This window comes from Delphinapterus leucas, chromosome 8 (genome assembly GCF_059928025.1).
Source record: "Delphinapterus leucas isolate spDelLeu-1000000601 "Yukka" chromosome 8, BTC_Dleu_Yukka2, whole genome shotgun sequence".
In the NCBI taxonomy this organism is placed as follows: Eukaryota; Metazoa; Chordata; class Mammalia; order Artiodactyla; family Monodontidae; genus Delphinapterus; species Delphinapterus leucas.
This window is the reverse complement of record NC_143136.1, coordinates 11,437,922-11,569,557: the sequence shown is the minus strand read 5'-3', so window position 1 is coordinate 11,569,557 and position 131,636 is coordinate 11,437,922. Positions and strand designations below refer to the sequence as shown.

The following is a 131,636-nucleotide window of genomic DNA, read 5'->3' as shown; positions in this document are numbered from 1 at the left end:
CTGACTAGCTTCTTGTCTCCATATCTATCTACATTCAAATCATCTTAGATAGACGAGGAGATGCTATTCTATTTTTGAGGCCTGCAGAGGACATCATATAAATTTCTTTTAGAAATGCAAAGATAGTTACTTAAAATAAAATTTCCTTGTGTTAGCTAAGGCCTTGCTGCTTTAATGTAAAGTTCTTTTCTTTTGTCTTGGCCTTGGTGGACACTGGAAGAATGCCATGTCTGAGGAACCCACCGTGGTGTCCTGGCCACCATCTGTGTGGAGACTTTGAACTCTCTCTCCTGCTTCTGACCATTGGCTCCTTCAATCAGGGTCTTCCTTCCCACAATACCCTCTTCCCCACCTTTGTCCTGTCTGCTGGCAAATGGGTCTTCTGACTGAAACATAGAGTCACAGGGAGATGGTAGGTCACGCAGAATCTGGGTTCTTATCCTGGTTCTACCACCAGATTCCTCTGAGATCTTTTTTGCTTTATTTTTTCGGAGTCTGACTTTTCTCAACTGTAAAATGAGGGGGACTTTAACCTGGGCACAAGGACTGGCCTGAGATTCTAGTTTATATGTTTGGTGCATAGTTCAGGGGAGGGGGTTGGCATCTTTATCAGATTTTTTTTTTTCTTTTTAAAAGATTTATTTATTTATTTATTTATTTTATTTATGCTTGTGTCGGGTCTTAGTTGCAGCATGCGGGATCTTCGTTGAGGCATGCAGGCTTCTCTCCAGTTGTGGCGCACAGGCTCCAGGGCACGTGGACTCTGTAGTTTGCGGCCCTCGGGCTCTAGTTGAGACACAAGAGCTCAGTAGTTGTGGCACGCAGGCTTAGTTGCCCAGCAGCACGTGGGATATTTGTTCCCTGACCAGGGATCCAACCCACGTCCCCTGCACTGGAAGGCGGATTCTTTACCACTGGACCACAGGGAAATCCCTATAGGATTCTTAAGAGTTAGGAGACTTCGAATATTCTTTTAACTTGAAACTTTGTATGTGAAGATCCCTTTTCATGTAATTGATAACTCTGTATCATGCTCACAGCTGAAGATATGGCAAAGCACTCTTCAAACGGCAACTTCCAGTTCTTACAGAGCACGGACCCATATTAATATTAATGGACCCATATTAATCAGATCTGTAGAAGATGACTAAGGTAGACAAAAATGTAACCTGCATGAGAGGAAGTGGGTTGTTAAAAATTTCCCTGAGAGCTCATGAGTTATGAAAAAGGAGACATTGTCCTAGAGGATTCCCTTGTCTTTTAATGATTGTCAGTCAGAGGCAATGCTCAGGGGAGACACAGGAGATGGTCCCCGTGGTCCCCTGGGAGAGGCAGCGCAGCAGCAGTCCTCATCCTGGATGTGGTCCAGCCGCTCGGCTGCAATCAGTGCTGCAGAATGTAACGAAAACGGTTATAGCCACAGTTGCCAAATGTTGTTGTCAACTAGACAAAATACGTTGGCTATGTGTGTAAGGGCATGGGAGAAGGTCTGGAAAGGTAACAAAATGACACTGTGATCGGAGAAGGGATGTGGGTGGGGGCCATGTGCCGTGGACAGGAGAACGCTTGCTGTGCCGGCTGTATTCATTTCCTAGGGCTGCTGTAACAGATGTTCACAAGCTAGGTGGCTGAAAACACCAGGAATTTATTCTCTCACAGCTCTGGAGGCTAAAAGTCTGAAATGATGGTGTCAGCAGGGCTAAGCTGCCTCCGAAGTCTCTAAGGAAGGATCCTTCCTTGCTTCCAGGCGGTCCCAGGTATTCCTTGGCTTGTGGCAGCATCACTCTGATCTCTGCCTCTGTTGTCACATGGCTTTCTTCCTTGTGTGTGCCCCCTTGTCTTACAAGGACACCAGTCATTGGATTTAGGGCCCACTCTATTAAACTAGGATGATCTCACCTCGAGATCCTAAACTAATTACATCTTCAAAGACCTTATTTCTAAATAAGGTCACATCCTGAGGTTCTGGGTGAATGGGGGACATTATTCAACCACTGTACCAGTAATGTTTGAAGTTCCTTTTTTTAAAAAAAAGAGGTTGTATCCATGTATTACTTAGGATATTAAAAAACAAAAGGAGGGTCTTCCCTGGTGGTCCAGTGGGTAAGACTCCATGCTCCCAATGCAGGGGTCACGGGTTCGATTCCTGGTCGGGGAACTGGATCCCGCATGCATGCTGCAACTGAGTTCACATTCCGCAAATAAGGAGTTGGCATGCCACAACTAAAAATCCTGCGTGCCGCGATGAAGATCCCGCGTGCTGCAACGAAGACCCAGTGCAGCCAAAATAAATAAACAAACAAACAAATTAATTAATTAATTAAAAAAACAAAAGTAAACAACAACAGCAAAGTGTATTATAAGAAGACACACACACACACACACACACACACACACATTTGCTTGCTTACTCTGGCTGGATTGTAGCGGAGGTGTTTGATGGGAAGAGAGAGGAATATTATGATAACAGCTAACACTTATAGAGTGCTTACTCTCTGACAGACACAGACACTATTTTAGGTGCTTTTTATATACTAAATCACCTCATCTCATAGCAACCTTATGAAGTAGGTAATACAATCATTTCCATTTTACAGATGAGGAAACTGAGGCACAGAAGACTTAAGTTACTTGCCTAAACTCCCAGGGGAGATCCAGGATTGGAATCCAAACAGTCTGACTCAGAAGCTGTGCTTATAACAGCCCTTGCTGTACTGTCTCTTCACATGCAGACAGACATAGGAGATAGGGGTCTGATTCAAGAAACCAGTCACCTAAACACACACAGACCCACATCCTCCCCATCTCCTTCCAAATACAATAATAATAAAGGAACATGTTGCTTCTATGGTTAGACGTGTTTGGAGCATTGCATCTGCAGAATCCATTGCACTAGACATTGTCAGATATTCACTTAGAACAAACAAAGACTAGTATGAACTGAATGAAATATAGATGTTCATGAGCATCACCGACTGCCTTGCAGACCAATCAGACCACAAGTGCTTTCAACCAGTCAGAGTGCAATGTCGCTCTGGTCAAAGTAGCCAAGTACCCAAGGGGGGTTCACTTACGGTTTTACAGTAGCTTCTAGCGAACTGCAGCTAAACTGCATTACTTGTACATCACAAGCAATACTCACTGAGTGAAGAAAAGAGAATTAATAGGCATCTTTAAAATAATAAGAATGACTGTAGTACTTACATTAAAATGTCAGGTGCTGGGCTAACCATTTTTTCTCATTCAATCCTTACCAAAACCTTCTGAATCATCGCTGGCCCCAGGTCTGGGAGGGTGACTAGTAATAAAGCAGTAGGTTTTCTTTATGGTAAAAATGACTATAGGCTTGTTCCTGTAAACCTGCTCCAGGGGCTCTCCCACCTCTGAAGTGAACTTCGCTCTGTAGCTGTCTGCACGTTCTGTGAGGACAAATCTGTACTGCAACAACTACCTAAATGAATATTTGGGACATTTTCACTGGGGGAAGCTTAGTGTGTATAACTTTCTGGTAATTTCCCTCATCTGAATAACTTCTTGAATGAAAATAGGTCCTTCAAGTGCACAGCCTGAAGCTCTGGAGGTGGGGTGGCATCCTCCCAAAGCAGAAACCTTGGGCTAAACCAGCCCGGTTGTATTCCAGGGAGTTTGTACCCCCAGAGGCCAGATCAAGACCAGGAAGGCACACACTCCTGTCTTTTCCTGCTCTCATGTAGGGCCAGGTTTGATTGACAAGAGCATCTAACAGATAGCGAAGTGCTGACTGTAGACATTAAATCCTGGGCTCTGAAGTCACCCCACTGACCTTCAAATCCCAGCTCCATCACTTCCCAGTCGTAGGACCTTGGCAAGGTCCTCCACTCGGCAGCCTTAGTTTCTTCATCTGTAAAATGGGCATAACTAATACAGCCTACCGCTGAAGGCTGGTGTGAGGATAAATGGAGTCACTCTACAGAGCGTGCTTTGCATAGTGCCTGATGCTTAGTCCCAGGAAATGTTCTTCATCGTTACTGGGCATCAACAGGGAATTCTGTGCAATCGCTTCCCTTCTCAGGGGCTGGGGTATGATGGAAACGCCAGTCAGCTGGGCTCAAGAGATATGCTCTGCGCTCAGATCACCCCGTGTCATAGGAGCCATCACCTGTCTGCTGGAATTTGGTGAGAAAAGGAAAAGAAAGAAGATGAGTGTTTTTAGAGACCCACTTTTACAACATCTCCGTCTGACCCCTTCAAAATGGACGGTTGCTGCTAGGGTCCATTCTCCTCTTGGGCAGCCCTGCAAGCCCCGCTGGTGTTTCTTTTCTGAAGCCAGAGCAGGTTTCTCTCCCCACAGGAGCCCCATTCTTTACCCTGGACCAGAAGGGAAGGTCCCTTTTCTCTTTTCAGTAATGGGCAAGAACAACGTTCCATTGACGCCGTGAATGGAGCGTTTCTTACCCCAGACTCTCTTGCTGCTGCAGACGCAGGGACCTTTTTTCTCTCCCTTGGTTTCCAAAGACTCATATTCTCTATAGGTGACCCCCGGGAGGCCAGGATTCCTGATTCTGGCACAAACTGACAAAGGGAAGGGGGCTGCTCGGTTGCAGGGTCTCCACACCAGGCCCTTTGACTTGTGGTTTCCTTTTATTTTTAAAATTAATTTTTATTGGAATACAGTTGATTTACAATGTTGTGTTAGTTTCTGGTGTACAGCAAAGTGAATCAGGTATACATATACATATAGCCATTCTTTTATAGATTCTTTTCCCATATAGATCATTACAGAGTATTGAGTAGAGTTCCCTGTGCTACAGTAGGTTTTTATTAGTTATCTATTTTATATATAGTAGTGTGTATATGTCAATCCCAATCTCCCAGTTTATCCCTCCCCCCCCTCAATCCCCCTTGGTAATCATAAGTTTGTTTTCTGCATCTGTGACTCTATTTCTGTTTTGTAAATAAGCTCATTTATACCATTTTTTTTAGATTCCACATATAAGCGATATCATATGATATTTGTCCTGTGATTTCTGACAGGTGCACATCCTAGAATTTTCCCTGATTCACCAACCTTTGGGCCTGCCCCACCACCCGGCAGCATCCTCTCCTTTCACACCCTATTCCTTTCCCTTGCTTCACTTTGGGTTAGAGCACTTAGCATCACCTGGCCCATTTCTATTAACATAAATACTGTCTGGTCTCCATCTCACGGGCAACACAAGCTTCAGAAGAGTAGCGACTCTGTCTTATTCATTGCTGAGCCCCCAGTGCCCGGCACACAGTAGGTGCTCAAGAAATATTAATTGAATGAATGAATGAATAAGTGAATGATGTCTGAAAACTGCCTCTGGTTTCTCTCTAACATACAGAAAATGCCTTTCTGATAAATGGATAACTGAAGTCTAGTTGCAATTGTTCTGGGTTTCCAGAACGCCCTGAGATTAGAGCGGTCAACCAACTGGCACAGTACTTCTGTGGCCCGGCAAACTAGGAACACAGAGCTTAGGACCTGCTGTATGGGCAGATGCCATTCAGCTGGTGAGACAAAGCTCACAAAGGACAGAGTAAAATGAACCCAGGCAGAGGAGCAGGGCTTCGATGGTGGTGGGGACGGCTGGGGGGCGGATCTGCCGGGAGAAGGAGGCCAGGTGACCGATTGCCTGTCAGCTCCACAGCATTGCCCTTCAGGTGCGTGGTTTCCCGGCGCTCTGTGCAGAGTGTACCCAGAAACCACGCCGATGTTTCCAGGAAGTATGCACCAACTGCTTGTTCTCTGTAGGTTCTTTCCCTCTTCCCTTTCTGTGTTGCTGTTTCTTGCAAGTTAAAAAGCAAGTCAGGAAGCAGTGTAAAAATAATCAAGCCACAGCTAAGAGAAGGTGGCATCAAAAGAAGAAAAGGGGGAAAAATCGAGTTGAGTATTATTCCACAGTGCTTTGTACCCAGGCCCTGAGATTATTTACTCTGTGAAACCTGCCGAGGTCTGGGGGAGTTAATGGGCCGATGTGACTTTCCTTTGCCATTACTTAAATGGGCCATAAAGATTAGCGTTGGCTCCTCGGTCACAAGCTGGAAAAAGTCACGCTCTGGAGAGGGAAGAATGTTAATAAAAGGGGAAGACCCACAGCTCCAGTTTCCTACCTTGGAAATGATCACAGCTATCAGGTAACTCCTCTCCATAAAGAAAATCAGCTTCAGGCATCAAGGGATCCTGAGGGGAAGGAAGATCAGAAGACCCCAAGCATCGAGAAATGGGCCACCTTGAGGGAGGATTGGGAAGCTTCTGAGGTTTGGGGCTGGGCAGAGCCGATTGAGGGTTTGGGGGCTTTGGAGAGAGAGGGGTTCGCTTCAGGGAGGATTCACGTCCGCTTCAAGTTTTTCAAAATTCCCAGTATATCAAAACATGGAAAGCTGTCGAAACAGGACCATAAGGCTTCCCTGGTGGCGCAGTGGTTGAGAGTCTGCCTGCCGATGCAGGGGACACGGGTTCGTGCCCCGGTCCGGGAAGATCCCACATGCCGTGGATGGCTGGGCCCGTGAGTCATGGCCGCTGAGCCTGAGCGTCCGGAGCCTGTGCTCCGCAACGGGAGAGGCCACAACAGTGAGAGGCCCATGTACCACAAAACAAAAACAAACAGGACCACAAAAACTGCGGCGTATTTTTAAATAATTACACGCAACAGATTAGCACTTTTAATATACAAGCAAACAAAGCAATTGTGTTATTCACAAGGTAAATCCAGGACTTATTAAAAGTATGAATTCAGAGTGTGCTGCAGGCTGTGAAGAGGCACACGGGCCATGCGTGTGTCTCTGGCAACATTTTCTTTCTATTCTGTCAGTAGGTCTCCTCGACACTGTGTGTAACTCAGGTATATTGTCAGTAGTCTAAACTTGAGTCCTTCACATAAAAATGGGGGGACTCTTCTCTCCTCACTCAGATACCCTGAGCGACCAAGCCACCGCTGTTCTGATACTTGTTATTGCTTGTCCTGCTTTGCTCCCAAGAAGACTCAGAGGGGCCTCCTCTCTGGGCCTCGCCTACAGGCCCTGAGGGTGGGGCGGCCTAGGATGAGTTGGCAGCTCTATCGCTGGCTCCATGGGGCCTCTCCAAACACCAGGGTTTGTTCAGGACATTTTCTCTGAGTCACCCCTGGTGATAAGACAGGCGGGAGCCTCTAAGCAAGTCAGGTTTTAGATTCTTACCCTCAGAGGTTTGATTTCAGAATGTGCAAGCTCCTTAACAAAACTATTGTAGCTTTGGCAGAACTGTGGTCATTCTGGGAGCCAAAGCAGCGGAGACAGCAATAAACAGAACGTGGAACCCACTGCATACGACTGAGGGAAGCTTTATTCTCTGACTCCCATTGCTCCATTTATTTGTTCATTCAACCAATACTGACTTGAGCACCTTCTAGGTGCCAGGCCCCATGTTAAGAGCTGGAGAGCTGGAGAAATAGTGCTGAGCAAACACAGACCGGATCCCCATCCTGATGAAGCCCACAGTGTATTGGGGAGAGAGGGGGGCTAGGAACGCTACCTGAAAAAATCCCAAAGCAGTCACAGCTGCAAACATTTTAAAGGAGAGGTACATGGTACTGAAACCGCACAACTCAGATGGGACTCGAACCCAGCCGAAACCCAGACTGGGACTTGAACCCACTGTCTTTTTAAAAAAAATAAATTTATTTATTTATTTTTACTTATTAATATTTGGCTGCACTGGGTCTTCGTTGCTGTGTGGGCTTTCTCTAGTTGCGGTGAGTGGGGGCTACTCTTTGTTGCGGTGCGCAGGCTTCTCATTGCGGCGGCTTCTCTTGTTGCAGAGCAGGGGCTCTAGGCACGTGGGCTTCAGTAGTTGTGGCATGCAGGCTCAGTAGTTGTGGAGCACGGGTTTAGTTGCTCCGTGGCATGTGGGATCTTCCTGGACCAGGGCTCAAACCCGTGTCCCCTGCATGCGGTTAACACTTCGCCACCAGGGAAGCCCAAATCCACTGTCTTTTTTTTTTTTTTTTTTGCGGTACGCGGGCCTCTCACTGCTGTGGCCCCTCCCACTGCGGCGCACGGTCTCCGGATGCACAGGCTCAGCGGCCATGGCTCACGGGCCCAGCCGCTCCGGGGCATGTGGGATCCTCCCGGACCGGGGCACAAACCCGTGTCCTCTGCATCGGCAGGCGGACTCTCAACCACTGTGCCACCAGGGAAGCCAACCACTGTCTTTTAATTAAAATCGCACACCTAGTCTCAGGACTAAATGAAGCTCAGGTTCTTTATGTCTCAGCACAGAAGGAGTTCAGCGAGAGGCATAATGATAGGTAAGAAGTGGATTTATTTAGAGAGATACACATTCTATAGAGAGAATGTAGTCTGTCTAAAAACGCAAGAGCGGTCCTGGGAGAAACACACTCCACAGAGTATGGGCCACTCAGAAGGCAAAAGGCCCTGAAATATGGGGTGGTTAGTTTTTATGGGCTGGGTAATTTCACAGGCTAACGACAGGGAGGAGTATTCCAACTGTTTTGGGGAAGGGCGAGAGATTTCCAGGAATTGGGCTACTGCCCACTTTTTGACCTTTTATGGTTAGCCTAGGAACTGTCATGGCACCTGTAGGCATGTAATTTAGACGCTAATATATAGCAGTGAGCGCATAATGCGGCTCAAGGTCCACTGGAAGTGGAATCTTCCACCATCTTGGACCTAGTAGGTTCTAACCAGTTTATGTCGTATCCTCAAGAGCTATGTCACTCTTTTGGATGTTGTGCCCTGCTCTCCTGTTTCAGTACGATGAGCACATATTATGGGGTCTGACTTGATTAGGCAGGACAGGGAAGGATCTCTGAAAAACAGATACTGAGCTGGATCTGAGAAATGAGAAGGGAAAGAGGAGAGGGATTGAGACGCATCAATGGCATTTGCAAAGGCCCTGCAGTGGGAGAGAAGAGAATATAAAAAACTTAGAAGGCAGAGGGGTTGGAGCAGACTGGTGGAGACTTTGGGTGGAGCTGGGGCAGGGTCGGGGAGACCAGCATGGGTAGCAGGAAGGAGGCTGCCTGTGCAGGGCTGAAACCCAGCAAGACCTTGTGGGGCCCTACGGGGCACAAAAGCCTTGGCTTGTCCCCTATTCCTTGTTTGTAGGGAAAAGGTTTCGGCCTCCTAGACCTTTCCCGAGTTCCAAAGGGCAAATTCTTGCTGTTATTAATTAGAGGCCTGAGGGAATGCAGAAACAAGGGAAAGGCAGTCAGAAACAATACTGCAATGATGGGGCAGGGTCCTAGTTCCTCCTTAAGGGATATACACAACAATCTGATAGGAATCTCTGAGTTCTTCTACAGGAACTAAGGCCACCACCCACGTGGAGGATGGTAACTTCAGGCTGAATACAGCACATGGACCCCAGGCTGGTAGGAACCAGAAAGCTGATGATAGAGAGTTCTGGAACACCACTGCGTTACCTCTCCACCAACCAATCAGAGGAAGATCATGCACCCTGCAGACTTCCCACCAAATTGTGCCTATGAAAACTTTTCCCTGTAAACCATTAAGAGTTCAGGTCTTTTGGGCATGACCCACCCATTCCCCTTGCGTGGCCCTTGCAATAAACTTCTCTCTGCTCCAGACTTCAACGTTTCAGTTTGTTTGGCTTCACTGTGCATCGGGCACAGGAACTGGGGTTGGACCACAGGGCCTCTGGGTCTCCTAGGGTCTCTATCTTCCTATCAGCAATGGGAAGTCTCTGAAAGGCAGGGGGAGGAGACTGAGGATGCCTGAATCATATTTGCATTTGGAAAGATCACTCTGGCTGCAGAGCTAACTCCTCTGAAAGTAACTTCTGCTTTGCAAATCCAATATGCAGGATTGGTATTCAGTTATTGGAAGAAGAAGTTGGCGCCTTGCAGCCGGATCTGGGTTTGCATTCCAGCTTCATGCTTCACTTATGGCGAGGCCTTGGGCAAGCCAGCATTTCAGAGCCTCAGCTTCCTCGTATATAAAATGGGGATAATAATACCTCCTTCTGCATTGTTGTGAGGGTTAAGAAAATTAAAGAAAATAAATAGTTTTGCTTGACACGCTGCAAACTCTCCTTGGGATCTGAGAAAGTAGAAGCCTACTTTGATATTATATGGGGTATAAGAAAGCTAAAATTCAGCAGGTCATAACCACTTTCGGCTTTATTTGGAGAAAACATTTTGGACTTCACCTTCCTATAGAACGACAGTCTGGAAGTACTTTCTCCTGACTCGAAACAACAACACAATAATACAACAACCATGTATTAAACTGTTTGTACTGGGGCTACGGTCGCGCCTTCTGATTTTGGCATTTATCAGACGATAGACCATGTACAGATGAACAAACAGAAAACATACAAATGACAAGTGAGCATTATAAACATAGAAACAAGTAAGCCATTGGCTGTGGGTTGAGTGCATTTGTTGGTGATGAATAACAGGCTGCTGGGTGTCACGTTTAGTCAGAGGGGGGCTGAGTAAGCCTTGTTTTGATCAGTCCAGGATTGAACATTTCAGTACTCTCCTCTCCTAAACAGCCAGGGATCCTGCGGCAATGACACTCCAGTTGCCCTTAACTCAAGTGTTTTGTCAAAAAGAGTTGGGAGTTGGGGCTTCCCTGGTGGTGCAGTGGTTAAGAATCTGCCTGCCAATGCAGGGGACACGGGTTCGAGCCCTGGTCTGGGAAGATCTCACATGCCGCGGAGCAACTAAGCCCATGTGCCACAACTACTGAGCCTGCATTCTAGAGCCCGTGAGCCACAACTACTGAAGCCCACGCACCTAAAGCCCATGCTCTGCAACAAGAGAAGCCACCGCAATGAGAAGCCCGCACACCACAACCAAGAGTAGCCCCTGCTAGCCGCAACTAGAGAAAGCCTGTGAACAGCAATGAAGACCCAGTGCAGCCAAAAAAATAAACACATAAAATAAATAAGTTCAAAAAATAAATAAATTTAAAAAAATCCATTGGCCAATCCAAAATCTGTTGATGCCTTTCTTTTAATATTAAAAAGATTATTATTGGGCTTCCCTGGTGGCGCAGTGGTTGAGAGTCCGCCTGCCGATGCAGGGGACGCGGGTTCGAGCCCCGGTCCGGGAAGATCCCACATGCCGCGGAGCGGCTGGGCCCGTGAGCCATGGCCGCTGAGCCTGCGCGTCTGGAGCCTGTGCTCCGCAACGGGGGAGGCCACAACAGTGAGAGGCCCGCGTACCGCAAAAAAAAAAAAAAAAAAACAAACAGATTATTTTTAATAGTATTGTTGACTGAAAAAAAAATTCACAACCTAAAACTGAGTTATGTTTTATTCAGCGGGAATTTTTAGGACTTCAAGCCCGGGAGGCAGCATCTCAAATAACCCTGAGAGAACTGCTCCAAGGAGGTGAGGGGGGTGGGGAGCCAGGTTATATAGGAGTTTTGCAACAAAGGGCAGGTAGTCAGAACATCAAAAGATTATTGTTAAAGAAAACCAGACATCTCAAGTTAAGGAATTTAGTGCTTTTTTATGTATGAGAAGATGCAAGAGTCTGGGCTCACTGAAATCATTCCTTTGATAGGCACCTCAGCTATCTGGGTCCGACATCCCATGTTGTCACAGCCTGAGTTTCCTCAGGGCTCACCGCAGGGAGTGGCTGCAGTCTGATGGCTGTTGATGGCAGGTATTCTTTCCTTCCTGAGGTTCCTCAGGGGTCACCAGCCCACCATCAGCTGTGGCTGCAATCTCTGATGACAGTGACATTCTTTGTTTACTGATATGGCAGGCAATATTCCATTTCTCAGTATTATATCAATATGAAGTCTCACTTGGTTGATTTATCCAGTCACTTTCATGGGAGATCTGGAGGCTGGCCTTGGCAATTAGGAAACCTGGATTCTAATCTTACTTTCAGTCATTCACTGGCTGAATGACTTTGGACTCACTGGGTCTCCCTGTATTCTTTTGGAAAATGAGGGGCAGGGATGATTTTTAACGTCCTGCTGGTTGTGGATTTTTGGAGTGATTAAGAGATTTGAGTCCGACAGTCTGACTATCTGGGCCAACCCACACGTATCCTAGGGTAAATTTACTTAATCCTCCAGAGCTTTGGCTTCCAGATTTGTAAAATGGAAAGAACAATAATGCTTACCTTAACAAGAGATCTTGTTAAGATTAAATGAGGTACTTAATGCATTCATTCCATAAATACTGAGCACCTAGCCTCCAGCTCTGGGAGGGGCAGAGGGTGGAGTAGTGAAGAAAACACTGGGGTGTAGGCTGTTTTTGGAGCCTAAAGGGAGATCCCAGATAAAACATAGTAAACACTAAAGAAGGAGTAGGATTTTAAACAGCTAGAACCTTGAAGACGATACAACACAGCCATTTCATGGAAAGTGACTTTCCAGGAACGTGGAAATATTCACATGGAAATACTGCACTTTCCAGGCTGCATGGATGCATGTATGCCGTGGTCTTCCACGTGTAGCAATGGTCCGCAGTCCCGTTGATTTCACTTCCCTCTATCATCGCTCCACATACAGCAATGTCCGGGGAATTTTGGTTGCCACAGCTGTGGGAAGGGTGGGGCGGTCGTTCTGGCATCTAGTGGATAAAGGCCAGGGATGATGCTCAATATCCTAACACCGCACAGGATAGCCTCCACACCAAAAAATTAACTAGTCCAAAACGTCAACAGTGGCATGGTTGAGAAACCCCGCTACAGAGAGAACAGCAAGGGCAAGGGTCCTGAGTCAGGAGGGAGCTTGCTGTGTTCGGATACAAATGGAAATCCATTGTGGCTGAATAACCCAGGATGAAGCGAGAGAGGCAGCCTGGGCTAGATGATGGAGCGCTGTTTAGGGCACACGGTGAGGAACTTGGAATTATCCCCAAAGCAGTGGGCAGCCCTTGGAGAGCTTTAGGCAGCGGGGGGAAGGTAACCCAAGTAATGCGCTTAGCCCTGTAAGCGTGACCGCAGTAACTCCTCCTGTCCAGCAGAAGGCGCCGGCCGACACTTGGCCTCCGGCCGCCCGGGACGGGCTTCCTCTTGCCGTCCTCCTTCCTCGTCTTTTCCCCTCAGGAGAAGTCGGGAAGGTGGCGGCGGTGGCGGTGGCGGTTGTCCCAGGTGGGCCGGTTGGTGTGGCCCGTCAGCCCGCGCTCCGCAGCGTCCGCGCCGCGCCCAGCCCAGTCGAGCCTCGCCGCGGCGGCCGGGTCCGGCGCGGGCGGCGCGCGCTGACGGAGGGCGGCGGCCGCGGCCAGGGCGGCCGGTGGGACCGCGGGTCCCCGGCGCAGCGCCGCCCGGCTCCCGGCCCTGCCGGCCTCCTCTCTCGGCGCCGCAGCCATGGCGGCCAGCGCGAAGCGGAAGCAGGAGGAGAAGCACCTGAAGATGCTGCGGGACATGACCGGCCTCCCGCACAACCGAAAGTGCTTCGACTGCGACCAGCGCGGCCCCACCTACGTGAACATGACGGTCGGCTCCTTCGTTTGTACGTCCTGTTCCGGCAGCCTGTGAGTGCGGGGCCGCCGGGCGGGCGGGGGGCCTTTCCCTGGGCGTGGGGAGCGGGCGGCTGGGTGGGGGTCCTGTGGGGGTCCGGCCGGCGGCGGCGGTTGGGGCGCGGGCTCGCGGGGCGGGGCGGTCGAGGCCAGGGGCCGGGATGCGCTGGGCCCGGGCCGCCGGGCTGGGGATGCGCTTTCGATTTCGCCGGGCGAGGGTCCAGGCCCGGGGCAGCCTTTGTGGGTGGGGCGTGGGCGGGGTTGGGGTCCGGAGGGGGCGCTCGGCGTGAGCATCTCTGGTCCCCGCGGAGCCGGCGCCGCCTCCCTCGGGCCTCGGCTCTCCCGGGCGCTGACCCGACGGGACTGCAGGGGAAAGACGGGAGGAGGCTGGGGACGGCCGTGCGGGTCCTTTGTGTGCCCCGCCTCTCCGCCGGGGCGCGGCGGTCCCGAGCAATACACCTGCCGGGCGCCGTTGGGGGGTGGGGGAGAAGCTGGGGTGGGAGAGAGCAGGGACGCTTAGCTTGGGCTTTTTTTCCTCGGGTCGAGAGTGCCTAGGGCAGTGGGAGGAAGCTGGCACTTAGGAATAGTAGCGGGATTAAAATGTCGTGATGGCAGAGATGTGATTCCCAAGGGAAAAGTTAGAGAAGATTAATTGCGGGAGAGGGAGGCAGAGAAAGCAGAAGTGAGGCTGCGGGGCTTTAGTTTTATGGTCCAAAGAGAGTCTTGAGGAGTTTGGGGGAAGTTTTAGTGGAAATAAGGAATTGACTCGGAGCTGTGTCATTGTAAATAAGGTGGTGGTATCTGTAAGATTTCTCTGTCAATAGCTAAGTGTCCTGGCTGTGTACAGAAATGAGGAGCGATGGAAAGACAGCGTTGTTTCAGAAAAAGGGAGACCACCGTCTTGAATTACTGGGATGGTTTGTACTTCTTCCTCTTTGCTCCATTAAGCTGCGTTTTCATAAGACTTTTGTTGCTGTGATTGAAGGTTTCTTTTGGAGAGTTTGTGGATGATTTTGGAACTGAATAAGTTGCTTTTGTATGCTAAATTATTTTGTATTCACTAAGTTATTGACGAAGTGGTAGTTACTAAATGTTCGTAAAACCTTTGGTCTACCAAATGTCTACTTAAGTTCTTTTACTTGTACCATTCTTTGAAATAAAGTAATTTGGTACCCCACTTCTCCCCCAAAAAACTTTGTAAGAGTAATACTGAGGCAATGGATATATGAGAAAACTCATTCTTGGAAAATGCAAGGTATGCCTAGTAGAGGACGATTTGTTTTGTTTTCTTCGTAAGTTGGGCAGAGAAGCATTGTTACTCTTCCATGACTGTTACTTCTTCAGCACACACTTATTGGGTGCCTCCTAGGTTCTTTGTAAAGCCTTGACTGTGCTGATGATTAGAGCAAAATCCTTGTTCTCTTGGTGCTTACATTCTAGTGGAGGAGATGGGAACACATAATACGTAATCAAATGAGACAAATGTCAGGGGCAAGTATGCACTAAAATAGTATGATAGGAGAGACTTCCTCTGAGAGGTCACTTTTATTTTATATATATATTTTTAAAATTTATTTCATTTTATTTTTGGCTGCGTTGGGTCTTTGCTGCTGCGCGCGGTCTTTCTTTAGTTGCGGCGAGCGGGGTCTACTCTTAGTTGCAACTCATGGGCTTCTCATTGCGGTGGCTTCTCTTGTTGCAGAGCACGGGCTCTAGGCGTGCGGGCTTCAGTAGTTGTGGCCAGAGGGCTCAGTATCTTCCCAGACCAGGGCTTGAACCTGTGTCTCCTGCATTAGCAGGCGGATTCTTAACCACTGTGCCACCAGGGAAGCCGGAGAGGGTACTTTTAGATTGTAGAGTGAAGAAAGCACTCTGAGAAGTTGATAGTGTTGTTATTGAAGTACAACACAATCCTAGAGCTAGGTAGTATTTAGGAGATAGTTTGGTTCATTCTTTTCATTTACAAATAAAGACTTAGTTTGTGGGCAACTTTTGGTTTTAAAATGAAGCCAGTAGTCCAATTTGTTTTGAGTATACTTGCATTATGTGCATAATAAGTATGCCAGTATTTTTACTAAACACAAGGTCCTTTGATACATTTAAAGTATTTAGTTTGGAAAGTATGTATATATTTACTCTTCTGGATTTCTGACATTTCTGTGTAGCCATTTGCAAGTATAAATTTACTTTGTTGCAGCAAATGTGTAATATGAAAAATATTTACAAATTCCTTCCTAGAGGTCACATTTCCGAAACATTATATATGAAAGGATATCTCATTATACATGACAATTGTTTATTTTATTGGAATTTAATCTGTAACAGATAGGACTCCATATCTCTGTTTAGTGGTGATTCTGCAAATATTTATTGCTCACTTGGCTTGTGTCATGTACTGTGGGAGGCACTGGTCCTACTTGGATCCCACTATCCTTAAGGAGCTTGCATTCTAAGTATGTAAACATAGTTATGATACACTGTAATGTTTCATAGCTTTGAGCTATCCCTGACATACGTAAATGAATAGGGAAAGCTTCACAGAAGATTTGATGCCTGAGCAAAGACCTTTAAAGACAAGATCCACATGGCAGGTGGCTTCATGTAGTTGAATGAACAAATACTTATGAGCTAGATAAACCTGGTTTTGAATCCTGGCTCCACTTACTAACTGTGTGGTACTGAGAATGTCAGTCTCTTTGAGTTTGAAGTTTCTCATCTATGAAAAGGTGAGGATAAGGTTTACCTTACACATTTGGGATGCAGATTAGTTTTCAATATTAGAGATAGTGTATGTTTGACATCTCACATGATGCCTGGGATATATAATATCAATAGCTCCCCAGTATATGAGGGGCATTATTAACAAGGGGGACAGGATATTCCATGAGTAGGGAACAATATGTGAAGGATGCTGAAATGAGAAGCAGCTTTATAAAAAAATCTCTATCAGTTTGGATTCTTTAGATGTAACTCAAAACCTGACTCAAGTTGGTTTAAAAATATGAGCGGAGGGACTTCCCTGGCAGTCCAGTGGTTAAGACTTCGCCTTCTGGTGTAGGGGGTGCAGGTTCGATCGCTGCTCAGGGAGCTAAGATCCCACATGCCTCCACGCCAAAAAACCAAAACATAAAGCAGAAGCAATATTGTAACAAATTCAATAAAGACTTTAAAAAGTGGTCCACATCAAAAAATCTTTGAAAATATGAGGGGAATTTATTGTGCGTTTTTAAATAAGACTTTATCCAGTGGTTAATGATGTTGCCTCGATTTCCCTCATCCAAAGATGGCTGCTCCCAGCTCCTGGGGCTACATACTGCCTTAATTTATATCATTGTTACAACTTTTCCAGAAGTTGTGATTCAGTCTGGATTAGCTTAGGTCAGAACCAGTGCCTTCATTGGATGCGTTCTATCATGACGTTATTGGAACAACAAGGATCTCCAAGATAGAGTTCCCAACTCAGAAATCTGGGATCCTTGTGAAGGAAAGAATGGATCCTGAATCAAATGTCTGCTGCAGAAATATTGAAAGGACAGTAATTCCTGAGGATTTTTTTCTTTGGAAAGCAATAATATAGGAAAATACTTTAAGAATAATATAACTATTGAGTTTAATAGTAATGTCTTTGCTATTTAGATGCCATGGTATAATTGAAAGAATATGAATTTTGAAGTCAGATTTTGACACTGCCACTAGCTTTGTGACTTAGGGCAAAGTATTAAGGCCACTTTGTGTAGGTTGGCCTGGACCCATCCCCTCAGCCTCAGTTTCTTTATTTGTGATAAAAGATGGTAATATATAGCTTAAGGTTGTTCTGAGGATTAAATGGTACAATTCATTGAATATTTATTGAACATATATTATTTTTGAGTATGGGGCTAAGCAGTGGATGTACATATATGAACTGAGTCATGTTAGCTGCCGGTCAGAAACCTTGATGTGCCTAAGAAATGCTGGTACACAGTAACGGGTATCTACTACCATGAATTTAAAACTTTGGGATAGTCACATGCCTTTTATCATATATTTAGCAGTATCTTTGTTTAAATAAATCGAACAAGTATCTTATTGTTAATATTACTAGACTCAGAGCTGATCTTTTTTTTTTTTTTTGTGGTAAGTGGGCCTCTCACTGCTGTGGCCTCTGCCGCCGCGGATGCGCAGGCCCATCCGCAGGCCCAGCGGCCATGGCTCACGGGCCCAGCTGCTCCGCGGCATGTGGGATCTTCCCGGACCGGAGCACGAACCCGTGTCCCCTGCATCGGCAGGCGGACCCTCAACCCCTGCGCCACCAGGGAAGCCCAGAGCTGATCTTTTATTTCCTGTTTTTTCTTTCAGATGACTGCACTCTGTGCTTGTATGATGCTTATTTAGAATATGTAACTGAATTCCGATTGTGAAACTTTAAAATAGACTTGAAATAGATGTATTAAACTGTCACTGAGGTAGAATGGGGTTGTTCTAACAGATTGATTTGTCACTCTTTCTGCTTCTGTCTACAGAAATATTTAGAATTATGAATGGCATTCTATTACAGCCAACATAAAATATTACCTTCATGTTAAAGAACTTACAGTTAAAGACTAGCTTTAGACCAAATGATTTATTTTGTGGAGAGTTTTAGCATTTGTGTAATCAGTAAATAATATGAGAGTTGTTTTATCCTTTAAAAATGATTCATAAACTTTTCAGAGAGAGTTTAGATAAAAATAAAAATAACATTTGAGAAACACCGTGTCCCACTTAATACCAGCCCTTTTATGTGAACAGTGCATTTAAACTTGGAATTTCACAGGAGGATAAATGTAGACAGATAGTAAGCTATACTCTATTAATTTTGTGTGCATTTTGAGTCTTCTGGTGAATCTTATAAGAATTTTGACTTTAAAGTTGGGCAGATGAAAAGAGGCATTTGTTTTTATACACTCACTAACATTTGAGTGGATTGCAATCAAATACCCTTTTGGAACTCTGTTTATAATATTCAGTACCACATGAGCTCACAGTTGGCGGTGATTTATATCCTTAATTCCCTTTTCACTTTTTTTCGTACTCTAACATGGCTACATTCAGTGAGATATTTTGACAGTGTAGTACAACTTCAATTTAGTGTGAGTGGGAAAACTGATAACTTTTTCAATTGTGAAGGGCAGAGTTTTTTTTTTCTTTTTTCCCCCTTTTTAAACAAATATTCATTAAGTCCAGGCACTAGTACATGTGTTGGGGATACAAAAATTAAAGAAATGAAAAATAAGATAATAATAACTACTATTTAGAATTACTGACTGCTCACTCTGTGTCAGGCATTATTCTAGTAACAATCATATAAGGAAAGTACTGTTACCCTCCACAACTTTAAATTGTAAAATGTAGCTTACACTCTTAATGCTTGCTGTAAATTGTTGTGAATTCTATATTTGAGGGATTTAAATGGTGGATTTTAAGAGGCAGGACAGGTAGTTTATGGATGTATCACACATTTTTGTTTTATAGTTATGTCATGCTTTTCTTTAAATAGTTTTAGTTAGCTTCAAATGTCTGTTCATTGACTTATTTAGAAACTGTTGTTGTGTATTGTGAGAGTAATGGGATATGGTGCTGACTGGTTCTGATACTGATTTTTTTGAGTTTGGCACATAGGTACCAAGGCATTTATAACTTGCTACCAAGGCATTTTTATATCAAGTTCGTATCTGTTCTTCTCTCATTTGTCTGTGAATTTGGATCAGTGTGATTGTAAACACTTTGACCTTTAGTCAGTTTCAAAGTAGTGGTTGTACAATTTATCTAGATTAAATCTATATTAAAATTTTGTGAGTTGGATTACAAATAAAAAGAATTAAAACATTCTTTTAAGGAACTTGCTGATCTCTGGACCTCAATTTAAAATTTATTGCCTCTTTAGAAAGCTCTGTATCTAACTTGAGTACACTCTTTGGAAAATAAGCAAATCCTCAGACTGACAATTTTCAGTCTTCTCTATGCAACATGCATAATGCTTACATTCTTGAGAAGCTTCTGTGGAGATATTCAGGACTAGGTGCCATTACCCTTCCTGTTTTTTCCTCCACTCAGTAATGCATTTCCCAATCCACATGGTCAAATCGATGATTATCTAGGAATATAAACCTTTGGTTCTTCTAATGTATATTAAAAAAGTAAATCATTCATAACTTTGGGTACTTCGTTAATAGGTTCCTTGTGACATCCTTTACAGCCTCACACATTAGAGCTGTTGCCCTAAAGACACCTGATTGGACATGATGAGAATGAAATTTATTAACTTATAGGAGGGATAGGAACCTTATTTGAATTGTTCTATGTATGGGGAGTGAGTTTTTGTTTGTTTTTAAGTTAGAACATATTTTTCCAAAGACTCCTGAGTAAGACATCATCTCTTTTTGATTGGTACCATAACTGCTTTTTAGAGGGAGGGAAGTCATAGTTAACACTTTGCTTTTATTCTAGTTGCTTATTTTAAGAGATGAATTAACAAACTGGAGCATGGTGTAAGGCAGTTGATTAGGATAAGGAGATTTGAAATTCTGTATGAGAGGAATATTTGCAGGGACCAGAAGTGTTATTAGCTTAAAGAAGAAAAAACTAGAGAGTGAGGGTGGGGAGCTGTTCACGTAGTCACTGTCTTTGGGTAAATTAAGGCATTTATGTGGAAGAGGTAATAGGTTTATTCTGTAGGGGGAGATACAAGACCAGGTATGGAAGTTACAGAGAAACATACATGTTTAGAAAAGGAAGAGGAATTTTCCTTGTAGTGTCAGATTATAAAAATTCTTTTCTTCCCCCACTTTTTGGTTAAATTTTGCAAGATCTTTGATGGGAGAAGTATGAAAATCAGCAGAACTAATAATGTGGGAAGATGTGAAAACTTCCTCATTTCTCTCTTCTAATCTTTATCTCTTACTTTGTGAATCTTGGTGGCTCTAACTTGGAACAGTTGTGCTCAGTAGGTACTTCTATAAAAAGATTGCTAGTGTCTAGTAAAGAGGCTTGGCATTTTTGAAATAGGAGGGATTTAAAATTTTAAGAATTCCTCATGTTTTCTAGGAATGTTTTTTCATCAAAGAAACCAGCCTACATATATGTCAGTTAAATTTGATTTTGAAGGGAAAGAACCATTTATTTTCCATTCTTTTTAATGTTTCGTTTTTAATTGAATTTTAATTTTTATCGGAAGAATATATGCACATAGTTTAAAAAGGCCAAGACTTATAACGAGCAGCAGCAGTCGTCTCTTCCCTTTCTCTGTTTCTGATTACCATGGACAGTCGGTTCTTTTCCTCTTTACTTACCTTAGTATTTCTGGCTAGCATGCTTACAGCTATTTTTTTGATTTTTCAATTTTTGCTTTTATCTGTTGACTTCTCTACTGTACAAGAGGGAAGATAAGGCTTTGGCCCTCTTAACACTCCTCTCACTCTCCACCTATACTCTGCATCTACTGCTTCAATACAACATCACAATTTTTGGTCAAATCACTATTTAGTATTTACCTTATTGCATTATATACATACTGTTCTCAGCTGAGACAGACAGTAGTATATTACTACTACATTTTCTTTCTTGTACAGCCTTTTCCCCCTGAAGTTTGTAATTGTCTAGGTTACTTCACTTGCATTGTTTTCCATGTGTGTATCATTATTATATCCCCAGATAAATTATCTCTGGCTGAGGTATATAACTGTTTTCAATATGACCAGATATGTCAGGTACTTCTTTTTTTCCTGGGTACTTCTGTCAGCCTCTGGTCTGGAAATGCTGCTCTCTAGGCCTGCTCCGCAGTTGTCATCCTGGGACTTTCTCCTGCCTTCATTGTGGAAATTCCCTTCATGCCTAACCTGTGTTGCAACCTCTTTTTCCAGGACCCCCGCATTTCCATTAGCCTCCTGATTCAAGGTTAATGGGAGAGCATTTTTGAGAGCTACATGGCTGAAAGTGTTTTATTCTGCCCTCACATTCACAAAGGTGAAAATACTTACCCTTGGAATTTTTAAGGCATCGCTTAATTGTCTTTAATTAATTAATTAATTTTTGGCTGCGTTGGGTCTTTGTTGTGGTGCGCAGGCTTCTCATTGTAGTGGTTTCTCTTGTTGTGGAGCATGGGCTCTAGCACGCAGGCTCAGTAGTTGAGGCTCACGGGCTTAGTTGCTCCGCGGCATGTGGGACCTTCCCAGACCAGGGCTCGAACCTGTGTCCCCTGCATCAGCAGGTGGATTCTTAACCACTGCTCTTACCAGGGAAGTCCCGCTTAATTGTCTTTAATCCTTCAGTACTGCTATTGAGAAGTTTGATTCTATTCTTATTACTCATTCTTTGTGCCCTATTTTCCACTCCCTCTTTGAGAGTATATATGATCTTTTTATCCCTACTATTCTGAACCTATATTGAACTTTTTTTTTCTTTTTTTTGCGGTACGCGGGCCTCTCACCGTTGTGGCCTGTCCTGTTGTGGAGCACAGGCTCTGGACGCGCAGGCTCAGCAGCCATGGCTGACGGGCCCAGCCGCTCCACGGCATGTGGGATCTTCCCGGACCGGGGCATGAACCCATGTTCCCTGTATCGGCAGGCGGACTCTCAACCACTGAGCCACCAGGGAAGCCCCTGAAGTATTTTGGTATAGGTCTTTTTGTTCAATGTTTTAGGCTTTATTTTGGACTTGTTGGGATTGGAAACTTACGCTTGGCTAGTTTATAGATATTTTTTCTCCAGTCTTCTTACTGGGGAATAAAAAAAAAACCTGGCTGTCATTCTTCTAGGCACAAGTTGAGGGAGGGAACTGGGGGCATAGAACCTATTATCATTCAGTGTGTAGAGCCTCAGATAAGCTTCCATTTCTTAGCATAGTACCCAGTAGCGATCCTCAGCTGTGCCTGAGTCCAGAGCCTATTTGGAATAGCCTCTCCAGATCAGATTTTCCTTCAGACTTCTGCCTAGGACTTCTTAGGGGTAGTCTTATGGAAGTAGGGAAACTGGGAATCTATTTTTGACCCTATGTAAATCCCCCAACTTGTGGCTTGGTTCCTTTCATGAATCTTCCAGGGGTTCTGTGGTGGGAATCATCTTTAGTTGGCTTCTCCCACCTCTACAGGAGCATCTGTTTTGGCTTTCTTTAGTCTGCACAGTCAGTTACTGCTGGTAATTTTCTAGATTTTGGTATGCCTTTGGGTTCCTTCTTTGTTCTCTGTTCTTCTCTTTGTGGGTTAATGCTTTTTTATTCCTTTGCTATCATTTCAGTAGAGTTTAGAGAGGTAGTAAAGACATTCTTGGGTTTTGTCCACTTTTAGCAAGAATACCTTAACTAGGTTTAAATTGTTACTTGGGTGTGATTTTTTAGGTGCTCGCCCTAAATGCTACAAGGACCTTACAGTGAGTGTAGTGTTTCTGGCTTTCAAAAACAAAAACCCAAAATAACAATCATAGTTTGCACCATGGGTGTGTGTGTGTGTGTGTGTGTGTGTGTGTGTGTGTGTGTGTGTGTGTGTGTGTGTGTATCTTCAGTGTTTTAAAGTTGTGTTCTGGATAAACTAACATTCTGGACTATCTAATACATGCATATCTTGGTATCAAAAGTCTGTAGATTTTTGATAACCTGTTAAAGGCATCTTCCATTTGTTGTAGATTTTAAATGTATAATTTATTTATTAATTTTTTAATTTTTAATTTTTTGCGGTACGCGGACCTCTCACTGCTGTGGCCTCTCCCGTTGCGGAGCACAGGCTCTGGACGCGCAGACTCAGTGGCCATGGCTCACGGGCCCAGCCGCTCCACGGCATGTGGGATCTTCCCAGACTGGAGCATGAACCCGTGTCCCCTGCATCAGCAGGCGGACTCTCAACCACTACGCCACCAGGGAAGTCCTGGCTGTGAAGTTCTGATTCATCCATCGTACTCAGCAGACATTGCACCTTCGGATTTCCATTTATTTCGGTCTTTACAAAATTCTCTTAATGGAAAAAATTTCAATTCCCTGGAAGACTGTAAAAGGCACCTGGAACAGTTAGTTCTTTGCTCAAAAAGATAAAGTTTTGGGAAGATGGAATGATGAAGTTGCCTGAAAAATGGCAGAAGGTAGTGGAACAAAAGGGTGAATACGTTGTTCAATAAAGTTCTTGGTGAAAATGAAAAATGTGTCTTTTATTTTTACTTAAAAAACCGAAGGCACTTTTTGGCCCACCCAATACATATTCTAGTAGTCCATTTCTCCTTATTGCTGAGTAGTATTTCATTGCTTGGGAGTTTACCCATTCCTCATTTGAGGGACACTTGGGTTGTTTCCAGTTTTTGTTACCTATGAAACAACCCAGTTGTTTCATACAGTTATTTATATACAGATTTTTTGGTGAACACAAGTTTTCATTTCACCTGGGTAAATACCTAGGAGTGGAATTGTTAGGTCTTATGGTAAGTGTATGTTTAATTTTTTTTAAAAAAAGACAGTGTTGTTTTTGCTTGTTTTGATTTGATTTCCCCTTTATACTGGTTAGGAAGCTGTAAATTCTATGTTATTTTATGGTCACTGTTGAAACTTTATTATCCATCCTAACATTCTAGAGTTAATCAGTATTTTAACCTTCCCCTAATAATACAAAGTCTTTAAAAATACAGAGTACTCTCACTTAAGTGCTATTTTTGGTAAAATGTTAAATTTGCCCCTTCCCCTCCACCATACATAGGATATTTTGAAATCAGATGCTATTTGTTTAGATTTGCCAATGTGTTTCCCAGTTTTTTTGCTCACCCCTTTGCATCGCACGACCTTCTTGGGGTTATTTTTTTTCTTAAAGTGTATACAGTCATCCGCTGGTATCCTTGGGGGATTGGTTCCAGGATGTCCCACAGATCCCAAAATCTGATGACGCTCAAGTCCCTTATGTAAGATGCATATGACCTATACACATCCTCCTGTTTACTTTAAATCATCTCTAATTACTTATAATACCTAATAAAATGTAAACGCTATGTAAATGGTCATAAGTACAATGTAAATGCAATGTAAATAGGTGTAAATACAATGTGAATACTGTGTAAATAGTTGCTGGGCACATGGCAAATTCCAACTTTGCTTTTTGGAACTTTCTGGAATTTTTTTTCCCCAGTGTTTCTGATCTGCAGTTGGTTGAATTCCTGGATGTAGAACCCAGGGACACAGAGAGCCAACTCTGTGTTTCTTTAGTGAAGATCTCCTGGGGGTAGACTCTGGTTTTTGTTTATCTGGAAATGTCATTTTGATCTTAGACTTCAAAGATATTTTTGCTCAGTTAACAACTTTTTTTTAAATTAAAGATAATATTCCACTATTTTCTGGTTTCCATTGAAAAGTCTTTCAGTCAGATTTTGTTTCCTTTGTCTTTTCTTTCTGAGTGCTTTTTTTTTTTGGGGGGGGGAGGGGTACGCGGGCTTCTCACTGTTGTGGCCTCTCCCATTGTGGAGCACAGGCTCCGGACGCTCAGGCTCAGCGGCCATGTCTCACGGGCCCAGCCGCTCTGCGGCATATGGGATCCTCCTGGACCGGGGCACGAACCCCTGTCCCCTGCATCAGCAGGCAGACTCTCAACTACTGCGCCACCAGGGAAGCCCCTGAGTGCTTTTAAGATATTCTGTTTATCTTTGAAGTTTCATCCAAATGTTTCTAAGTATGAATTTTATTTGTCCTGATTTTGATAAGCTGTGCTTCCTATATCTGTAGACGCATGACTTTCACTGGATTTTAAAAAATCTCAGCCGTTAGCTCTTCAAATATTGCCTCTCCTTCATTCTTTCAATTCTGTCTCTCAAAAGCAAGAATAGCCCCCCCACCCCTGTTTTTTTTCCTTTTCTAAAAACACTTGCTTTTCTGTCTCCTTAAGTATCTGTGCTGCCTTCTGGGTTATTTCTTATTTCTGTGTTCTAATTCACCAAATATCTCTTTTGGTATGTCTTAACTGCTCTTTAACTAATTTGTTGAATTTTTAATTTCCACATTTATAATTTTTCATTTCTGAAAGTTCTGACTTTTAAATTTAACTGTTATTCTGATAATTACACAATTTCCTGTTCATTTTTATTCCATCTTTTGTTTGTTTTAACATTTCCTACATGCTGTATTTACTTTGTATTTTGTATTTGATAAATCCAATGGCTGAAGTCTTGGGAAGAGGTGGCATAAAGCTTTTGTTTCTACTGACTCAGGCTCAGTGATTTGTTTTTTTGTTGTGTGATGATTTTTATTATAATCTCATCTTTTATTGAAATTAATATTTTCAAATCCTGATAGCATAATTTATAAATTAGAAATGCATTTCTCTTTTTTTTTTTTTTTGCGGTACGCGGGCCTCTCACTGTTGTGGCCTCTCCCGTTGCGGAGCACAGGCTCCAGACGTGCAGGCTCTGTGGCCATGACTCACGGGCCTAGCTGCTACGTGGCATGTGGGATCTTCCCGGACCAGGGCATGAACCCGTGTCCCCTGTATCAGCAGGCGGACTCTCAACCACTGCGCCACCAGGGAAGCCCAGAAATGCATTTCTCTTGAGAGGATTTGTATATTCTTCTCCTGTGATCTAGGGATACTACCACCCTGAAGCCACTTAATTCTCCATCCAGGGTCTTGGGTTTAACAGGGATATCTCAGGTTTACCTCTCATCTTGTCTTAGTTATTGTTGGTATTTGCCTTCGGAGCAACACTGAATTTTTTGTATGACATGGGCCACTCTTCTGGTTTCAGCTCACTCTTTTTTTTTTTTGGTCTTTTTTTTCTTTCGGGAAGGGGGGATTCTTTGAGAGCCCCCTTACTTTCTAGAAATGTTAACAATTAGGGTTTTTTTATTTTTTTAAATAATTTATGGGGTGTCATATTTTAGCAGAGGAACCTTTCAAGATATCTAGTCTGCTATACTATTGTAAGTAGAAATTAATGAGATTAGATATGCAAAGTGGCAATCTAGGTTACTTTAAAAATATTAATTTCCTTCTGTCTTATTAAATTATATTTTGCCTACCAATTTGTATAAGTGTGCTTGACATCATATGGTTACTTTTTGTGGACGCTTTCCTTAATCTCTTCTAAGGGTTTCTATTTTCTGCTATTCTGGAAATAGTAAATTTATGGGAAAATTTGAGTGTTTTGTTGTATATGAGGTAAATGTGTAGAATGTTCTGTAGAAGATTGAACCTAGGTAGAATTTATATCTCAGTAGTGATCCAAAGGAATTCTGCTTCTTTCTTCACTTGGTAGTTAACATATTTGGTATATTTAGAGCAGTGGTTCTCAAGTAGAAGGACTCTGCTGTCCCACCCCACACCCCTGAGGGACATTTATCAGTATCTTGAAACATTTTTCATTATTCCTGCTGGGTTGGGCATGCTTCTGGCATTTAGTGGGTAGAGGCCAGGGATGCTGCCCTACCTCCTACAGTGCACAGGACAGCCCCCTCATGGTAAAGAATTCTCTTGCCTAATATGTCAGTAGTGCCTGATTTAGAGAAATGAGGTAAAGATAAATTGTTGATGCTGGTGGCTATATTTGGGAGGAAAGTTTTCCAGGTTTTTTAGAAAAACTGAAAGAAAGCCTTAACAACTGTTCTCTCATTTACTTTCTGTAATTCTTCAGCACAGACATTCACATCCATAAAGCCAGGACTAAAAGTCCAAATTTTTTGACTACTACTAGTTAATTGAATTGTTTATTATTTCTTGCAGTTTCTTTTTTTTCTGTTACAGAATAAGTAACAAGTTTTCATTGTGGAAAACTTGGAGAGAATAGAAAATTATAAATAGAAAAAAAATCATTCAGTTCCATAATCTGTAAGCAAAGACTGTTAACATTTTGGGGTATTTAGTTTGTTTTCTTTGCAGATATTTTTAATATAGCTTTGAGAATACTATATAATTTTTATCTTAAAACCAAGCATAAGTATGCATAGTTGTACAGTTTTATTGTCGCTTAATCACTTGCCCTTTGATAACGAAGGTTTTTTTTTTTTTTTTTTTTAGTATGAGTGATGTTTGATGAACATCTTGTACATAGTTAAGTTTCAGATTCCTTCTTTAGAATAGATTCCTAAAAGGTTATTACTGGGTCAAAACGCATGAATAAGGTTATTCACAGGTTGGTGAATTTATCCTACTGTCATCAGTGTATGAGACTACATTTTTTACTACAGCCTCATCAGTCTGCATTCTTCTTAAGAAATTGATAGAGTCAGCCTTCTATTTTTAACCAAACTATTTTATAGTCATGTTATATCCACATACAAAGCTTTTGGAAGCTAAAAAAGGAAAAATTTTTGCACTGAAGATACAGTTAATCTACCAGAATTAATGGAATATAAAAGAGTAATTAGAGAAACCAATATGAACAAATGTAAAATTTCCTTGGAGTTACTCAATTTATGTAAGTAATCTGCTGACCTTGCAAAATTGTGTCTACCAGTTTTGTAAATTGAATCTTATTTTAAGAGCACTGAGAGAGCGCATTTAAAGAAGCTCTGCAATAGGTCGTCTTGTTAAGTGGGAAAATGTCCTGTCATATTTTGGTTATGAGTATGTTATGGTTTTGTTTGTTTCATAAGTGAGAAAATTTGTTCACTTATTTAAGTAATATGAATACCTTCTTTATGCAAAAATGGACATTGTGGTATGGTAGGGCCTTGAGATGTATGAGAGAGTAAGCTATACAGTGCAGTGCTTTCATGAGATTACATCTGTATGTAACTTTAGGAGTCAGGGGTTCCCTCATTTGATGATTTGAGAAGCACAGGGATATAATTCATTGCTCCAAACTTTCTTATTCAAACATACACCCTTGTAGCAGTGTTTGACATTTCCTTGTTAGAAAGTTATTCCTTTGCTTTTTTTATTGAAAGGATACTATAAGGGAGATGGAAGGGTAGAGGGTTGGCTGGAACAAGGGTAGAGACAGTATTAGGGAATAAGGAGAGACAAAGTTGCTAACTGTGAGGGAGGGAGCAGAGGAATCTGAGAGAACAATAATAAGTTAATTCCTTTTCAAATTGTTTTGGAACAAGTTAGGACTTGTTAGGATAAATATCATAAATGAATAAGCTGTGAATATGATGAATTTAGTCTTATTCTCATAATACAGATGAATTGGAAAACAAAATGTCCTGCTTTAAAGGAATAATAATGATTTGCTAAATTTTCACTTTTGGAAATTTAGATGATATCGTTAAAGCCTTAATTTGTGATTGCTCGTTGTAAAGGTACTTGAAAGAAATTCATATGGTAGTTGTTTCTTCATAGTTAAGTTTGGAAGTTTTACTAGGATGAAATTGCTGTGTTCAGTTTCTCCTACTGTGCAATCTTCATAACTGTATTTTATAACTTACCAAGAGCTGGAAGGAAAGTAATTTATTAGTTTAGAACTTAAAGCAAAACAACAAAACCTAACTTAACGTTTCTCCACTTCGAAATGTGAAACAGATAACGTCCAAACCTGACATATCATTGTCACTTTCTTAGGAAATATGAAAATATTTAAATAATAACTTTGAATTCTTTACCATTGAGCCCCTCATATATGTATTATTCTCCTTCCATCAGACATACACTAAAGCAATATTTGTGTTTCCAAGAAGCTCATGTGTTACAGGTACTGTTTGCTTCTAACTAGGTGGTTACTTGAATTTATCTTTAAATATATTATTTAGTGTGGGTCTGACTAAAATTACATTGACATAACTATTGTGGGGATTAATAGTTTAAGATAACTTTTAAATATTTGTAGTTTATGGAATGAAAACACTGTTCCAAGTTTAAATGTGCTAATTAAAAATGTTTTGAATTATCTGATACATAATTTTAAAAATACTATAGTTTGTAATAGTAAATCTGTAAAATATTTTATCTTTCAGGCGAGGGTTAAATCCACCACACAGGGTGAAATCCATCTCCATGACAACATTCACACAACAGGAAATTGAATTCCTTCAAAAACATGGAAATGAAGTAAGTGTTTTTTACAATTTTCAACTTTTTTGTTGGTAGTCATTTTAATAAGATTTAATAAGTTGCTTAGAATGGTGAATTTTCACTGTCTAAAAAGTTATTTTTGTATTCTATATTCAGATGTTGTAGAAAGTACTCATTTAATAATGTGTTTAGAATTAATGTCTACTACATAAATATTTTACCTTAAACCTGAGATGAAACCTGTGTGTAAACTTTGTCAGTATTGAATATAAAAGGCATTTTTGGAGGACATCTAGTATTGGAGTAACTGTTAGTTTTTGCTTTAAAAGACAAAATAAGAGAGGGAGAAAGGGAATTAACATTATGGTATTGTAGTAAACTTTTTGTTAGGCTGTTGTGTGATCAGCTTTCACTTGAGGACCCCTCTTTGCTTTTTACGTTTTTAACTTTAGATGTATGTGATGTTTAATATTGAGCAGTGCTCAGTAGGGAGGAGGTTAGTAGTTCTGAGGGGGCAGCCTAGCGTCATGAGGAACTCAGTAAAAATTAGCAGGGGAGCCTTTTCTTTCTACTCTGCTTTAATGGGCTTTCAGGAATTCCATTCTGTTTGCTTTCTTAGTAAAAGTGGTGGTCTACTATTTAAAAAAAAAACTAAAATTAACAGCGAAAGCAAGCATGCTTTATAATCTTGGGGCAAGGATGAGCCAGTCAACCCAATTGATCAGTAATAGCCATTATTATTTAATAGACACTTTAATCACTTCCTAGAAAGGAAATACTACTTTAGTTGTACTACAGTGGTTGCATGTTTTTTGGGGCTTTTTTTTTTGCATGTTTTTGATATGACACAGAAAAGAATTTAAGTCTTAAGATTTTATTAATTTCAATCTTCTTTTTCACCCTCAGAAGATAAATGCAAGCGTTTTGCACTCTGCCTCTTTTTTCCCTAACACTTTGATAGTAGCCTCTTAAACTTGCTTGTCTACTTGTGATTCATGTGTGTATATGGTTCTAAAGTAGTAAAGAAGTATAAATTTAAGATTATGAAATATTTTTAAATACATGATTTAGAGAATTGAGCACACACTTTGAAGTTTCCAGACTTTGCCGATAAAAAATTATCTTGAGAATCAAGTTCCAGACTGATGTAGGTACATTACAGGAAAATCTAAAGCAAGATAAAGGGCAGAAGGTGTGTAATGACAGTAAGTGTAGAAATGTATTTTTGGATTAAAAGACAATTTGAACTATTTGTGTAAAGTTTGGGATTAGCCTAGCAGTGCATATTTTAAATTACTTCCTTAGAATTTTGGCCTTCTATACAAAATTTTGGACATCAGAATGGAGTCAGAAATGAAAAAATATTATCTGTTCTTAGATTAAAAATCAACTGACAGTAGATAAAGTCATAGTAGTAGAACTGGAAAGGTAACAAACAATGCATTGGAGAAGTAAGTAAAAAACGTTCAAACCTGTCAGTAGATAAGATTAGGTGGAGACTGGTTCCAGAATACTACGATTGAAGGACCTTTTTTTCCTGAAATTGTGGTAAGTACACTTGATATGAGATGTACTCTCTTAAAAATTTTTTAAGTGCAAAATGTAGTATTGTTAACTATAGGCAAAGTGTTGTAAATGGATCTTTAGAACTTACTCATCTTGCATAACTGAACTTTATACACATTGAATAGCAACCACCATTCTGTTTTCTGCTTCTGTGAGTTGGACTGTTTTAGATGCCTCATTTAAGTGGAGTCATGTAGTACTGCTCTTCTGTGACTGGCTTATTTCACTTGGCATAATGTTCTCAAGGTTCAGCCATGCTGTTGCATATGACAGGATTTCTGAAGGAAGTTATTAAGGCTGTAATATCAAAATAAACTTAGAATATATGAAAAGAAATTTTAGGTAACTCATTATATCAAATAGTAGAAACAAAATACAAACAATAGAGATGACTGGAATGGATTTATGAATCTTAAATCCTACAAAGAGTCATGCAAATTAATAAGACATTTAAAGCCCTCACCATGGCAGTCACTGTACTAGGTACTTGGATACAGTTATAGAAATGTCACATAGGCTTAGCTGACATAAAGCTCATGGTCTAGTTTGGGAGACAGGTATGTAACAAATAATTACAACAGTGTGTTAGATAATTAATGGTAAAGAATAAGAAGTTTCAGAAGTAATGTGGAAGGAGGGACTCAATCTGTTGGTGAAAAGGAGAGGATTGGGAAGATCTCACGGAGGGGGCTGAACATTTGCTGGCTTTTGAGGGTGACTAGGACTTAGGCTGGCAGGAAAAGGTATTGCAGGCAGAGCAAACACAGTGCACAAAGAAAAAGAGAAATTTGCAATGGTTCTTACTGCTAGAAAGTGTACCAACCATTTAATTACTTGTTAAGGGAGAAAAACATACTTTCTTATGTCCCTAAGGACATCTTTGAACCAAAGTATTGGACTAGGTATATTTGATTCTTTACAATATTAGCAATATCTGTGTTCTTAAAATTTCAGGAGATGTATAGAAGGTGAAGATTGATATCATGAAATGCAGGATGATTGGTACAACTTAATAAAAAACTATAGACTTGAAGTACAAGTGCTTTATTATCAGTTTATCTTATTTAAACATTTAAATCTTAAGTATAACATGCATAGAGAAAAAATACAGATCTTTATTTTTTGTTTCAAATTATGTTGCCATATTTGCACTGTGTGTTGTCTCTCAGTAGTCTGCAAAGGACCATACTCAATCATATAAATTTTGGATTAAAAAGAAGGTACTGTCATACATCTTGTGCATGAATGGGTTCATGCCTGAAGTTAAAAGATCAAAAAGTATATTAACTGCCAGAAGTCTTGGATCTTCTACCCCTATGAGGAAGTTTTAACGTTCTGAGGGGCATGTTTGGTTGTTAACGATTAGGGAACGTTGCTGGCTTAAGCAGACAAGCACCATGGTTGCTGGATGATTCACAAGGTGTTGAATAGAGTTAACCTATATTCCACATGCTTTGGATGTTCCTCCAGACCTTTATAAGTGGGAAGAACCTTTTTACAGTCGGTCTGCATGTATAACTTAAATCTGTTTTATATGCTTTCATTAATAGTCGTGAACAACTTATTGCCAGAAGTCATGCTGCCAAGTCCAGAATCAAGTGTGGGAGGGGACTACCAAGTTACAGGGCAGAGGGCTTGGATACAGGAAGCCATTAATTGAGACCGTCGATGCAGTGACTTGACACATTTGTATATCTGGGAAAGATTTCACTTTTCATTGAGAACTTTACTAAGAATTGTTGACTGTTTTTGGCAAGTCACAAAACTGATGGCAGCACTACTCACGGCATTTGAGTCATTAATAAAGTACATCTGAATTGGTAGCTGTGGTAAGCCGATGATGTTCTTAGTATTTATAAATATGTATCACGGACACCCTTGATGTTTATAACATATCACTAGTATCTACAGATGTAGTTTACAAGTTACTTGAATATTACTTTAGAATTCTTAGACTCCTACAGTGTGTTCATTGGAGGAGATACGTACATTATCAGGATATAGAACATACTTGCCAGATGTTAGTAAAATATTTTATAACAAAGCACTTTGTGTTTATTGGTGTTGACATTTTTTCCAAAAGTCAGATATTTCACAAAAAATTTCCACATATTTATCTTGTAATGCTTTCTTTTGTATCATGATGTTACTTGAAAAAAATCTTTAGTGGTTTGCTCCATATGTCCTCTTTTATGATGTTGTGGGTCAACCATGGTCCTCTAGTTGAAGGAATTTCACTATTGGGTTAACTTCTGATTATCAAACTTAATGGAAGGAAGGCTGGCTAACAGTGCTATAGATAATTCAGTAAAAGGAAAATGTAGAAGTAATTTTATTTTGAACCATACAGTTTTTCTTTCCTAGTAATAAATTAATCTTCCTAATTATGTTTCAGGACTGAGAGTAAAAGGGTTACTGCTGATGCTCCACAGGCATAAAATCTACATGTAGAAATAAAATCATGCATTCATTGACAGTATTTGATCATCTTTATGCTAGATTAAAAAAAATAACCCCCAACCCAGAAGCTAAAGCTTTAAAAAAATCCTTCTTAAACAGTAGACCCATAAGGTAAGGTGTGCTTTTTCCCTGGTTAACATTCATAATTGATTCATTCTTCATTCTTTTTTTTTAAAATTTATTTATTTTTTATTTTTTATTTTTGTCTGTGTTGGGTCTTCGTTTCTGTGCGAGGGCTTTCTCTAGTGCAGCGAGCAGGGGCCGCTCTTCATCACAGTGCGCGGGCCTCTAACTATCGCGGCCTCTCTTGTTGCGGAGCACAGGCTCCAGATGCGCAGGCTCAGTAGTAGTGGCTCACGGGCCTAGTTGCTCCGCGGCATGTGGGATCTTCCCGGACCAGGGCTCGAACCCATGTCCCCTGCATTGGCAGGCAGATTCTCAACCACTGCGCCACCAGGGAAGCCCCATACTTCATTCTTGAAGCAGAGATTTATTAATCATCTAACATGTGCCCGGGATTGTCCTTGGGTGCTAGGGATACTGTCTATGATTCGTGCCCTCAGGTAAAGTTTACAGTCTACTAGGGGAGAGAGACAGTAAAAATCATTTTTTTCAGTTCCATTTTGGTATAAGAGTGAGAAAGGGCTTCAGTTTAGAGTTGTAAATGCTTGGGATTATGCAGACAGTTTTTTTCAAGAAGTTATACTTATGGCTTAAATAGGCTTTATTTTATGAGACAGCTCTTTAGGCCTTTTGTGTAGTTAAATTGCATCTTTGGGAAGATTGGAGTTATTTTATAATCAGAAACAAGCATTGCCACAAAGAAAAATATTTTGATACCTAAAAAATTTAAAGTTCCAAATTCACATGCTGTGACAGTTTTGCTGGAATATTCAGGTATCATTTTATGATATGTTATACTCAATCTATTATGCTGTTAAACAGGACACTAGTGGTTATTTCCTAAATCATCCTGTCTTATAAACTTGTAATAAGTGATGGTCATTCTCAATACAGAACAGTGGACTCTGTAAAGTAGAAGACCAATATCAGAAAGAGCCCGTAGGCCATTATCATAGTAAAGACAATGAGCTTTTGAATTAATCCTGAATCAGGGCATGGAACTGTCAGGTAGTTTCAAAGTGTTGTATTCATTTCTTTTAAGTTTGATTAAAAACTAAACAATCTTAACCCAAACTGCAGCTCTCTAGGGAAATTGATAAAATTTGGGCTGGGCCTATTAAAAGAATACTTGAAATGCAGTGGTCTTGTGCAGAAAGGATTGGATTTTGACTTGGAAGGTTGAGAACGATGGACAAGATGCCTCTGAGCCTCAATTTCTACACGTGTAAAATAATAACAGTGTCTTAATATAGAAAGGCTAGAATAATTTGAACTCAAGCAACCTGTGAAAGTTCCCAGCATATTTCTTATTTTTTTATTTTTATTTTTTTTGCGGCACGCGGGCCTCTCACTGTTGTGGCCTCTCCCATTGCGGAGCAGAGGCTCCGTATGCACAGGCTCAGCGGCCATGGCTCACGGGCCCAGCCGCTCTGCGGCATGTGGGATCTTCCCGGACCGGGGCACGAACCTGTGTCCTCTGCATCGGCAGGCGGACTCTCAACCACTGTGCCACCAGGGAAGCCCTCCCAGCATATTTCTTATAGAATAATATAGATATTCAGATGTTTGTTGAATCAGAATCTAAGATAGTAAAAGGTATAGAAGGATTATCAATATTTTTTTTTTTGACTTTTTGTTCAGAGTGGTTTCATTAGGGGAATTTTTCAGTTTTCTTAGAATACACTAGCATCATTTACATTAATTTTAGGTTATGTATTTAAACTCTTGGAGCATTTTAATTATATGCTGAGCTTAAATAATATTAGTAAAATTTGGCAGTTATTTTAGTAACAGCATATTAAATGTCATTATTGAGTGGCAGAGTTAAGTTACATACTCATTAATCCAGGGTCTACAGTTACTTTGCTGTCTGTACAGAGGTTGGCAAAAGTGTTTCTGTAAATGGCCAGATGGTAAATATTGAAGGCCACCTACATACAGTCTCTGTTGTATATTCTTGTTAGAAAAAATCTTAAAAAAGTAACCCTTTAAATATGCATAAACCAAATGATCAGGGGCAGTACAAAAATAGGCCAGTGACCCAAATTTGATCTGCAGGTGGTTGATTATAGACTCCTGGTCTATGGAATTCCAAAGTTTTCAGTTCTCAATATAAATTCTTTTATAACCTTGCTTCTTTTCCTAGTTAATCTTTTTCTTGCTTCATTACCAATAGAAATGTTTGAACGCCAGTGGTTTCTGTATCCCACTTTTCTTGCCATTTTGCTCAAGCTGAATCATTTATCCTGAATCTGTTTTTCAAGACCTATCAAAGTTTTTACCCTTCCATCAAGTCTTTCAGGAGTATTTTAGCCGACAGGGACTGACACCCCCCTGCCCCCCATACTTTAAGCTTTTTTTTTTTTTAAATATAGCATTGACTCTAAGATTTTACACAATTTTTTTTTTATTGCTCTCATAGTTTCTTCTGTATTGGTCTTATTACCCTCAAAACATTATAGACATTTCCATGGCATAATCTTATATACTTCTTCATTATACCTAGAGCAGTGAGAATGTATGAATGTGTGTGTGTGTACATATATGTAAATGTGTTTATTTTAAATTTTATTTTAATTTTGTTTTATTATTATTTGTAAAAATTTCTGGGCTTTACTCCTCAGAGATTCTGACCCTGGGTGTGGGGTGGGGCAGAGGAGTGTCTGTCTGCATTTTCAGCCAGAAGCCCCATGTGATTCTATTGCTGATGGCTACAGACCACCTTTTGAGAGAACCAGTACAGTAACTAAAGGCTCCATCCAGTCGAGACTCAAAATAATCTGTGGTCTAGTTTCGGCACCACTAATTGATAAGCCTTGTTACCTTGGGGAAACTACTTTTCCCTGAGCTTCATTTTCCTTTGTACACTATGGGAAGTACCTATCCTGCCTATTTGATGAGGTTGATTTGAAGGTAGTACATGTGAAAACATTTTGAAAACTGATGTATTATGTAGATGTAAGATGTCAATTTTAAGTGCAAATGTACTTTTTCATTGACTTCTAAGCTCAGGGGGAAAAAAGTGTATAGGAAAATGGTGTGCTTTGAACTGAATTTAGTTTAGGGAGATTTTTGCAGAATTACAGTCAATATGATGGTATTAATCAGTATGAAAAGTTAATTCAATAATAATAGTACCATTTCAAAAAATTTTAACTAAAAATATGTAATTATTTGAGAGACTAGCTTCCTAGTGAGATAGTTGAGGTTTAAAACCATCTAGCTAAAATATCGAAGCGTGTTCTGTATTAAAGAGGCTATTTGTTTAACTTCTGCGTATTTATGAAGAAACGCATATTTTAAAGTCTGGCCTCTATTTTGAAAGAAAGGCAAGGTGTTAAGTTTCTAAAAATTCTGCTGAATCAAATCAGGAATGACATAGTAATCTTTAAAATATTCAGAGTGCATTCTTTGATATTAGTTGTTGGCTTTCAGAGAAATATCTAATGATACTAATTAACAAAAAGAATGTTGGAAATGTTATCTTTGTTTTGTACATATTGTAGCTTGTTGATCTTTCTGAGTGATGACTGAAAACTGAAGAGTATTGTAGAAGGAGCTGGACGGTAGTTTGTAACTACTCTGAGCATTTATTTAACTTTTTATTGCATTTGTATCCCAGGTCATATTATTTATTTCCTTCTAACTCTTTGCTTCAGCTGTTCTAGCTTCCTCTCATCTCTCAGCTTTTGGTTCTTTCTTTCTTGCCATTTAAGTATGTTATCTTTTTTTTTTTTTTTAATCTTACTTGAATCTAATTAAAAATAAAATTATTCATTCTTTTTGTTCTTTTTTAAACTTTTTGTTGTGGAGCTGCTCATATATCTACACAGTAGACAGAATAATGTACCAAACTCCTGTCCCTTTTTTATTATGTGAAGCAGATCTGAGACATACAATTTTCCTCTGTAAATTCAGGAACTAGATGTTATCTCTAAAAAAGGACTTTAAAAGAATATATAACTCCATATCGTTTTCATAGCCATAGAAACTGATAGTAATCTAATTACATAGCCAGTGTTCAAGTTTCCTTTTATTTCATAAATTTCCTTTTTTCTCTTCCCTTAAGCATATGTTGAATAGAGATGCAAGTAAGGCTCACATGTTATGAGTGGTTAATATGGGTTTCGAAACTCTGACAAAGGATTGGAGGCTAGATGGGTCAGAGTTTGGCCTGCCTAGGCCTGGCTGGGACCAGGCAACTTCCTGGGGCCTGTACCACTTGGTCTGTGGGATAGAGTCAGGTTTGTGCCAGGACAGTGGGGGTCTCAGACCAGGTGGTTACTCTGGGGCTGGATACACTGTAACTGGGGGCCCTTCCAGCTCAAGTCCCTGGGAAGTCATAGCAGTTGAGGTGAATTCCAAGCTTTGCACTCAAACTCATAGTACAAGTTCTCCCGGTACATATCTGAGTTGTAGTCTTTCACATGTGTCTTCCATTGCTCCAGCATCACCTGCTACCAGGCTGCTGAAAATCAATGTTGGGTTCTTACTATAGAGCAGGAATGCTAGTTGGTTGCTAGGACCAACCAACAACCAATAACTGGCATTCATCTTGGCAACAGAAGATTCCATCTGGATGCAGGGTGCTTTATGAGCTGGTAAGAAGGAACTTAAGAAAAGCTCTGGGACCATAGATTTTTGACCAATTGGTGATGACATCGAAGGTTTTTTGGTTCTGTTTCATGAAATTCAAGCCATCCTGCACAGGCAAGATCATCTTTGGGTAGTAGTAGCCATAGGCCATGCCTGGCAGGAACTTCTTAGAGATTTAGATGGTATCTTTTGTCAGTTTTCTCCTAGACCATGGGCTCCACCAGTTCCCCAGGGATGATCTCTTACTGGCCTGTGATGCTAGGATTTTTCCAAGGATGGGGTGGCTGTGAGCAGTCATCTTCTGGCACCGGAACCTGTCCTGCCTTGTGCCACCTAACTGCAGTATGGTGCCATAAGTCTTACTGAAGGTGAGCAAGGTCTCCTGGTAGTGTGAGCACTGTAGCTGCTCTGCTTGAGGGGGGCCTGGTTGGGTTATCTGCTAAGTTGTCTCTCATCCCCCCTCTCACGGATGGCCATAGCAAGATCTTGTCCCCGGCAGAGGCTGCTCAAAGCCACAACACAATGGCCAAATTTGGCTGTCTTCTGCCCCCTCACCTCTCAACATTTTATTATGAGAAATACATAAAACTTTAAAAATTATGCAGGCACATTAAACACGGTGCTGTATTTGCACTAGCAAATATCTGTCTCCATTTGGTCATCCACCTTATATTTTCCTTGCATTTCAAAGTAATTTGCAAACATTAGTTCATATCACCCCTAAAATCTTATATAATATCATTAATTAGAATTCGATATTTGTTAAGATTTTTTTGAGGTATAATTTATGCACAGTGAATGTAAAAGTCATAATTGTACCTTTGGAAGAGTTTTGATAAATGTATCCAGTTTGGTAACCCAAAGTCCTATAAAGATATAGAACATGACCATCATTCCCCCAGAGTTCCCCTACCATCTCTTCCTGTTCAGTCCCTTCCCTTTCCAGAGAACCACTGTTTTGATTTTTATTCATACTCATATAAAGAAAATAATTAAGAATGCTTTTTTTGTTTTACAAATAAAAAATACTGGAAAGGGTATGGAGAAAAGGGACCCCTCCTACACTCTTGGTAGAAAGGTAAATTGGTGCAGCTGCTATGGAAAACAGTATGGAGGTTCCTCAAAAAGCTAAAAATAGAGTTGTCCTATGATCCAGCAATTCCTCTCCTCGACATATATCCAGACAAAACTATAATTCAGAAAGATAGATGCATCCCTGTGTTCATAGAAGCACTATTCACAATAGCCAAGACATGAAAACAACATGTGTTCATCAGCAGATGAATGAATAAAGATGTGATACATATACACAATGGAATACTACTCAGCCATAAAAAGGAATGAAATAATGCCGTTTACAGCAAACATGGGGGACCTAGAGATTATTGTACTACGTGAAGTAAGTCAGAAGACTTATCATATGATATCAAGTATATGTAGAATCTAAAAAAATGTTACAAATGAATTTACTTACAAAGCAGAAACAGACTTAGAAAACAAACTTATGGTTACCAAAGGGGAAAGGTGAGGGGGAAGGATAAATTAGGAGCTTGGGGTTAACATATACACACTGCAATATATAAAATAGATAATCAACAAGGACCTACTGATTGCCTTTTCTTTTGATTATGGATCACACTTTTTTGTGTATCTAGTGATTTTGGATTATATCTAGAGCATCAGCAAATGGTAGGTTGTAGAGCCTCTGGGTTCTGTCTTGTTTGTCCAGGAAGTATTGGTTTTGTTTGTTTTGCTCACTTTTTACTTTAGCAAACTCTGCCTCTCCTGGTGGGAGCCAGTTGAAATCTCTGTTCAGTTCTTTTAGTCCTTAATTGAACTGCTTTGAATTGTCCCTGTACATTCCTCGATCAAGGGTGAGCCAGAGATTTGTGCAAAGTTGTTATGCAAGTTTTGCAGCTCTCCCTTCTTGGACATACCCTTCACTTTACAGTTGCTGTGGTTGTGCACTCTGTCTTTAACCTTTTAGATTTGTGGATTTCTCCTTGAGTTTTGGCAGCTCTGCTTGGCAGAGGTCTGCTTTCAAATGATGATCTTTAAAAAAAGAGTAGATACTTAGTGCTGTTTCTTTCTTACAGGTGTTGACTCTTCTCCAGAATCTGTTTACCTTGTGGTTGCTTTCTAGAGTCTTCTGATAATTCTTATAATGTGTGCTGAGTTTATAGTTGTTAATTTCTGGGAGCTGGGTTTTAATTTGAGCTACACTGACGTTACTGGAAGTGGAACCTGCTCTGCTTGTCTTTTAACTTTTTTTTTTATTCTATAAGTTTCCCCTTCAGTTATTTACTCCTATTCTCTCTCCCCCTCCCTTTTCCTTCTCTCAGCTCAGTCATTTTTCAGTAGTGTCCCACTATCACGATTTTGCTGATTCCATCCATGCAGTGTCAGTGTTCCTCTGTCATCTCAGTTCCCTATAAATTGATAGTCGGACCTAGTAGCTTCCTAAGATTCACATTTAATTGGGGGAAGAGGGAAGACTCAGTGTTTCATAGGTTAGATGGTGTGTTCTTTTGTGGAGAAACACATTTTCGTGTTTTTGTCTGTGTTGAGAGGGGGTGGCTGATACTCTATGCCTACGTCCATTAGTAGGGATTGTAAAATGGTGATAACTTAGTCTGGGAACCTGTAAGGGGATCCTTGAGACCTTTACAGGGGTTCTCTGAGGTCAAAATTTTTTTAATAATAATTCTAAGACTTGATTTGCTGTATTTACTCCCAGTCTCATGATTATACAGTGGAGTTTTCCAGAAGCTACATAACATAACAATGCAGAAGCTGATCAGAAATCAGCTGTCTTCTATTTAAACAGGTATTAATGAAATTTGCAAAAATATAAAGCAGTGCCACTCTTCTCACTAATTTTTGCTCTAGAAAATACAGCTATTTTTACAATTAAAAGTTAGTTACATTAACATACAATAGTTTTATTGCTGTTAAAAGTACATTAATATTGCCTAGGATGTGGGAGTAGGAGTAATGTAGAGCGACTGCTAATGGATATGGGATTTCTTTAGACGATAATAAAAATGTTCTAAAATTGAGCTGTGCTGGTGGCACAACTCTTGAATGTACTAAAAACATTAAATTGTACACTTCAAATAGGTGAATTATATGTTATACGAATTATATCTCAATAAAGCTTCTAAAAAGTAAAAAAAAGTACATTAAAACTGTTTCTCATAAATATCAGTAGAGTGCACATAAACAAAGCCATTTATGGTCCTCAACATTTAACTGTTTTCAAAATGAGTTAGTTCTGTAGCATCTCCCACAGTGACCAATCAGGGTGTGTGTGTGTGTGTGTGTGTGTATGCAATAAATTGGCCATATATATATATCACTGTGAAATTGTTTATTTGACTTATTTCAGTCAGTAGCAGTTATTCTTGTTGATGTTCAGTTGTCCCCTTTGGACAATGAGATAATCTGTTTTGGAAACCTACTATAACTTCTGCAAATCTCATTTTTACTTAGAAGAGCTTTCCCTAAATTTTCCTTTTCCTCTTCTTATATTAACCTGTGAGCCATCTGTCTATTTGCAGATATTCAAAGAAAACTAAATGTTTCTTCTTCTCATGATTGATACATGTAGAATATGGTACAGATCACGTTTACTTCAGAGACTTGTTTTGCATTTGGGCCAGTTAATCTCTCTGTTCATTTGCCAAGGGCTACATTCCCAACCTTAGTCAAGTGCCTGGCAAATGCATGCCTTCAGTCACCAGGACAACCAGACAATAGAATGTCAGTCCAAATCAATCACTATTATTGAGCCTTAGATGAAGCTAAACAGTGGATGAGTAGTGTTCGTGCTAGAGGTGGTGCTCTGGTATTGATGCTATCCCTAAACCATTGATAATCCACGAACAGTTCTTACTTCATATCAAGACAAGTAAATAAAACTTCTTAATATTCAGTTCTAAATGAAGTATCAGACCAACTTGCCCATTCTCCCTTGCTCACCTCTGTGTTTATTCTTGTTATATTCTGAAAAATGTAAAAAATGTAAAACTTGCCCTGTAGGGAGAGCAACATAAACCTTTGGTAATTTTTCCTTCTTGGCAAGCTTGCTTATCAGATTCATACTGTCTTAGGGAATGAGAATGCTTTGCTTTAAGAGACTTCACAAATTAAGTTTAGAACAAATGGAACCAAAACGTTGGTGGGAATTTTTTTTTTAATACCATTATAGAAAATGGTTCTAAAGTTTATCCAAAAGCTCAAAAAAAGTAAAACTAGCTGGAAAGAATTTATAAAGCAAGGAGTAAATAGGATTGGCTCTAGTAGATACTAAATGTGTCTCTATGTTTATAGGCAGTAATTTGCAATGTAAACTTGAAGTAATTAATTACAGTAATCTGAAGCTAGTGCAGGGCCTAGTAGACTAGATCTGTAGAATAGATCCTGAGATATACTATAATCCTTATGTATATTAAATATGTATATGAAGTTATTATAAAATAAATTAAGTTCATCAGTCTGCTGTGGAAGGAATTCATTATTCAATAAATGGAGAATCAATTAGAATGTTAACTGACATGGTACGCCAAGATAAGTTTTAGAAAACTTTTAGAGTTAGGAAGCCATAAAAATATAGAAAATAGTCTCAAAGTATTTCCCTACAAGATACTTATTAATCTTAAGGGGAAAAATAGTGACTTTACTGTGGAGAAATCTGGCCTATATTGTTTTAACCAAGTGACTAAAGTTAACATCACCAGGAATGGGACAAACTGACATCATGTGCTTCCTGATATGATGCACTGGGAAGGATACAACATCACTTATGTGGTATTCCTTCCCAAAATGCGTAACATAAATGTAATTATGAGGAAACCTAAATTAAGGAACGTACTATAAAATAACTGACTTGTACTCTTCAGAGATGTCAAGGTCATTAAAGACAAAAACAGACTAAGGAACGGTTCCCGATTAAAGGAGACAAGACAGTTATGGATACTGTACCAGGAGAACTTTTTCCATTTGCTGTTAAGGATACTGTTAAGATAATGGTTAGTCTGTGGATTAGATAGTAATAGTATAAAGTGTTAATTTCCTGATTTTGATAATTGTGTTACGGTTATAGGAAAGAATGTCCTCATTTTTAGGAGATACACATTTAGAGGTAAAAGGTTCATGTCTGTAATTTAAATGGTTCCAAAACTTTTTTTGGAGAGAGAATGATAAAGCAAATGTTAATCTTAGAGACTCTAGGTAAACAGTACATGGGACTTCTTTCCACTACAATTGCAACTTTTCTGTATAACAGATTATTTCATAACTAAAAGGCAGGCAAAACTAAATGGTAGTGTTTAAGGTTAGCTGACTACATATTTAACATTTAAATGTGTGGAGACTTTATAGACTAAAAGCAATGGAAGAAATCACAAAAGTAAAAGTTGGCAAATTTAGCTAAAACATGGAAACTTACTAAAGCCATGGCATACAAAATTGAAAGACAGAGCAGTACCGGGTACAGGGTAATTTACATATGTCATCTTAGTTTGATAAAATAGGGCAGTTGATAATCTTTCCCCAAATTACTTGTCCCTTTGCTAATATACTAAATCTTACATTTATAAAGCTGTTTATAATTTATAAAGCACATTCATGAGTAGATGTGTGTTTAGGAGGTGGGGGGCAGCTTAGCAAGCTCATGCTCCTTACTGAAGAAAGGAGGGAAGGCTCCCTCTCCTGGGAAAACCACAAAACACACACACAACACACAAAACATACAGCTGTTTGGACTAAGAATGGATGCCTAACCCTAGGGGCCAGGGACTAATCAGATCCTCTCTCTTTTACGAAATTGAATTAAGGTTCACAGAGGCTGGACTGAAAAGGTGAATCACTTAACCGAAAAGGCAGCATGTAGTTGGGCCATGTGCAGTCTTAACAAGTAAACAGGAAAAAAAAAATTGTACTAAGATAAGCAAGAGCATGGATTAGACATAGTATGAGAAACAAAAGTGATAAACTATGTGTTTGCAGGGGGCGGGGTGTGGAGAAGGGCTTTGGAAACAGGTAATCAGACTGCCTAGGTCCCAGATGGCTTCCTGTTTGCAGCGCAGGTTCCCATGTTTTAAGTGTTACTGTTCACTTTGCATAAACTTGTTTTATCTGATCAAATGTGGCTGAGGTTTGGTTCTTTGCAACCTACCTGGAATGCAATTCTGACATTAGAGACATTAAATGAAACAAGGCATGGGAGTGTGCTGTGAGTTGTATATACTGACTTTTACCGTAGGTATTTGAATTAGATCTGCCGGTCTCCTTCACAACTCACAAACACTTGCAGTTAAGGTTTATTGCTATTTCCACTTCATTTAATTTCTCTCTAGTATCCTAAATATTTTCTTCTTCTATCTTTTCTATTTCTTTGTAATTATCAGGTTGGTTTTTTTTTTGGCGGTACACGGGCCTCTCACTGCTGTGGCCTGTCCCGTTGCGGAGCACAGGCTCTGGACGCGCAGGCTCAGTGGCCATGGCTCACGGGCCCAGCCGCTCCGTGGCACGTGGGATCTTCCCGGACTGGGGCATGAACCCGTGTCCCCTGCATCGGCAGGCGGACTCTCAACCACTGCGCCACCAGGGAAGCCCCAATTATCAGTTATTTTGAAAAGTGTTACTCTCTCCCTGAAACTCAAACTCTGGTACTTTTCTCCTTTATTCTCAAGTGAATGGGTTTGTATAATAAATTGGCCCTTAGATAGTCCTCACTCTTGGAAAGTTCTTCCTGCAGGGAAGGGCTTCTTTCATTTTATGTTCATCTCTCTGTTGTTATTCTCCATGCACATTATAACACAGACCTCAAAAACAGGCTTTTATTTATTATACTATTTAAATCATTATTATTCTTGGGTGCTGGGATGGTATCATAGTAAGTCCACGTTGCACGTAATTCAGGCATCGGCAAGCTTTTTCTATAAAGAGCCAGATAGTAAATATTAGGCTTTTGTATCATACAGTCTCTGTTGCAACTACCTAGCAAAGCAGCCCTAGACAACAGATAAACAAGTGGACATGGCTGTGTTCCAATGAAACTTCAGCTTTAAACACAGGCTGTAGGCCAGATTTAGCCTGGGAGGTGTAATTTGCTAACCTTTGGCCTAAATTTGATTTGAGAATTTGGATCAGTGAATTTATTACTTCTGTGTGAGTTGGTAAGCTGAATGTTCTAGGTCAGCATGTATATTTTAGACGGAACGAAGGGGAAAAAAAGATAATTTCCACTGTACATATATTTCAGGGCTGTTAGGAAGTTGCTTCCACCCATGCACCAGATATTTATTTAGTGTCTGCTCTATGTTTGGCAGGCACTGAGAATACAGACAGTGGCAAATCGGAGAGAAGGTTCCTGCCACGTGAAATTTACATTTAGAAGTTGTGAGATAAAGGTCTGTGAAAATAAATAATACATTGTGATAACGTGTATATTAGTTTTGGTGTGGGGAATGTTACCCCTTTGGAATGGTGGTCAGGGAAGACTTTATGAGGGGGCCTTTGTGGCTGGAAAGAGCGATGATGTAAGATGAGTTTGGAGAATTAATCAGGCACGAGATCCTATGGGCCCTAAACAGGTGGTGATGAAGAATTTGATTCTTAGGCTGAGGAAGCCATTATAAAGTAGTTTGTGCTTAAATTAAAAAACAACAACAACAAACTAGGATTAAATAAATTGGATTTGATGTCTCATAAATCTGATACTCCCTCACATACCCAAATTATCTGTCTGGTTCACAAAGGCTCTGGTGTCTCAGTGGTCTGCACATGCAGCTTGTGCATGCCTGTTTTCAATGACTCAGTTGCATATGTTCTAATTCTTGCTAAAACATTTTGTAAAACCAAATTTTAAGATGGAATATACCATACAGTCCTCAAAAGATGTAAATAATTGCAGGACTATCTGTTTCTTTGCTTAAGGCATATGGATAGTGTTATTTCTTTAAACACTATTAACGAGTATAAATCCTTTATAGATAGGTCATCGCTGAGAAATACCTGTCAGCTGTTGACCTAGAAATACTAGCATAGTCATGCTCATGTAGACTTGGGTGAATGTAGAAAATTTTAATGATGTACTTGTTTTTTCAGTATTTAACTTAAATCATGACATATATGTGAGATATTGTTTCTGATTGTTAGTTTTTAGGACAAAATAAGGCAGAAAAAAAAAACCAAACAAACCCTTGTTTTCCCTTTTAGGGAAAAATGTTATGTTGCTGATAGAATTTGTGTAGGTCTATTGTAACTCTCCAGAGAACTTCTAATGTTAATATTTATTTCTGTTAAATTTTTCTTTCTGCTTCCAAAAAGTGGATGTTAGTTACTTGCTCATGAATTTTTTCAGTTCTTTAAGTCTCCTATTTGTTCCTATATTTTATGGGCAGTACTGTTAACTGCTGTAATTATGTCTTACAGAAGAAGGCACTCCATCTCTCTACTGAGGAGAGAAAGGACAGAAAGGAGTCTGAACTCTAGTTGATGTGTATAGGTTGGCTTAATGAAAAAAGTCTGTACTTCCAGAGAATCTTTCTGTCCTTTCCTTATTTTTATATCTTTGGACCTAGAGGTTGCAAGCAGGGTCATGTCACATTGTTTATTCTTTGTATCTCTTTTATGAAAATAAGGGGTTGTCTGAATCTTAAAGGTAAGTATCCATTCCAGCAAGTTTCCACTCTATTTTGTTGCCCCTGAGAGGATTATAAAACTGTAACATGTTATCTCTATTCATATCTATTTGTCTGATGGATGCAACACTGTTTTCTTACTCTTCCTTTTATATGTGAGTAATTGAGAATTAGTATGGATGTCCCCTATTTTTGGTGTTCATAATTGAGTTGGTTAAACTGCTTGCACTGCATGTATTTACTATCATGATTTAGGTTCAGTGCTGCATAGCTTTCAGCTGCCCTTCTAGCTCTGTCTCCAAGCACCTGGTTTGTCTGGATACGCAAATGGGCTTTCTTGCTTCCTGGCTTCTGGGGGTTCATTCAAGCTGATGGAGAACGTTGTCAGCAGACCAAAGAAAGGAAGGAGGGAAAGGTTAAGATATTTACTTTCTTAACTTCTTTCATGTGGGATTTCTGTAGCCTGGCTGCCTCCTTTCATTGAAGGTCAAAACTCCCATCAAGTAGCCCTCTTAGTTTTAAGGTTGCCAACCACTTCCTCTCCTTCTACCTTCACTGCCAACGGGTGGTGGTAGGTCCTCCTGCTGCTAACCCTGGGACACTATACTCTCACTTGTGATTTCCTTACAGCCTACCTATGCTTTAAACAGTCTCTATTAAACTTCTCAAATTACCCAAATTCAGTGTGCCATCTGTTTCCTAACACAACCCTGACTGATAAATATACTTTAAAGTATTTTAGATTCTGTCAATGGTTATTGTGATTGCAATTCTAAAGTGGATTAGCACTAGAATAAGGGAAAAATTATTCTGACAGTTTCATGAACTTACTCTGTTGGTTGATGTGTGATTTTATTTTTAATTCCTCCATAAGATCTGGTTTTGGGTAGCATTGGCCTGGTTACTGAACACTTAATATGGCACAACCCATTGTTTTAAGCATTGTGGGGAATTCAGAAGTAGGTGAGACACATGCTCAGTAATTCTAATAAAAAGCAGTTTGTGGTAAGTTTCATGTGAGAATTACAAGTGCTGTAGTAGTTCAGAGAGGGTGATTGTTCCATTAAGACCACTTTGATTCCATCTGCAGCAGGACTGAAGAGAGACCTACAGTTTCCTGTGTTTCTGGTAAGGCCTGTATTTCCCAGTCCTTGCTTATTACTTCATCACCCCATAACACACCAATGCAAACCACATAAGATACCAGGCCCCAAAGTAAGAATAACTAATACTATTTAAAATTCACTTATATATACCTGTTCTGAGTAGACAACATATTAACTCATTTAACCCTTCCAGCATCTCAGTGAAGCAGGTTCTCTTACCTGAGTTGGAATTCACATTAAGGCAGTCTGATTTCCTGGTCTAGGCTCATAACTACCATACCTACAATATTATTCTCTAATTAAAACTAATTATCCACCTCTCCAGAGAGATCATCAAAATGAATCCATCATATATGCAGCCCTTTCAAATGATGGCTTTTAGGTATCCTCGTTGCTCCTCAGTGATGTTTCAAGGCCTGCAGCCCTGTGTTCCTCTTGCCAGTAGAATTTATCACTTGCTCTGTCATCCTGTTGCAGTCATACCAGTTAGCCCCCCTCATTCAATATACATTTCAGCACTTCACATAGTGAGTGTCTTTCTTCCACTAGTGTTAACCATTTCTGCCAATCCCAGTGTCTACACAGATAACTCAGCCTCTGGAATTCTTTGACTTCTTATGTCCAGTAATCCTTACTTCTGTTTTAGACTTTATTTATCAGTAACTGTATTACTTCTCAGATTTCAAGTGTAAGCATCCTGTTCTCTGACCATCATTGCTTCTCTCTTACCAGCTCATTCCCTCTAATTTCGTACTCCAACAGTTCTGGGCCAATCATAAGAGACCTCCAGTCCACTGACGCTAAATTTCTTTGTTGTGTATCATCCTTACTGTGTTTTCATTTTTCTTAACCTAGCTTTGATTCTGTGTTCTGTTGTTATAACCACTCACTTTAACTCCTGTTGTATTTTACCTGATTAAAGCCAATACTCTTCCTACTTTGTACCTAAACAACCAGATGAGACTGGTGGAAAACACACCACTGCCTTGACTAGTTTCACTTTAAATACTTGTGACCTCAAAACCTTAGTGCTGCCTGCAGTTGTAGTTGGTTCACTCTCCCATTTTTATTCAGTTCTGAAAAACCCTCCCTTTTCAGTTGATGGTGTTTATTATTTTACTTTAAAAGAAAAAAAAAAAAACCAAAACAAACATGGAGAAAGGAGAACTTTATACTTTCCTATCAGCAGATCTACAAACCTGAAAGAGCAGTTTCAGGAGAATGGTAGGAGCAGAAGCCAACTTTTCAAGGACTAAAATGTGAATGGATCAGAAGAGATAGGGACTGTGACATTTTCCCAGATGTATCTCTGGAACACTGTTTTTATTTAATGAATCTTGTTCAAGAAGAGGTTTAGTGGCTAAGTAAATTTGAGAAGTGCTGAAAACTATATATAGTATTTATATGGAAAGGAAGTTTCCATTTGCTGGCCTGGATTTTACTAAAGCATTAGTTTTCAAACTTTGGCCTATTTCACAGTCACCTGAAGGGCTTGATTGCTGGGTAGCACCTCCAGAGGTTCTGATTTCATAGGTCTTGGGTGGCTCCTAAAAATTTGCATTTACAACAGGTTTCTAGGTGACACTGATGCTGCCAGTCCAGGAAATTGGGGAATCCCATTTTGAGAGTCACTTCACTTGAGTAAGAATTCAGCTGCCAAGAGTGGCAGGTATAGTTAGGATTTTGAGCAATATAGCAAATAGCTATTGTGGGATAGCATAGTCAGAAGAAATAAGAGCTGACTAACAACATCATGGAACTTTGATAGTAAGATAGCAGGAATTTGTAGTGGACCCAAGCAGTGAGTTTTAATGATTTTCTCTAGCAGTTTGACCTGTCAGAGAAGGATCAGAACCACCAGCAGTTAGTACAGAATTTTGAGTGACTCCTACAGGCTGCTAATGTCATATATGTATAAAATTTATCATCAAGCACTCCATCTTTGCTTTGTATTCCCATGATGAGTGCCAAGACAGTAACTTTATGATGTCTTTAACCCATCTCCTTTTTATTTGTTTGTATCAATATGTTTATTATTTACTATTCATTAATTGTTTTTAGTTAAAATTGTATATGTTAGTTAATAGGGGTTTTGGAATACAAAGACTAAATGTCATGAAGTGTCCTAAACTAATTCTGTCAATTACAGTTAATAAGTCTTTGAGCAAATTTCTCTTGTTTTCTCACTTGGGAATTTTTAAAATAAAACAATTAGAAACTACCAGTTCTCGCTTTATGAATGTAATTGTAAAGCCACAGAATCTTTTCCTAAGGAGAGTCTCATGTGGGTTTTTTTTTTTTTTTTTTTTTGCGGTACGCGGACCTCTCACTGTTGTGGCCTCTCCCGTTGCGGAGCACAGGCTCTGGACGCGCAGGCTCAGCGGCCATGGCTCACAGGCCCAGCCGCTCCGCAGCATGTGGGATCTTCCCGCACCGGGTCATGAACCCGTGTCCCCTGCATCGGCAGGCGGACTCTCAACCACTGCGCCACCAGGGAAGCCCTGTTTTTTTTTTTTAATATTTTAATTTTATTGGAGTATAGTTGATTTACAACGTTGTGTTAGTTTCAGATGTACAGCAAAGTGATTCAGTTATACATATGCATATATTCATTCTTTTTTAGTTTCTTTTCTCATATAAGTTATCATAGAACATTGAGTAGAGTTCCCTGTGCCGTACAGTAGGTCCTTATTGGTTATCTATCTTATATATAGTAGTGTGTGTCTGTTTATCCCAAGCTCCTGATTTATCCCCCCCTCCCCTTTAACCATTAGTTTGTTTTCAATATTTGTAAGTCTGTTTCTGTTTTGTAAAGAACTTCATTTGCATATTTAAAAAATTAGATTCCACATATGAGTGACATATGATATTTGTCTTTCTCTGTCTGACCTCACTTAGTATGATAATCTCTAGGTCCATCCATGTTGCTGCAAATGGCATTATTTCATTCTTTATGGGTGAGTAGTATTCCATTGTACATATATACCACATGTTCTTGATCCATTCCCCTGTTGATGGACATTTAGGTTGCTTCAATATCTTGGCTATTGTAAATAGTGCTGCAGTGAACATTGGGGTGCATGTGTACTTTTGGATCATGTGGTTTTTTAAAAGTAGCTAAATATTTATTGGAGAAGCTGGCCCTCTACAGGGTTTATATAGAATTTCTAGCATAAGTTGCATTACCGTTCCTGGGTATCTGAACTTCTTGGGCTTTGCCACTGAAATGTTTTTATAATGAGATTGTGCCGTCATCTAGGCCTCACTTATGTCAGTTGTACTGCCTTAATGACTTTGTAGTATCTGTACTGAGCCTGGAGTAGGAAGGAACCACAAGAAATGCTGTTTTGAAACATGCTTGGGGTACATAATAAGAGAGGAAAAGGGTGAATCCTTTTTTCCTATCTTTATTTCTCTCTTATCCACTTCAGTGAGGACATAAGCTTGAGAAGGGTGCTACCTTTCTGTCTCTGATTTCTCAAATCTTTGTCAGGCTTTTGAAGTTAGATACTGCCTTCTTTTCACAGTGTTACAACTGGTTATTTTTTAAAGTAATATAATTTTAGAAACTTGTGGATGTGTTTTTATAGCATTACTGAGGAATAATTAATTATAATAAATTATAATAAATAAATATTTAAAGTGTACAATTTGAATTTTGACATATGTTAAACTGTCATTACAGTGACAAGATAACATACATTTTCATCATCCCCAAGAGTTTTTTGTGCCTCTTTGTAATGCTTCTCCTGATCCGCTTTCCATCACCATAGATAAGTTTACATTTTCTAAGATTTTAAATGAATAGAATTACATAGTATGTACTTTGTAGGGGGTGGTTCTGAGGTCTGTCAATCAGCATAATTGTCTTGAGGTTTATGCACGTAGTTTATTGTGTCATTATTTGTTCATTTTTATTGCTGGATAGTATCTTACTTGGATATTCCACAATTAATCCGTTCACCTGTTGATAGACATTTGGGTTGTTTTCCGTTTGGAGTTACTAGCAGTAAAGCTGCTGTGAACATTTGTGTACAAATCTGAGTATGGACATGTGCCTTTATATTTCTTGAGTAAATACTTAGAAGTAGGATGGCTGGGCCGTATCGTAGGTATATGTTTAACTTTTAAGAAACTACCCACTGTCTTCCAAACTGGTTGTACCATTTTTACATTCTTGAGAGTTGTAGTTGTTCCACATTCTCACCAACATATGATATGGCCAGTCTTTTTTTCTTTTCCTGGCTAGAACCGTTATTATTTCAGAAATAACCATCCAATGTAACTTGAGGTGGTTAGAATAGTTATTTCTGGATGACTGTAATAAATATTTGTCAAAACACCAAGTACCTCAATAATCATACACATTTTACTCATAAGAACTTCCAAAAGTTCTTATGTATCAAAAAAACTTACAAATGGCACAAGAGAGTTAATGGTCTATAGAGGAGAGAAAGAAAATTATTCTAGGGGAAATTCTAATGAAGCATTTTCTCCATTGCATCTCCCCCCCCCCCGGCACGCGGGCCTCTCACTGTTGTGGCCTCTCCCGTTGCGGAGTGCAGGCTCAGCGGCCATGGCTCACAGGCCCAGCCGCTCCGCAGCACGTGGGATCTTCCCGGACCGGGGCACGAACCCGTGTCCCCTGCATCGGCAGGCGGACTCTCAACCACTGCGCCACCAGGGAAGCCCTCCATTGCATTTTTGATTAACATAGTTCATGAAAAAAGCCTTGGTTTGCCTTTCTTTAGGCTTTTTGCTTTTGGCCATTCTAGTGGTATGTATGGGTGTCTGTGTAGTGGGGTCTGTGTTTTTTAAATTTGCATTTTCTACATGACTAATGATGTTGGGATGCTTATTTGCCATTTGTATACTTTCTTTGGTGAAGTGGCCAACTTTTCTGCCCACTCTTTTAAAAAAAATACTGATTTGGGGTCTGTTTTATCACTGAGTTTTAAGAATTCAAGGTTTTATACATTTTGTAACTACCTTTTTTCAGTTGGTGGCTTGCCTTTTCATTTAATTGTTTTGAAGAGCAAGAGTTGTAAATTTTGATGAAGCCCACCTTATAAATTTTTTCTTTATACTTCTCTTTATGTTTTGTGTCTTATTTGAGTTCTGCATCATTTCATTTCTTTGATTTTATTGAAAACTTAAATCTCAGATTCTCATTTTTTAGCCATTAGGGAAAAAAAAGCATAGGAGGTAATTATAAAGCTAGAGTTGTATCTGCCTTGTATTTGTGTTTTGTTATACTTTAATAGCAAATTACTTATGATTCTAGTACTTTTTATTTATTCTTTTTGGTTGATTTTTAAACTTGTCAAGGATTCAGGAAATTGCCACTCACTGGTCTAATTCCTTTGTTTTACGGGGTGAAGGAACTGAGGTTCATAAAGGTTACATGACTTTGCTGATTGTTTAGAGTGTATGATTATTTTAAGACCAAACAATCTGAGGTCCTCTTAAATGCCATTTCACTGTTTGTTTCCCTGTGAGGAGCTGTTCTTTGTGAAACTGTTGATAAGATTTTACTGCATGCTGTAACATTAAAATAAATTTAGTTCCTTCATTTGTTGCTTCTTCATTGATCATTGTGATAAATATCCTCATTGAAAGCAATATTATTAAAATTAAGTAGGTTATCTTTCTGAGACAAAATTATCTTAAAATTTCATTAAGTTAAGATGTCAAATTTAACACTTTTGTTTTTTTAATTCTTTCCAAAGGTCTGTAAACAGATTTGGCTAGGATTATTTGATGATAGATCTTCAGCAATTCCAGACTTCAGGGATCCACAAAAAGTGAAAGAGTTCCTACAAGAAAAATATGAAAAGAAAAGATGGTGAGTGAATAGTTTGTATTTAGAGCAAAGCCTCCCCAAATCACATTAATTATGGGTAAGATTAGTATAACAGGAAGGAAGGAAGGAGGAAGGAAATAAGTAGGTAGGTAGGTAGATAGGGAATAAGGAAATAGGTAGATACTCATTATACTTTGGCTTTTTATTGAATTTGGTTTCCACAGACCTTTACTTCTGCTTTATCTTAACTCATCTGTGCCTAGCAGTAGCCTGTTTCTTATCACCAGGCCTCCTACCCTTTGGGGGGAAGTTAGGGATTCTTCCTTATAAACCGTCTCTATCCCTGTTAGCTTCTCTAGACATTTTAGTCTTATAAAGCCTCCTTTCTTAAAATCTTCCTTCACCTACCTAAGGAGACAAAAGACCTGTATGCAGAAAATTATAAGATACTGATGAAAGAAATTAAAGATGATACAAATAGATGGAGAGATATACCATGTTCTTGGATGGGAAGAATCAACATTGTGAAAATGACTGTACTACCCAAAGCAATCTACAGATTCAATGCAATCCCTATCAAACTACCACTGGCATTTTTCACAGAACTAGAACAAAAAATTTCACAATTTGTATGGAAACACAAAAGACCCTGAATAGCCAAAGCAATCTTGAGAATGCAAAACGGAGCTGGAGGAATCAGGCTTCCCCGACTTCAGACTATACTACAAAGCTACAGTAATCAAGACAGTATGATACTGGCACAAAAACAGAAAGATAGATCAATGGAACAGGATAGAAAGCCCAGAGATAAACCCACACACATATGGTCACCTTATCTTTGATAAAGGAGGCAGAATGTACAGTGGAGAAAGGACAGCCTCTTCAATAAGTGGTGCTGGGAAAACTGGACAGGTACATGTAAAAGTATAAGATTAGAACACTCCCTAACACCATACACAAAAATAAGCTCAAAATGGATTAAAGACCTAAATGTAAGGCCAGAAACTATCAAACTCTTAGAGGAAAACATAGGCAGAACACTCTATGACATAAATCACAGCAAGATCCTTTTTGACCCATCTCCTAGAGAAATGGAAATAAAAACAAAAATAAACAAATGGGACCTAATGAAACTTCAAAGCTTTTGCACAGCAAAGGAAACCATGAACAAGACCAAAAGATGACCCTCAGAGTCGGAGAAAATATTTGCAAATGAAGCAACTGACAAAGGATTCATCTCCAAAATTTACAAGCAGCTCATGCAGCTCAATAACAAAACAACAAACATCCCAATCCAAAAATGGGCAGAAGACCTAAATAGACATTTCTCCAAAGAAGATATACAGACTACCAACAAACACATGAAAGAATGCTCAACATCATTAATCATTAGAGAAATACAAATCAAAACTACAATGAGATATCATCTCACACCGGTCAAAATGGCCATCATCAAAAAATCTAGAAACAATAAATGCTGGAGAGGGTGTGGAGAAAAGGGAACCCCCTTGCACTGTTGGTGGGAATGTAAACTGATACAGCCACTATGGAGAACAGTATGGAGGTTCCTTAAAAAACTACAAATAGAACTACCATATGACCCAGCAATCCCACTACTGGGCATATACCCTGAGAAAACGGTAATTCAAAAAGAGACATGTACCAAAATGTTCATTGCAGCTCTATTTACAATAGCCAGGAGATGGAAACAACCTAAGTGTCCGTCATCGGATGAATGGATAAAGATGTGGCACATATATACAATGGAATACTACTCAGCCATAAAAAGAAGCGAAATTGAGTTATTTGTAGTGAGGTGGATGGACCTAGAGTCTGTCATACAGAGTGAAGTAAGTCAGAAAGAGAAAGACAAATACCGTATGCTAACACATATATATGGAATCTAAGAAAAAAAATGTCATGAAGAACCTAGGGGTAGGACAGGAGTAAAGACACAGACCTACTAGAGAATGGACTTGAGGATATGGGGAGGGGGAAGAGTAAGCTGTGACAAAGTGAGAGAGTGGCATGGACATATATACTAAATGTAAAATAGATAGCTAGTGGGAAGCAGCCACATAGCACAGGGAGATCTACTCGGTGCTTTGTGACCACCTAGAGGGGTGGGATAGGGAGGGTGGGAGGGAGGGAGACGCAACAGGAAAGAGATATGGGAGCATATGTATATGTATAACTGATTCACTTTTGTTATAAAGCAGAAACTAACACGCCATTGTAAAGCAATTATACTCCAATAAAGATGTAAAAAAAAAAAGTGGGAATAACTCAAATGTTTTTCAGTTGGCGAATGGGGAAAGATTGGTTGAAAAGGGACACAGGCACAGTTCTGGGAATGACGGAAGTGCAATATACAGGCATATCTCATTTTACTGTGCTTCACTTTATTGTACTTCACAGATTTTTTTTTACAAATTGCAGGTTATGGCAGCCCTGCACTGAGCAAGTCTCTTAGTGCTGTTTCTCCAGTAGCATTTGCTCACTTCATTTCTCTCTGTCACACTTTGGAAATTCTTCAGATATTTCAAACTTTTCCATTATTTATATATCTGTCATGGTGTTTTGTAATCAGTGATCTGTAATCAGTGATCTTTGATTTAATATTGTAATTTTTTTGGGCACCACGAACTGCATCCATGTAAGAGAGCAAAATTAATCAATAAATGTGTATGTTCTGCCTGCTCCACTGAGGGGGCGGAAATCTTCCTTCATTTAGCAAGTGTTTATTTACTGTCTTTTATATACTAGGCACTATGGTAAAGCACTCATGAAGCAATCTATTCATTCACTTAATTGCATGTTGTAGTAATTCTTTGCTCAAAATATCACTCACTGCCCAACCAAGAAGTCATTTTACTCTACCTGTTTAAGAAGGAAGTAACTAAATCTGTCAGATGTTAATTTTTAAAAAGGAATTAAGACAGGTATGTATTGGCTAGTAAGCCTTTTAAAGCAGAGCAGGGGGTATATTCATAGAACTAGTAGTGTTCAATTACTTTGAGCTCTTCATTTTTACCTGTATGAGTACAATTTAAGTCAGTTTACTGAAACGCAGTGATGAATTCTTGGTTGTTTCTTTATCAGTATTCAGCAGTGTATATTTTCCTTCTTGGGACGTTAAGAAGATGAGAGAGAGAGTCACAAATAGAAGGAATAGGTAATGAGGAAGTACATGGCCTCTTGTTTCCCTGAGGAGCTGTATTTGAACCCAGAGAATATCTTCAAGAGCTTGTTTTGGTTGAGGGAATACTTGCCATGGTTATGAGTGAGATATCTCTACCTACATTAAGTGAGCATGGTAGAAAGAAGTGGCTCTGATTTGTATGTTCTGTGAACTTTGTATTCCCTAGAGGAGACTAATTTTTGCCAGGGCTATATATTCAGCATTACTAGAAACATTAAGTATGAATATAGAAGAAAACATATCAGTAAGATTTTAGTTCAGGAAAGAAAAAACTTAGAAGATGCAGTGATAGTAAAAACATGGTGCCATAAATGATTCTCTTAAAATGAAGTGTATAATTATCTTTTTATCATTTTAGTACTTAATTTCTTAGACCTTTTCCTAGACCCTTTCCTGTAGTTAAGACATTTCTGCTTGATAGCCTTGGCCTAATTTTTGATTTTCCCGACAGTTTTACTTTTACCAGCTCAGAGTTAGTTTGAATAGGACTTAGCTGGGATTTCAGATAGTTTAGCTTCAACTACTAAGAGAAAAGTGTGTGTGAATAAGGTTTATAGAATTAAAACCAGGAACCCCCCCCCACATTAATAATAATAACAAAATAAAAATAATTCATTTAAACAGTAAGCAAATAATTGTAAACCTCAAATAATTATAATTTGTGTTATCTTTTCTGTCCTAAGAAACAGGATAGTTAATAAGAGAAATACAAATACAAACTTCAGTTGTTGGGTAGGGGAGAGGGAGTGACCAACATTCAGCTAGGCTGGGACCTGTGCATTTTAAACTCACAGTCCTGCATACCTGCATACTTGTGATGTGTAACTGGAGTGGGGCAGTGGGTTTTTAACAGGGCATAAGCACTATCCAAATGCACTCTCCCTAAAAAGCCTCACTGGGCAACTGCACTTAGAACATTGAGACTGTTGCTGTCATCTAAAGGGATTTTGAAATTGTTCTTTTAACCAGTTTTCAGGCTCAGTTCCTATGCTATACATGCTTAGCTGTTTTACTTTTAGTTAAGCAAGCCTTTGAGCCAAAGACTATTATCTGATTTTATCCGTTAATAAGACTTGGCTGTACTCAGAAATTGGCATTATCACTGATAGGCCAAATTATGGGAAAGTGTGACTTCCTGTTTTCTCCCATATACTGGAAAAAACAAAGCAGTTTTATTGTTCGTGATTATTATATAATTTGATAATTGCCAACACTTGTATAGCTAACACCTGTACCAGAAAACTGTTCTAAGTACTTCATAAATGTTAACTTGTTTATACCTCATAACAACCATATGTCAGTGTTTTAGAAGAAAATTTGGATGCACAGAGAGTTGAAGTAGTTTGCCCTACGTTTCATGGCTATCGAGTGATGGAGTTGGGATTTGAACTCAGATTCTGGAACAGAGTAGAAAAGCTCTGTTTTTCTACTTCTCCCACCTGTGTAATATGGGGAAGGAGGGTAGGTAGAACAAACCCCAGAAATACAGAGAGCAAAAGCTCTCACATAATCCCAGCCCTGGAGATTAGCGTTGCCAATATTTGGGCATTATATTCTTACTACCTCTCTTTCCTTCCTTTACTCCCTTGATCCTGTGAATTCTTACATGACTGAGATCAAACGTGAAAGACCAGTAAAGTCTTACGGACGTCTTTGCATGTCAAGACAGAGTAGCTATGTCTTATTCTATTATATAGATGTTAGTATAATCCTTTTAAGCATTTTTCTCCTGGTGGATTTTGGTTTATTGTCCAATTTTAAAAATTTTAAGGAGTGCTGTGATAACCTACGTATACATTTATGTGTGTACAGTTAGTCAATTATTTCCTAAGGATAAGTTACTAGAAATGGTACTTCTGGGGCACAGAGTATACCTATTTATGTATTTTAATAGAGAGTAACACAGTTTGTAAAGTTTATACTCAGATCAAATGTGAATGTCATTTTAATTTACATTTTTATTCGGTTACAAGTATTTTCATTTCTTTGTCTCCCTTGGTGAATTGCTTTTGTCCATTTAAAAATTGTGTTGTTAATCTTATAGATTTGTAATAGACCTTTATATTTTGGGCTACTAAGTGTAATATAATAAATGTTTCTCCTTCCTTCTCTGTTTTCAAACGTTATTTATGAGCATACGATACTTTGGTTTTTAAAAATTAGAGTTATTAACTATCATCATGATTAACTACGAGTCCTCTTTTTTAAAAAAAGCAGTTATTTAATATATTGTATTTATTAGAAAAACTGTAAGTAAATAATCAAAACAAGTTTTGTGGTTAGTCTTTATTACCCTTTCTCTGAATATTTTAATTAAGTGTAGTCTTAAGCTATCAGTTCTAAGACGGTTTTGAAATAAGACTAATATCAAAACAGTCTTGTACAAAATTAGAATTAAGCTTATCATTTTGAGCTTAGTGTTCCGTACATCTTCCTTAGTTAACTGCCTGTTTAACTTTTCATATGTTTTAGGTATGTCCCACCAGAACAAGCCAAAGTGGTGGCATCGGTTCATGCATCTATTTCAGGGTCCTCTGCCAGTAGCACAAGCAGCACACCTGAGGTCAAACCACTGAAATCTCTTTTAGGAGATTCAGCACCAGCACTGCATTTAAATAAGGGCACACCTAGTCAGGTGAGTAGTTTTTAAGTCTTTGTAGAGGCTTCTACTTAAGGAGGATTGAGTACCATGAATTTGGGAATTCATTAAGACAGTTGCATAACCTTATATACCAGTAGCATTGTGTCCTAATGGTTTATAATACATTAAAAGATACTTGGTTAAGTGGTTTGAATGTGTCTATGTTTGTTCTTTTTGCTATTGCGAATGCTATTGTGAATACGAGTTTGTAAAGCTGTACAGGAACATTGTTATAGCTATCTATCAACATATATTTATCATACGTATCATATAACATACAGTGGTAAAACATGAATCTGTGGCGACCATCAGAGTTAGAACAGTATGGCCTCTGTGATATTCTTTTACAGGAAAGGGTTTCTCAAGCATAGAATTTTTTCTCCATCCTGATTGTGAAGCACGTTTATCGTTGAAACGCAGGTGGCTTTGCATTACATAGCATATTCTAAAAAACTGAAGTCTTTTCAGCAGTTGGTGTCTAGAGTTTATGCTTCTGTACTTCATGATAGTCAGTGAGCTGTGACAGATCTGTTACTGTGTGGCATTATAATGTCTGTCCTACACAAGAATGATTCTGAGGCATGGTACTATTTGAATTAAATTCCACCTTTTAAAATAATGCACATACTAGGGCATCTAGATAAGTTGCTCCACTTTCATCAAAGGTCTGAGTAGAAAATGAAGAGAAGGGTAAAGTCAGTATATTGTAACTCTTCCCATGGATAAAAGATTTGTTCTACGAACGCCTTATCGTCATACTGTCTTAGCAGTAAGTCTGTCTCGTGTCATGAGGTGTAACAACTGTTGTAATTATATTTCATTGCGTTTGACTCTGTACTTAACATTGAAAGATAATATGGGAATAGATGTTGAAAATTTGTGCTTTACAAAAAACATCAAAGAACTCAAAACTCTACAAATGGAAGATTATGTAATCTTTAAACTGTGTTTTAAGCTTGGTGAATTGGAAGTAGTGGTATAAAAATTCAGCAGATCTGACTGGAAGCTCTTTATAGTTAATATGTGGTTTATAGTCTCCTGTTGTAGGTCGCTCTCAAGGGCAGCAGCAGGAAAAGAAGCAGTTTGACCTTTTAAGTGATCTTGGCTCAGACATCTTTGCTGCTCCAGCACCTCAGTCAACAGCTACAGCCAATTTTGCAAACTTTGCACATTTCAACAGTCATGCAGGTAAGTTTTTTCCCAGCAGCTGTTGCCAGAGTGATTGAATAATCATCAAATTAAATATTGTACACTAATTTAAGAATTGATTTGGTCATTTTGAAGCAGTTTTATTTGATAATTTGAAACTTTGCTTTCTGTTTTTTGCATGTATATATTTCACTGTTTTTTAAGCATAACTGAAGCCAGTGCTTACTGAATTGATTTCCTATTAGTACTTTGGGATTTATTTTACCTTCTTTTATTCACCTATGAAATTGTGATGCTATCCCACTTATTTTTTTTCCTTTCAATTTCACGTCCTGGCTTATAGTTGCATAATAATGGTACAAAGTATGTCATGTATATATGCATCCAGAAATGTGCCTTTTGAGGTAGTTTGGAAAATTATAGAAAACCTGCTCTTCAGCCACATTTATTTCTATCAAGCATTGAAGGAATTTTTTGTTTTAAATACCAGTGGAAACATTTTCTAAGAATATGCTACAGAAGGAAGTTGTGGTGTGATTTATGTATGTTTGTGTCTGTGTGTGTGTTTGCTTTTCAAAAGGGATTCTAGGATGAGAATTTCTTTCAGGAGAGATTGTACTGAGAAGGGTAAGAAATAAGGAGGCTCGCGCTGTTAGGGCTGTGGTAGGTTTCCATCTGCTTTACATTGGCTGAGCCCAGAAGTCCAGAAGGAGGCTGAGGAGACTCTTCCCTTCATACTCTAGGTGGGAAGCCAGTTCCCTCTCTGAGCAGACAGGAGCCCTAGCTTCTGTCCCCCCTCTTGGTTTTCGAATGGTGGCCAAAAGAGTTGGTGGAAGACTCAGTGAATAGAGAGTGAACCTTCTGTAATTTATGAGTATTCTGCATTTATCTCAGTTTTAGATTTATGGAAATGTAATTTGAAATGATGGAAAAGTAACTGCCAAACTCTTTTGTAAATTTTCAGCTTATTTCATGACTTATTTCATGTTTCCCTTCTGTGTGTGTATGTGTGTTTTTGTTTTTGTCTCTAAACGCAATTTGTGAATATTTGCAAGTCAGGGAATTGATGTTACACTTTTCTGTGTAATCATATTAGCCAAAAATAGACAAGACAGTGCAGCTCCACAGACTAATTTGTACCGTGATTACCCTCATACTTTTAATAACTCCCTTAAAATGCTTTTTGAAAATAATTGTCATTATTTAATTGTAGAAAATGTTAAAAGAGAGAGAAATGTATGATTTTATCAGATTGATAGAAGATAGTAAATCTTAACTATTTTGTCTCTTTTCCACATATGGCAGAAATGGTAGGACAGATGTGTCTGTGAGGAAGTAGTTGAATAACCATGTAGATTAGGTCAGGTTGCCTGAGAGTAATAGTTTTTTAGCCTGAAGTTCTTTTGTATTTACAGATGACTACTCAGATCACTCTTTTCTTACTTCATTTGATTGATCCCAGGAGCATAAAATATATATGGATATTGCAAGAACAAGCTAATAAAATTACTCATTTATTTTCCCTTCTAGTATAGTTGATGCCATCTTTCACATTTTACCTTAAGTAAGTTTTAAATTGGTGTCACGGTTCAATCTGAAATGTCTTTTTCCAGAGCCTTTGCAAGCACTCTGAATTTTTACTTTTCCATACATGGTTCATAGGTACAAAGTCATTGATAGCTGAGTTTTTGCCCTGAACTTATCATTTAAAAAAGAAACAAAAACATTAGGTGAAAATTTTCTCCTGAACACATTGATGTGACAAATGGAACTTTTAATAGCAAACTAATTATTCAGATACGCCAATGTGGCCGGCATTGTTTTAAAGGGAAAACTGTTCTTTTGCAGATAGTTCAGTGGGTTAAAAGCCAGAAGTCTTTACCCTTCTTTATTTGAACATTCTGGCTGAGTTGGTGTGTGTGTGGATATGTGTCAGTGGTGGGGTCAGTATTATGTTCAGGAAAAGTCATCTTCTACAGAAATAGGCATGCAGTTAGAAACATAATTTACTACAGCATGTAATAGTTATTTTGCTTGGTAATAAACGTATCACAAAACCTGTGAGCTGTAAACTGTAATTGATTTTGGCCACACCTTATATGAGGGATGTCAAACTCCATTGCCTTGCCACCCAGTTAACACAAATGAATAATATAATGCAGTGCCCCTTTCAAAGGGGGATGGTCTATAATCTCCTGTTGCCACATGAAAGTACAGGCTCAGGATTACTAAATACACCGATTTTCTTTTAAGAGAAGTATGAAAACTTGTTATGTAATGTGAAATGCTCTCTTTTTAAATGTTAGGAATTAATGAAAATAAACTATCATATAGGTGAAACAAAGTCTGTTTGTCAGCTGAATTTAATGAGGGTTGCCTGTTTCCATCCTCTGGTCTCTACATTTTTTTTTTTCCTTTCTCATGAGTATCTGTTGCTCACCGAAGAGTAAAGACAACTCTTGGCAAGATTCAGGCTCATTAACTTGGTGCCTTAAATTCTAAATTCTGAGTTGACTCCTTTGTACTTTTTGAATAAGACTGTAAAAAGCATCTTTATTATTTTGTCACATTCTTTTTAGTTTGGATTTCTTTGTGTAGAGATTGTTTGAGGTTCCAGATAGTAATTTTTGTTTACTGAATTTATTAGTGTTTAATTTCCAAAGTTGTGTTTATCAGTTTCATTCCGCAACACTTTACAAATTTAAAAAGTTACTATAATCAGTTGTTGAAGACAGTAGATTCAGTGTCTACAAATAAAAATGGATAGAAGTATTACAAAACCCTGTCTTGCTATAGTGAATAGGTATTTGATGAGTGTGTTTGGTGCTCTGGTGGGAAATCATTGGGAAAATATAAATGTGATAAAATAGGCTTGCCCAACAAAATGGATTGCGTTGAAATGATTTTTTTTTTTTAAGAAGATGTTGGGGGTAGGAGTTTATTAATTAATTTATTTTTGCTGTGTTGGGTCTTTGTTTCTGCACGAGGGCTTTCTCTAGTTGTGGCAAGCGGGGGCCACTCTTCATCGTGGTGCGCAGGCCTCTCACTATCGCAGTCTCTCTTGTTGCGGAGCACAGGCTCCAGACGCGCAGGCTCAGTAGTTGTGGCTCACGGGCCCAGTTGCTCCGCAGCATGTGGGATCCTCCCAGACCAGGGCTCGAACCCGTGTCCCCTGCATTAGCAGGCAGACTCTCAACCACTGTGCCACCAGGGAAGCCTGCATTGAACTGATTTTTTTCCCCGATGTTGTTTGAAACATGTTAAATGTAAAATTTTCCCATATGATGTTCTAAATACAAGTTAAATGTAGAATATGTATTATTATAGGCTACATATATGTTCGAGGTTATAAGCCACAAACTAGCTTAGGGACCCAATTCTTGTTTCTACAAGGGACAGATGTTTCATTTGTTGTTCTCAACTGTACAGCTAAGTGTTCAAAAAACTTGGAAACTTGCATTTTGGAATATAATCCACTCTAAATTTGAGAATTTCCTATATCGTGTTCTCTATTCATTTGGTTTATAGTTATATTACTTATTTTGGCCTTAATAAACTTATTTTGTCTTTTAGTAGAATTTTCTTCTCTTTGGCTTAGTATTTCAAAGCTCTTAAGAAATTTATTTCTGTTGTTTCATAAGTTGTAGAATTATAGTGTTTGTTGGTTTTGCTAGTAGAGACCATCTAGCAAATCTTCTCATTTTGTTAGTGAGAATACTGGTAGAGCCAGAACAATTGAGGGACTTGTCCGGTGGTTTACAGTTACTTATGTTAGGATGGAGTTCCCTGATTCTTATCTTAGATTCCCTTTTCACTAAACTGTACTTTTTTTTACTGGTGTTCTCAGCAGTGCTAAATGGTAACTATTTAAACTTATATTTAAACTGGTATAGATATTCCTTTCAAAATAGTTTTTAGGAAATTAATTTTTAAAATTTATTATTTATCTATGAGTGTTTCTTCCATTATATTTCTTTTGGGGAAAGTAAAATTTCAGCCTGTAAAAAAGTTGAATTTTATCATATTAAGTAAAAACAGACAAAATATTGTAGGGAGTCCAGAATACAGAATTTATATTGTTAAGCAATAAGCAGCCTTTTAATTTAGGTTCTAGTGTGTAGTGCTTAAGGGCCAGGTCAGATGTGTTTCAAAAAGGTTTTTAAGAACGCAGTGTGAGCGGTGACATGTGGGGATAGCACTCCACTCGTCAGAAGTGGTAGGTGTGAAGACACTAGAAGGGAAGTGGCACAGGTGTGTAGGAAAAGGGGGTTACTCTACGTACATTCCTCTCCCGCCCCCGTCATATCCATTTAGATAGATAAAACAGCAATTACATGAAATACTGTTAAGTTTTCCTGATTTTCTTCCTAGAATAATGTTTTACTTTGTTAATGGAAAATTTTTTTGCTTAGTGACTTCTTTTGGTTTGTTTACAAGTAGAGTACATATTCATTGAAAAAGCTTAGCGAACTCAGGCAAACAAAGAAGGAAATGATACCTACCTGAAATCTCACTACTTTGATTTAACTAAAATGCAGATTTTCTATGCACATGATGCCATGTTTAATGAACTTAGCAGATGAAAATGTATCTGGAATTTATTAACCTATTTATCTTACTTACTTAGCTGTAAGTATTTTTGTATAGGGCTAAATATTCTTTTACATGAATTTTTTAAATGGCTGCATTATATTCCATTGCATGATGTTCCATAATATATTTAAGTGATCTCTCGTCGGCCATTTGAGTTTCTAAGTTTTTCATTATTATAAAAAACACATTGTTTAGCTGTTAGATTCAGCCATGCTCATTTGCAATATTATCTCTTTACAAAAACTACCTAGAAGTAGAATTGCCTGCAGAGGATTTAAGTGGCTCACTCACTTTGTTGGTGACATATTATAATCTTTCTCCATCTTTTGGACATGCTTTTCGTTCTTACCACTTAGCATTCCCTTTCCTGCCTACCAACCACTTCTTATTCTTATCTTATCCTCTATAAAAATCTTATCCAGCATCTGTTTTGGCCTTAAAAAAAGTCTTTTGAGTTATTTCGTTTTACTTACATATTTTTTTAGGGAAGCCTGGAGCTTTGCTCTTAGGTTGGTGACCAGTTGGGAAATACCAGTTGGTCTTTTTCACTGGGTATGAGGTGCATTTATGCTATGATTTTTACGTTTTTATCGTTTCTTAAGTTTTAATATGTGTTTTAAAATGGCAGCCTCCTAATAAAATATGAGTATCTTCAATGTATTTGGTGATCGTGTCCTTCTTTTTATACACTCGAGTTTTCTTTTTTTAAATATGCTATGGTGTGACATCGTTGTAAACTCAAAAAGCAACCAAAAGATTTAATGTAATTAAGCCATCTTTGTATCATTATTTTAGATTCACATAACTGATGAATCACTTATCACTATTTTAAATCTGAATTTTCCAAATGTATCCTGTATCTCTATCTGCTTTACTGTAACTAAATATTTAGTGCTCTTAATTCAGAGTTTCCTTTAATAGAGGCACTTTACAGTACTATTCCTGAGGTCACTCAAAGGCTATTGTGTACAAATTTATCATTGTGCAAAGCGTTTTTGGAAATTCCTGGATACCCTTTAATAAATTGCTTGAAGTTGGGTGAAATAAACACTGGTAGAATTTAAAATCTGATTTCTAAATGAGTTTTCTTTAAAGTAAGTTGTGAGACATAGAAACTTTCATAAAATTCTTAAATTCATTTATCATATTTTTCATTTATAATTTTCATATTCATTAACATATATTGTTCCTTACCATTTACAGCTCAGAATTCTGCAAATGCAGATTTTGCAAACTTTGATGCATTTGGACAGTCTAGTGGTTCGAGTAATTTTGGAGGTTTCCCCACAGCAAGCCACTCTTCTTTTCAGCCCCAATCTACAGGTAGAGCTCTCCAGCATTATGCTTAAATGTTTACTTCAAAAAATAAAAAACTCTCTAGAGGTAGTTTTGGAACATTACTCTAAACTTAAATTCTGTGATTATCTGGTTCTAAATTAGTTCTGTCTTACAGAGCTCTGGGGAAACCTGAAATCTTTATATTTTTCTTTGTTCGTTTTTCTGAACGCTAGTATTTTGTCTAATTCACATCTATTCTCCTTTTCCTGCACATGAATCTTCCTTAAATTTCTTAGGCACAGAGGTATTAAAGTACTAAAAGTTTTTTAGGTTCACAAAACACATTACGATTTAAGCTCTGAATAAAGGAAGCTAGTTGATTGCTTGCTTCCATAGAACTAAAAACGTTTAAGTAATTTTCAGGGTAACAAGCTTCAGAAAATAAATATTGTTAGTTGAGTAGATTATTTAACAGTCACTTTAATAAACTTTAAATAGTTTTCTGTGCAGGAATTGGTCTTTAAAAATTGAATACTCTCCCATAAACTGTATTGTTTTCAGAAACTCATTGAACCTTTGTTTAGATCTTTGGCTGATTATTTTTCGTTCACCTTTTAACTCTGTATTGTCTTAAAGCCTTTTCTTTCAATTTTCTTTCTTTTTTTTTTTTCTTTAAATTTCATCATTTACATAATATCTGGCTGTCCAGCATTTAGAATGCTTTCATCTAGCTGCAGCTTTGGTGAATTTACTTCAGCTTTTCCTCTCCAGGCTTCCAACAGTAAGTTCTGTTGTCACGTAGGCATCTTTTACTAATTTGTATGTTTTGTGCTATATTTTTTAGGTTTTTCAATTATAGAATGTTAATCATCTTTTAATGATAATCCTTCAGAAATTTTCACTTTTACTCTCTCCACTATTGCTAAACTCAGAGAACATAGTAGTATACCATAACAGAGTTAGTTGATTTAATAATTCAGTTTTTATTAATTTGAAATAAATTTCTTCATACAGATTTTGAAAGCTCAGTATGTACTTTGTTCATCAGCTCCTTGTAACAGATCACAGTCTTTTAAATACAAACATTACTTAGTTTTAATCGAAAACAACTAGAGTTTAATTCCTGAAAGAAATATATTTGTTTTAGAATGCATAAAAAACTGATTGATGGAAAGTGTTTGTGGTTTTTTAAAAAATAGGGTGTAACCTTTGTTTCTGAAATACCTATAAGTGTGCTTTTCTCACTTTAATATATAAATATCTATATCTATCTACTATCTTGATTGCTGAGACTAATGTTTAGGCATAAAGAATCAACATCAAAAGTGTAGCACCAACAGTGTAGAATGAATATATACTGGTTTTAGTATTTTAGTAGTACCTTAGGGAGTTCTCTAGAATACAGAACAGTCTTTAAAATCTTAGCAGGATAAAGTTGATGTAATAATTTTTTCCTTGAGCTATATATTAGGGCATAATTTTACTGAAGACATTGTGGTGTTGTGTGTACATTAAATTATTATGTGGAATTAAGTAATAGTTCTTCAAGTAAAATAAGTCTAAAGCTCAAAAACCACCTTTTAAGAAATTTGGATCAAAGTAGTACATTGTAAACATTTTAAATCTCTACCCTGGGATTTGTTTCAACCAGGTCTCTGTTGGAACTACAAAACTTCTGTAGTGTAAGATATTTTGCATCTTGCCTACAGAGTTTGTTTAGGGAGAATTGGTAAAAGGTCATAGTATACATAGCTGAATGTTCTATGAAGTAACTGAGTTTCAAATGAGGTAGCATGGAGACACTCTCCTGTGAATTATTTTCTTCATTCCAGGATAGAAAACTACACACAGAAACTTGTTGCCCTGTATGTTGCCAGGGCCTTTGAAAATCTAGTTCTGTAAATTATGGAAAGTCACGTGTAGATAATTAAAGTTGAATGCCATTTGCCAGTTTTTAATTTTAAGAATTTAGGATTGTTTATAGAACACTTAATTTAGGAAGAAATGATCATATAATCTTTATCAAAGGATATTGGGAAAAATCTAGCAATTTCACGTTTTCTGTCTGTTCTGTTACAGGTGGAAGTGCTGGATCAGTAAATGCTAATTTTGCTCATTTTGATAACTTCCCCAAATCCTCCAGTGCTGATTTTGGAACCTTCAATACTTCCCAGAGTCATCAAACAGCATCAGCTGTTAGTAAAGTTTCAGCGAACAAAGCTGGTCTACAGACTACAGACAAATATGCGGCACTTGCTAATTTAGACAATATCTTCAGTGCCGGGCAAGGTATCAACCTTTAAACAGACGAATACAAATTTGTATATTAAACAGTCCTCTAAATTTGGTTATATTTATTAAAATCTGAGGATGTGCTTTTCTTAGTTGTATAGATGTTTAGTTTACACTAAATGTTCATGACTATTTGGCACATTTTGGATCTGAAATAACTACACAATGGGAGGCCTAGAAACTGTTTGTAAACGTCTAGATTTAAAAGAAAATAATTGACAAAAATTTAATTTTTTCTTAGAAAGCATGCTTTATTGTTCTAAGGCCATAAAGGGCCAAGAAATCCTATTAATAGAGATGACTAGAGGATTATTTGGTAGGTTCTGTGATATATTTGTTTTGAACTATGTTCTATTAATATTTTTGTATTTATTTAAAGAAACAAGATATTTACAGTGTATTTTTATACTAGTTTTGGTCTTAAGGCTAGTATTTTTGCCTCTCAAAGTGCGTAGTGTAGTGGGGGAACAGCAGGGGTCTACTTTCAGACTGGATTCTGCACGAGGGCAATAGTAATAGCATTGAACTTAAAAAGTTGTATTATATGTGTTATTGCATGGGAGGCATTTAGAACAGTGCCTGGCACATCGTAAGTGCTCTGTGAATGTTTTCTCTTACTACTATCTCTAATTTTTTCATGAACAACCCTGGGAAAATGATATTATTAATAGACTCTTCACATAGTTCAAGCATTTTATGAGTGTATATGTTCACTTGAATGAGATGTCCCTGTCTTGCAGATTCAATGTAGCACTTTGAGAATTTCTTCTTTATGTGTAATCTAGACATGTTATTGGTACTGCGTCTTAGTTTTTGTTACAGAAACAGTATGCTGTCTTTATCAGAGTGGTATGTATAGCACTAATCTTGTCCAATATTTTCTGGATTATTTATTGGATAAAACTCTAGAATCATGTCCATTTATTTGCTAAGCTCCAGATCGGTTTTAAATTTACATGTGTTTCATGGCAAATGTGGTTGTAAGTTGAAAGCATTAAGTTAAGCATCAGTTAAAATTTTTGATGTAGTATGTTTTTGTTTGTTCACAGGTGGTGATCAGGGTAGTGGGTTTGGGACCACAGGTAAAGCTCCTGTTGGTTCTGTGGTTTCAGTTCCCAGTCAGTCAAGTGCATCTTCAGACAAGTATGCAGCCCTGGCAGAACTGGACAGCGTTTTCAGCTCCGCGGCCACCTCCAGTAACGCATATTCTTCCACAAGTAATGCTAGCAGGTAGCTTGTCTTAGTCTGTGTTCCTGCTTTGTGTTTTATCTTTTAAACTTTTTTGCAACTCTGAATAATAATGCTGTTAAGTAATGACCATTTGGGGCTTAAAGATTCCTGAATATTTTTGTAAGTTTGAGGAAACTGTGTTTAAATTTTCTAATTAAAATATAATCCTTGAGTTAAGTGCCATAGTTTTATTTTTTTATTTAATCGAAGGCTTTGTTACTTTTTTCCCTTGAACACTAAAATGTAATTTAGAGTATATACACATCTTGAAATGGATAGTCATATACAAATTTAATTGTACTCAGCAGAGAATCCATTTACAGAATTATTTGCTTTTAATGTACAGTTCTCAGTCATGAAGATTAAACACTTAAAGTAGCATGTTATAGCCTTAGTTGTAAATAAGCAGTTTTAGAAATGTTTGCACTAGAACCCAAGACCAATTCTGTATCTCTTTTGTCATACTGGTATTTATAAACAGACATATCTGTTACTGTGTTCAGATATATCGGGTGTAAGAAATTCTTGGCAGCAGAAAGTCTCCTGCATTTTAACAGTGTTGGGTCTTTAAAAACTCTTCTAGTTTTGACTTTTTCATCTTTGGGTCAAGGAAGCAGACCTAGAAGTACAGGTGACTTACCTGTACAGTGTCTTACCCATCTCTTAGTTTTCCATTCCTACAGATTGTCTCTTCTTTTTTGTTATCCGAGTAGCTTTTTATTTCCCTTTAGCACCTTTTCCAGAGAGAAATGGTAGGATTGTAACATTAACTAGTTTGGCTCACTCTTCAGTAACAAATTTTCTGTATGGCAGATGGGAAAAATTGAATCCAAAGAATAAAATTTAGAGTATTTATATATTTTTTGCTTTACTAATGTTGTCTACATTACACATATATAATAGTGGACTATAGCAATGTGGTCGTAAAGTCTGGAAACATAGACAGGTATATGTAATGAAATGGTTTATTGGTATTACATTATAATCATAAGTGGTCCCCCAGAGTGTAACCCATGGAATGTTTGAAGTACCTGAGACCCATTCAAAAGGTCTGTGAGGTTAAAACCTAAATTCATAATAATTCTGAGAGGTTATTTATGTTTTCAGTAATTGACATTTGTTTTGATGGTGCAAAAACTATAACAGGTAAAACTTGCTGGTGCCTTAGCATTGATTTACAGCTTTGGCACCAAGCCGTACAAATAGTCATCTAATAGTCATTATATTCCTTACCACCACACATTCAGTTTTACTTAGGAATATTTTTGATGCAGTTTTTATTATGAATATGCCGTATGAAGCAGTAAAGGAATTTAAGTCTTGACCTTTAAATATGTCTTCTTAATTTTCTGTGTGTTGAAGTAAGGTATGCATCAGGTAGTTCTGCTATATACTGAAGTATAAAGCTGTCTTCAGTAAAATCAGCTTGTGTGGTTGTTTGAGTTGTGGAATAAACCAGCCACTTGTTTTATGGAACACCATTTTTTCTTGAAAGTATGATTGATAGACAAACTATGGTTATTCAGATTTCGATATTTGGTAGACATTTTCTCAAAAATGAAATTTTAAGTCTGTCACTTTAAGGAAAATAACTACTTAAAATACATACTCTCAAGCAAATAGTAGAATTTTGGAAAATTTAGGGGCCACCGTGGGCTTAAAATTAAGCTTCCCATTACTTTTCTGATGAGATGGATGGTGATATTAATGATTGTAATTTTTTTATTTTGCATAGGGAAGTATGTTGACATTTTGAAGATTTGCATCAACTATTTTCCAAATGATATAAAGTTAGTAAAAGATTCATTTAAAGTGTAAGATAGACTAGTGGATGTTACTTTACATAAAAGTCCATTGATACGGTTTCAAATTCCATATTGCAACTAACCTTTAGGAAACTATCCCTGGTGTTTTTTGTTTGATGTCAAGGAAAATATCCACAGTTATCTGGAAAAGGTGTTAAAATTCTCCTGTTTTGTTCAACTATGTTACCATGTGAGGCCAGTTTTTCTTCATATGCATCAACCTAAACAACATATCACAAGAGATTGATCATATATTAAGCCAGCCATTAAAGAGATTTGTAAAAATATCAAACAGTGTTACTCTTCTCATTAGGTTCCTTTTGTTTTAGAAAATATGGTTACTTATGAAAATGCTACTTAGGTTAGCATGTAATGGCTTTATTGTTATTTTTAAATGAATAAAATTATTTAAATTTGTTTTAATTGATGTACAATATATATTGGTAAATATAGCAACTTAAAGTTCTTTGGGGTTCTCAATAATTTTTTAGAATGTGAATGAGTTCTGAGACTTAAAGTTTGAGAACTGATGTGATACATGATATGTTCAATATTATTTGTTTCCATATTTTATGGCAACCTTGTAGATAGATTACCGTTGCTTTTTTTTCCCCTCAAAACATGAACTCTTTCAATACTTGTTTTCAGTAATGTTTTTGGAACAGTGCCAGTGGGTGCTTCTGCACAGACACAGCCTGCTTCTTCAAGTGTGCCTGCTCCATTTGGAGGTACGTGTTTCTGGTATATATATACTGGTTTTTATAAAGAACCCTAATATATATTGTATCGCATTTTCGTAGGGATACCAGAAGACAATCAAAGCACCAGTTTATTATCAGAAAACTCTAGTTTTCTATCTTCATAAATATATGAACAAATACTTTAAATAATTGAATACAAATGCGTTAGGATTTTATAGTGTGTTTTATAATTTTTTAAAGCTACACCTTCCACAAATCCATTTGTTGCTGCTGCTGGTCCTTCTGTGGCATCTTCTACAAATCCATTTCAGACCAATGCCAGAGGAGCAACAGGTAAGAAATAAATATAAATTATAGAACAGTAAGCTTTGGAAAAGGTATATATTGCAAAGACACCATGTGAAGAGCATCAGAAAATAAGGTTCCTTTCTTACTGAAGTGACTGTAAAGTGGATTAGTTTTGTCCGTAAAGACATATAGTAGCTGAAAGTTTATAAAATCCTTCAATTTAATATTTGAAAATGGACCAGAGAAGTTATCTAGCACCCACCACTCAAAGCTTTCGTTTTTCAGGTGCGGAAGCCCAAGCATGGAGATGAGACTTAAAGCCTTAAAGCCCACAGCCAATATATGACAGAGATGGTACTTGAACATTGTAATTCTGACTTATTTGTTGGTCTGGTTTCACAATTATTGGTTATAACTCAATCTTAGTAGAAAAAAATGTGTAAGTTTTTTTGCTTTTTTCCTTTTCATGGGATTGCAAGGAATAGATGGGTATTATTACATGAGATCTTAATAATGAGGTCTTTTTGTAGCACATATTTCTTTTAGGTGTTCACATTTTTTTAGGTTGTGGGAAACTGGTTTAATTTGTGGTATAACATTTGAATATTTTCTCTTCTGATAATTTTTAAAAAATCCTCTTTATCGCTCCCCCTTTTTTTGGTTCACAGTGTAAGCCAGCTACATATTTCTTGTATTGTACCTCTTTGATTTTTGTCTTATTACCCTGAACACCAAAGTTATTTGCCAGTACCTTGGAATATTAGCAAGTGCATGTGGTATGGCCCAATACCCATTAAACTGAATTTGTCAGTTCTGTTTTTAGATTTAGATAATTTTACAACTAAAGCTTTGAACTTCAGTTATAGCCTTTGTTGATGTGATATTTTGAGAGATTAAAGTGTTTGTAACATCACAATAAATTTGCACCATTTAGAATTGGTAATTACTAGCATATCTTTTTGTCATTGGCAAGGTTTGAGAACATGTGATATTGGGAGTTTGAACCATAACTTTCCTTTTCATATAAATGTCTTCAGTCATAATCTGTTGATATCTCACACAGTAGATGTTTAATAACTATTTGAATTTTGCACATAATTTGATTTTTAAAAATTGTTTATTTTAATCTGAATATACATAATCAGTGATTGTTTCAAATTTCTGTTGTGTTTTGGACAAAATATTTATACATCACTTGTGATATATGTAATATTTCTGTTTCTAAGCATGTTATTTTGACTTCGTGGAATGAATTTATAAAATGTCTCATGACACAGGGTTTTCTACGTTTTCTCATTTAGTCCTCTTAACTCTCATCAAATAAATGTTTTAATCACTCTTTGACAGCTGAGGTAACTGAGGCTTAGAAAAGTTAAGTGCGTATGTTTTGGGTACAGCCAGATTTGTGTTCAAATCCTGATTTAGATTTACTTGCTAGGTAATCCTAAAAATGCTTTCTGTATATTATTTTTTTAATGAATGGAGGAAAAGTGATAGGAAGATATATTATTTGCAAGATACCGTTGAGATGTTTATAGCTATTATAACCCCATTTGACAACTGAAGGATGGAAATTCAAGTTATACCTTGACCAAGGTTATGTTGATGTAACTCCTCAGAACCTTATTGTTGTCCTTTTCTGTAAAAGGTGAACACTATTCTCTGGCAGGGATGTTGTGAGAATTAGATGATGTAAATCACCATGCATGGTCTTTGCATTATTGTGTATACTTGGTAAATCATTCCTATTATTTTCCTTTCATGACTGTACCTCCAGACTGGTTCTGTTATTAGAGCTAAGGGCCCCCCCCCGCCCCAATTATTTGGAGTATGAAAGTCCTTTAAAGTTAAGGTTCTACATGGGATGTGAAATAATATAAAGTGTACAAAGTATGTTCAGATGATATAATTTTAATATTAGCCTAAGCAAAATTTATTGAAAGGTAAACCTACTGTGTCCACAAATTTTTATTTCAAGGTAAAAAATTTTTTCCCCTTATAAACCATTTTGATTTAGCACATTGATCATCTTTACTAGGTTATTATTGAATTGACTAAGTCAAAGTAAATGTTAACTATATAACATGTTTCTGCTGAAGCTGAAATATAAATAACACTTTGACAAATACACTGTGCTTAGGTATTTCCAGTGTTTTCATACCATCAAAATTAATATTAGATTTTTAGAAATATTTTGTGTTCTTAAATATATTAGTATTGTTAAATTCCATTTGAGGTAGCTTTTGAAAGAGGGTACTGATAATAGTTCAATGTGAACTATTTAAGAAGTTTTACTGATGTATTTCATTCTTAAAATGCACATTTTAGTAATAACTTTTTTCCTGCATTTACAAAGCTTTTGGGCTTTCTTTTACCATGTTATATAGAAACCTTCAGTAGACTAGCCAGTGTGGCCTAAGACCTTTTTTATTTTAGGATTCTATAATTAGCATTCTTTTTCCAGAGCACTTGAGCCCTTAAATCTAATTAATAAAGTTAATATAATTTTCGGTTATTAGGAAATTCTCTTATAACTCTTAAATCTCTCCTTTGTCCCTGAATGAGTACCTTTATTTTCTAACATTCATTTAATGAAAAAATGATTTTAAAAGATTCCCCCCACCCCCCCACCCCGCCTTAAGGGTCCAAAATTAATCAATGACTAATCTAGTGTTAGTACCCGGAGTGCTTCTAAACCAGCACTGTTTCCACTGGTTCCGCTCATTCCACTCATAGGAAAGTAAATGCAACATATATCCACACAAAAACTTGTATACAAATGTTCACAGCAGCATTATTCCTAATAGCCAAAAAGTGGAAACAACCCAGGTGTCCATCCACTGATGGATGAATAAACCAAATGTGGTATAGCCATACAGTGGAATTTGTTTGATAATAAAAAGTAATGACATGTACTGATACATGGTACAACATGGATGAACCTAGAAAACATTAGGCTAAATAAAGGAAGTTAGTCACAGAGTGACATATAATGTATGATTCCATTTATAATCTGTCCAGAATGGGCAAATCTATAGAAAGTAGGTGGGGCAAAATGGAGAGCTGATAGGTATGGAATTTCTTTTAGTGAGGGGGGTATGAAATGTTCTAAAATTAGATTGTGATGATGGTTGTACACCTGGTGAATAACGTTAAAAAAGAACACTGAATTCTGCCTTTTAAGTGGACAAATTGTATGATATGTGAATTATATATCAAAAAGTTGTTAAAACAAGTCTAAAATATTTTTATAGCAGCCCAGAACTAGGCATCATTGTTGCAGATTGAGGTACAGAAATTAATACTGGTTAGCAATCACTGTGGACTAAAAGTCAGTTTTTGCCAAAGCTTATTTTGTAGAACATGTGTCCCGAGATGGTGTTATCAGTGCTTCATGGAAAGGGATTCTACGCCCAAATATATATGGGAAATGCTGAGTTAAACAAAATTTAACCAGTATTATTAATGCAGGATTTCTCAGAGCTTATAAAGTGCTCTAAGAAAGGAGATAAAGTGACCAAGCTTGTTTCAGAACCCTTCCCCCTCAATCAGCCTTTTGTTGAATTTAGAACACGCTGTAAACATCTTTTTAAGTTAGCAAGAAAAAATAACACCCTGTAGCACTTTTAATCACAGCAGCTTTGTAAAGTAGATATGTATTATACTATCCCTGTCCCTCCACCCCCTGTTTGCAAATGACGAAACTGAGGCTTAAAGAAGTTGTGGTATCCTGTAATTAGAAAACTACAGAACCAAGACAGAACCACTCTAATCTCTCAATCGCCTTGTTTCCCCAAATTTAGTTGGTGTTAAGTATGTTAATTTAAAATGCATGGCCATATATTTTAGAAACAACCCCACTCCAGATGGTTAAAACAGCGGTTCTGGTACTTAACAACCTAAATTTGTTTTCTGTTAATTACATTTATTTATATGTAACCTGTCTGATCTCAGTCATGCCAGGTAAGATCTGCACAAGATGTATTTTTCTTTTCTCTCTCTTTTTAGCCATCATATTTTAAACTGAAAGTGCTGCTCGCCTTTCTAATGAACTACATTGAATAATTTTTCCTGCGTAATATTTAATTCACTTGAGTTATCATTAGGCTTTTCTAGTTAATGTATGGAGTCATAAATAAAACAATCAAACATTATTCAAGTGCTTTCTCCAAGATTTGAGTTTTATTTTATTTTTAGTTTTTTAGATTTGAATTTTTAGATGCTAAAGGTAGATGCTAGATCATTTTAGATGATCCAATGAATAGCATTTTTGGGTGTAAGTGGTGAGGCCTAGAAAGTCTTTTTATGGATATTATTGTATCTTCACGTGAAAAAAATGTTATTTGTTTAAAAGATGGATTTCCTAAATGTTTCTTCATTTGATATTTTGTTTTTCTGGTATTCTAATCTCCCCTTTATTTCAAACAGTGTAAATACTACTGTCATGAATATAGTTGAAATAAAAAGACTGTTGGATGTGTCTTTATTATGTATTCTTATGCTACCTACTTTGTAACAGTATATTCTAATTTTAGAACATTTTAATGAAACAAATTTACTTTTATTTTGCCAGTAGTTATTCATAAGTTAATTGACATTGGTCTCTTTATGGCTTTCCATAAGGCCTTTCTGGAGCAATGCATTCTCAAGTGTTTCCTCACGCTCATTTTGGTAGGTGGCCACAACTAATATCTAGATTTGTGTGGCAATTTGTCTACCTGCTTGTGGAAGCTTCTGCTGGTGTTCTGGATCCCTGCATGTGGAATTAAGTTTTTTCCATGTTTTAAAATGGAGTGGTCATGGATGTGTGGCATTGGGAATACATTATATTTAAAGTTACATGAAAATCTTCTGTGGCGTTTTAATACTGAAAAGCATATTGCTTACCTCCATGGTAACATTAGAATGTTAATAGCTTTCTCAATTATTTTTCTTAAGTTTGAATTCATAGTACTTTGAGTGACACACCTTTTCGATGCACCAAACCATTTTACCACATTATTCCATGGAGTTTGGTTTTGCTTAACTGTATCCAACTTTTGCTTTTTACTGCTTTCTTAAAAAGTGATTTGTCAAAGTTATGTCAGTGCATTGTTGTCTGTTCTGAAACCCTCCTGTTTCCCTTGCAGTGTGCTTATTATTCTTTAATTCACTTGCTTCCCAGTGGCTTAGTTCCCCTTTTTTCTTATCAATAATAAAAAGTAATATTTAAAATTGGAAAATCTAATTAGGTTCATTGTGGAGAATTGCACTGTTGTAAAAACTAGGATTATGAGAATTACGTTGGGCAACATCCGTAACATGATTTTTAGTTTTTTTTTTAAATAAAAGATAATTCTGTGTAGCACTTTTAGTATTAATTTCTTGTGCCTTAAATCAGCAATCAAGTTGGTAATTTTTTCTTAAAATCAGGAAATTCAGTGAATTATGTTTTTTGATAGCATCATGCTGAAAATATTTCAGTATATAATTTCTAGTGTTCTGTATTAAAAGCACCATTATTGGCTCTTATTTCACTTAGGCTTTTCCTACAACATATAGTTGGAAGGTTCCATTTTGAATCTTCACTAGCAAAAAGTAATATACTGTTCTGCTACTATGTGTGTTTATATAAATAATATAATAATATGATAATGTAATAATGTGAATTAGTTCATAAGTAATTCGTAAATGGGGCGAGTGATGGCAGCATACCATGTATATATAGAGCTGTACTTCACACGTGCATTTCCCCAACTTGTGAATGAATGCTTTATTCCATCAAGTTATAGTGGCTGGACATGGCAAGCCATGGAGAAGTTATTGGACACAGTGTCATTCACCTTACATTCTTTGTCTCTTGTAAGAATGCTTATTTCACTATTTGTTTAATTTTTATGTACTCTACCCCAGTTTCTATAACTCATCAGTCCTAACCTAACCTTCCTTATACCCCTTGTCCAAAGCAGTGTTCATTTACTTTCCAAAAAATGAATGGGAGTCCATATGTTTTCAGTTTAATTGTGTTAGTGTTTTTATTAGGACCGCCCCCCGCCCCACCCCTTTTTTTGCCTTGGGTTAGAAAGCTGCATAGGTTTTGAGTGGCCTGCCTTGTGACCCCATTTCTCCTGTAAGTTTTATTTATAGTGAATTATTTTGCAGAGGTTTTAAATGTTTTTCCAGGAACACATATATTACATTATAGCAGACAATTCACTGGATACAATTAAATGTTTGACTATTTTACTGCATATAGCAAAACAAAACTTAAAAATGTATATACAAGTATACATGTGAATTGCATGATGATGGACTTTAAAAAGTAGACTGCTGTTTAGACTCAAACTGTATATAATTATTCTGAGAAGTTTTCTTGTGATTTCAAATGATAGCTTTATTAGTTTCATTCTGGTCATTGGTTTCAGGAGAACAAATATAGATTATGTTAAACTGGAGCTAAAACTTACTATTAAGTTTGTTGGGAGTTTTGGAGTTTAAAATACATCATACTGTTTTTAAGGTAAATGATGTCTGTTTCATACGTTGAGAATGCGTATATATACGAAAACCTACCCTTCGTAAGTGACCAGCCTTTCTTTTCTCCTGCCAGCGGCGACCTTCGGCACTGCATCCATGAGCATGCCTGCGGGGTTTGGGACTCCCACGCCCTACAGTCTTCCCACCAGCTTTAGTGGCAGCTTCCAGCAGCCTGCCTTCCCAGCCCAAGCAGCTTTCCCTCAGCAGACAGCCTTTTCTCAACAGCCCAATGGTAAGATCTAACATTTGGCTAGCTGTAGGTCCACTGCAGGTATCCTTTATGTATCATAATATGAATGTTTGGACAAAAAGACTTATCTAGAGAATGCTGTAGCATTATCTGCTGAATGTTTACTACACAAATATAGAAAAGCCTTTGGTGATTTGGGCCACAGAAAATTGAGTGATTTTGTAGTTTTTGTGACCAGATTATAGGCTTAGGAGAAATCAGGGACTAAAGAGTACCTCTTCTTTCTCAGAATCTCCAGTGTCTTTCTTATATCTTCTGTGTTATTAATATGCCTCTTGATTTTAAAAGGAAACTTTATAGACCTAGAGTGTTGTTGTTTATTTCGCATTGGAGAACTGTTTTTGTTCCATTTTGTGTACGTTTTTTGTTGTTGTTTTGGGGTTTTTTTGGTGACATAAACTCATTTTCTAAATAGGTGACTGTGTTGTGGTTGGAGTTTGTTACTTGTTTTCAGGAAAATTCACTAGAGACCAGTTTTTGTTTTGGGGGTTTTTTTGGATTTTTTTTTTTTTTTTTTGGTTGCGGGGGAGCCCATTTCACTCATTTGCTAAAGTTTGAAATACCTGGATCACAGCCCCTCTCAAATAGTCACAAGCTTATCTCTTCATTAAATCCTCTGTCAGCAATTTACGTAGCTGAGACAAACTGGAATTAACCATTTCTGGAGAGTCAATGTAAGTTCTTTAAGACATGCCAGTGGAAGTTTAACTGCTATTTGAAAGAGCATGAGACTCAACAGTTTAACATTGATTTTTTTTATTATTGTTGCTCTGGTAGGAATTTTTCTGAAACTCATGAAGCTTTATAAGCATCAGATTGTCTCAAAGGTATGGTTATAATTGGTGGGTTTTTTTAAACAAGGTGCAGGTTTTGCAGCATTTGGACAAACAAAGCCAGTGGTAACCCCTTTTGGTCAAGTTGCAGCTGCTGGAGTATCTAGTAATCCTTTTATGGTAAGTGAGATGCAATTTTAAGCACTTTCTAAGTTGTTGCATTGTTTTCAAATTGGGAAAAGCAGGATGTGATTCCTCCTAGATGCTCTTTGGTATTCTGCAAGATTATACAAATCTGAGGCAGCCATTGTGCACGATCCCTTTTTAAGAAAACACATTAAAGGGGGGAAGTGGTGGGCTGGGGGTGTGGTGTGATGAATTGGTTGGGAGATTGGGATTGACATGTACACACTAGTATGTATAAAATGGATAACTAATAAGAACCTGCTGTATAAAAAAATAAAATTCAAAAAAATACCCCAGAAAACACATTAATCAGTTGCAAATCAAAGCACTGACAGTTAATAAGCTACTTTAGACATGAAACTTGTCTGCTTTCTTGTCAAAATGATGCTTTATGAGAGGCTGTAGATTTAGTGAACAATGTGAAAAAGGAATCCTGGAGTCAGGTTTGGTTTGAATCATAAATGCATTTTTTTAGGGCCAGGTCCCTTCTTAGAATCTATTACGAGAATTATATGAAATAATGGATATAAATAGGCACAACACAGTGCCTGAAAACCTATCGCTTTATTACAGTATATTGCTAATAACAATAATGAATAAATATGATTGCCAATAATTATGAAATAATTCCTAATCTAAATACTATTTAATTAAATCTAGTTTAATTAAATAACATTAAATATTTTCATATTTTCTCCACACACTCTTATTTATTTATTTTGTCTTATGTTTTCCTTTAGACTGGTGCACCGACAGGACAATTTCCAACAGGAAGCTCATCAACCAATCCTTTCTTATAGCCTTATATAGACACTTTACTGGAACGAACTTTTACATGGTCACATTACATCTCTCCGCCTCTTGCACTGTTGTCTTGTTTCACTGATTTTAGCTTTAAACACAAGAGAAGTCTTTAAAAAGCCTGCATTGTGTATTAAACACCAGGAAATATGTGCAAAACAGAGGGCTCCAGTAACAACTTTTAACCTGTGAATTGGCAAAAAAAAGTAGCGGTATCATGTATATTAAAAATTGGCTAATATTAAGTTATTGCAGATACCACATTCATTATGCTGCAGTACTGTACATATTTTTCTTAGAAATTAGTTATTTGTGCATATCAGTATTTGTAACTTTAACACATTGTTATGTGAGAAATGTTACTGGGGAAATAGATCAGCCACTTTTAAGGTGCTGTCATATATCTTGGAATGAATGACCTAAAATCACTTTAACCATTGCTTCTGGAAAGTTACCGAGTCAGAATTGGAAGGTTTTATTCATTCTTGAATTTTTCCTTTCTAAAGAGCTCTTCTATTTATACATGCCTAAATTCTTTAAAAATGTAGAGGGATACCTGTCTGCAGAATAAAGCTGATCATGTTTTGCTACAGTTTGCAGGTGAAAAAAATAAATACTAGAAAATATGCTATTGTTTTTGTGTTCTTGCTGCAATGCCTTTACCAAAGTGGCCTTAAATATCAGTAGTGAATTGAGAACATCTTGAATTCTTAAATTAGAATTTCAGAAGACTTCTAGTGACTAACTTTTATGTCTAAAAGAGAAAATTTTATAAAAAGGCCATGTAGAAAATTTATTAAAACTGCTATGTTCAGGAATATGTCAGTGGTAAAGCATTTAAATGTAGCTTGTTAGATTCACCGTAACCCTTCTGATTTCTTTGCAACTTCTTAATTTTGTGAAAATTTGTATATATGAAGAATTTGCATGTATGTGTATTTACAAATTTTTTAAAGTATCTTGAATTCTCAGACTGCAAAAGGCTTATTTTAACTATTGATTTTTTTTTTTTTTTAAATACTGTCTTTGAATGTATTGGAAGCAGACATGCATTAACTGTGACATGATTGCACCTCAGTTTTCTTTGTTTGGACAAACTGATATTAATAGGACATTTGTTTATGTTCATTTCTAGAGGGAAAGAAACTGGAACCCAGTGTTACCTTAAAGTTATAGAATACTTTGTTTAAAAAGGCAACAATACTAATGTTTAGTTATAGCTTTATGTTAATATTCAAATGAACTTGTTTAAATATATAATGCCTCATTCATCCAGTGATAATCTGGCAATCTCATCAAAACAGAACACAACTGAGAAACTTGTAATATTTTTCTTAAAAAAATGCCTTTGAGCAGCCCATATAAGTCACAATGTCTATACGTTAGAGCTTATGCATTTGTCTTTATGTGAAGTTTTGATTAATAGATTTCCCAGACCAAAAGAGCATATATTGTCAAAGACCAGTTAGTGTAGGGACAGCCAGCCCAGCTTAGAGGGCATCATCAGTATATTACATCTTCTTCTGATAATTGTCTATTACTGTGACTCTGTGTCATCAAGAAAAGGTGAGGTTACGTATATAAATATGTGATACATGTTTGAAAATTTTTCTTATAATGATTTAAATTGTTTCTAAAGCTTGGTATTAAAAGAGGTGAACATCAGTTTCCTCAAACATTATTTATTCATGTTGAATACCTTTTCGAATGGTGACTACAGGAGTTGTTTCCATACTATATTAAAATCTGTGTAGAGTTCCAGACTTCTTGAAGCATTGCTGTCCAGTGCATATCTAGCTGAATGTATGGTTATCTGAACTATTTTGATAAGCAAGAAAATTGGGAAATCTCTGCCCCTTTTCTGAGCAGTATGCCTCTTAGAATTAAATGAATGCTGCAAAGGTCTGGGTGTGTCTTGGTGTATACTTGAAATGTTTGCATTTTTGGGGTGTCCTTCCAGACCCCTTCTCATGGAGGGAATTCTTAAGAAATGTCTTTGAATTCCTATGTTTTAGATTGTATTGGGTCCCAATCAACTCATGTACAAAGTTATGCTATAAAATTGTAGGCCCTTATTCAATTAACCTACCAGGCTTTCCGTCTAAGAAACAAGTAAATTAAACAGTTGTTAATAAAATAATTTTAAAGACTATTTTTTTCTGGGTAAATCTTGAGGTTTGTAATTAAGTGGGAACTCTTGTTGACTTTAAATGAAAACTTGTGAAATTGAAATGCTTATTGTAAGAAGTGATCCAGATTTGATGTGGATTAAACTCTTCAGTTAGACTTTCATATTCAGATTTGCTTCTGGTTTTGCACAGACCATCAGAATTGTGTTGAGCACTGAAGAGGAGAAAATACTCAGAGGTGGTAAGGATGAAGACTCGAGTTTCCTGATTTACTAGTCGAATCAGGTCTTCTCTCCTGTGTTTGCTGAGGAAAGAAAATTTTCTTTTCTTTTAGGGTGACAAACTTCATTGATAAGTTTAAAGGCATATTTTTCTCTCATTTTTGTGAAAATAGAGATTAGGTAATCACTTTCTTCTGTCGAATAATTCTTTCTGTAAATGTGAAGCAGCACATCGGTGCTTTCTTTACTTGTGACTTGCCCTGCTCCCAGTACACGTCCTCGTTGGTACAGTTCCTGTCAATTGGTAAAATGGAAGCAGTAACTAACTGGCTGCTTTCCTGTCACAGTACCAAGATTTCTGAAACAGTTTGGTCTCAGGACTATTATTAACTCTTAAGTTATTGAAGATCCCCAAAGAGCTTTTGTTTATGTAACTTACATCGCTCAGAATTTGTTGTATTAGAAATTAATACTGAGATCTTTTAAAAACATGTTTATTCATTTAAATATAATGATAATAAACCCATTACATGTTAACATAAATACCCTTTTTGATGACAAATTACTGTTTTCCACAAATGTTATTTAGAAGACCATTGTTTTACATTTTGCACATCTCTTTAATATCTGGCCTAATAGAAGCAGTGGGATTCTCATACTACTTCTGCATGACAGTTCTTTTTATGTGACATGGCATGTGGGCACTGGAAAACTCTACTGTGCACTTGTGGAACCATGAGTGAAACAGACATATAACATTTTCGTATTATGAAAATAGTTTTGACCTTGCGTTTTGGGGGGGACCCTCAAGGGTCCTGAGACCACACTACACTTTACGTTTATATTTTCTGGAACAACAGTGTTTAGTTTCAGGGTAAATATACTACTCCCTGAACTTCTAAGTGTTTTTGTTGGCTTGGTGGGGAGAATTGAAATTTCATTTGAAATTGTAAACTTTTTAAACACTGATTTCTGGGTTTTCTTTTTTATTTGACCGTATTTCAATAATGATGAAATTAGTGAATAGCTTCTTTTTAAAAGGGATATTACAAGTTCTGACTCCTGGTTGTGAGTGTTTATTTAGGAATTATTTACTATTCTGACCACTTTGAAATTGTTTAATTGTTTTGGGGGAGTATCAAATAGCTATTTAAAAATTGAAACACCTTGCTAAAGAAAGTTCAAAACGAAGAATAATTTCTTCTCTCTCCTATGCTTATAGTTAACAAAGAATTTTAGCTTTGTTTGTGTCTGTGTGTGTATATATATATATATATGTATATATATAATATAAAATGAAAGTTGGATTTCTCTAGCAGAAATCACTACCCTCCAGGAAGTCGGCTACAATTAAAGGAATGTGTTTACTTCTTAAGAAGGAGGTTTGCTATGGTTTTATCCCCCAGTGTTTTTTTTTATACCTTGTCCTTTTTTAGAGAGAGCACTTGTTACTTCTCATTGAAACAGAATGTTTTAAAATTCTTTTGAAGACAGAGTGACTTTGTAAAAGGTAACTTACGGTACATAGTCACCACAGAAAGCTCTGGCTCTGTTGCTGCTGCTGCTGGCACACACCGCAGAACACGCTGCCGTCCTCAGGCCGGCCTGTGCCTTCCCTCTGGGGCCTCCTTGTCCATACATTTGTGCTCCTCTGCTGAACTCATGTTCAGAATGACTCACCTCATGTTTGGCCTCCACTTGTAGTCTCAGGCTTACATCAGAAAATTAATCTCTAGGGGAGTTTATAAAGATATATTTCTTCAAAAATAATGACTTGAAAAGAACCTGGTGGTGGTATTACAGAGTGTGGCTTATTAAGCTCTTTCAGTGTATCAGAAACTTGCTAAATGCATTCGTGTAGTATCTCATACAGTCCTTAAAGTGGACTCATACTTTAAGGATGAAAGAAGCAAGGCACAGGCTAATGACAGAGCTTTTGCTCTGGGGAGCAAATATTATATTGTTGGATTAAAATGCTGTCTACATTTATGTGTAAGTCAATTTTTTACAAAATCTTAGGAAATTCTGAGAGAATTACTTTCTATATCCTATATACCTAATTAAACTTAATCATTTTTAATTTGGGTTCTCTTCATAATTTGCTGAAATCAGTACGGTTTATTCTCTAGGGTTTTACTTAAACTTTACAAGTAAATTAATGGGATAATTAGTGGATCAGGTTTTAAACTAAAGAGACATCTGAAGTATCACAGGGACTCCTATTTTGTGCTGTGCCCTAGACAGTAAAATTTACTTTTGAAAGGATGCTGTTACTAACATTTGTGTTACATTAGCCTGTTGTATTGAATTTATCTTCATTAGTTAAAATTTTTTCTTTGTATATTTTAAAACGTCATTCATTAAAATTTTTATGTAGTATATTTGAACAAATGAAAATATGACCAAGATGTACTGGTCATATATTGTGCTGGTGAATGCTTTTCTCTTATGAAAAAGTGCCCTGTTTTGTAGTGTTTACTGACATTGTGGTTATAAATACTCTCACCATGGCTGATTTCACCTTCCAATCTGATATCATTAAATTTGGCATTAGAAAGACACACACACCAGTCTTTCTTTGCAGGCCAGCTCCAGCACACAGCACTGATGTGTAATCCCACAACCCAGTTCATTAAATAAACTGGTTATTTGGTGATTGTATCCAATATTTGAAGAACCTTTTGTTTTATGTTGTTACTCCAGAAAATATTTGAACACTAGTTTACTTCTAGAAGCGTACTGGGCACTGAAGTATTTAATCTGGAAAGACCCAAGTATTGTGAATTCTGGTTTTAAAAAGTCCAGTTATTGTGCTAATGTAGAGGTTGCACATTCATGGCATATACTCTGAATTCTGTATGCAGTTGTGTTTTGTTTGACCATCAGAGTGTTTTAAAGATTCCGATTTTATATGGTTTGAAGGGTATTCACACTCTCAAGGTGGCCACTAGCCTACCACTCACAGTGTTCTGAGCCTCAAACGTGTTTTAAGGCCTTTGAATTGGCAAATCCTGAGTAGACATAAAAGGGCTCTTCTTATGCCACCTCTTAGCTGTTCTAATTTTGGAGTCCTGTAGGATTTGAATTTATGATGATATTTTCTGGTGAAGACTCTTGCCAAAAATGTATTTTTGTTTCAAACTTGATAACCTCTATGTATTTTGCTTATTTTATGCCAGTGGATAAAAACTCAATATATATTTACCTATATTTTTGAAATCTGTGCTTTTGTCCAACTCACAGGGCTGTAGAGTTTAATGAAAACAGTGCAGTGATTCAGGCTTTTGTAACAAGGAAAAGTGATCCTAGATAAAATTGGTGATTCAGATGTCCATTGATTAATTTTTTAATTACAGTTTAGGCAATGAGAGTTAAAACTTAAACTAAATTCTCAACATTTCCCTCAATCTTGAGGGACAGAGAAAGCAAACACCCCAAGGAGCCTCTGATTTTGACTAAATGACCATTAAGTAAAAGGCAGCAGAGGATTGCGAATTGATGCTATACAGTGTTTCATAGAATGCTGTGGGTACAGTCAGGGTTTTTAAAGACTTTAAAGGTTTTTTTATATGTTACCATAGAATAATACATGTTTATGATGTTTAAAAAGTATGCAGTATACAAAGTGAAAAACTATGCCTCCTTCCTGGGACTTGATTCCCACATCCCAGAGAAATACAGTTTCTTGTGTTTTTATAGTCTTTCAGAAATGTTAACATTTATTTTATATACCTCTTTCTCTAAATGCCTCTCACTGTCCTCCCTATTTTAAATGTATGGTTTTATAACTTGGTTCTCTTTGTTTAACTTGGTTATTTTTCCATATATTTCGATGTTCTCGAAATCCATGTTGGTCTAGCTTGGTTTTAAGACAGTATTTTTTGTAATTGGATTTTAGTTACTCTACTACCTATTGAAATTTAAAAGGCAAATAGTGAACTAGTTTTAGATTTTCACACCCCTAATCTTATTTCCTGGTAGTAGTCACCATTATTTTTTGTATATCCGTCTCAGTTATTCTGTCATTTTTGTTGTTTAAATTATTTTCATTAATCATCACCAGAACCCAGAAGAAAATTTACTTTCCTTAGAATCAGTAATTCCACCACCACTCCCACCGCTCTTCCCTCCCCTCCCACCAGGGGGAAACTAATATTTATTTTAGTCTCACTTATTTAATGAGGAAAGATTCAAATTCTTTTTTCTTAAGTAGTATGCTAATGGTTGTTTTTTTGTTTTTTTTTTAACTGAACTTTAGGATTGGGACTCTGGAAAGTACTAAACCAGAGTCAAGTTTCCTGTGTTTCAGTCTTAAATTCTGCCGTTAACTGGCATTCAAGCAGGTAAGTTAGATGCCAGTTCCCCAGCTTTAAAGTGAGATCTCTTCCAAATGGTGAAACATGGTAGAACGTCAGTCGTTTGGTATACATGTTTAGAGAACAGTTAAGCTTTGGAAATTGGAATGAGACATTTCAGAATAACAGCTGTTCGGTTGAACATAAGAAACTTGTGTTTTTGTAGGTTGAAAGTACCAGGTATCAACAACATCATATAGTTTAGTGTTATGGCCACTATTTGTTAATTACCAACTTAGTGAGGTACACCTCATATAATTGATATCATTTAATGGCCACAACAACTTCCAGGCAGTATTTGTCACAAAATTGGCATTTAGGTGTCTACTTTGCCGAGATTATACAGCTGTTTTAGTAAGTGGCAGGACTAGAAGTCTATCTGACTTTAAGATTCATCCTCTCATATTGTATTCCCCCCTTGAAGCTCTTAGTTCCAGCAGTTTTAATAAGAAGAGTGTGAGTTTAAAAAAAAAAAAAAAACTTTCACAAACATTTAATGGAACTCAAACTCAGCGTTCTTATCCCCAACAATCTAATTTTGTTTTTTTTCTCTCCGTATTTGCTTTTTGCCCATATGAAATTTTGCATTGTGATCATAGCTGGTTAATTTTTAATATTGTACTTTTCCCAGATAATTTTCTTCCAAATTGGAAATACATTTATTATTTTTCCTGATTGTAAAAATAATACATGTTCACCGTAAAGAATCTGAAAATACAGAGAATTATTTTTTAAAAAACTATAATCCTGTGCAGGTATATTGTAAGTACTTCTGGATTTTGTTGCATGTATAAGAATATAAAGACTTCTTCCAGAATGGAATCATGCTATGCTTACTACTTTGTAACATTTTCCTCAATATATCATGGGTTTCTTTCAATTTCAAATGTAGATCTGTATTCTCTTACAGTGATGTTTCATCCCTATGATAAACATTTAGATTGTTTCCAATTTTTCAACATCAGAAATTTTACCTATACTTCTGCACACTTGGGGTTTGGCCTCGTGCTTCTTAGAAATGGAATTGCTGAGTGAAGAGTGTACATCTTAAGAACTTGGGTACGTCTCAGATATTTTCTGTATTGCTATGTAGTCTTCATGGTCATTTAGCATTTTTCATAGTTTAATGTTAAGTGAGTACCTTGCTGTATATAACCTTTCATTTGTGTTATTTCTTGGAATAAATTCTGAAAAAAAAACACGCTGATGGCTTATAAGGATTAACATTTTATCCTCTCAACTAAATTACTGTTTAAAGGGATTATTTTAATATTTATAAATACGAAAAATACATGTGGGCCATTCTTTCTTCAATCTCCAGTTGTCAGAGGGAATTCCTTTTAATGATTGCTAATTTAAGGCATATGAAATAATGCCTTATCTTTATTTATTGGTGGGGTTGATTTTACCATAGTTTACTAGTTGAATTTTCTCATTTATGAATTGTTCTAAAAGTTAACTTGGAACTATTAATTGGATCACCTAAGTCTGTATTTTTATTTATTACATTGTATATTGTTATGAAATTACAGAGGCACAATCAAGGACTTTTCTATTGTTACTAATGTCATTTAACTTTCAGGCTGAATAACGTCATCTGTAATGGAATTTCAAATCTAGAAATTTCCTCTTAGTTCCATAATTTTTTTCCCCTTTAAACTAGTTAGAGAAGGATGAATGTATTCAGATACTCTAGTTGAACTGATCATTATTCAGGCTCAGAAGCTCATCTTTTCTCCCTACCCTGTAGTTGCGACACATAGCAACCTAGAAATGGCTATTGGTGGGGGCCTGGGGGGGCAGGGTATTAGTTTCACTACGATGTGTCTGGATGTGGGTGTTTATTTTTATTGTGCTTGGAATTTGATGTGCTTCTTGAGTCTGGATCGCTCTTTTTACCAGTTCTGCAAGTTTCTTGACTGTTCTATCTTCAAATGTTATCTCTGCAGTATGCTCTTCTTAAAAACCTTTAAGGTTTTTAAGAGAGAGAATTTTTGATGAGGGAACTAAATAAAATTTTGTGGAGTCATAGAATTTCAAACATTTTAATGCTTATGGTTATAAATAACAATTCAGACTAAATTTCTATAAGGCTATCACCGAAGAATACTGTAAACTTATAGAATACAGTAGTTAACGATTTTAGAACCATACAGTTCCTTTCAAGCCTTATTGTTCTTTTCATTTACTAAATATATTTGGGTAGCTCCCTCAGAGAAGAGAGGAATTACCAGGCTTTCCAGATAAGATGTCCAGCATCCTAAACTGGGAATTTTATTTTATTTATTTTATTTTTATTTATTTATTTATTTATTTTGTGGTATGCGGGCCTCTCACTGTTGTGGCCTCTCCCGTTGCGGAGCACAGGCTCCGTACTCGCAGGCTCAGCGGCCATGGCTCACGGGCCTAGCCGCTCCGCGGCATGTGGGATCTTCCCGGACCGGGGCACGAACCCATGTCCCCTGCATCGGCAGGCGGACTCTCAACCACTGTGCCACCAGGGAAGCCCCTAAACTAGAAATTTTAGATTAGAGGACCTTGCAAATCCTAGTGCGCCATGCAGAGACTTCCAATATTTTCAGTTTCCCCTATTCAGAAATAATACCTTTTAAAATGCAGAACAATTTTGACTTTTTAAGTAACGTTTGAGAATTTCTCATGTGAAAGATTATACTGAATGCTGTACGTCATTGTCATAGTAGCTTCCATTTAGTCGGTGTTAATTTGGTGCCACTTTGCTAAATGTTTTGTAAACATTATTTCCTATAATTCACAACTTTATGTGACTTCTGTTTTACCAGACGAAACTAAGGCTAATATGGCGGTTTACTTGCTCAAGGAAAGTAAGTGGCAGAACTCTCCAAACAGATGTTCAGAACCTCTCCACCACACTGCCCTGGAAGAACTGATCGTCTAGATGGGGGAAGGCTGATGTATGCAAACACGCAAGCCAAGGGCAGGGAAAAGGGCTCTGGAGAGTAGGAGGGATCTCGGTCCAGCCTAAGGCAGACATATAAAGGAGTAGCCACCTTGAAAGGATAGTAGAATGTAAGACTGAGGGCTAAGGCTGAGCAGAAGCTGAAGGAAGCAGGAAAGAGAGGCGTTTATGTTGTGGGAACTCGGTATCGATGGAGAAGCTGCTATTTGCTGCACTTTGGACAGCTTTGTCCTCCCAGCATTTGAATAAAGGATGGGGTATGTGTGTGTAGGAGTACTTGTTGTAAAGTTAGTGTAAAATAGTTTGGAATTCTCTAAATCAGGCGTCCCCAACCCCCAGGCTGTGGACCAGAACTGGGCCACACAGCACGAGGTGAGTGGCAGTTAAGCAAGCGAAGCTTCACCTGCCGCTCCCCACCGCTCCCCATCGTGCACGTTACCGCCTGAACCATCCCCAGCCACGTCCGTGGAAAAATTGTCTTCCACGAAACCCGTGTCTGGTGCCAAAAAGGTTGGGGACCGCTGCTCTAAAGCATATATATTGCACCTATTGCATTAAAGATGATTATGGCCACTTGGTACTCAATGTGTGATCTGAGGACCTACAGCCTGGACGTTGCCTGGGAGCTTGTTAGCCATGTAAATTCCCATCCCAGGATAGTAATCAGAATCTGCATTTTATGCAAGCTAGTCTGTATAGAATGGATAGTTGTGGCTCGTGGGCTCTAGAGCACAGGCTCAGTAGTTGTGGCGCACGGACTTGGTTGCTCTGCGGCATGATCTTCGCAGACCAGGGCTCGAACCCGTGTCCACTGTATTGGCAGGTGGATTCTTAACCACTGCGCCACCAAGAAAGTCCTGAATGGTACACTTTAAAAAGGAAAAATGTATGTGAATGATATCACAATTAAGAATTCAAAAATAAAATAACTATGCCCGGGTAAGTCATTCAAATGTTTAATCTCCCCTAACTGGGCTATGGGGACTTCCTCTGTATCCCTAGCACCAAACCAGTGCTAGCAAGTAGTCACTCATTCTTTTTTTTTTTTTTTGGAGCAGTTCAACAAGTGAACTAAATACATATGTCATCCTAAATTGAATTCCTTTGACTCATTTCCCAGGGGTGATGAAATGGGTCCCTGTGACTCATTTCCCAATGATGATGTGGCTGGCGGGTTCCACTGCTTCCCTTCCTGGAATGGCTTTTGCCATCAGCCACTTAGCAAATATTATCCACTTGCTCAAGTGATGTTATGAGCAGTCTGGTCATAATTGATTGTTTCAGCACTTTATTGACGAGTATTCTCAGACTTTATATAAGATGCTCTGATAACATGGTTGAAGACACCAGGTAGGTTGTGTCTGTGATGAAAGAATCTCACGACTTTTACCGGGTCACGTTTGGGTTGAGGTGGCATGGGACGCGAAAGAGAAGCTACAAGCGGCAGTGAGAAAAGCAAGGGATGGACTAGCTAAGGTACAAAGGGAAAATCGTCCTATCCTCGGCTTGGAAAGAACCTGGTATCTGTGTTTCTTTGCTGCTTTTAATGTGATAGAGCACTGACACAGCTCAAATCAAGAAAGAATTTAGCTGGCCTCAAATATTTCCTGATAAATTGATTGTCCTTATCCAGAGAGAATGAAGAGTGCTGGTAGTTACTGCTAAAATATATGGAGGCGTCTGGTCACCCCTACCTCACCATTTGCCCAAGTTTATCCAGCAACCCACTGTTTCTGTGACCCTGCTGGTGTTGGCAGTGCAGTAACTGAGAACATGGGCTATAAAAACTCTCAAATCTGGATCGAAATTCCAGCTCCACACCTCAGAAAGCCTTGCACCTTTAGCAGCTTATTTAATTTCCCTGAACGTTAGTTTTTCCCTTTGTAAAATGTAGATCATGATATTGATCTGTCAGGATTATCATCGGAATTAAGTTAGATTGATGTATGTATGCCCTCTGTAAGTGGTGACTATTATTATACCTTCATTATTATCGTGGATTTTGTTTTCAAGTTTTTACTTGTTCAGAGTCTAAATTTCTTTTAGGTCTGGTCTAACTTTTAAGAGTAAAATTTGGGTCTATATGCTTATATATTAAATTACAATTCTAGCATCGTCTGCTTAACCTCATCATATAAGTAAATTTGACTGAAATCATTTCACAATTACATAGTTGTATACATTAAGTTAAAAAAAAATGAAACCATCAATCCAGATCAAATAAAAGTAACTTCTGCCCTCTTTAGATAAATCAGTAATTCCCTTTATGAACATATATGTAGAGAATAATTTTTAGTTAAAATGGATCATTCTGTATTATCATTAAACTCACAGAAGAATTAAGAGCTGGACGGATCCTTGGGAGAGCCTGAGCCCAATGTTTACAAGGGAAGAAATGGCTGTTTAGAGAAGTTTAGTGACTTACTGACAGGCAGACAGCTGCACTGTGATATGGACAAAACCAGATGGCTCTGCCTGCCGTGCCCACTCAACGCTTGTTCCAAGGCACCAATTCTTGTATTAAGAAAAAGACAAATAGTGATACTGGTCACTTGTCCTTAAGGCCTTTATGTTATCCCTTCAATTACCTGTTTGAACTCCCCAATCAATGTACATCTTCCATCTATCACAGCCTCCTGACCCATCCTAGCCCATCAGTCTTACAACACTCAGGTTCTTTTCTGACCTCAAGTTTAAAAGGCATCGTAGAGCCACCAGTGGTAATTATAGCCTCCCACCCTCTATTCCCAGAGTCTTACGAACAATTACAGAGCTGGTGATTTCTGGGTAAAAATACTCAGCCTCATATCCTATGGTCTCGTTGAGAAGTGTTTGATGAAGATTTGGTCCTACCTGCTGGCTCCTGGTGGGTTAGTGATGTGTCCCAGGCACCCCTTTTTTGTTCCTTTCAGTGGCTCTTAGTTTCTAATTTCTTTATTCTGTCCTGTGTCAGAATAGCTCAAAGGGAAAAGAATATCCACGAATACTCTCCTTGAAAAATAGTCAAAAGTCATTTTGAAGATCTTGGGTCCCAGGGAATTAGGCATATCTCTTTGGTCTTGCTTTGGTTCTGCTGGTAAGTCTTTTTACCCCAGGATGAAGAGGCTGGTGATGGAACTGAGCGGCGGCTCTGCCCCTGGGGCTAGGTGGGGCTGGGTGAAGCTCGGTCTGCAAGTGTGGAGCTGGTGGGAAGCACCGGGGGTAAGTCTTCTCTTTGGAAGCCGAGTTTCTGGCCTGTTGAGACACTTAGATGGAGGGTGTTAAGAAGTATCCACATAGATTAGACATTTTAGGTACCTCATTCCAAAGGTTTTCTTTTTATTGTCCAACTATGGGGCCTATATATATATTTTTTGGTAGCTCAGTTTTGCTTGTATCTAATTACTGCACTTTTTTGTAACAAGCCACAAAAATCACAATAAAAAAAAACTCTAGATGAATTGGGAGATCATCTTAATGTCTTTTTAAAAGGGCATTAGCGTGATCTTATGTTAGCGTGGGTTTAAGAAACCCACTTGGCTTTTAAGATGACTTTATTCTCTTGAGTTTCCATCATCCGCTCTGGTGACCTCCCAGAAGCAAGGTCACTTGGGCATCCCTTATGAAAATCACTGATTTAATTTTGAATGAAATTTGTTGTTTGACTATTATGGGGCTTTCCTTTCCCTACTGTTTTAGATGAGGTACCTTTTTAAAAAGCATTCCAGTTTAAAATCTTTCTAGAAGATGCAATTGTGCTTTTGGTTTGCAGCTTTGCTCCTTTATTTTGTGAGTTTTCTGTGAAGAATGTCTTTGGCCAGAAGCTTAAGGACACGGCTGAATTGCGTACTTTAATGAGAAGGGAAGTGTCAGGTCGTCGGTGTCTGACCCTTAATACCTCACGTGAGACACTGTTCAATACCCATCCTCGCTGGCCTTGTAAATGGCTTTAAATGGATTCCTGGGGACGTGAGCACCTGGTGTCATCCCCTGGAAAGAGGATGGTCCTTCATTCATCAAATATTAATTGATGCCTCATACTGTGAAAAGACCTGGGAATTCAAAATCAAAACATGTGGCTCCTGCTCTCTAGAACTGCAAGGTCTTATAAACAAGCACGTGCGTGATTGTGTTGATGTACCAGTGAGATCATGTAAAAGGCAGCTGCTTGCACAGGTAAGGGAGTAATTGACTCTGAATGATGGGGAGGAAGCCAGCTGGTCAGAGTCAGCCTCCAGAGCTCCCTTTCTTTCTCTGAGTGGGTGTTTACTGAGGGTGTGCCTGGCACTGTGGTGGGCACCAGGCACACAGCACTGATAGGCAGGTAGGACTCAACTCCCAAGGAGGGGGAGAGAGAAAAACAATAAGGGCCAACGGAGAAGCAAAATTCTGGTGTTTACAAACACCATACCCTAAGGGCTACTTCAGAGTGAGTGATCAGAAAAGATCACTCTACAGAGGTGAGGTTTAATTTTCTACCTGAAAGTTAAGCAGGAATCAATTGTGCAAAGATTTTGAAAACTTTATTCCAGGCATAGAAAGCAGCGAGGGCAAAAGTGTGCAAGTTGGAACATGCTTTATGTATTTGAGAATGGAAAGAAGGCAAGTGTGGCTGGTGGGTGGGGCTGATGAAGGGAAGGGGAGGGGTCAATCATGTAGAGCCTTGTAGGCTGGGGTAAGGGATTAAGACAAACCCAGAGCACGAAGGGAAGCCATTGGTGGGTTGTCAGCTCGGGCATGATGTGGTCCAAACTCTAGCTGCTGTGTGGAAAAGGGAATTTATCGGGGATAAGGGTGAAGCGTGGAGAGTAATTTGGAGATTACACCTGTAGTTCAGAAAAGAGACAGTGGCTAGTGGCGGGGTTGATGGTACTGGAGAAAGAATTGGATGTTGTTGAAAGAGGAATTCACCCAGTGTACATGGTGAAGGTAGGACAATCCAGACACAGGAGGAAGTTGGGGAGGAGCATAGTCTTCACAGTCTAGACTGAGAATGAGCAAACGGAGTCGCCAGAGAAGAGCTGGAAAGGAGGGCTTTAGGGGTCTCTGTCAGCCTAGGTGCCATCTTGATCTAGACATGTTCTTTGCAGCTTAATTTTTTTTAAGCTTTTTATTTGGTGATAGTTGTAGATTCACATGCACTTGAAAGAAAGAATGCAGAGAGGTCCTGCACACCCTTCACTCAGTTTCCCCCAATAGTAACATCCTGCATAACTGTAGTAGAGAATCACAGCTGAGAAACTGACATTACACTGTGTTCGGATTTCACCAGTTTTACAGGCACTCATTTGCATGTACTTACCTCTATGCAATTTTATTGCACGTGTAGACGTGTGTGACCACCGCAGTGAAGACAACTGTTCTGTCACCAGGACCCCTCCCATTACCCTTTTCCAGTCACATTCACTCCCTTCCCTCTCTTCCTCTCTAACCCCTAGTAACCACTAACCTGTTCTCCATCTCAGTACTTTTGTTATGGCAAGAATGTTATACACATGGAATTATACAGTATGTATCCTGTTGAGCTGGGCTTTTCCCTCAGCATCATTCCATCGAGGTCATCCACGTTTTGCATGGAGCAGTAGTTCGTTCCTTTTTTATGACTGAGCGGTATTCCGGGGATGGATATACCATAGCTTGTTTAACTCTTCACCTATTGAAAGACTTCTGAGCTGTTTCCAGTTTGGGGCTATTATGGATAAAGCTGCCATAAGCATTTATGTATAGGTTTTTTGTGAACAGTAAGTTTTCATTTCTCTGGGATAAATGTCTGAGAGTACAATTGCTAAATTGTATCGTAAACACATATTTGGTTTTGTAAGAAATTGCCATATACTTTTCCAGAATGCCTATACCATATTTTATTCTCGCTAACAGTGTATGAGTGACTCAGTTTCTCTGCATCCTTGCTAGCTTTTGGGTTGTCACTATTTTTTATTTTGGTCATTCTGGTAGGTATATAGTGATATCTCATTGTGGTTTTAATTTGCATTCTTTAATGGCTAATGATGTAGAACACCTTTCCATGTGCTCATTTGCCATCGGTATATCCTCTTCAGTGAATTGTCTGTTCATGTCTTGTGCCCATTTTCTAATTGGTTGCTTGCTTTCTAACTGTGGAGTTTTGAGAGTTATTCATGTATTCTAGATATAAGTCCTTTGCGGGATATGTGGTTTATAAATATTTTCTCCAAGTCTATAGCTTGTCTTCTCATCCTCTCAACAAGGTCTTTAACAGAGCAAACATTTTTAATTTTGATGCAGTCCAATTTGTCAATTTTTTATTTTACTGTTCGTATTTTTGGTGTCAAATCTAAGAACTCTTCATCTAGCCTTAGTTTCCAAAGATGATCTTCTCTATTAAAAAAAAAAACTTCCCTGGAAAAATGAAATAGAAATAGTTAACTAGATGCCTATTATAATGAGATCGTTCTCTAAATCTAAATGGAAAAAAGCTTCTTCTCCTATACTGATACAGTCCAAAGGTCTCAAATTCAAGCATGCATCAGAAACACCTGGAGGACTTGTTAGAACACAGATTACTGGCTTCACCTCCAGACTCTCTGAGAATTTGCATTTCTAACAAGTTCCCAGGTTATGCCAATGGTGCTGGCTCCAGGGGCTACACTTTGAGATAGTCTAATATATTCTAACTCTACTGAAGGTTAAAAATTTGAGGTTGTTGCTTACTGGGGGAAAAAAAAAAGACTGAAGACTGCCCTCAGGTCTATAAAGAGTTTTGATGAGCAGACTCTCATCTAAGTCTACAGTGGACCAGGGGAAACATGAAAGCAGGGAAGGTTTCAGTTGTACATCTGGAAGATATGAAGTACCGGGGTGAGGGTGCATTGGGATAGGCCAACAGTGGAGGACACGGATTTTTTATACCTGGAGTCTTTCTAAAGAAAATAGGCCAGAGGCCATCCTTTGCTCTGAATTGTTGAGAAAGTCTCTTGTTTAAAGGTAAATGATTAAGTTTCTAAAAATGTAGGAGATGGCACAAGTCAGTGTAGATGAATTCTTCCCAGTTTCTAAAACTACTAAGTATAGTAATTGGATCCTTCAATTTTGTAGACGTTTTCTCTCTCTGTTAGACTTGCATTCACTTAGTTACACACAAGGAGAATTTTCCTGGGTCCTGACAGTCAGGTACTCATGGTATATTCCTGGCATTGCTTGGCTAAGAGTCATTGTAATCCTTATCCCCATATCACACAGAAATTTCAAAAGTCTTCATCCTCTTGCACACTAATGTGCATAAAACGAGTGGGGGGGGCCTTGATCAACATCTTAGATCTGTCTTGCTCATTTATTTGTTCTTCTCATAAGAATGGGGCGGAGAATCACTACCAGAAACTGGCAAATGCAGAATTAAAATATTTTCACCATTTCTAAGAGTAGTACCAGAGTAAAAAAGAAATTAGGACCTAAATCTTCAGGTACAGGCCTAACCTTGGGTCAGTGAACTTTGGTAGCACCTGCATACACCTGTTCCCAATCCATTGCAACACATCCTGGCACCGAGCCATTGCTATGTAGGAGCCAGAGGCCATCCATGGTCATGGCCTCTTACAAAAATCACTCTCTGTGATAAGCGTTTTGTGTCAGAGGCCATATACTTCCAACTGAGGTTTGAAAAGAAAAGATTTAAGGCAGATTTGGAAATGTATTACATTTGTCTTAAGAATATCCTTTTCAGGGATGGGGTAGGCTGATTTGGGGTGAAACGCCAGCTGTTATTCTGGAGTGGCAACAACTCAAGCTGGGTTCATGTTCTTTCAAACCAAGGTGAGATGTAGGAATTTTTGGAAAGAATAATAACATTCCCATTGACTTCAAAGAAATGAGTGTCACAATGAGATAAGGAGACAGAATGTGGGTAAATCAGGCAGCTCTGAGACCTGCTTGTGATTGTTCCATAACGCATCAGTGCAACTGAGGATCGTAAAAGAAAAGAATCTTACAACTGGGGAAATCCTTCCCAGCAAGGGTTTCTTTATTTAGCTTTCCTGAATTTAGAGACCACAGAAGGTCTTTTCATGGCAAGACAATTAATAAAAGTAGAAAAAAAAAAAAAAAGGTCTTTAGCCATCAATGTATGGTGCATTATTCTATTTAAGATTTCATTTTTAGCAGTACAGCACTGCTGGACAGAATACAGAAGAAGTGGCATGTAATGTATGGGCACAGTGAAAACAAGTGCGGGCATTGAAGTTGTGTAAAAGAATTTCAGAAAAGCAAAAAAGTAACTATGATTCGATTTTCAAGTTTGTTCGATATGTGAATTGTCTACAGTGGCTGGGCTGTCTTGTTTGCACAGTTCTTATTGTTCACCTCAATAGCAGGGTCTTTTGAAATTATCAATTTGTGATGTGGCAGAGATTACAACCCTTGAGTGCACAGGAGTGACTTCCAGGTCACGGAAGGAGAGACGGGGAGGGCTGGAGGAAAGACTTGCCAACAGACAAACCCAATCCCTGCAAACGCTGCCAGCAGCTGAGCTGGCCCACCCGGCAACAGCGTTGCTTCTGGCAGCAGCTCTGGTGCTGGCAGCAGCCCTTCCACAGCCGCAGCCACATGGGCTGCGGCTCCAGGTGCTGCGATGGCGGCAGACCGCGGGGACGCTGCAGCAGCCCCCAGGGCCGCCGTAGCAGCAGGGGCAGCAGCTGGGGCAGCAGCCGACCTGGGAGCATCTGCACGGGGCGCAGCTGCCGCCACCCCAGCCGAGGCAGCCACCACAGCCACAGCTGCCCACGGTGTCAAGTAGGGAGGACGCGAGAGAGATGAGGAAGGAGATGCAGGAGGGGAGGGAGGTCTGATGCCGCCTTCTGCTGGGGGAGGCCCTTATATACCGACTCTGGGGACAGGAGAGGGAAGACACATGATCATTTCCCCGTTGCTATTTGGCTTGATTTACATGGAAGAATCCATCATCTCTTATTACTTCCCTTTTAGATATCATCTCTTATTACTTTTAGATCTCTTTGTCTTCATCACATTTTCAGTTTTGATAATTTTTTCATAAAACTATATTCCAATGCAATTTGAAAAGGCCTAAAAGTTCTAGGGAAGCATGCTGGGAACCGGGCTGTCAACAGGGATGGGCAGACTTCTCTATCATCCCTCACTGCCCAGGGAACATTACTGTGTGTGTGGGTTGTCAGGGGGTCTGCAGACCATACCCATCATTGGACAGCCCCTAGGCCAGGTGGTCTGTGACCTTCCAAGGGGTCAGTACAGTGAAGTTTAAGGTATAATCTTTGACCTCAAAGAGTTTGCAATAAAGTGATGTTGGGAGATGGGGGTGTGAAAATGGCAACAGAGTCAAAGTCCACCGCCAAGGCCAGAGGCCATGATTATGCTTTGTGACCAGTAGGAACTGCTGAGGCTAGAAGCTTTTATTCTTTACCTCTTCATCTGAAGCATACCATTGTGATTTGTCTTCTCACACCCAGGCTGTAATGATTATTTTAAAAACCGAAATACATCCTCTGGCGAGTCTGAATTTTGATGATGTCGTTCTTGGTATGTTTAGCTTTGGATGAGGAACTAATTTTGTCTTTGATGATACGACATCAGTTGATGTCTGAGAGAAACACTATGCTAAGTAGCCTGACTTAGGTGATTCTGAGAGCAGGGCAGGTACCCTGAGGAGTGCAGGGGCAGAGGCCAGAGATGCAGGGGAAGTTGGGAAAAAAAGGACTCTGTGGCTATGAGGTAAAGCATGTAGTTGTGGATCCTGGTGAGATTTGAGGGTTGGTGACCAACATGGAAGCTGTAAAAATATAAGGTAGGAAAAATGGAAATGCAAGTGGGCGATTCATCACACAAGCTGGTGTAGGAGCATCTCTAGCCATCACTGAGACTTCAGAGACCTTGGTGGGGATGTTTGGTGGCTGACTTTCCCCCAAGCTTCATTTGCAACAGGCTTGCTGTTCAGAACCCATTTTGCCAATCTGGTAAGATTGTTCTTCAGGAATTTGAGTGAGAGGAAATGCTGTGTCGTCCCCAGGGCTGACTGTGGTGTTGTCAATGATCCCAAACCATTTCTGTGGTATGTGGACCAAAGAGCATTTCAGCTGCTCAGGGGGTGCTTGTACAGGGGAGAGCAGCACAGTGGAGCAGAGATATGTGAATAGGTGTGAGAGCTTTTAAAGAGGCAGAATCAACAGAATTTGGTGAAAGACTAGATACGGGTTGAGAGAAAGGAAGGATTCAAAAATGACTTTTTTAATAGATTGCCAATTTGGTGGGTAAGGAACAGTGGAGAAATGTACTTTTTGTGGGGGTGGGGTGGGCAGAGAAGATTAGGACTTGAGTCTGGGGCAATTGACACTGGAAGTGCCTCTGAGATACCCGCAGGGAGAAGCTAGACTGCAAGTTGCCTAAGTTCGGAGTCTGGAGAAGATTCCAAGCTGGACGTGTACACTGAAGGAACGAGTCCAGGCATATACCTGTGGAGGTGGAAACCATGGGTGTGGATGTGAGCACCAAGGGAAAGATTGCAGAGTGAGAGAGGAGAGCTTTGGATCCAGGCTTTTAATAGACAACTTCTGAGGTTAAAAAAGAAAAGAGGGTCATTTCACTTACAAATTTTATTTTCATTTCATTCCAAAAATTTTGGAAATATAGCCGTGAACATGTAACTTCACAAGAACGAAAATGGCCAATTTAATGAGGTGGAAGGCACACAATAGTAACAAATGGGAAACTTTTGAAAGAGAATAGCTTCTTCAATTTGTATATTCATATTTACTCATCTGCATCTCGAAGTTTCTGTTAAAGCAGGGTGATTTCAACTGAATATTTGGAGAGAAAACCATTGAGGAGAAACGGAACAGGAGCTGGTAGTAATCAAGTGCCTTCTTGATTCAAAATCTCAAAGATTCAGCTGTGTTTCTGTGAAAATGAAGATCCCTTCCAACATGTTAGCATCTCTTGGTTTGTTTCTAAAATGACTTTAAAGAGAAAAGCTAAAATTAGCAAATGTATTGGGTCAAATATAGTCCATAAGAATGTAAACAAGGAATAACCCCAGACAACCCCATTTGGAATCTGCAATGGCAACAACGAGGGAGTGACCACTGGTCAGGAGTCCTGGGTTGCTCCCTCCCCCTTCTCCCAAGATGGTACATAAGGGCTTCGTAGAAGGCGGCATCAGACCTCCCTCCCCTCCTGGGTCTCCCTCCTCACCTCTCCCGAGTCCTCTCTCCCGACACCGTGGGCAGCTGTGGCGGTGGAAGGGCTGCTGCCAGCAGAAGAGCTGCTGCCGGAAGCAATGCTCCTGCCAGATTGGCTGGTGCTGCTGGTACCCATTCTGTTGGTAAGACTTCCCTCCTTCCCATTCTGCTTGTTTTTCCTCCATTCTATGGTCCTGGACTCTCTTCCTGGCTTTCTTTAGTACCTCAAGTCTTCCCATCTGCAAAGTTTCCAAACTAATAGGAAACATCTAATGGAAAATATAGGTATGCAGCCCAGCATCTGAGTGTGCAAATCAGTAAACTCAGCTGAACAAAAATCATGATTCCTAATGTTTGGTTTTATGGATATGAATACATCCAACTGACTGCCATTCAGCTCCATCTTTGCTCCGTTTTTGCCTGTCCTCATGCATGGTTTTCTTTTCTTTTTTTCCTTTTGTGTTCTTAGTTATCACAGAATATTGTCCAAATTTCCTAATAAAATGAAAACTAGATGCCCATAAGAAAACATTCTTTTTGTCTTCGTTGTATTTGAGCACACTGAATCCTGGTTTGTCTGTTCTGAAACTTGAGAGGATTTATCTTTGAACAAAGCCTTTAAAACCCTCACAGCGGCAGCATCACAAGCAAAGGTCGGATAGGAAGCTCTGCCAGGTCAGGGGGGACTAACCTCTCCTCCCAGTGAAGCAGCACTTTGCCTCAGTGACTCCTCCCTCCCTTATACCCACGCGTGCAGCCTCTTCCCTGTTTCACTGATGCAACATGACACGGCCCATCAGCAGCTGGTCCGCAAGCCGAACAAGGCCATTCCCTTCAGGACCCAAATACAGAATTCAGTGGTGGGACTAAGACCACTTGGGCTTTTGACGGGTTTCTTTTACCGACATATTCAATCTGTTTCTTCTCCTCTTCCTATTCTTTGTGTATGAAGTTTTCAATTTTTTCAGTACACTGCAACATTCAATAAAAGATATTGAAACATTTTAAAATAAGACACATTAGATTGCCACAAACTCTCCCAATGCCTCTGTCTTCTCAGCTATCTTTAGCAAAAGTAATAAGTGAAATGAAGGCCTGATGAAAGGAAGTCAAGGGGAAAGGGGGTTTTCAATGCATTTTTTCCAGGAGGAAGACTTTTCCCCCACTCTTTCAATTTAATTAAAAGCAACAGGGTAACCGCTTCTTTTCTTTTTCCTTACCTTTCTATTCCCTTCTTTCCCTCTCCTCTTCTTTCCCCTCCTTTTCCTTTCCTTTTTTCTTTTTCTGGTTCTTCTCTACAACTTTCTCCAATTGTGGAGATTTTGCTGTTTTATAAGGAGTAGAGGTCGTAGGCTGAGGAGATTTTGGATAGCAGTGGTTCAGTATTTTCACATTGATGCAACCTCTATGTTCAAAAAAGCAAAAAAAGATCTAGTGTGGATAACAAATAAGTTAATAGTATAGCTGGACTCAAAATCAAGATAAATATCCCCATGGAGAAGACACAGAATGAGAATGCAGAACGCAAGGCTGTAGCCGTGGCCTTGTCGGGTTCTGGGCCTGAAAATGGGCTATTAAGAGACTGGGGATATGATAGCAGAGACTAGATATCCCACCTGAGATGGGAGACCAGAGCCACGCTCACTTTCAAGGTTAGGTGCCAGGGTGGGTCCTCTTGGGTCTTGAAAAATATCTACTGCTCTTTGCTGCCTGGGGCTGTGGCTTCTAAACTATTGTCCACCAGAGAGACTGGAGGATGGACACAGTCCTGAGATGGCAAATCTTCTCCTGCTTCTCCTCCTCTTCTTCCTCTCCCCTCCCCTTCCCCCTCTTATTCTTTTTCTCTTTTTTTGCGGTACGCGGGCCTCTCCCGTTGCGGAGCACAGGCTCCGGACGTGCAGGCTCAGCGGCCATGGCTCATGGGCCCAGCAGCTCCGCGGCATGTGGGATCCTCCCGGACCGGGGCACGAACCCGTGTCCCCTGCATTAGCAGGCGGACTCCCAACCACTGCGCCACCAGGGAAGCCCTTCTTATTCTTTTAAATATGAAATGTTTCATGACTTTGCATGTCATCCTTGCACAGGGGCCATGCTAATCATCTCTATCATTCCAGTTTTAGTGTATATGCCGCATTTGAGACCACAGATTGACTTAAGTCATCTGTGGTTTGAGGATAATCTATGATATCCCATGACTGCTATGGGATGGGGCCTGGGGGTGGGGCAGGAAAGATAACTACAAAACTTCTAGACAGGAGGAAGCAGGGCGTGGGGAGTTGGGGTGAGAAGAGAAAGAAGTGAAAACAAAACCACAACACCTCTCACTTTAAGTAAGTCTGCAAACAAGTTTCAAACACGCTTTGTAGTAGGAGCCTCTAAGATGGCGCCCAATGATCCTTGCCTCCAGGTGTTGACACACCTGTGAAATCACCTTCTCTTGAGTATTGGTTGGATCTAATGGCTAATGACCACAGTGCCACACAAATCGTAGGATGTCACTTCCTTGATTAGGTCATAAAGTCTGTAACTTCCATCTTCAAGCTGACTCTTGATTTCTTGGCTTGTACACTTTGATGAAGCAAGCTGCCATGTTGCAGAGACCCACATGGCACGGAATTGAGGATGGTCTTCAGTCAACAGCCAGCAAAGGATTGAAGACCTCGGCTCAATGGCCCACAAAGAACTGAATTATGCCAACAGTCACATGAACTTGAGATGGATCCTGCCCCAGACAAGCCACGAGGGGACCACAGCCCCATCAATACCTTGACTGCAGCCTGTAAGAGACTCTGAAGCAGAGGACCCAGTTAAGTTGTACCCAGATTCCTGACTCAGAAACTGTGAGATAATCAACGTGTGCTTTTTAAGTCATAAAGTGTTGTAGTAATTTGTTATGCAGTAATAAATAACTAATGCACATTTGGAAACATCTAATGTTGAGAAAGAACAATGAAATAAAACTTAGGACATGAATTCATTTCAGATGAAATTGACTTTATAGAACTGGCAATGTCTTTTTTTTTTTAAACATCTTTATTGGAGCATAATTGCTTTACAGTAGTGTGTTAGTTTCTGCTTTATAACAAAACGAATCAGTTATACATATACATATGTTCCCATATCTCTTCCCTCTTGCATCTCCCTCCCACCCTCCCTTATCCCACCCCTCTAGGTGGACACAAAGCACCGAGCTGATCTCCCTGTGCTATGCGGCTGCTTCCCACTAGCTATCTATTTTACATTTGGTAGTGTATATATGTCCATGCTACTCTCTCACTTCGTCCCAGCTTACCCTTCCCCCTCCCCGTGTCCTCAAGCCCATTCTCTAGTAGGTCTTCATGACCATTTTTAAAAAAATTCCTTATATATGTGTTAACATACAGTATTTGTTTTCCTCTTTCTGACTTACTTCACTCTGTATGACAGACTCTAGGTCCATCCACCTCACTACAAATAATTTTATTTCTTTTTATGGCTGAGTAATATCCCATTGTATATATGTGCCACATCTTCTTTATCCATTCGTCTGTCATTGGACACTTAGGTTTCTTCCATGTCCTGGCTATTGTAAATAGAGCTGCAATGAACATTGGGGTACATGACTCTATTTAAATTATGGTTTTCTCAGGGTATATGCCCAGTAGTGGGATTGCTGGGTTGTATGGTAGTTCTAGTTGTAGTTTTTTAAGGAACCTCCATACTGTTCTCCATAGTGGCTGTATCAATTTACATTCCCACCAACAGTGCAAGAGGGTTCCCTTTTGTCCACACCCTCTCCAGCATTTATTGTTTGTAGATTTTATTGCTGATGGCCATTCTGACTGGTGTGAGGTGATACCTCATTGTAGTTTTGCTTTGTATTTCTCTAATGATTAGTGATGTTGAGCACCCTTTCATGTGTTTGTTGGCAATCTGTATATCTTTGGAGAAATGTCTATGTAGGTCTCCTGCCCATTTTTGGATTGGGTTGTTTGTTTTCTTGGTATTGAGTTGCATGAGCTGCTTGTAAATTTTGGAGATTAATCCTTTGTCAGTTGCTTCATTGGCAAATATTTTCTCCCATTCTGAGGGTTGTCTTTTGGTCTTGTTTATGGTTTCCTTTGCTGTGCAAAAGCTTTGAAGTTTCATTAGGTCCCATTTGTTTATTTTTGTTTTTGTTTCCATTTCTTTACAAGGTGGGTCAAAAAGGATCTTGCTGTGATTTACGTCATAGAGTGTTTTGCCTGTGTTTTCCTCTAAGAGTTTTATAGTGTCTGGCCTTACATTTAGGTGTTTAATCCATTTTGAGTTTATTTTTGTGTATGGTGTTAGGGAGTGTTCTAATTTCATTCTTTTACATGTAGCTGTCCAGTTTTCCAGCACCACTTATTGAAGAGGCTGTCTTTTCTCCACTGTATATTCTTGCCTCCTTTATCAAAGATAAGGTGACCATATGTGTGTGGGTTTATCTCTGGGCTTTCTATCCTGTTCCATTGATCTATATTTCTGTTTTTGTGCCAGTACCATACTGTCTTGATTACTGGAACTTTGTAGTATAGTCTGAAGTCGGGGAGGCTGATTCCTCCAGCTCCGTTTTTCTTTCTCAAGATTGCTTTGGCTATTCAGGGTCTTTTGTGTTTCCGTACAAATTGGGAAATTTCTTGTTCTAGTTCTGTGAAAAATGCCATTGGTAGTTTGATAGGGATTGCATTGAATCTGTAGATTGCTTTGGGTAGTATAGTCATTTTCACAGTGTTGATTCTTCCAATCCAAGAACATGGTATATCTCTCCATCTATTTGTATTATCTTTAATTTCTTTCATCAGTGTCTTATAATTTTCTGCATACAAGTCTTTTGTCTCCTTAGGTAGGTTTATTCCTAGGTATTTTATTCTTTTTGTTGCATTGGTAAATGGGAGTGTTTTCTTAGTTTCACTTTCAGATTTTTCATCATTAGTGTATAGCACTGCAAGAGATTTCTGTGCATTAATTTTGTATCCTGCTAATTTACCAAATTCATTGATTAGCTCTAGTGGTTTTCTGGTAGCATCTTTAGGATTCTCTATTTATAGTATCATGTCATCTGCAAACAGTGACAGCTTTACTTCTTCTTGACAATGTCTTTTAAATAATAATTATTTTGGATTTTCAAGGCGATAAATGAAGGGATGACTTCCATAAAAAAAGAATAAGAATTTAGAAGGAAAATACAGGTAGAAATGAAATAAGAATAGGTTGATATCAAAACAACCAATCTGAAATCTTGGGAATAAAAATATGCAAGTTGAAATAAAAACTCAAGCAACAAAATAAATGTGGGCACCATCAAAGAGAGAATTTGTGAATTGTAAAATTGATATGAGGTGTTTACTCAGCACACAGCAGGGAGAGATCAAGGCCCATAGTAGAGAATAAAGTCATTTGTCTCAACATTCTATCTAATCTGGGAAGAAACATTTTGAAAACTTTCCCAGTGGAGCTGCCTCCTATGCCCAAGCATTTCTTCCCACTACCCCTAAACTCATTCGCCTTGGACTTAAATTAAAGACACCTGGGTGGATTAAATTTCAGGCATCTTTTATCCTTGGGTGGATTAGTTTCCAGGCAGCTTTTACTCTACTAAAAACATCAGACTCCAAATTATCACAAAGCAAATGTCAGTGTTTTCCATTACAACTTTGAGTGAATATTGAGTTGCTTAAAATTAATTTGAACACCTCTGCTTAGACAGATCAAGTAAGAATTTAGTAGATTGTGCATCTGTTTCTTTTCTGGGGATGCTAACTAGCCAACACCACAGGTCTCTGTGAGTTAGGCTATTCTGATCACTGCTTTGGCTCCATTGTGGTAACCATACCATCTTGTCTTTGGCAGTTAAGTGACAGCACTTGGCCTCTGCTACCCCAGGACCCCATTATCTCCATTGCATTTAAGTATCTCATTTCAATGGTATCAGCTCCTACTGTAATTTCTGACCTGCAGAGAAAAGCAACCACAGAGTTCTTCAAGAATGCTGAGCTCCCCTCACAAATGTATTTCTCACAATCATGGTAGCAGTTTTTAGCAATAGTGTATTTTTTAGCTGAGATTTGTACATTATTTTTAAAGACAATGCTATTGCACATTTAATAGACTACAGTATAACTTTTTTTTAACATCTTTATTGGAGTATAATTGCTTTACAATGGTGTGTTAGTTTCTGCTGTATAACAAAGTGAATCAGCTATACGTATACATATATCCCCATATCCCCTCCCTTTTGTGTCTCCCTCCCTCCCACCCTCCCTGTCCCACCCCTCTAGGTGGTCACAAAGCACAGAGCTGATCTCCCTGTGCTATGTGGCTGCTTCCCACTAGCTATCTATTTTATATTTGGTAGTGTATATATGTCCATGCCACTCTCTCACTTTTTCCCAGCTTACCCTTCCCCCTCCTGGTGTCCTCAAGTCCATTCTCTACGTCTGCATCTTTATTCCTGTCCTGCCCCTAGCTTCATCAGAACCTTTTTTTTTTTTAGATTCCATATATATGTGTTAGCATACAGTATTTGTTTTTCACTTTCTGACTTACTTCACTCTGTATGACAGACTCTGGGTCCATCTACTTCACTACAAATAACTCAATTTCATTTCTTTTTATGGCTGAGTAATATTCCATTGTATATATGTGCCACATCTTCTTTATCCATTCATCTGTCAGTGGACACTTAGGTTGTTTCCATGTCCTGGCTATTGTAAATAGCGCTGCAATGAACATTGTGGTACATGACTCTTTTTGAATTATGGTTTTCTCAGGGTATATGCCCAGTAGTGGGATTGCTGGGTCATGTGGTAATTCTATTTTTAGTTTTTTAAGGAACTTCCATACTCTTCCTCATAGTGGCTGTATCAATTTACATTGCCATCAACAGTGCAATACAGTATAACTTTTATATGCACTGGTAAACAAAAAATTCTTGTGACTCACTTTATTTTGATATTCACCTTACTGAAGTGGTTTAGAACCAAACCTACAATATCTCTGAACTATGCCTGTATACAATACTAGTATAATAATAATAATCACACATTGATCACTTAATATGTATTGGACCTGTGCTCTGTATTTCTTTATCTATTATCCAAATCAAAACAAATCACACTTTTATGAGGTAAGGCACAGACAGCTAATATATATCATTCACTCTAGGATATTTCATCTTCCTGCTCTTGGATGATCCAAGTTGTCTGATTTCCATGTTATTTTGGGGACAGACTTGAAAGTACTGAAATGGCATTTTGGGTCCCAGTTGCTCACTGAGACCATACAGATGGTTTGTTTCAGTTTCATCAGCTCCATCTTTTGGTTGTATCCTGTTTACTGGCCAATAGCTGAGGCTTTAATGTGATGTTGGTGAGGTTCATGATGGTCCTGTCTTTCATGGTATCTTAGTCTAGGATAAAACACTAAAGAACCATGTATTTTAGCACCACACATATTCAGGAAGCCTGTCCTCTGAGTCCATGGTGGGAGAGACCAGACTAAAACTGTGTTACTGGGCTCCTGTCAGGAGTTGAGTCCTCTGATTCGTTTAGTTTCTGACTCATGGTAGAACTACATTTTCCCTTTCTGTATTTGGCTGAATAGATTATGTAAATGCTTATTATTAGGAAAAGTCCAACAATGACAGAAAATTAACTCCCCTAAACTAAAAACTAAAAAAAAAAAAAAAAAAAAAAAAAAGAATGAAAGGAAAATAAAAGGACATTAATGAGTCACATAAGTCTGACACTGAATATATATAATGATATTTTACTACAAGCTGAGAGAGCTTCCGCAGGTGTGATTCTCTGTCTCGGTTTTCTCATTTGTAAAATTAGAATAATAACAATACCTACTCACATACTTGTTGTGAGGATTAAATAAGTTGTTACATGTAAGGCATATAGAAGTGTGCCTATATAGTATGAATTCAGTAAATTTTAACTTTGTATGCTTCTGAAACTCTCCAAATATATACATATTCTAAAACTATAACTATATAGTTATATATACAGATATAGTACATATTTACTATATCTGTATATATAGTTTATTCTTTTCCTAGAATGTAATATACTTGAAAAAATGGCAGTGTTTCCATCTAGAACCATTGAAATTATATTAATAGACCTATAAAAGTTTAGAATTAATGTATGTTTCTAATGAAATAATTGAACCCTTGTTTTAATGACTCTCTTTATATGTCTAGATCAAGAGGCCTTAATTATATTTTATATTTTAAAAATTTAACTATAGTAACTTAAAGATTGTTTTGTTTGTATGGTGTGAATTTTTTCTTTCCCCCATCTCCCCCTTGAACCTTAGATGTCCTTGTATTTTAGATGTGTTTTCTATAAATAGAATATATTTGGAATCATTTATAATGATTCCATTTATAATTGGAATCCTGTCTGGCAATACCTTTTAGTATTTTACTTTTTTTTTACTGGGTAATTTAACTTAAAATTGTTTGAATTTAATTTTTAGAAAATTATAAACGTTCACAAAAGTGGACAGAATAGTTTACAAATGCCTATTGATCCATCACCAGGCTTCATCAATTACCAGCTCAGAGCCAATCTTGTCTCATCAATGCCCCAAGCACTTACCCTTTCCCCTCATAGATTAATTTGAATCCTGTATCATATAGCTTAATAAATATTTGTGCGTATCTTTAAAAATAAGGACTCACGAAAGCATAACCACAAACTACTATCACACCTAAAAACATTAATAATTCTTTAATATCTCTAGTCAGTGTTCAGATTTCCCTGATTAGTTTCTTGGTATGAATCAGGATTCAAATAAAATTCACACATGACGATTGATAGATCCCCTAAGATACTATCAACTTCTTTTTCTTATCCCCTTGAATTTTATTTGTTGAAAAGAACCATAGCTTCCCAGATTCTGGTGTTTTTGAGTGATATCCCTGGATGTTATTTAATGAGTCCTTGTACCTCCTCTATTTTCTGTAAATTGGTAGTTCAGTCTAGGAGCTTGTTTATTATTTCTTACTACTATATTTTTCATATTTTTTCATGCTCCTGAATTCCCCCCTCCTTTCTTGAATTCTTTAGGGTTATCATTTTTCCATAATATGTTGTATTCCTCTCTTCTGTATATAAATTATGTAATCTACTTCTAGTTTTTTAGTAGTTACACTTGACATGTTCACCCTTAAACAAAGCGGGGGTGTATAAGAATGCTGGTGGTGGGAGTTGTCTGTCCTGGATACAGTCAGTAAGGGGGAGAATTGTCCGTAGAGAATTTAAAAGAAATAATAAAACTGATTAAAACTCTGTTTGCATTTTATTATTGCCATGATCCAGCAGTTCCACACAATGATGCTGATAATTCTTTTAAAACCTTTGTTGGTCTGATTATGCTGTTTATTATTTCAGTTGATTTGCTTATGATATTTTATATCCTTATATGATTTTGGATTTTGTAATCATAAACTCATATTTGGGGGAATTTCATCTGTGGCAATATCTTGATTCTTGTATTGAGCGATTCTTGATTCTTGTATTGCCTGCAACCATTGCCAATCCGGACCCCTTTTTAAAAAAAATTTATTTATTTATTTATTTATTTATTTATTTTTGGCTGCATTGGGTCCTCGTTGCTGAACACAGGCTTTCTCTAGTTGGGGCGAGGAGGGGCTACTCTTCGTTGTGGTGCGCGGGCTTCTCATTGGGGTGGCTTGTCTTTGTTGCAGAGCACGGGCTCTAGGCGCGCGGGCTTCAGTAGTTGTGGCTCACGGGCTCTAGAGCGCAGGCTCAGTAGTTGTGGCACACGGGCTTAGTTGCTCCATGGCATGTGGGATCTTCCCGGACCAGGGCTCAAACCCGTGTTTCCCGCATTGGTAGGCAGATTCTTAACCACTACGCCACGAGGGAAGTCCCCAGACCACTTTAAACTAAATTCTCAGTTTAAAAAAGAAATTAGCTTGCAGGAATTGGGTTCTAGAATTATGTGAGTGCTGGCTTATGAGGACAAATTCTTAGAGTTAATTCTTCCAATTCCACCCAGATTAATCTTCTTTGTTAGGGTTTTCCCCCCCTGTTTTATTCTATTTCACCACTCACTGAGGATGTAGCCCTTTGGGGTGCCACTGAAGCCCAAACTCCAGGTCACTGGGAGAATCAGCAGATGCCTTGAGCACATGACAGACACAGTGCTTCCTTTTCTATCTGGTTTCCTATCCTGCTTTGGCCTCTGAGGAATTTTTCTTACTTATTACCAATTCAGACATTTATTTTAAAAAGTTAAATTTATATCCACAAGTTTTAGGTGTTTTCTAGTGTAAGGATTTTCCTGATATCTAGTTTGTTGTTGCTTTAATGGAAGTAAGCCTTTAATATTTTTAAAAACACTTGTTGAAATTTGTTTAAATGTCAAACATCACTCTCTTCTCCTTCTTCAAGTTCAATCCCTCAATCCTATTCCCCTGAAGATAACTGCATTGAGGCCATCTCCACGAGAATAGAAAGGTAAGAAAAAAGTTGTCCGAATGATCAGGGCCCAAACACGTTGAAAATCCATATAAGTCATTGTTTTGTTTGATATTGAAAATCTGGCTTTCAACTTCAGCTATTCTTTGAGTTGACTCCAAAATAGCTTATGAAATAGTGAAGCCTAAGGCTGAGCAACTGTACCCGTCACAGGTTTGGATTAATGGATGTGAAGTGAAAACACTCATCTGAGCTACCTGGGCTGGCAAGTATTACATGCTTTAAACACATCTGAAAATTTTCAGTTTTGGTGTATGTGAGGCTGCCCCAAATTTGAACACAACCCTATTTCATGCACTTAAAATAACAGCATCACTGCTCTACTTTCTGTGAGGTAATCTTTCTGTTTAGAGTGTCCCTCCCTTAATTAAGCCCTTTGGGGTTATAACTAAAAATCCATTTTCATGATCCTACTTTTATTTAATTTAGGGTAGACGAAGGCACCAGTTATCCTAGCTAGATAACCTAATGGCGTGTGTAATCAGGGTCCATCTGGCAGGTCCTAGAGTAGCTGAGTGCAATGGCTTTCTGCCAGGAGAGCTAGAAAGGATCATTTTGCATTCCCCAGGGAGGACAGGAAAGACAGAGCAGCACGGCGCTGTGATTTTCATGACATCAAGTGACCACTTTGCACCACTACTCTTCTCTTCTTTTTCATGTGTGCTTCCCAAACTTGGTGGTAATGGGGTTTAGGAATGCTACCCCCAAATATGCATCTTGGCATACTAAATATTTTTTTTAGTAGGTTCTCATTAGTTATCTATTTTATACATAGTAGTGTATATATGTCAATCCCAATCTCCCAATTCATCCCAACCCCCATTTTCCCCCCTCGGTGTCCATATGTTTGTTCCCTATGTCTGTGTCTCTATTTCTGCTTTGCAAATAGGTTCATCTGTACCATTTTTCTAAATTCCACATATATGCATTAATATACAATATTTGTTTTTCTCTAATTTTTTTTTTTTTTTTTTTTTGCGGTATGCGGGCCTCTCACTGTTGTGGCCTCTCCCGTTGCGGAGCACAGGCTCAGGACGTGCAGGCTCAGCGGCCATGGCTCACGGGCCTAGCCGCTCCACGGCATGTGGGATCTTCCCAGACCGGGGCACGAACCCGTGTCTCCTGCATCGGCAGGCGGACTCTCAACCACTGCGCCACCAGGGAAGCCCCTCTAATATTTTTAATAGGAATTTGAGACACTGCAGGAAGGACTTTCTGACCTTCCCCTGAAGCAGGTCATTAGACCCTCATGTGAGAGGTGCCCTCCCTATACCCAGAGGAAAGGAGCATCCTTACCTCCAAAGACAAAGGGACACAGAAAGGAACCTGAATAAACAGGCTATGCTAAGTTTCCCCCAGTTTACTACTCTTAGCTCATATCCTTTCTGTCCTATCACATTTTTTTCATGACTTTCCAGTTTTCATCAAATCTAAGATAAAAACACACAGGTTTAGATATTTCTCTGGGTCTTCATTTCTTTATGAAGGCTCCTGTGGCACATAAAACTTAGATCAAATAAATTTGTATGCTTTTCTCTTGTTAATCTGTCTTTTGTTACAGAGACCCAGCTAAGAACCAAACACGGTAGGAGGAAAAAATATTCTTCTAAAATTACAGAGTTGCTTTTCATATCTTAAGCCTCCAGACCATCCAGGAAGGAGGAGGGCGAAGCCAATGAGATTCGTGAATGAGAGGAGGTCCTAACTGTCAACTCCCTCAGTCAGGAAGAAACGGATGTTCACCCAATCTGTTCCCCATTCAAAAGAGTATCTTTGCAAGTTGGAGGGTGGAAGGATGTGTGTGTGTGTGTGTGTGTGTGTGTGTGAGAGAGAGAGAGACAGAGAGAGACAGAGAGAGACAGAGAGAGACAGAGAGAGGTGGAGAGATAGAGTAACAGGCAACCAATTTGTCAATAGCTGGGTGTTTGGTGTGAAACTAGTGAGGTGTTATTACTTCATTTACTTATCTAAAGGGTTATCTGAAGAAGTTAACCTTTATTGAGAGGTTGTGTGGTTATTCACCCACTTCCTCTAACACCCCGTGTCCCACCCCCCATATTTTAGACTGAGGAATTTCATCTATTAAAAATAAGATTCCCCCCAGGAAATTATATCATCTATATATCACAACATATTCTTATGCTTTTAGTAAAGATAGAGACTTTACAGTTACCACTCCTTGCCTAATTGGCTGTGTATTTAAAGATTATTATTAAATTACTCCTTAACTCTTTCTAGATAAGGTAAAAAGATTCTTTTAGCTTTTCTCATGGGCCTTTTTCCCCCTAGCTTTTCAGTAATCTTTGAAGATGTGCTTGAATCATCTTTTTAAGCTCTTCATGGCTTTTTTAAAATTGCAAAATTCATAAATAGCCTATGTTGTCATAACGGTTTGAGAAATGCTGAGAAAATAGAATTACTTTAGGATGTTTCAATGCAGTCTTCTCTCCGATAAATCTCTGTGTCATGTGGAAAGTGCTGACAAGGTACTTTCTATTTTTTTAGATTCCAATCTTTTAAAATGGCATTACCTTAAAGAGCTCATGGGATGTCATAAGTGCATAATCAATGATAAATGAACGTTTATGATGGAGATTAGGGAGTTATTAATATATCTTTACAGTCTTGGCACTTAGAAGTTTAATTCAAGCATATTTAATTAGATTCCTACCAAAAATCAATTTTGAAGAAGTTTGCTTTTCAAAACCAGGGATTTGCAATAACACATTTTTGTCTAGGGAAATATTTTATTGAAATAGGATTTATCTTCTATTATGCCTTTGGGTTGTGTGTTTTTTTGCTTACTCTGCTCTGGCCCCTGGGTAAACAAGTCCTTTCTTTGGGAGCTGAGGTTTAAAACAATTTTCAATGAAAGAACCTCAATGAAAGTTATTCCTAGTGCTGAGGATGTTGGCAGAAACTAGAAGAGAAAATATAGAAATACAAAGAAAGATCTTGGAGACGTTTCTTAAATCTAGATTTCCCTTGGTTGAGAAGTTAAAAAGATGAAAAATCTTGTATCATCAGGGGAAACAAGATGAAGCTTGACTTTTTCTGCCAAATTTAATTCTTTTCTGAGTCTTTGATATTTGCATGAACTCCCCAGAAAGGTCAAAATGATTTGCCGGCAAAGCAGACATTGAAATCAGGTTATACAAAATAGCAGCAGAAGGAGGATAGACAGGTTGATGGATAATTTTCATCTCAAGTTCTATTTTGCCTACTTCAGTCATAGGAATATATTCATTTCAAATTAAGACACAGTGGGTTTGTGTAAAAAAAAAGGAACTATCTGGAGATGATTAATGTAAAAGTCCTTAGAAAAAATAAGTGCATCCTAACAGTGTGACTGATGTGAATATTTATTCAATTAGGAGAAGAGAGAAACACACCCATGTATTGAATACACTATGGGCCAGGAATCATGTGTTTAACAGGCTGGTATTCCGTCTCTGTAAAACTTCATGAAGTAGGTGTTATATTCTCCATTTCATTGACGATAAACTTAAATATTAAAAAAGGTGAGGAATTGCATGAGGAGTACAGATGGAACAAGATTGACCACAAAATGATCATTGTTAAAGTTGGGTGAAGTTGCCCTACACTATCCTACTTTTTAAAGTGTATTTGAAGTTTTCCAAAATGAGAAGTTTTAAAATAGTTACTAATAAACTTGAATATTCAAATCTATATTTTTCTGATTTTAATCTTGTATTCTCTCCATCACACACTTAATAATTTCTGAAAAACAGGGTAGAGAATTGCAAGCCAGATAATAAATCGGGAGTTCAAATTTAATTTTAGAGAGTAAAAACTGCTTGCTTTATTATCTCAGAAAGTACTGAATCTATATGAGTCTTAGTTTTAATATTTACTAAATGCAGATATCCTTCCTTCTATTGAACAGGTGGGAGGTTAAAATAGATTTTTTAAATATCCCGGTGTTATTTAATTGTGTTTTGTGAAATGATTTCTTTTTTTTTTGTCTTCAAAGAAGATAGTTCAATATTCTAAATATTTTGTATTACATATTTATAGAGATATGTAAAATTGACCATTTTGTTCATGAGATTGAGTGGGCCTATGGAATTTGTGAACTAAGCTTTAATGAGAATGAACTTTAGCCAAGGCAAGGAAAAACCTTTAGCTGTGGGAAATGGGAACCACTTAAATGGGAATGACTTTATGGTCCTATTTTAGGTAGTTCCTTCATTCTTCCACCTGTTTAATAAAAAGGTCATCTGTTTAATGAAAAAGTTTCTTAAGAAATAGAATGCATCTTAACTACATTATATTTCTATTTCTCAATACAGAATTATTCCATCTGAAGACACTATGAGAAATGGAAGAAGCCAGAAACAAAAGGCTATATACTATTATAATTCCATTTCTATGACTTTCTAAAATGACAAAGCTATAGGGATAGAAAACTGATCAGTGGGCTGGGGAGGGAGGTTGAAAGAGGAGACTGACGAAAAAGGGGCATGGGGAACTGTTTGGGGTGAAGGAACTGTTCTTGATTTTCACTTTGGTGGTGACTACACAGTTGTATCTTTGCTCAAATTAATAGAACTGTACATAAATTTATTTATGTGTAAATTTATTGTATGTAAATTATGTCTCAATAAATCTGATTGTAAAAATATATATTTTTTTAAAGATATGCCTCTGTGTCAGTGCAGGCACAGAAGCAATGCACTTACCTCAATGTGGGCTGGAAGCCCTGGTCCCTGATGGAGATTACGGCCACAGTCAGGATGGTTTGGGTCAGCAAGGCAATGAAGGCGTTGACTCCCAACACCAGGGCAGAGGGTTCCATGCTGAGATTAATGGCGACCTGAAATCTGACATCGTACAAATGGGAAGAGTTTTGAAAGAGCACATATGTGGGCTTTTAAATACAGAGCAGTAAATCGAGTTGCTCTGCTCAGGAAGCCAAGGCTTTTGTTGCCACTTTTTTGCTAAAAGCTCTTTTAGCAGAGAAGAAGGAAAGGACAAATGGAATAGTGAAATGTTGCATTTTAACATTACATGGGGGGATGTGATAGATTATGATAAGAATTTAAAACTAGTTAACCTGTTCTAAAATTAAGCCAAATATTCCAACTACTCTGCAACTAGAGGATATTGAACATTATATGATGTAGATGAGGTTCAGAGGTCACCTTTTTTTTTTTAACATCTTTATTGGAGTATAATTGCTTTACAATGGTGTGTTAGTTTCTGCTGTACAACAAAGTGAATCAGCTATATGTATACATATATCCCCATATCCCCTCCCTCTTGCGTCTCCCTCCCACCCTATCTCACCCCTCTAGGTGGTCACAAAGCACTGAGCTGATCTCCCTGTGCTATGCAGCTGCTTCCCACTAGCTATCTATTTTACATTTGGCAGTGTGTATATGTCAATGCTACTCTCTCACTTTGTCCCAGCTTACCCTCCCCCTCCCCCTGTTCTCAAGTCCATTCTCTACATCTGTGTCTTTATTCCTGTCCTGCCCCTAGGTTTATCAGAACCATTTTTTTATTTTTAGGTTCTATATATATGTGTTAGCATGTGGTCTTTTTCTCTTTCTGACTTACTTCACTCTGTATGCAGGCTCCATCCACTTCACTACAAATAACTCAATTTCATTTCTTTTTATGGCTGAGTAATATTCCACTGTATATATGTGCCACATCTTCTTTATCCATTCATCTGTCGATGGACACTTAGGTTGCTTCCACGTCCTGGCTATTGTAAACAGAGCTGCAGTGAACATTGTGGTACGTGACTCTTTTTGAGTTATGGTTTTCTCAGGGTGTATGCCCAGTAGTGGGATTGCTGGGTCATGTGGTAGTTCTGTTCTTAGTTTAAGGAACCTCCGTACTGTTCCCCATAGTGGCTGTGTCAGTTTACGTTCCCACCACTTTTTAAAGGAGCTGTATCAGCGAGTGAAAACGCAGGTCCATTGGTGAACTTGTACTTATTTGGAGATTGTTCACTGGACCACTGATTGTCTAAATTAGCAGTTTCAGAGTCTAATAGGTGAATTTTTCTCTGGAAAAGTCACAAATTATTTCCTTTCACAGGTGATAATATCTGGCAGTTAATTCATTTTAAATAATCTTACTGGTTTTTAAATTTAGTCAGGCCAAACTAACATATACCAACTAGAATTCTTCCATGCAATTTACTCAAACATTTGTAACTTGAATCTCTTTAAAAACATAAAACCAAATGAGAAGTTTTAACTACTTTTATATCCCTTCCAAAATCCTCACATTGAAAACAAATGCAAGCTATTTACAATAGCCAGGACATGGAAACAACCTAAGTGTCCACTGACAGATGAATGGATAAAGAAGATGTGGCACATATATACAATGGAATATTACTCAGCCATAAAAAGAAACAAAATTGAGTTATTTGTAGTGAGGTGGATGGACCTAGAGTCTGTCATACAGAGTGAAGTAAGTCAGAAAGAGAAAAACAAATACTGTATGCTAACACATGTATTTGGAATCAAAAAAAAAAAGTTCTGAAGAACCTAGGGACAGGACAAGAATAAAGACGTAGACGTAGAGAACGGGCTTGAGGACACGGGGAGGGGGAAGGGTAAGCTGGGAAGAAGTGAGAGAGTGGCATGGACATATATACACTACCAAATGTAAAATAGATAGCTAGTGGGAAGCAGCTGCCTAGCACAGGGAGATCAGCTCAGTGCTTTGTGACCACCTAGAGGGGTGGGATAGGGAGGGTGGGAGGGAGATGCAAGAGGGAAGGGATATGGGGATATATGTATACATATAGCTGATTCACTGTTATACAGCAGAAACTAACACAACATTGTAAAGCAATTACACTCCATTAAAGATGTATAAAATATATATATATATATTTTAAAAAACCAACAAATGCAAGCATTTAAAAATTATGTGATTCAGTGAAAATGCACTACTTCAGGGTAAAGAATTACCAACTAAACATAACTAAAACCAAAAATAACCCTAGGTCCCACAAAGAGAACAGAACACGTGGTCCAAATGAGCCTTATAATTTCAGGTACTTCTTGTTAAGCTAAGAATTTTTCCCTTGAACAAATGTTATACTAGATTGGTGTTTTGAAACCTAGATGAAATCAAATGGCAGATTCCCATTTAGTGTGTAAATTATTCCAGGCTGGAATCTTGATTTAATTTGTACAGATGCTTAAACAGCTTGTCAGTGATGACTTGGTTTTGGATAAGACCTATGCACATGGTGGTTTCGGATGAAAGCACAATTCTGATGGCAGACTGAGAGTGGCATTGACTACTAAGATTTCTCAGTCTAGACCCAGAAATTACTTTCCCAGGTACCTGAAGTTACATGTAATCATATTATCTAAGACCTTATTTCAGAATTCCTGCTGGGTCATTTCTCAATGGCACCCACTTGTTCACTGTGGAGCCATAAAGCTACCATGCAGAGTACATGGCCCCAGCTAGTAAGTTCTTTGGAAAAGAACTGTATTCATGTTCTTTTGTTAGGCATTTAACACTAAATACAAGTGAGCCTTTGGGGTAGTCTATAATTTAAAAGATAGAACCACCTTGAAATTTTATTTAATTGTTTATGCCCCATGTATTATGGAATCATGGGATTGGCATTTACCAATTTCCTTTAGGTTTAAAGGAAAGTAATAGGAACACTTTCTAAAGCATTAAAGAACATTACTTTGTACCTATATGAAAATAGAATGGTTAAATTTAAAAAAATTCAATGGCCCAAAGTTTTTAAAATATTTTATTCGTTCTTTTTTTTTCTCTAGAAAGGCTGGTCAAGTGCTCGCCATAGAGCAAGGACCAGGATAAGTACCGGGTGTATAATCATGAACAAGCGTGACACTATCCTCACAGAGCTTGCACTCCATCAGAGAATAAGTAATTGGTACTAGATAACTGTTTTGTCTAATATTTAATTAAATTTATCAGTTTTTGTATCATGAAAAAGAAATAGGAATAAATATATTTTTATAGAAGAATCACAATCATTTTATGTGAACTTTTTATATCACATGATGGTTGAAACCATGGTCAATAATTTTTAGAATTTCTTCCAAACCTGAACACTAACCTTTTGCATTATAGATACCTTTACCCCACACTTGTTAAGTTTATTTTAAAATTTGCCTAGAAGTTAGAGTAGTAATTAGCTATGAGTGAATTTACAGAGATTGGATCTTGAAGAGTTATTAGCACTCCCATGTTCATTATAACACTATTCACAATAACCAAAATATGGGAACAACCTGAATGTCCATTGATGGATTAATGGATAAAAACATGTAGTACATACATGCACTGGGATATTATTCAGCCTTTAAAAAAGAAAGAAATTCTGCAATATTGGACAACATGGATGAACCTTGAAGACATTACACTAAGTGAAATAGGCCACTGACAGAAGGACAAATACTGCCTGATTCCATTATTACAAGGTATCTAAAATATAAAATTCATAGAAACAAAGAATATAGTGGTGGTTTCTAAGGGCTGGGTAGAGAGGAAAATGAGGAATTGCTAATCAACCTGTATAATTGTGTATATTTCAGTAATGCAACATGAATAAGTTCTAGAGATCAGATGTACAACATTGTGCCTATAGGTAACCATACTGTATTGTACACTGAAAAATCTCTTAAGAGGATAGATCTCACGTTACGTGTTCATACCAAGAAAGAAAAGGGAGGCACTATGAACGAAAAGAATCAATAAAATGATTCTGTTAAATAAATAAATGGAATACCAAGGAGATAAAAAATCAAAACCTGAAAAATATATCACTGTTTATTAATTGTGAGAACTCTGATTTTTTTTTGCCTGATTAATAATTTTAAGTCCCAAGAGAAAGTTCGTTAAAATAGGACTATAGTTCCATTGTCTCTTATACAAAGCATTAAATATAACAATGCAAAATGCTATTTAGAGGAACTGGAAGAATAAAGAAAGAAACATATTTTGTTGCTTGAGATTTAGATGGTTAAAGAAAGAAATGATACATACATAAGCTGCTATAGTTATAAGAAGCATGTAACTTGAGTTGAATATCAAAGACCAGCAGAGCACACCCAGCCATTAGCTGTGGATGCATGAGAAATAGAGATGGTGCGTCAGCTGCAGAGAAGATTGATTCCCAAAGCCACTCTCCCAGAAGGTTCTACTTGACGTTTACATGGCCCACTGCCGTGTACCCCTGAAAAGAGAGGAAACCCCAATCATCCTGTTATTCTATGCATAATAAAGTAGTGCACTGTTTTGCTAAAATCTACATCGCATAAGCACTGAAGCATTTCCAGGCTATGGTAAATAAGGTTGACTTATTGTGAACTTTGATTGAATGAAAAATCACTTGATCCAGCTCTGCAAACTGTACATATCTTTTTTCTCTCAGCGTTTGAAATAGACCAACTATGTTTGGGTTTCCAAAAATCATAGACTGCAAAGGACCCATAGAGGTCACTTTTCTTTCCTCTTCCCTTTGCAGAAGGTAAAACTCAGGCTCAGAAGCCTGGTGTCAAACAAAAGCAAATCCAGACGTCGACAGGGAGAGGCTTATTTATAAGAAAAACGATTGGAATCTGGAGAATGCTGCAATTGCCCAAATCTGAAAGTGTCTTAAAATCAAACTGAAAAATGTTTTTCTTTTAAAAGATAACCCTTTGCTATTGGGCAAGCAGAGATATACAGGATCTTTGGAGGGGAAGTTGGACAAGCAAGGGGAAGTGACCAATAGAGTCTGACAGGAAAGTGTCCCTCTGTGGTCAGCCAGTTCCCAGGAGAAACAGATAAGGCAGGGGGTGGAGGCCTGTAGGAAAGAGAGGAGCCTGATTGAAGTTTGGTCAAGACAAGGCGATAGGTAAGAAACAATTGGGCAATTGTTAACCCTTGGGACCGAGTCAGGTACCAAGTTTGGTCAAGACAAGGCGATAGGTAAGAAACAATTGGGCAATTGTTAACCCTTGGGACCGAGTCAGGTACCAAGTTCTTCAACACAAACACTAGCTCTTTCTAGCACACCCTTTCTCTGTGCCATGTAAGGATGCTCTAGTAAGAACGGCCTCTCTCTTTGTCCTTGTCTCTGTTTTTCTCTTTCTTCTGTGTAACATTGTTTAAAAATTTTTTCAAGGTCCCTGACAGATACCAAACTTCCTTTCCAGAATTCTTTCTACACACTTCTTCCCCATTTGTGTGTTTGTTCATTCCCTTATTTGGTCATTCATTGACTTACTTGCCCACCAAGCATTTTTGAGCTTCTCTGTGGGAAAACATGGTAGTAAACTATGGATCCTTGCTCTTGAAAATAATACACCCTACTGAAGAAATGAGACAAATAAGTTTGTAGTTTTTTTAAAGAAAAATGTTTTATTGAAGTATAGTTGAATTACAATGTTGTGTTAATTTCTGCTGTACAACAAAGTGACTCAAATATACATATATACATTCTTTTCCATTATGGTTTATTACAGGATATTGAATAGAGTTCCCTGTGCTATACAGCAGCACATTGTTGTTTACCCATTCTATATATAATAGTTTGCATCTGCTAATCCCAAACTCCCCAATCCATCCCTCCCCCACCTTTCCTCCCCCTTGGCAACCACAAGTCTGTTCTCTGTGTCTGCGAGTTTGTTTCTGTTTTGTAGATAAGTTCATTTGTGTCATATTTTAGATTCCCCATATAAGTGATATCATATGGCAATAAATTTGTAGGTTTTTTTTTTTTTTTTTTTGCGGTACGCGGGCCTCTCACTGTTGCGGCCTCTCCCGTTGCGGAGCACAGGCTCCGGACGCGCAGGCTCAGCGGCCATGGCTCACGGTCCCAGTCGCTCCGCGGCATGTGGGATCTTCTCGGACCGGGGTATCCCCTGCATCGGCAGGTGGACTCTCAACCACTGTGCCACCAGGGAAGCCCAATTTGTGGTTTTAATAGAGTGTGACAAAGATTGTAGAAGTTCTGATCCTAACTCAAATCGAACGTCACCCTAACCCAGTGGTTCTCACCAGGGGTGTTTTTGCCTCCAGGGGACAGATGGCAATATTCGAAGACATTTTTAGTTGTCATGACTGGGGGAGGGGCTGGCTACTGGGATCTAGTGGGCTGGAGACTGGAGATTCTGCTGAACATCCTACAATGCACAGGACAGGCCCCACGACAAAGAATTACCCTGCCCAAAATGTCAACAGTGTGAGGATGAGAAACCCTGACCCAAGCCCTGATCCAACTAATGGAGTGTTTGGGAGCATATGTGGCCACAGGACAAGCCATTTTATAATGTGCATAATATAGACCAACTTCCAGTGTGTTCCCACAATGTGCTGGGAGCTAAGTAGCCAATTGTCAGGTTTCTTACTACCCTCAGCTTTCTTTCTTAAAGACATCGTTTAATTTGCATGAGGCCTTAGGTCAGCAACCCAATCCTACCTCACCTGGTTTTGCCTAAAAATTTGACACTAAGTAAGGTCTTCACTATCACCAAGAGACTAAAGACTATTTGTGTTTAAAGGGCTTGTCAAGAATACATTTTATGAAAATTTTATCTTTTCTACACATTACCTGGAGAGAAGAGGAATTTTTCCTGCTTCTCCCCAGGAGCAAGTACTTACAGAGGAAATAAGTGAAGGGGAACCAATTCCTAGAACAGTTTTCTAGGAGTCAAAATAGAATTTCCAGAAAGGGAAACGAGAAGAATATGAGCTCAACAATGGACCCTGATATGTTCAATAAATACGTGGGTGTGGAACACCCCAACTTCAAACGTAAGTATCTTCAAAGTCTTATTTGATGTGAAGGCTTTGTTTCATCAGGAAGATCCGAGTGCATTGTTGGGCTAACTTCAAAGATGGCTCTGGGCTCTGCCTTCTGACGGTGGGGTATTAACTTCTGCATCAGCCCATCTTCCCTCTCTCTCTGCAGTTCCCTCCTTTCGGAAAAGTGTTTCAAATTTCACAAAATATGTTCTGGGAAAAAGGAAGAGTGCTTGGACATGCATCTAAAAAACCCCAAAGACTAGCTTCTCAGCTGGGAGGGAAGTTTTGCCAAAACAGAAAGCCCAGGAAGGGTTGAAGGGTGACTCCTGTAGCAGAAGCTGGATACCCTCCATCCCCTAGAGACCTTCTCAAGGCTTCTCCAGGCCACTCAGTCTCCCTGCCTTCTTCCTACTGGACAAGATGCAATATCAGAAATCTGTAGTAAATAAGGATGAAACAGACACATACCAGCCAACTCAAGGAAAAGCCATAAATGCTCAGGGACACCATATCCTCTCGGAGGGCCTTTCCCTTTCCAGAAGGCTCTTTGTGCTCTGCTGCCATTTTCACCAAAATCAAGTATTATTTTTTTTATAACTGAAAGATTAAAGTTGTTCTGCCCCCACCCTATTTTTGTTGTAGCTTGAGTTTATAGTCTTACATGACAAATACATGAAAATCATTCAGGCCCATTTATTCACATTTGAGATGTAGGAAGTGCTGATACTTTGCTCCTACCCAAGGCTTTAGACATTGGTTCTAACTGGACTTAAATCTAAGATCAGCGCGGTAGCTAACTTACCACACTGAGGCTTATATTTTCTTCCGGTCCTGCTGAGTAAAATATGACAAATGGCTCTGATAATGTCATCATTGAGAAAAATCCTAATAAGCAGAGAATGATTGGGGGAGAAACCCAGGAATGGCTTGGTGACGTTGGGCACCAATTCAAGGGTGGTTAAACCACTGCAGAAAGAAGAGGAAAGCACGTAAGAAGAGTGGTCATCAATCTAATTGACTTCTTTTCATGAAGCTTGCATTCTCTTCCCCATGCTCCATTGTGACAGTGAGAATGTATCACAGGTCAAAACACAAAACTTGAGTCTTTTCTTTTGGATTTCTTGGTCTAAAGTGAAAACTAATGATTATTAGAAGGCACTGTAGTAAGGGATTAAATTTCATCTCAGATGGAATGATGGGGTCGCTGATAGAAAAGTACTCTCAAGCTTTGCCTGAGTAAGTCAGTCACACCCTCCTTTTGTCTTTTATGGTAGAAAACAATCAGGAAATTTCTCCTGAGGCAGAAATCATGGACAGAAGATAAGATTGGTAGAATTTAGGTAGAAAAGAGAGTTTCCAACAGACATAATTGCTGAGCAAAAACATCTACTTTGTGCCCCCCCCCAATCAAGAGGTTATTAACATGTAGCTGTTGATAAACTGGAAATTCATTTTACTGAGTATTTAGAAGTGGTGAATAAAATGGCCTTTGGGAAGTAAGACTTTATAAAGCAGTTAGACCCCTTGCTTTTTCTAAGTACAGTCGTCCCTCGGTATCCCTGGGGCATCGGTTCGGGGTGGGGGGCAGGGTGGGACGCGGATGCAGGTGCTCAAGTCCCTTATATAAAATGGCACAGTTCAGTCAACACTCGGTATGGATCTGAGGTTAGCTGAATTCAGGGATGTGGAACCCGCAGATGCCGAGGGCCGACTGTATCAAACTCAAAGTGAACATTGATTTTGATTTAGTGTAAGAAGCCTTCATTAATTTTAGCTGTCATCCATTGAGGTGAATTGATTTGTTTTTAATACCTGTTTTCAGAAGAAGAATTATCCCGCCATCTAGATAATATCATGTCGTGGGTAAAATGAAAACACAACACTTAGAAGTATTTTGGGGAGTTGATATTTAGCCTGTGCCCTGTTCCTATTTTTTTTCCATTTATGTTGGTAATACTGAAAAGTGAGAACTTATGTTCTGGATGATAAGCCTTAAGGTTGGCTGACAAAAAGGAAAGCCGTGGGCATCCTTTAAGAAAGGCAATACACAGCTCCAGGCGAAATCTCACTCACTTGGTCAGTGACTGGGTTTTCCTCTCTGCTCTCCCTCCTTACTCTGTGTCTCATCTCAGTTACAGCCCTGGGCAAGACATTATGGCACAGCAGTCAAAGACAGGGCTCTAGAGTCAATTAGGTCCAAATCCTTCTCTGCTACATACAGCCATGTGATCTTAGGCAAGTTCCTGGACCTCTCTGCACAGATTTCTCATGTGTAAAATGAGGATGATAATAACTACCTTATATGGTGAGGATTACATGAATCAGCACCTGGTAGAACAATGCCAGTTCATAAGCATGAGCTACACAGTCTGTAACATTGAGAGCTTTGAAAGGCACTGATGTGTGGACGTGCAGTTCTGCTCCGTGGCCTGGGAGATCCTCGGGAGCAGGGATTCATCTTTGTCACCCAGAGTCTAGCACAGGATCTGACACACTGAAGGTCTCCTGGAAAGTTGTTGTAAGTATAGCCATTGGACCAAATGGAGTTTCTAACTGACCAGAAAAATTCGAAATAATGAGAACAAGAAGTTTTCCAAGTGTTCAGTTATTTAAAGTTGTTCTCTGGAGTGGGAACTACACACCATTTGATTTTCAAAAATATGTAGGTTACTCTTAGAGCTGTTTTGGAATAAGGAAAAGAGGATTTCCTGGTTGGAAGACATCGGCTTTGTGGTTGAGCAAATTCCAATCTCGAATCTGCCCTCTCGAGTCGTGTGACTCTGGACAAGTTTCTTAGTGTGTTGGGACCTCAGTTTTCTTCACCTGCACAGGTGTATTGTAATGTCCATCACATGAGTGTAGCTGTGGGGAGATTTCCTGGTATAATGCCTGTCATTGTTGCAGGTACATAACATGGACTAGATTCCTGCCTCTACCTGGAGAATCCACATCCAACTTCTGTGGCAACGGATAGGGAAAATACTAGAGAGTGGTGGCATTTGGCACCATTGCGCTGGTTTCTGTTGGAGTATGACATGCTTAATCTGCGGGTAGGTTCTAGAACCTGGGACAATTAGGTTTTAAGTGAGTGAGTTTAGCAATTGAGATGGTTTTTACACAGAGGAGTCCTGCTGGCAGTTAAGGGGAACAGCCAGGGGAGTTTTCTATTCATGAGACAGTAATCCCCGAAAGAGCAACATACTAAATAATTGCACACTTTATAAAAATTCATAATTTCTCACTGTCAGACCCACTGAAGTTTTTGCAAGTGTTTTTGAGAGAGTAGTAATTCTTGTGATACTACTAATAAAATGCAGAGTAGAATCAGAGAGTTTCTAATAGAGGTTGTATCGAGGAAATCTCAAATCCCCCTCCTGAATCTATGCCTCGGTTGTTGGCAGGGATGAAATAGCGTCATTTTTGAGACCAGGGACTTTGGTTCCAAAGAAACCATGTCTCAGGTTTTTATGTTGAAAATAACTTCCGATTCTACCCCTAATGTCGGCAGCCAGTGAGTAAAAGCAGAATATTGGACTCAAAATGTGTGGATTGGTTTGACTAGATTATAGAATCCATTACCACCACCATGAAAAGACTCCTATAATAAGTGATCGCATGGAGAAATAGTACAGCAAATCCTCTCGAATGTGAGATTTCCACTACAGTACTTCAGTAAGGACAGGCTCCAAGTTTGCCCCCTGCTGTTATCTTTATTTATTGCAAAAAGACGGTGTGTTTTTATTTTACCTATCGATGTTCTGCCTGCACAGCCCCTCTGAATTGAATGACTTTCCTACGGTCTACGGAAACCTAATGGCTCCCTAGGAAGGACTTTGAAAACATGAGGAGTACAGTAGTCCTTGATCTGTTGTCTCTGCTAAGATTGAAGGGAGCAAAAAATCTCAACCTGGAAGATGAAACACGCCTTTCTTAGAGCTCTTTTTCTAATTCCAAGGCATTATTTTTTCAATTTTAAAAATTAGGGGTGGAGTTGTAACTTTAGAAAAGGCCAGATACTGAATTTACAATCCCAGATAGTCCTAGTGGTACAATTTTTAATATTTCAAGCAAGTGATAAGTTTTAGTTAATTTTTAACCCGTTGCTTCAAAGGTTACTGGTAATCAGTTAAAATGTTACCAGACAGATGCCTTGATATGCTCCTAATTATGTTAAAATGCAAAGTTGGGTGCACTGAAAGTGGGGGGCTTCTGTTTCAGGACACTGATCTATCCTAGCGTCATTTCAGCTCTGGAGTCTGGGAACCCGGAGGCCCTGGCTGTTTGTGTAGCTGGCTCACTCCATGAGTGGGTGGGAATTAAATAAATATCCCAGCTATTATGTGATGTGGGCCATCAGACCACATATATATATATTTTTTTCTGTTGTACTTAATCATAGTTGGCTGAACTTACTCAAATCCCTTAGTCTTTCTGAGTCCCACTGATTAAAAGAAGATAAAATTATCTACTTTAAAATGGTAAATAAAAAAGTAGATAAAAATTATCTACTTTACCATTTGTGAGGAGTAAATGAACTCAATAGGAGAGGGCTCAGAGCAGTGCCTAACACAATAAATACCAGTGTCTTTCCCTTGCCTTTCTTTGAGAATCTGTTCTAGTCTCAGTGACCCAGGAAATCACAAGGGCCAAAGAATTGCTGATAAAGTAAAAGCTCATATCAGAGCCAGCTAATTTGGATTGTGGATCATTAGTACAGAATGTATAATTAAGGTCAAGGTTATTTTAAGACAATAAGGAGAGATTGAAAAAGTAAAGTTACAGTTTAAATAAGGTTGCAAGGAAAACCATTTCTTGAAGGAATTACCTTGTCTGAAAACCCCTTATAAATACTAACTTACATAAAAAAATCATAAGTCATACTTATCTGCCCTTTAATCAAATCTTTATGGTCTTTCACTACAAGAACACTTGGTCAGTTTAGTTAGGTTCTGCTCAAAATACATGTTGTCCACACACATATTTCTCCATTCAGATGTTTTACTAGTTCATTTAGATTCTTCTCCTTATAGTCTAAATTAATGAACATTTACTGTATGTACTTTTTAAAGAATTGAAAGGAAATTATCTCTATATTCCAGCTCATCATGACTCAGTGCTGAAAATATTTTTTACCCAGGTTATGTATATCAGCATTCCATAACAACATTCTCCGTCTGGACCCTGCCTTGCCCTTTTTAACCAGTAGTGTTGGTTAATACACACTGACTATGTAGCCTCATCATTTTTTAATGGTGATTAGATAGATTTTCTCCTAGTTCACTTTCAATGCTCACTTAACTCATCTCACTATGTCCATGCTATGAGCTAGCTGTAGGGACTCATTTCAATTGCATGTTTCCTTCGTACCCAGGAAATCACAAGGATTGATGAATTGTTGATACCAGTTTTGGTACTGGGAAGTAGGATGCTGCTGTGACAAACACCTAAAAATGTGGAAGTGGCTTTGGAACTGGGTAATGGATAGAGGCTAGAAAAGTTTTGAGGTACTTGATAGAAGAAACTTAGAATACCTTAAAGAGATTGTTGGTAGAAATAAGGCCATTAAAGACATTTCTTGATGAGGCCTTGGAAGAAGAGAGAGGGGCTATAGAGAAAGGGTCTACTGTCTTAGAGAATTCATATATCATCATGAACAGAATAGTTAGAAATATGGATGGTAAAGGTGCTTCTGTAGAGGTCTTAGATGGAAAGGAGGACTGTGTTACTGGACGCTGGAGGAAAGGTGATCTTTGTTATAAAATGGCAGAGAACATGTTTGAATTCTGTTCTATTGTTGAAAGTATAATAGAACTTGTAAGCAATGAACTTGGGTATTTTGCTTGGAGATTTCCAAGCAGTGTGGAAGGTATAGTTCGGCTTCTTGAATTTTTGATAATTTGGGCAAAATGTAAGATGTATTTCACATTAAAAAATTTTCACTAAATAAACTCTATCCTGGATTTCCATGTATACATACTTTCATTATTGTTAAATATAAATAGAGCAAATGAGTCTTTATTTATATGTGGAGTAAAATTTCCCAGTTTGTTCTTACAGCTGTGGATAAATATCTTTAGCTAAAGTGATGAACATCATTTACAGCCCATGTGGTGGTTGTCTGAAAACTTAAGTATTCTCATAAAATACTGAAATGTTAGTTTTCAAAATTTAGTGTTATATGAATTGCAGAAATGATACTGCCTCGCCCTTTTAGGTGACCTGCCTTTTTAAGCAAGCCATAATTTTCATATAAAAATTATAAATTTACTTATAGCTTAGTCATTACTCCACTTGTAAAGTTATCTTATACTGATTTTCTGCTTGTGAGACTAATGTGTATAACCATTGCTCTGCTTTTTACTGGCTCTGTTGTCTTTGTCAGATAATCAAGTCTTGGAAACAAGTGTGCCATGGTGGCAATGAAGGTGCCTCTTGTATGGGAGGCTGGTGCTCCCAGAGCATTTAGTGAATTCGCGCTTTCAGCCGACGGAGCCCTCATCCATCCTAAGTATTCAGGCAGCCTCTGGGGGAAGGAAGAAGGAAGAAAGACTTTTTTTCTTGTCGTTGTAGTGAAATTGCTTTAATCCATTCATGCACCTTTATCTGGTTTCCCTGGTCATGAACAGAACATAAATTCACAATGGCTGGCCAGAAAAAAAAACTTATGCTGGAAATACCATCCTTTATTCGTCTTATCATAGGTCAGTTTTATAGGGTTTTCACCACTACTTCACAATGCAATCCCTGTTTTTTACAATGGGTGTTATCACCACAGAAATTTTCTTTCAAAGTAAAGTCGATCAGATCCATTCTAGAATGTTCTTTTGTCATTCATGGCAGTGCTACAAAAAAATTGGGTCCAGTGATTTGTTGGAATAGATGCAACTCCTATGGCATAAAGTGAAAACTGCTGAACAAATGCTAAGTATGGAAACTCTTCTGTTTATGAGCTTTTGGGTTTTCAACAGGCTGCTCCCAAGTTCATTTTTTCTTAATTAAAGGCAACATGGTATAAAAAATTGCTCTCCACCTGTGAGTGATAGGCTGAGTTGTGATTTTGCTCCTCATGTGGGAGGCGTGTTTAAATACTGATCTTTGGGTCCCTCCCCCATTAACTGACACAGTGGGTCTTGGGGAGGGAGATGTGGGTTCATACTGAATAT

General features: G+C 38.4%; 1 protein-coding gene and 1 non-coding gene across 13 annotated transcripts; one reads left to right on the top strand and one right to left on the bottom strand.

The window, feature by feature from the left end:
- The first annotated feature begins 13,188 nt into the window (after positions 1-13,188).
- Positions 13,189-82,668, top strand: AGFG1 (ArfGAP with FG repeats 1). Of its 12 annotated transcripts, none has more exons than XM_089916271.1 (16): positions 13,189-13,465; positions 29,318-29,411; positions 45,455-45,535; positions 53,604-53,719; positions 59,352-59,514; positions 60,555-60,708; positions 66,466-66,585; positions 67,250-67,321; positions 68,620-68,829; positions 69,882-70,062; positions 72,516-72,595; positions 72,809-72,901; positions 77,480-77,527; positions 79,446-79,604; positions 80,490-80,575; positions 81,322-82,668. In XM_089916271.1, exons 1-16 carry the CDS (start codon positions 13,299-13,301, stop codon positions 81,379-81,381), a joined length of 1,884 nt encoding a protein of 627 aa, XP_089772397.1. In that variant the 5' UTR covers positions 13,189-13,298; the 3' UTR covers positions 81,382-82,668. The 12 variants fall into 12 exon arrangements, with proteins under 12 accessions (XP_089772397.1, XP_089772396.1, XP_089772400.1 ...); XM_089916270.1 differs by having other exon boundaries at positions 80,484-80,575; XM_089916274.1 differs by lacking the exon at positions 45,455-45,535 and having other exon boundaries at positions 80,484-80,575.
- A 21,555-nt stretch (positions 82,669-104,223) lies between these two features.
- LOC115802183 (U6 spliceosomal RNA) lies at positions 104,224-104,328 on the bottom strand. Its single transcript, XR_004022583.2, has one exon. It is a non-coding gene; the product is annotated as a U6 spliceosomal RNA (small nuclear RNA).
- Positions 104,329-131,636: the final 27,308 nt, after the last annotated feature.

Bases quoted from the DNA above. Each gene is read 5' to 3' on its own strand.
- AGFG1 (XM_089916270.1), top strand. From the start codon at position 13,299: ATGGCGGCCAGCGCGAAGCGGAAGCAGGAGGAGAAGCACCTGAAGATG. The intron at 79,605-80,483 runs GTAAGATCTAAC...TTTTTAAACAAG, and splicing joins CTTTTCTCAACAGCCCAATG to GTGCAGGTTTTGCAGCATTT. The intron at 80,576-81,321 runs GTAAGTGAGATG...GTTTTCCTTTAG, and splicing joins TATCTAGTAATCCTTTTATG to ACTGGTGCACCGACAGGACA.